Source organism: Argentina anserina, chromosome 5 (assembly GCF_933775445.1).
Source record: "Argentina anserina chromosome 5, drPotAnse1.1, whole genome shotgun sequence".
Taxonomy (NCBI): Eukaryota; Viridiplantae; Streptophyta; class Magnoliopsida; order Rosales; family Rosaceae; genus Argentina; species Argentina anserina.
Genome location: NC_065876.1, coordinates 17579524 through 17723702, shown reverse-complemented (window position 1 = coordinate 17723702; position 144179 = coordinate 17579524). Strand labels below are relative to the sequence as shown.

The 144179-nt window shown below is 37.7% G+C and overlaps 11 protein-coding genes, 1 non-coding gene and 3 pseudogenes across 15 annotated transcripts; 10 read left to right on the top strand and 5 right to left on the bottom strand.

Moving 5' to 3' along the window:
- Nucleotides 1–1639: 1639 nt before the first annotated feature.
- On the bottom strand, nt 1640–11715 carry LOC126794346 (uncharacterized). Of its 4 annotated transcripts, XR_007672136.1 has the most exons (9): nt 11580–11715; nt 8450–8537; nt 6891–8329; nt 5776–5830; nt 5574–5680; nt 3680–3770; nt 3245–3292; nt 2002–2168; nt 1640–1945 (listed from the first exon to the last, which is right to left on the bottom strand). XR_007672136.1 is itself a non-coding variant. In XM_050521038.1 (8 exons), the coding sequence occupies exons 3-8, from the start codon at nt 8327–8329 to the stop codon at nt 2064–2066; spliced, it is 1845 nt and encodes a 614-aa protein (XP_050376995.1). In that variant the 5' UTR covers nt 8450–8537; nt 11580–11715; the 3' UTR covers nt 1924–2063. The 4 variants fall into 4 exon arrangements, 3 of the variants coding, with proteins under 3 accessions (XP_050376995.1, XP_050376994.1, XP_050376996.1); XM_050521038.1 differs by having other exon boundaries at nt 1924–2168; XM_050521037.1 differs by lacking the exons at nt 1640–1945; nt 2002–2168 and adding an exon at nt 2343–2673 and having other exon boundaries at nt 3170–3292.
- A 12297-nt stretch (nt 11716–24012) lies between these two features.
- On the top strand, nt 24013–24546 carry LOC126795645 (OBERON-like protein). The gene has a single exon (XM_050522443.1). It carries the CDS (start codon nt 24013–24015, stop codon nt 24544–24546), a length of 534 nt encoding a protein of 177 aa, XP_050378400.1.
- A 9286-nt stretch (nt 24547–33832) lies between these two features.
- Nucleotides 33833–36312, top strand: LOC126794347 (uncharacterized). The gene is made up of 6 exons (XM_050521040.1): nt 33833–34469; nt 34578–34828; nt 34942–35317; nt 35411–35542; nt 35630–35805; nt 35976–36312. Exons 1-6 carry the CDS (start codon nt 33924–33926, stop codon nt 36097–36099), a joined length of 1605 nt encoding a protein of 534 aa, XP_050376997.1. The 5' UTR covers nt 33833–33923; the 3' UTR covers nt 36100–36312.
- A 274-nt stretch (nt 36313–36586) lies between these two features.
- LOC126794342 (protein THALLO) lies at nt 36587–43073 on the bottom strand. Its single transcript, XM_050521027.1, has 16 exons — nt 42773–43073; nt 42600–42691; nt 42360–42423; nt 41796–41941; nt 41485–41631; nt 41185–41324; nt 40439–40526; nt 39741–39920; nt 38684–38857; nt 38527–38601; nt 38253–38392; nt 38042–38171; nt 37447–37673; nt 37197–37257; nt 37020–37088; nt 36587–36935 (listed from the first exon to the last, which is right to left on the bottom strand). Exons 1-16 carry the CDS (start codon nt 42873–42875, stop codon nt 36810–36812), a joined length of 1962 nt encoding a protein of 653 aa, XP_050376984.1. The 5' UTR covers nt 42876–43073; the 3' UTR covers nt 36587–36809.
- Nucleotides 43074–46242: 3169 nt separating this feature from the next.
- LOC126793388 (protein root UVB sensitive 6) lies at nt 46243–52311 on the top strand. Its single transcript, XM_050519894.1, has 13 exons — nt 46243–46792; nt 47050–47148; nt 47255–47368; nt 48510–48581; nt 48714–48824; nt 48904–49023; nt 50484–50585; nt 50672–50744; nt 50895–50978; nt 51090–51154; nt 51253–51354; nt 51442–51624; nt 51717–52311. Exons 1-13 carry the CDS (start codon nt 46421–46423, stop codon nt 51771–51773), a joined length of 1554 nt encoding a protein of 517 aa, XP_050375851.1. The 5' UTR covers nt 46243–46420; the 3' UTR covers nt 51774–52311.
- Nucleotides 52312–56660: 4349 nt separating this feature from the next.
- LOC126795215 (probable aquaporin TIP5-1) lies at nt 56661–57816 on the top strand. The gene is made up of 3 exons (XM_050522061.1): nt 56661–56799; nt 57036–57277; nt 57439–57816. Exons 1-3 carry the CDS (start codon nt 56670–56672, stop codon nt 57814–57816), a joined length of 750 nt encoding a protein of 249 aa, XP_050378018.1. The 5' UTR covers nt 56661–56669.
- Nucleotides 57817–58736: 920 nt separating this feature from the next.
- On the top strand, nt 58737–72188 carry LOC126795644 (NO-associated protein 1, chloroplastic/mitochondrial-like; annotated as a pseudogene).
- Nucleotides 72189–72440: 252 nt separating this feature from the next.
- Nucleotides 72441–81159, top strand: LOC126793873 (putative disease resistance protein RGA3; annotated as a pseudogene).
- Nucleotides 77084–78330, top strand: LOC126795642 (putative disease resistance protein RGA3). The gene is made up of 3 exons (XM_050522442.1): nt 77084–77242; nt 77323–77918; nt 78234–78330. Exons 1-3 carry the CDS (start codon nt 77084–77086, stop codon nt 78328–78330), a joined length of 852 nt encoding a protein of 283 aa, XP_050378399.1.
- Nucleotides 81160–82845: 1686 nt separating the features above from the next.
- On the bottom strand, nt 82846–95835 carry LOC126795641 (calmodulin-binding transcription activator 3-like; annotated as a pseudogene).
- Nucleotides 95836–98482: 2647 nt separating this feature from the next.
- LOC126794168 (multiple organellar RNA editing factor 2, chloroplastic-like) lies at nt 98483–100812 on the bottom strand. The gene is made up of 4 exons (XM_050520828.1): nt 100356–100812; nt 100101–100198; nt 99939–100004; nt 98483–98848 (listed from the first exon to the last, which is right to left on the bottom strand). Exons 1-4 carry the CDS (start codon nt 100787–100789, stop codon nt 98706–98708), a joined length of 741 nt encoding a protein of 246 aa, XP_050376785.1. The 5' UTR covers nt 100790–100812; the 3' UTR covers nt 98483–98705.
- A 15247-nt stretch (nt 100813–116059) lies between these two features.
- On the top strand, nt 116060–116166 carry LOC126796533 (small nucleolar RNA R71). The gene has a single exon (XR_007672377.1). It is a non-coding gene; the product is annotated as a small nucleolar RNA R71 (small nucleolar RNA).
- Nucleotides 116167–119349: 3183 nt separating this feature from the next.
- On the top strand, nt 119350–120610 carry LOC126795640 (uncharacterized). Its single transcript, XM_050522441.1, has 2 exons — nt 119350–119644; nt 119754–120610. The coding sequence occupies exons 1-2, from the start codon at nt 119350–119352 to the stop codon at nt 120608–120610; spliced, it is 1152 nt and encodes a 383-aa protein (XP_050378398.1).
- A 180-nt stretch (nt 120611–120790) lies between these two features.
- On the top strand, nt 120791–121620 carry LOC126795638 (uncharacterized). The gene is made up of 2 exons (XM_050522440.1): nt 120791–120945; nt 121038–121620. The coding sequence occupies exons 1-2, from the start codon at nt 120791–120793 to the stop codon at nt 121618–121620; spliced, it is 738 nt and encodes a 245-aa protein (XP_050378397.1).
- A 9192-nt stretch (nt 121621–130812) lies between these two features.
- LOC126796108 (zinc-finger homeodomain protein 3-like) lies at nt 130813–132032 on the bottom strand. Its single transcript, XM_050522872.1, has one exon. It carries the CDS (start codon nt 132030–132032, stop codon nt 130911–130913), a length of 1122 nt encoding a protein of 373 aa, XP_050378829.1. The 3' UTR covers nt 130813–130910.
- Between the last annotated feature and the right edge of the window lie 12147 nt (nt 132033–144179).

The following is a 144179-nucleotide window of genomic DNA, read 5'->3' as shown; positions in this document are numbered from 1 at the left end:
TAAAATAAATAAAATATTATACTTAAAAGGAATAATGGGAGAACAAAATGAGAAAAAGAGCAAAACATTTCAGAAAGTTTTGAGAAAAACTAATGAATAAAGGAACATAAAAAATGGAGAAAAAAAAAAGAACAAATTGGTAACAGAAGAACCAAAAATGAAAATAAGGAGAAAAAACATGAAAAACAACATAAAAATAAAAAATAGGACAAATCCCTTCACTGGGATTCGAAGTAACTGAATCAAACATCATGTTGTTCATTTATGTTGGGTAGTTAGATATATAGGAATAACTTGCAAGGGCTCCAACCCATACAAGCCTTACGCTCGATCCGCCTATGACTCTGATGCAGTGCCAGCAACAACGAAATCCTTTGCAAGTTCCCTGAATACATAGAACAAGTAGCATGACTGTAGGAAGCAACTTAATAATTAACACAAGTAAGCATATTATTATGACTGAAAATAGTTTAAATTATATTTGAAATAAGTAAATGTGTCATAAATGAATCAATCCCTCAACACTCAATTTCAACTTCTTCGTGTATATCTATACTATTATAACCAAAACAAGTTTTGTCAACTAAAAACCCGGTGAAAATACATTAATAACTCTATATTATAGGTTAAATAAAAACATATTTTAATATATGAATAATATAGTCATAAAAATTAATTTAATAAATAATAAAAAATTCAAAAAAATTTAATCAGAAAGTTATCTTGTAAATCTAACTTTTCTATACAATAATTACAATTTACAGTTAATAATCTAAAAAACAGGTTTTTCACACAGTTAATAATCTAAAAAATTCCATTGGCTTGCAATAAGAATGCTAATATAAGGTCTTAACCTGGTCATCTGGAACACCGATTATACTTTGTACCTGCGATATACAGAAAACCATTATAGGGAAATCATCTCCTGAATTTGCTGAACATCATCCTTTGGATTTTGAGATTCTCCGAAGGCCATTTTTCAGCTATAGTTGCTGATCAAATAATGTTGTCTTGCATGACATTTTTCAACTGACCAACAACTTACATTACAGTATAGGAGGATGTAGGCATGGTTTCTAAGTACTATTATTAAATTTGCGAGAGGTTCCATGTTTCAACCGATTGTGCTTGAATTTCTCGAGTTTCATATCTGCTCCTTGCTACTTGGATTATTGCCAAACTGTCCAAGGAAAGTACTCGATATTTGGTAAAGTAGTACTCAAACAGGTCCTAGTTCCACGACTTACGACCTACGACCTAGAAATGTTAAAAAAACAAATGCAGGAAATAAGTATGTATGTTTCCTTAACTAAATTATTGCCAGTGGAAATTGATCTGTAATTTATGAAGGCCACAAAGGAATACTAGAACATTTCCCGACCTCCCTAAGGAGCTTGAACAAGAGATCCAAAATTTTGATACGAGTTGGTATTATGTTTGGGAAACCAGTTAGGTACATTTGCGATTTTCAATTTCAAGATTTTATCTGAAGCTGCACTATTAAAAATCAATAAAAAAATTGAAAACTTGTCGGAAGAAAAAAAAAACCAGTTTTGCTGAAAATTATCGGATTCTGATTTGTTTTGTTTTGTTTTATTTTTCTTCATCTCAATACCAAAAGAAAATGAGAATACCAGATTAGTCCAGACAAGCCTCAAAATTTTCAATTAAAGCAAGACTATTACTCTACCCCTCTACCAATCAATTCCATATTTGTTGTTGCTGGGGGAGACCTGAATCCATTCAATTTTGAATTCCTCAAGCACAAGTCCCCGAGATAGCCTAAACTCCTGTGTGTAATTCACACTTGCTGTGAATCAAGCACAGTTTTTTCATCCATTGTTCTTCTTTGCAACTATCTACTCCACATTTAAGTCACCCACTAAAAGATGAATATCAAACACCACAAAAAATGGAGGCGGCGCAAAAGCCATTGTACTTGATAGAAAAATTTTTAGTCCAGTTAACTGTGGTGAAAGCCAACTCCATTTGATATATATATGAAATGGATGTACAAGGACAAGGCAGATCTGTATGAACACTCTCAAAGAGTTCTCACCATATCAAAGAGTTTGTATACTTTTTGTATCTACTCTGCGGTTTTGTAAATCACCAGTGCTGTTGGCGCGACCCAAATTGTGCTGTTGAGCAGAGAGCCGGGGTCTCAGCTGCAAACCATTTGAGGAATAAGAATCACCGAGTAAACAGGAAACTCACACAGCAATATACAACAGATGATGCAGAACATATTCTGTGAATATAAGCCATGAACTTCAAACCATACATGTTTTAAATATGACAGAAATTCACTACCACAAAGGTGCCAACGATGACTCTTCTTTGTTACCCATATGGTTCCATATGGCCCACCCTTAATAACAATAACAATCTCTTTTAAAACAAAAACAAAAATTGCTATGCACGTTATACCTATGTGTATTTTTTACATTTTTCTTAGTTCTGCAGTCAGTATTCAGATACCTATCTTATTGATAGGGAAGGACAGGAGATTATCTATAACTTATTGTGTCTTCAGTAATAACTTGGTGGCATAAGTGCATAATAGATAGCAATAATAAACTTGAAGATCTGACCAAAATAAAATAAAAATTGAAGAAGTATTTAAACCAAGACAGCATTCATAACTCCAGTAAAGTGTTTGAATAAGCACATGTTGGGTTTCCAGCACATGTGTTTTTCTTAAGATGGTTTCTTAGAGTATGGTGTTCCGGTAAGGATAGAGAACCCTTATTGATGATGGTTTATCTGTAGAAGGAGGAGGCTTTACAGCCTACTACTATTAGGAATAGGATTCCTATTTGGTGAGGAAACATGTTTGTCCTTATGGCTATATAAGGAGGGGTTATGCTCTAGGTTTAGGCATCGCAGAGACAAAGAGCAAAGTGTGTTCCATTCTCGGTTAGAGGGTGAGAGAGGGCAGAGAGGAGAAAGATAGGAAGAGAAGAGTCCTTGTTTTCTTAGTCTTTCTTGTGTACCCATTATTAATATAGTGGAAGTGTGTGTTTCTCCGGTGGATGTAGGCAAGGCTATTTGCTTAACCACCTTAAATCTGTGTCTTTGTGTTCTTTTCTTTGTGGTTGTTTCTCTTGGTTTGCTGTGCTTGTTCTGTTTCTCTGACTAACTTGTTGACCGATACACTATAGCACATACTGAAAATTGAAATATATTGGGTGGATAGGAAAATGAGGCAGAGAAAGTTTAGTGGAAGTTGCCTATTACATACCGTCTCAACATACTTCAGTTGCTTTAGTACTTCATCTGTTTCCAATTCCTGAGCCAGACGTAACCAACAATACATTACATTAGTTAGAAATACAGATCAAATTTCAATGCCAACAACACCAAAAAGAAAACACCCAAAATAAATAAATGATAGGGATAAAAAACGAAAATAACTGTACAAGCAACACAACATTAAAAACTGTTTGCCGACAATACAAAAGTGAAATCCTTTTTCACCCAGTCTTCATTTATTTATTGTGTGTGTGTGTGTGTGTGAGCGCGTGTGTGTGATTTGTGACCACAAGTCCCTAATCCTGAAGTGGCAGCAGAGATGTGTGGGAGGGTGAGTGTGCTTCTTCATACAAAAACTTCATAAATGACATAAATATAACCCTACAACTATAACTAAAAAAAATACTATAAATAATATGAGGACCTGAGGCACATTACAATCAGCATGGCTTGGATCCCACAATATAGAGCAGAAGCAGTCCCAATCTTTTGTTTGAACTTCGAAAAGAGGAGCCCTGTTATTTGAGAGTATCAATATGTATGTATCCTATAGATATAACAGAACTCTGGATCAATAGTATTCTATCACGTATAAAAATACTAATCCAACTATTTTTGAGTAAATAATCTACTCAGATGGCGTTTTGATTTCTTTTTTTTGGTAGACAAAACACTTCGTTTATATAAAGCAGAATACAAAAGTGAACGAGAAGCCCTCAGAGCATAAATAAAAAAACACTAATCAAGTTACAGCAGCTGTGAGGCTGAAAGGGAGAAATTCTTAACTCAAAGGTGACTGACACCCATATAACAGACCAGAAACACACTTGAACACAAAGTTCTTCTACAGACAAACCAGGTGAAAATCTTCCTATGCTGCTCTAGCCAAAATAACTGAAAATGGCCAACATTCTTCAACTCCACTGCACTTTAGTCCTCTCAAGCATGGAGAAATTCCTAACTCAAAGGTGACTCACGCTCATAGAACAGACCAGAAACACACTTGAACACAAAGCTCTTCCACACACAAACCAGTGAAGCAAAATCTTCCTATTCTGCTCTAGCTAAAGTAACTGCAAATGGCCAACATTCTTCAACTCCACTGGGCATGCCAACACACTTACACAAAGAATTTGTAACAACTTGTAGCCCTTTTAGAGGTTAATGCATGAGGAGATAACAGATTTACCATCACTTAAAATTAGAACTCAGATGGCTGCAATTGAAGACTTATACAGGGTTCAATACAATATAGAGATACAAATCAATCACATTTCTCTAAGTAAATGTTTTAATTTTGGACAACTGTTTATGTAGAAATGTCCCCACCCTACCCAATTGGCCTCCTGTTCATGATCTACGCACTTCAAGGACAAAAAAGGACATGGGACGACTCTACCATTGCCTGAGCCCTTTTTCTAAGCACTTGAATTACCTGACATGACAGGCTTTCAATTATCTTTCGGACGTTCTATTCTTTTGAATAGTATTACTAAAGTCTGCTCAGATGACTTGTTCATCTCCTCTTTCTAAGCTTAAACTTTTCATTTAATCACCATTCAATATCTTTCAAGAACAAGTTTTGCAGGTACATTAAGTGAAATCTTCATTTTTCTGCTTTTGAAATTAGCCAATATTTGTACTTCATTCATCATGCCGATTATTTATTTCTTCTTTGCTTATATGAAAATTGGAACCTAATGTTCTGCACCTACTTCCTATCATACCATATTATCTGAGCTATGACCAGAAGCTTTCGGGTCCTAATGTAAAAGTTGATACATTTTTTGCTCTTTCGACTTCTGTTTCCCAATTATTTCAAAAGTGATCTAAAATCAACTTTATCTCTGTCATTACTCAAAGAGCTTAACAGAGCCAATTTGTATATTGCAACTGAAACCATCATTCTAAGACAACAAAATAAAACCACAGACATCCCAGAGAAACAGACTGGAAATACAAGAATAATGGAAACCAAGAGAGGCAGACCACATAGCCCCAAGCACCCAACAGACAGACCCCAAGGACACACTTTCCTGGACCAACTGAAAAACATTTCCTCAGAGAAAGGAGGAGAAAGGCTGCTTCAACTTTGTTTAAACTCCCAGTTTTTAAGACAACAATAAAGAGACGATCAGATTATTTGGTGAGTAGATTTAAAATTACCAGTTCCATTTTCGGATCACTTTTCATAATCAAGGTTAGTTCTCAATATACTGCATGCATTCCGATCCATATTTGTAGAAAAACTTCATCATAAGATCAAGCATCCTTTATAAAGTCAATTAGATATATAAACATAAGACTAGGTAGATTACCTGCGCCACTTTCCGCATCTTATTCCACTTTCAGGATCCACAACTTCTCGGCATTGAATCCAATTACTTATAGAGCGAACTTTTGTGGGTTTGCTGGCATTGAACTCCTACAAAGAAGATATGTCATTACTCAATGGAATTTCCATATGCCCCATGCCAAATGGAAAGGCAGAACACATTAGTAGATACATCTAGGCCTTACATGCAGTCTAGCATACTCTGAAGGATGTAACTCCGCTGGCTCACCAATGTTTTCACTGTATCAAATAAAAATAAAAAAAGCTGTAATTGCAACGCATGTGAAATGCATGTGAGATGAAAACAAGGATTCAAATAAAAAAGATGATGTAAATAAGTTTCTGTTCTACACCGTGCTCAGAAACAAAACTTATGTGAAGTATGTGGTGCAACCAACATGAAGCTAAATAGAATTGAGCACAAAGACGGAAAGATAGGCAAGAACTTCCCGACCAATTGAGCCTAACTAATTTGCAAGAAAGATATTTTTTTTTTCAGTGATTGTTAATCAAACTTTTGGAAAGACAAAAAATAAATAATTAATAAACCATGTCATGCAGTCAAAACATGGGTGTGATGAAGCACAGTAGCTGCTTAGGAACCTGGATCACAAGCTCTAAGAACTGTAGGTTAAACACACACTGATTTTAGGATTCACTCCCAGGCTTCACACCCTAGTCTAGTCTTCACACCCAAAACACTATAATTTAGGAATCTCTCCCAGATTTCTCACCTTAATCCTATCACAGGAAAATTCACTAAACACTGATACTCTTATTCAACATAGCATATCTCAGCCCATTGGCTTTTACAGTTATTTATACTAGGTTCTATAACTGACACTAACTAGTTTTTAAGACTCTTTAGGACTCTTGAAATTCAGAAACTGAAACATAAAAGACCTAATAAATAAAAACTTAATACTCCTAAACTGAACATAAACAAAAAGACACAAGTAAACTCTTGAAATAATACTAAGCCTAAAAACTCTTTGGATCAGACTTCTTCTCAGCTGCTAATTAAAATCCTGAGATCAATTAATCAACCATAAAGAATGGTAATGATCAGCTGCTCTATTTTTTCATCTCTTCCATTCATAAACCTTGAAAGGGTTGGCATGATGTCCTCATCAGGGTGTTAGTTTATCTTATATCAAATTACATATAATTTGTGATGAAACGAAGAGACACTGTGGACAAAGGCAGTGTACAGGATGAATATACTTTCCCATCTAAATTGGAAGATATTTATTTAAACTACTTCGCAGAAAGTGAGAAATGAAGTACAGAATGAACATACTTGTTCACTGGACCAGACCAGTCAGGAACATCCGCTTGAAAACCTTTGCCCACTCGAACACTAGTTCTATATGGCTCAGTGTCTCTCAGCATCAGTAATATGGGATTTACATCATCCTTCGATGATGCACTTCTACTCATGACACTAGTGATATTTGGAAACTTTCTAGTAACTCTCTCTTTTAAAAGTGTATGTTTCTCTGTCAAGCAGGAATAACAGAACCATTCATCTATAGGTACTTTCTTTATCCGTGGCTGACAGCATGACATGTGAAATGCCTCTTCACAATTATCACAAATCAGCAGTTTCAGAGAGGTTTCTGAACGATTACAAAATTTGCATGACCTTCGACAGGTCTTGCTGCTACTGGTATCACTGCCTTCAGCAGATCCACAACTCCTAGTGTTTTGAATTTCCCCGAGCAGTCCATGACTTTTAAGAATAGAGATGCAGAAATCCTTTTCAGACAGGTCTCCCACAGCTTCCATAACTATTGCACTAGATGAGGAGCACTCAGCTGTTTCATCTACTTCCGTCTTATTGGAGGTTGAAAGGTTCTCCATATTTGACTTTGATGATGAACAACTATCGTTTACACTGTCTACCTCTAAACCTTTTGGAACACTAGCTTTAGGTGCTTTATCAGAAACTAATTCTTCATCAACAGATAACCCAAGAAAAGACTGTGATTTTATAACAGACTCTCCATTGCATACACATGGTCCATCCTGATTCACTTTTAGAGAATGAAAATATTGGTCCTTACCAGAAAGTGTAGGAGCATCAGTATGTACAAATGAAAGGCAATCACCAGTTCTCGGGTTTAGCATATCACAAGCTGAAAGTTTGGCAACACAGTTTTCTTGTAACTTCTTCCTCTCGTATACGAGATTAGGTGCAGAACTTTCAGACATACTAATTGCTGAACCTTTTTGAGAATGATCATACTGTTCCTTACCAGCATGTGAACGAGCATCAGTATGTATAAATGAATAGCAATCACCAGTTCTCGGGTTTTTCACATCACATGCTGAAAGTATGGGGACAGAGTTTTCCTGTAACTTCCTCCTCTTGTACACAAGATCAGGTGCAACACTTTCAGACGTTACACTAATAGCTGACAGTTCCCCTCTTTGAGCATGAATATATCGATCCTTACCAGCAAGTGAAGGAGCATCTGAATGGATACACGAAAGGCAATCACCAGTTCTCAGGGATTTCGCATCACATCCTGGACGTATAGTGGCACAATTTTCTGGTAATCTCTTCCTCTTGTAAACAAGATCGGGTGCAGCACTTTCAGACATTATACTAATTACTGACAGCTGGGAAAAGCGTCTTGGAAAAACTAAGTTGCTTGAATCCCCGGCATTCTTTTTTTCCTCCAAACTTAGTTGAGCATTTCTGCAACTGCAACGATCATCGCATTTTGTACACATCTGCCAAATTTGGGCACCAGGCATCCAATCATATATGAGATCTTGTAATCCAAAGTTAGAAAGACAAAAGAGAACAGCTTCATGTGAACAAGAAAGGAGAGTCTGTATCAACATTTTCACCTGAGACAACCTCACTAATCTGTTGCTTTAATGTCTCGAAACAAGAGATGCTTACCCCTCTCTCATATATTATCTTCTCTCCATCTTACTGCATCAACATTTCATCGAACAAGTAAATGGTAAGTCAAACATACACTTTTCCGGAGTAGATTAACTTTTACAAACAACACAAGATTTTCCAAAGAAAACAACAATTGAGACCATCCAATATACCAATCAAACAGTAACATTGGAAACAAATGATTCAATTTCTTGGCAATTTTACACACTTAAGCAACAGTAGCTAGCAATATCATTCAGGAGATTCCAGAAAGGTAGAGAGAAGCTGTCAGACATGGAAAGAAGGAAAGAAATCAAAATCAGAGTTACCAGAGAAATTTTCTCATGGCCCCAATTACGGGGCATAGATAACCAAAAAAATCCTGGGAACATTCATGGCTGTTGAATGCTAGAGGCAGCTATGCTGTGGACAACGGTGGAGATCATGTGCTTAAGGGTAGTGTTTACCTATTCTTTTTATAACAGCCCCTAATATTTATCTTAAGAAAGTATAAAAATAGAAGAAAAATAATGGACAAATTACATAGTAAGAAGAGGCAATGGTAATCGTAAAGAACACTCTTATTTACATAATAAATACTCCCACTATCTCTACACTACCATCACCCTCACAGCTATTACAATCTGCAAAGAAATTTGTCACACCTACACCAGTTTTCAGTCTGAAAAGCATAGGCATTACCACCTTCATATCCCAGTAAATGAGCTTTTCAAGCTGCTGAGTCAAAGAATTCAAGAAAAGTAATTTTTCAACTGGCATTTAAACACCATATCTAATTTCATCTGAAATCAAAATCTTTACCATGAGATACGTTAACTTTGTAATCTAAAAGCATAACTAAGAAAAATTATATTCCAAGAGATATTCACAAACTCCCAGAAAACAGATTAACCATTTTATTGCACAACCTCAAATCCAAGTGCTTCAGTCAAATGAGTCAATACAGAGATGTTGAAGTAGGGGATCTCCTGTACCATCCAGTTTGTTCATCTATTTGAAGATGCACATACGATGAAACAAAATGTACTTTGACCACCACTCATTTGGCTTATTTATTACCTATACAAAGTTAGATGTGTATCTTTTTTTCAACTGCGGAAACTTGAGAAAAGCTAAAAACATTGACCCTTTCTTTAAGGAATAGTACTGAAATGGAAATTATGATATGATACCCAAAAATAAATAAACATTCTTGTACACGATTGATGAGTCTCCGAACAACCAAATTGTCCGTCAACATATCCTCTAATAAGCATATTCCTAACAAAAAGCTCCAAGCTTTGGTGGAATACTACACATGGTCCTAAATTTCTTTGATAAAAAAGAATTCCAAATTCAAACACAAGAGAGAGGATGACAGGTACCAGTAACCCCTACAAAGAAAAAGACGCCTTGCATATAATCGCTACACTGGTGCATTTGGGTCACATGTAAAAAAATTAGCTATTCACAAGAGAAAAGTACGCTTGTTTTTTGTGGTGTGGATTTGATCTGGATATGATTATCTATATTGCAAGGGTATGCTGCTACTAGTGAAAACAAAAAACTGATGACCTTTAGTGGTGTGTGATTTTGGCTCCGATGTACACCGGCTGGAAATCAAGTTGTGGATTGAAAGTAATGAGGAAGAGGCAGATTAACTTTGGAATAAGACTAAGTTCTTAGCTTCTGTCGAAACTTCAGCTCAAGATACAGGAGGCTACTATTTGCTTTCAAGGATCAACTATACCCTATCATGCAAAACAATGGTCTATAAAATAGTCATACTCAATGAAAAAGAAAAAATAGTTCAATCCCCCAGAATTGTATCAGACTTTTCCCAAGAAAGCTTTTCAGAAGCTCAAATTTCCTGCCTAGAGGAATGGCACCTTCACCATTATGCCATAAATCAAAGTAATTGGATTTCAAGATTGTGAAACTCTCATTCAATCAGTAAACAGCCCGCCAGACACAATCCATGAACTGCTTTATATGACCAGGATAAAACTGGGTGGCTTTGGTATTTTACCCGTTACAATTCAGATGTTTTATTAAGTTTCCTATTCTTCTTAAATTTTATTTTACTACCAAAAATACGTTAAACCCCAACGCGAAATGATGCTAAATTTAGGTTCTTAGCATAACTAGACATTAAAATTTTGGGTTCTCTCTGTCAGCTTAACATCTTCTCAACGTCTAGGAGAACTTCATGAATTCTGCCATATAATTAATTTCATAAAAACTTGAGTTCAAATTTCCAACACGCTTTTCCGCAACTTCTGCCTATAGTCAATTACTTATTATAATCTCAGCACTCAATGCAACAAATAATCTTTTTCTTACAAATGCATAATGGAAAATTAATGAAAAGAACATTACGAGTTTACAATCATAGATCTAGTGATAACAAATGTGATCTATATAGTCATAACACGTGCAGTTCTTATAGGAAATACAGTAATGCTTTCTGACTATGAAAAATTGGCATCGCACCGTGGCAGCGTTGTGAGACCCGATGGATGGGATAATGTATTATGCAATATGTCAAAATTCATCACGTGTCATATATATCATACAACACGACAAGTTCTCATTTATTACCAGCAGATACTTTGGTTCATCGTTGCACGCGGATTCATTACATATAAGGAAAATTACTCACAGAAACTACATAAACTATAAAAAATGGAAATGGAACCTGTAGAATAGATAAATACAACATTCAATGGCAAATCTATGAGATAGCTTTGTGTCTTGAACCAAAATAAAGACATATCTGTTAACCCTAATCACAGAAACCCTAAACAACCTAAACACCATGTTTGCAGAACTCAACAAATACCTAACAGGGTTGATGGGCAATCGATATAATCATAAAGGAGTAATATTTTGATTCAATAAGAAATAAAGATTGCTCATTTCATCTCTGCTTGTATAGTATTTGACATCAAAACTAAACCCAACAAGTGCAGTGGATCAAAACCCAGAGAGATCCCTATCCGCAATTTCAAGAATAAATGACATTACTGGATTGTAATCAATGGAATAATGAGATAGTTTACATAAGGAAGAAGAGTCAGGAGAATATACCATGAATGCCCAACACATGCAAGAAGGCGAGTCTGCCGTTTTCTTCAAGAGTTGGAATCAGAAACAGGGCAGTTTCAGAGGCGACCAGACCACATTGGCATACAAAACAAAATACACTCCGGGAGGTGGGTTTTATGGCTTTTAAAGCCTTTTATGGCTTTTCTCTTCTTTTTCTCATCCTCCTTTTTTCTGATTATTTTTTTCTTTATATAAAAATTAAATCTGATTGAATAAATTAATTCTTTTAAATATTTTCCTCTTTTTGAACTTTGTTGGTCTTATTTGTTCTAGAGAGAAACGTTTTACTGTGGTTGTGTTTGGCGGGGCTTATAAGCTCATTAATTTATGAGAAGAGGAGCTTTTTCAGTTTGATAGAGACACAAGCAGCTCGCTTATTTAAAAGTCACGGACGTTTCTAAGCAATAAGCAAAAGCTACCACAACCCTCCTTTCCATTATAAGTTAAGTCAAAAAACGCAGAGCTCTTTTCGCGAATTAATGATATTTTAGTATTGACGTTGGGTACCTCTGAAAACATCAACAAATTACAGCATTGTTTATTGAAATATTAAACACAAACCGACCTCAGTCTCCAACTGCTATATGTGTCGGAGCTACATCGCTCCTCCATCTTTCGGCCTTCTCATGGCATCAGACCAGCCTAGAATTATTCCTCTCGACGTCGTTGTCACCCCTAAAGCTTTAGTTTTCAAAGACGAGACCTGGAGAAAGAGAATTGAAGGATAAAAGGTGGTGACAATTTTAATGGGGTTTTTTTATTTCGGCCAAGTCAGGGCTTCTCATGAGTATGGATAGCTTCATCTCATCATCCTTGACACCTATGTGGCCTTAGTTTTTTAGGAGAAGCTTTCGTGAGAGAGAATCGATCAATTGAAGCTCAAGGTAATCTGTAAGGTTCCTTTGCACTTTCCGGTGACTCACGCTGGCATCGGCGACGAGAAAGGTATTAGAGATATTCCTCACAGTGGGTTTTACGTGATGATAGGCTTCGCTTATAGTTTCCGTCAATGTTAGCAAGAATTGGAAATTTTGGAATTTTACTGATATATCAAGATAATGTTTCATATTGCTTTGGTCGTATTTTGAGTTCAGTTATTTGAGAACTGCATATTAGTTCCGGTTGTTTGAGAACTGCATATTGATCATGAAATGCATACAAATGCATTCTCATGTTGTCTCCTTGATATAAGGAATTGGGAACCATGACCTTATGTTGCTTTACAGTTCAAGGTTCAATGATATCTTGACTCTTGAAAAGGTTAGTGAAAATAGCTAAGCTCATCGAGGATGATTGCAGACCTACAACACTAGTTTTTGAAAATTAGTGCCAATGGCTATAGCTTTGGTGGCAAGCAACAATTTAAAATGGGTCAGAGGCAGACCTAGCTAGAGGTAGTATTATGTTTCTTTGATCATGAAGATGGCAAATATGAATAAGGCTAAACCAGCTCACAGGCTGAGATCTTTGCCTCTGGAAAGCCAAGTACAAAGGCTTTACCTAATGTAGTTTGCCACATATGTTACAGATTAAGCATTAGGAATTGGGTTCCTCAAATGCTTTGCGTCTTTCAAATCACTTGGGTAGTGACGGAGAAAATAGCCTAGAGAATTTATTTTGACTATATTGTGCAGATTGTGATCTTCCTAATAAGGTTTTGTGTATTTCTATAGTTTGAATAGTGCTAAATCCATAGACTATAAAGATTATGTTAAAATGGCCGGTTCTTTGTATTCATCTAAATATATTCTTGGAAAAGAGGAAAAAAAAGCTTAAAATCATTTGATGTCTAAAATTGTCATGATACAAACACAAAACATAAGTCAGCTTAAATTTACCAAACACTCTGCATAACTTATACCACTAAAAGTCACTTATAAAAAGTCAATTTACCAAACAGTCAACGACTTAACTTATCAATAACTTATTCTCAAAAACAAATATAAGTCAGCTTTTCTTATAAGTCACAGCTGCGACAAACACAACCTGTATGTACTAAGCCTAATTGTCTTATATTCCACGGCTTATTTTTCATATGATTTGAGGAAATTCAACATCAACGACTTCACAAAGACTCTTATATATAAACTACCATGAGAACCCATCTCCTAATTGTGTATCCATACTATATAATCGGCATATGAGATTTTCAATTCAATTTTAAAAAAGTTGAATGAAAATAAAAACATTGTTAGGTTCTAGGTTACTTATATAAATGATATATTTTGAGAGTTGAAATTTGTATTCCTAATATAGTGCATGTTTGGTATATGGACTAGTGTATATATACCTCTTTATTATTTTAAAACTGTCCTCGGCCCATGTGGGGTGATAACAGTCCCATGTGTCCTTTTTACCAACGCCCCTCGTATTTCTCTCATGTTTTTCTCTTCTATGTTGGCACATCCTTTCACTTTCAACCCATTGTGTGTTTCAACGCCGATAGTGGACTAACGAAAGTTTTTTGTTGAACCATTTCGACGCTGATGGTTCAAGCAGAGAAGTAGTTCACATAGTTTGATACCGCAGGCATTGCAAAGTGTATGAACTCTTTCAAATGCAATTTATTACACATAACCATATATGAGATTAAAAATAAAAACCTATAAATAATTACCACTGAAATTATATCTGAAAGTATCATCAAATCACACCGCCAACGGTGGTGAAAGACTTGCAATAGGGTTTGTTGTTAAACCAATTTGACGTGATGGTTCAGACAAGTAAGTAGTTTGCTCAACTTAATGCCACAAGCATTACAAAGTATATGAACCATTTCAAAGGTAATTTGATACGCACAAATATAGGTGGGATTGGATATATAAAACTACAAACATTTAATGCTGAAAGTGATTTAAATATCTGAAAGCAAAATCAACCGCTGAACTTTCAAAACCTAATGGACAAATCAAGAAAAACTTGTTCTTCTTTTCCTCATGGAAGTGGGTGTCCCTTGTGAGGTATCACAAAGAACAATATTTTGGTGCAACAAAACATTTAAAAGTAGAGACACGAGAATAAGTCTTCTTGTTCTAGTCCTCTAAATGTGAGGTTAAAGCTAGCAAGATGAAATCAAAGCTGATAGACTATAATCATCCAATGGGTACATGAGAATAACCATAGACATCGATCAACTAAAAATCATCGTGGAACGGTGCATAGCTTGCAGACTGAGAAAAACTTGAATAAATTAAAGGTAATTTGCGAAAGCAAATAAAGTAAGACTACAATGCAAAAGGAGAGTGTGGATTTCACTCTTCTTTATTTTTCATCAGTTGTTAAAATTTTCATTTGAAGCATCATTGTTGATCACACCATCATGCATCATCATGCATGCTTTTGCGACCTTTTCGCAACTTTGGATTGACAAAATACTTTAGTTACGTTATTGATGGAAGAGCAATAGCAAGCGATGCACATGCTTCGCTCAAAAATCCTAGAACTCTACAAGGATTTCTAAACCTCCGTACAAGATTGTCTACAGATAACCAAATACAAATTGCAGTGGGTTTTATGTATATGTACGTAGTAAGTTTTGTCGATCATTGCATGTGTGTGTGTGTTTGAATAGTTAAAAAATTAGATTAAGGAAATACATTATTTGATAGTATCTAGATGGAAGGAATTATTATACACAAAACAATAATGATAGTTTAAACAGTCTGCAACTACACCATATATATATATATATATATATACACACACACACAGTCCTGATCTAGAATTAAGGTTCATTTTGAAATTATAGAGTGAACTTCGTTATTTGACTCACTTTTCAGTTAAAATTTCACATCTCTACTTTATATATTTCAGAACATAATGTATGGATCACTCTTGTAAAATTTCGTACAATTTGATGACCATGAAGGCGTTGAAACATTATTAAATCAGTGAACAAACAGAATTTGTTCAAATTGAACCGTTCTTATAAATCACTGTTACAGAAGGTCAACAATCATCAAAATATTTGAAACTTTGTATGAGTGATCTATACATTACCTTCAAAGATATATACGGTGGAGATGTGGAAATGTGACTGAAAAGTGCGTTAAATAATGAACGTTACTCTGTAATTTCAAAGTGAAGCTTCATTCTGAATAGATATTATCTGCAATTGGTTATATATATATATGTATATATAGAGTAAAATGCAGCATTGGTACCTTAACTCTTGTACACCGGACAAAATAGTACCCAAACTTTTAATAGCAACAATGTGATACCTGAACTTATAATTTGATATCTAAGTCGTACCTCCGTCAAATTTCGCCAATGGAGACGTTAAAAAAATCATGTGAGCGGCACGTTGGCAAAAAAAAGGGCAAACACATCTTTGCGTTCAAAACGCAACCCTAGTCACGATCTATACCTCAATTTCCCTCCATTGTCTCAGACTCACACCTTAGAGATCTCTCATACTCTCTCATACATTTGAGTCAGACCTTTCCCCAACATCTTTTACAAACCTAAAAATTAGAAACCCATGAGATTCACAACCCGTGTGGAGAAAAAATAGACTAATCTCGTCACTATTTACATGGAGAAAGAGACAAAGACATGGAAGAATTTTAGGGAGTCTAGACCACCCCCTAAAAGTAAGTCTTATACTTTATAATCTCCTACTTTTCTGATTGAGATGTGAATCCTACCGACACAAGCACTGTTAGGGATATAGAATTCTAAGAAAACCTAAGTTTTGTTGAATGTTTCTAGGGTTTGATAAGATGAAGATTAAAAAATTGGGGTTTCTAATGTTTTAGTAAAGAGAGTTCGATTCCATAGTTTAGTGCCATGGGTTTTATATTGGGTTTGTTATTTTGAATTTATGCTATTTTAAATTGCTAGATTCCCAAACCAGAAAATAGAATCAATTTGGAAAATTTTGAATAGATTTGTATGTACCCATGATCAATGACGTTTTCAAATTCCATGTTATATCTCTAGTTTTCTTTCTTTACAGAGACCAAGAGGGTGGAAACTGTGGAATGTCTAGTTTCATTGAATCTATCAGTGGTGATGATTTTATGATTCTGGTTAAATCTATGATGTATGTATGTATATGAAGTTCAAACTATTATATTCAATTTTTCATTTATGTTTTTCTTTGACGTATTCTATCTTTTCCAAATAATTAAAACTACATAAATCTTATCTTATTCGATATTGTTATAATGGTTAGTGTTCATATATTCAGTTTCTTTTATTTTTTACAGTGGCTGAGCATTTGTTCACTATGGAAATATTTCATGGTGGTTATTTTGACAAGCAATTAGATGGAACAAAGAAGTATAAGTTTCGCAAGCATAACAAGCTCGCGGGGAAGATTTACTTAGATGGGGTACATAGTGAGAAGATATCATGGGCACATATTAGCAATATTGCTCATGAATTGGGATACAGGGAGCAGCCCGTGCATTTACTTCAAGCTTCCTCGAACAACATGCAATGAAGGGTTTATTGAAATAAAAAATAATGCAGATGCTTTCGAAATGGTGAAGGTGATTCCTAAGAAGAAGAAAAAAAGCAAATTTATGTGTACATAACTAGAGGTGGTCCTAGGAGAAAGACATAAGCTGAGTTGGAGGGTGGTGATAAGGGTGAACCAATGGTAGTTGAGAACTTAGATGAGGGAAGAGAACAAGTTGGTGTAAATGTTGGGCTTATGTTAAGTCAAAGCACATTTGCAGGTCTTTCTGATATTGTGCCAGATATTTTAGAGTTACGAAAAAACAGAAAAGTGTTGAGAGCTACAAGAGGAGGCTCAAAGGCTTGGAGAAAATGAAGCATAAGAGCGGTTGACTAGGGAGGAAGCAAATAAGAGGGAACAAGAGTTTGCAGAGAAAAGGGCAAGGGAGAGATTGGCTGTTAGAGAGAGATTAGCTAAAGAGTTGAGGAAGAAAAAGAGCAAACACAGCAAATCAAGAATGGGAGAAGTAAGGTTCAACCAACTACATTTAACAAGGGAAAAAGACATGTTGAAACTGCAAATGTAAACAAAAAAGGCAAATAACCAAAGCAGGCAAGGTATAACACTAGAAGGAAAGAGAGATGCAACAATGTATCAAGATAAGAAAGAGTAGTTGATGATGAAGAAACAAATGAAGGATCTGATTTCTATGTTGATTCAGATTACGATTTGGAGCATGATGACTTGGATTTTGAGGAAAATGTCACACAATTGGTGATTGTTGAGGAACTTGATGCTACGTGGTATGCGGGGTACTGTTCAGATGATCATATGGAGTCCGATGAACTTAAGAGTTTAAATGGAAGTGAAACAAAGGAGGATGAGGATGGGAATCCACTTCCAAAGAAGTTGAACAAAAAAATGGAGACCAAACCCTGGATCAGATCTGGTGACTTAAAAAAAATCTCATTTTCAGAGTAGGGCAAGCTTTTCCAAACTCATAGAAACTTAAAGAGACTATTAGGGAGTATGAGATCAAAAACCAAGTGGGGGTATAAAATTACCTAGAACTGATACCAAAATGACTTGTAAAGTATGTGGAACACAAGGACATAACATGCTAGGGTGCCAAATCACCAAGGCAATGAAGGCAGCAATGATGGTAAATACTATCGAGTTTAACATAAGCTTTTAAAACTTATTATATTAGCACTTTTTTTACTATCGAGTTTCACTAACTCTTTCTTTATAAAATCAATAGGGACAAGATTCATCAAAAGAACCAAACACTAGTAACAAGAGGAAGAGAACCAACAACAAGGTGTGTCTCAAATTGAAATTGAAGTTTTGGTGATTAATGATAGACTAATAATTCAGCTTTTAGTGATTGTTATGTTTCTTAATTTGTTTTCAATGTGATCTTGTAGCCTAAAAGAACACCTCTTCCGAAGGGGTGTAGTAACTTGAATGAGCAAATCATAAAGTCAAGGAGGGCTCGACTGAAGATTAAGGAGATTGTTGGTGGTACTTCTGGTGTTAATACCACTACATCAAGCTCACAAATAGTGCAACTACTTCATACTCAGAGCAATCAAAATCTCATTACAGGGTAAGCAACTAAGAAATCCTCAGTCTAGCCAAACTTCCTCTGTTTGGGCATCATGTTAAAACATGTTGAATTTGTTTCTCTTGGTATGTTTAGATTTTTTGTTGCAAGAATTCGACACATAATTTAGTGACGTTGGTTAAGATATTTTACTTTGATTTTCCATGATCTTTTGTGTAGAAGAACTTATGTTTTATTTTAATCTGCCTTGATCTTTTGTGTAGAAGAACTTATGTGCTAATGTGATGAATGTTTTTATTAAATTTGACTCTAATGCAGATAAGAAGTTTTACTTGGATACATATATGTGTTTTTTTTTCTTAAACTATGATGATAATGGTACCTAACCCATTAAATCAGATGGAGTGAGATTTGTGTGCCACATTGAATTCTGGAGAGAAATCATAGTTAAGGAATAGTTAGAAGTGCGGGAAATAAAAGATAAGGGTTTGGTGTTTGCCATTTTTTTTTGCCCACGTGCCGCTCACGTGACTTTTTTAACGTCTATGTTGACGAAATTTGACGAAAGTATGATTTAGATATCAAATTATAAGTTCAGGTATCATATTGTTGCAATTAAAAGTTTGAGTTCTATCTTGTCCGGTGCACAAGAGTTGAGGTACCAATGTTGCATTTTCACATATATATATTATCCGCAATTGGTTTTTGTCCCATCAAGAAACATTATTGAAGAAGTGAAAAATGGATCTAGAAAAAGATATATATAGATTATGTTACAATTCAAATATATATATATATATATATATATACATGCAATCTAAGTTGGTTATAGTTATCTATTTGTTGGTCTTAGTGTAGATTTAAATCCTATATGACTTGATATTCAACCAGTCATCATTAATCTTAGCACCACTCATCTATCTCTCTTCAATACGTTTGCATCAGCCAACATCAATGATGAGAAGCGAAACACCAAGATCATATGGTAAGCAGCAGGACACCGCTAATGCCGTAACCCGCCATCTCTAAACTACTGATAACAAAGCACAAAATCACCCCTATATGTCATGGTGCGCGCTTTGTCATCTATTTCTTTACTAACCATACTACTTTCTTGTCACGGTTAAATTGTTTCATGTCACGCTTGCTATAAATACTAACCCCAACTATTAGAGAAATACTTTTCACACTGCACTCATTTATGTTTTCTTTCATAACTCTTTATTTTTATTTCGTAGGTCTTGATTTATACTTTAGATCCAGTCCATTTAGAAACCCAAAGATTGTACGTCAAAGCATTTCATTTGTGTTCTAAGAGGTTCTATGTCAATTCATATTGTCACTATCAACTCTTTTTTTGGTTGTTCAATTCAGAGGAAATAGAGAAAGTAATAGAAAGCAATAAGAAAATCAGCGATTATTAATGCAATCATGTGAAGAAATTCAGGAGAGCCCATCACATGTGCCCAAAGTCCTTATGCCAAATTTGCAAAGATGGAGGATAGGCAAATGGTCTCTAGGCTATAGCCCAGACACTTTTTTCTTGATTTTCAAGTAGACTAGCGGTTAAATATGGAGGTTATAAGCAATAGCCCGGATGAAACAAGAAACTAACATTTATTTCTTATTTCTAGTTATATATATATATAGAAGGAACTTGTTTTGGAATCAACAAATTTATACATAGACTCTGCTATATATAAGCCACCTTCACTAATTTTCTTTCAAAACATTAACTTTAAATCTTTTTTTTTTTTCAAAAACAGCTCAATAAATATGTCTTGCTAAGGATTCCCCCTTGCTAACTTCTTAAAATTGGATTTTAAAAAAACCCACTATCTCTAACCACAACTCCTCTATCATTTTTATTCTTTTATTAGTTATTTTGAAAGTTAGCATGGACGTACAACTTAAGTCAGATTTCTCTTTAACTAACAATTTTATCTTGATTACCACACTTAACAAATGATATGCTATAATTCTCGTTTTTAAATAATGAAAATACAAATACTTACTTTCAAAACCTAAATTAGTGAATATTTGAAAAATTAATATATCCTTAAAGACTAATTAGTTTCTCTTTTCACAACTCAGGACATGAGTGTGTGTAGTTTATATATAGAGCGTAGTTTCGCTTTAAAATTACAAAGCGAAGTTCTTAATTTTCCACACTTTCAGTCATATTTTTCCATAATAATCCACTTAATACTTCGATATATATGCATTACATGATGATCTCTAAAAAAAATCATTTAATTTGATGATTGATTAACTTTTTAAAATCATGATTTACACGAATATCTAGATTGAACAGTCTTGGTTCATTCAATTATTTAGTCTAATTCAACAACATAATTTTGGTATTTTATTAGTAATATATATTGGCCTCAAGTTGTGAAAATAGAAATTTAGTCTTTAATTTATGTGTATATATATATATATATATATAGTTCATGTAAGCTGGGGATGGCAAGAGATACAGCTCGTAATCCTCATTTCATGAAGCATGGACGGAGATAGGAGCTATAATTAGGTTGTCTTAAACTTTTTCATATGTAAAAATGTAAGCGAATATAATTAATTAGTACATAGAAAAATTTAATAATATTATATAAACAAAATAAATCGTGTTGATGCAATCCAATCTTAAGTTGGATAGTACTATTTTTCATAGCAAATTTATCAAAACTCATTATCAATACTATTAGCCCTCATTATTTACCCTACAGATCCGAAAAAAAACGGTGGAGGCCCGCAATCCCGATGAAGTTTTAATATGTCAAAATACTTCTTTTTTGTTGATCGTAAGTACGGACGGTCAAACTATGTCCAAAACGGAAGAAATTTTTACGGGGTCCCTAAATATATATTCTGATCATATATGCTGGTGTCGATCGACTGTATTTAGAACCGGAGTTGTCGATCGCCGAAGTGTCCACTAATGTATCATAACCTGTATAATAGGTTTAGAATAAAACTATCATATTATAAAGTGACTATATGAAGGAAACTTCTCGGGATTAATCGATACCAGCCGATGTGATCGGTACTTATTTTAGTGACCTTGCAAAAATTTCATCTAATTCGGACCTCGTTTGTGGCATTGCCGACATACCACATCGCCTCCCAAGCGCAAAAGGCTTGGGTGCACTACCTGGGGGTAGCAACTGACACCATAAGGTGGAATATATCAATATATTTGTGCTAGCATTATCATCATCATCATCATCATAATCCGGAAGTCCCATATCTAAAAGTATACCTTGCCTATACCTCGTTAGTTCCAATGTGATAGCCGAGTTGATAGGTTTCTACTTATGCCTCGTTCATTCAAATGAAATAACTAAGTTGATAGGACTTTGTAGGGACAAATAAATAAGCTAAATCCAAGACAAAAAAAAAGATACAATTAAGATAAAAATGTTGAAGGAAAAACACCATTAGTGTGCATTTGTTAATGCAAATAAAGGAATAAGTTAATGACGTTTATGGTCAACGAATGTAACGGATCAATCACCATTATGTAGCCTTAATTGTCATTGTAATTACCATTTATTTCTATTGTATCTTGACCCCTATATAAAGGGGATTATCAATGAGATGAGTAGATCATTCCATTTTTCCCTACAACACGTTATCAGCACGTGGTTTTAACCATTGAGTTTTTCAAAGAAAAAGAGAGAGATAAAAACCTTAGCGAAATTCTACTGCAGCCCTTCAACCTGCACAACCTTTATTCTGACACATTATATTCATCCAAACTAGAGTGGGGGCAACGAGATTGATACCTGAGCAACAAGATAATTTATACCAATTCATGTTTGATTACAATTCAATTATATGTGAGCTTTTCTATGCTGATTTTATTGTTTCTAAATTTAGGGTTTCATGTGGATGTTAAAAACAAGCGATGCGGTCATGCGACACTAAGGTGTTGAGAAAGAGAACGCGTCGATTCGTAAGTGTTCGAAGATGTCGAGCCTGGGTGGCACATAATGGCCGACGACAAACTTGGGAGCTCAAACCGCAGCCGCATGAGTGAATGGGGGCATGACAAATTTCCAAACGATAAGAAAATTCTTATGCTCTTTTACTGCTTGAAGTTCTTATATATAATTGAATATTGACGACCTGTTACATGTTAATCCCAAGTATATAGATAGGGCACAACGTGATCAAGCTATTATACCATAATTCACATGAAGATGAGATCCATCGGCGCCGCATGCCACCCTCCTTCTCACTGCGTCGATCCCACCCACGCACTCGACCCGGATCTGTCGATCCCACCCACGTGCCCGACCCGGATCTACTTAATCCGATCCACGAAAAAAAAGGAAATTTTTTTTGGGAAATTAGAATTTACTGAAGTGGTAAACTAAAAGGTAATTTTAAAAATTATCACATAGTAATTTTTAATTCACTATTTCATTATTTCTGTTTTACTAAAATATTATACGGTAATTATGTAATTTACCATTTCATTATTTCCTGTTTTGTTGTCAACTTACCACTTATTGTTATGGTAAGTTAAATATATATATGATTAAATGTGACCTAATCATATAATTCAAATTGTTTTGTATGTAACATATCACTTACACTACGACGATTAATGCGAGAAATGCGATGATCCAATCGACAATGAAGCAACATGGAATTATGGGATCAAAAATCGCTTAGTATGTGATTTATATGGCAAACTCACATGCAAGTAAGATATCAATTATATTTCTTGCTTATAAAATTTCATTCATATATATGAAATTATGCATGTTACGTGAGCAAAGTATTCTCCGAATTTTGAACATGTTATATGCTATGTCAATTTTATTAAATAAATTTGTTGCTCGGCATGTGAATGAACTATCATGCTACTTTTTGGCATTATGATTATTGAGCATATGTAAGCAAATTATTTTGTGTATACTGCTTAATCTTACTAAATTATTTAACCATATTAAATGATATGCTCTATTTGTTGCATATGCTATGTTTATATAATTTTTATAATTATGTTATTTAGCATATGATATGAGCATTGTCATGATAATTTTATAATTCAAAAACAAAGAGAGGACAAACATATTCTTGTGATCTAAGAAGTACGGAAGCTTGCCTGCAGTCGCGCTTCGGAAGCGGAAGCGCGCCGGAAGCGGCCAGAAGCGGTCGGAAGCGCGATTCCGAGAAAAAGGTGGTTTGGAAGCAATATGGAAGCGCGAGATTCCAAATTGGAAGCGTCAAATAGTCCGGAAGGAAGCGTGAGCAATTTTGTAATATTGATTAAAACCTAATTTCTCTCTTACCTCCCTCCAGCCTCCCCGTCTCTTACCTGTTATTAAACATGGAAGAGCCTGGAAAATGGGGAAGGTGGACGACTGATAGCGCCACAGGAGGCTTGTAAACGAATTGCTGAAGTGGTGCAGGAGTCCATAAGGAAGATGGAAATTGTGGCTGATGAGAAGATGAGAATGTACAAGAAAGCCCAGATGGCTGTAGAGGCTTGTGACAGGGAACTCCAGGACAAGGCCAGGAAAGTTCAAGAGCTAAAGCTTGAGAGGCAAAAAAAGAAGCAACAAGTCGAGGAGCTGGAGAAAATTGTGAGGCTAAAAAACGCAGAGGCTGATATGTTCCAACTCAAGGCCAATGAGGCTAAACGACAGGCTGACAGGATCCAGAGGATTGCTCTTGCCAAGTCAGATAAATCGGAAGAAGAATATGCTAGTAGTTACTTGAAACAGCGTTTGAGTGAAGTAGAAGCTGAGAAGCAGTTTATTTATGAGAAGATCAAACTCCAAGAAACTTCCCGGGCATCCCAGAACAGTGGTGGTAGTATTGATCCTTCTCAGATGCTGATGTATTCGAAAATGCATGATCTGCTTTATAGTGGTGCTCCCAAGTCAGACTGCTTGCCAAATGAGCACCATCCTTTCAAGAAAAAAATCCTTGAGGAAGTGTTTTTTTTTTCTTTCTAGCATGTTCTGTATTATTATATCTCAATTGTAGTAATGTTACTTGGTGAAAACTAGTTTGAATGTGTCTGACTAGTTTATTATGATCTGCCAGCGTCTGTGTTTTGTTCATCTACTAATGCTTATGGTAAAATGCACTGGATTACTTTCCCTTGTGTATGTCAAGTACATGTTTGGTGGTGTTTTGTGTCATACACATCTTTGTAGTTTCTATTATTGAAGAAAAATTGGCTGTGAACAGAATCAGGCACTTTATTGTTGTTCTTGTTGTCTAAATTATAGTGGGCTGTTACCTCATCAACATATCATAAGTTTAGCTTCTTCAAGCATTTACAGTTGGAGTCATTATTGGGTCAGTAGGTGGCTCCAACCTATTACATTTCTGTGACTTAAACATGGAATTCTCAAATCTCATAGCTGTGCTAATACCATGACACCTAATCGTAGAGCTTGTACACACATCTGGGGTCACAATTCTGGCATTGTTTACAAACAGGCCTGATCTTTTAGAATTGCTTATGCTGATGATCTTGGTCGGAATATTTGATGGGACAAGAGTTCCATTTGGTAAATCAACAAAATGCTTGAGGTGCAGTTGCCATTGAATGGCTGAAGATGAATTCTGGGATGTGGCCTGAAGTGATGGCAGCTTCTGATAACTCCTCGTCATTTGGCATGAAGTTCAACAACGTGTCGAGGATGTTGGTGTTTACGATCCTCAGGAGGAGAACAAATCCGTGGTAAGAGCCCTTCCTCATGTCGGCCATGGCTGCCTGCAGATGAGATTGGTTTAATGGACTTACATGCTTACAATCTCCAACTGCAATCAGTAGAAAAGCAAAGAACCAGAAAGCCATTTGGTACAAATCGGCAGCGCAAGTTTAAGTCATTGAAATAGTAGTCTAATTTATATCTTCCAGTATATATCAACCAAAGAGGACAGATGAAATATTTAGCTGCATGCGTTTTGTGTAGGTTGGGATTTAGTTGATAGATGGTTTAAGCAGGAAAGTATGCTTAAGCTACTTCTACTTGTGCTTTTCATTGCTTCACTTATTTCACTACCAGAAAACCTGATTGTGAGTTCTCAAACTACACTGTAATACTAATTATATGCAAGTGAACTGGATTCAATCCTCATGCAGAAAGCCTTTCGGGGATGTCGAAACTTCCAATTGATACACCATTCATGAAGTCCAAATTGAGTTTTTTTTTATATAGGATTAGTCCAAATTGAGTTGGTATGGGTTTGATCACTACTTGATGGTAAGCATAACATATGCTATTTTTTTGTTTTTGTAATATTATATATACACGTTAATATCTTTAATTATATATTATTTTATTCCGTGCTTCCGAAACGTCCCCGCTTCTAAGAAATTTTGAAAAAAAACGCTTCCGCGCTTCCGATTCCATGCAGCCTAGCTTGTGATAAAGTATTTTCATGAAGCATCGAAAAATACGACCATTTCAATTCTTAGTCTTGCAATCCGATTTGTATTTCTTAGAAATTAATTAAATTATATATCTTTACTGTGATAAAGCAACTTCATACAGCTCCAAAGTGGCCATAGTGTATTTTGGTATGCTTAATTTTCGTGTAAGTCTATTTAGAACTTTAGACTGCGAAACTAATAAGTTTCGTACTCTATTTACAGTTGGTTAAACGAACACAACATATATTGGCTCTAAAGAATTTGAGTACCGACCTTCCCTTCAAGCCAACCAAGGCTCAACCATGATCAAATTATGCAAACATGTTTTCTTGCATGTAACTTGGAAGCATATGTACAATCTTGAATGATAGAAATGTCTCTCAAGACAAAAAATGTCTATCGAAAAAAAATTCTCAGAACGAACTATAGATAATAGTGAAGAAATAACCTTAAAGCAAATGGCAAATATATGAACATGCATGGTCATATAAACCGATCAATGACAATTGATAACAATGTACCGTTTGAAAAATGTATAGGGGATATGATATGAGCAATGGAATGCCTTCTTACAAAAAAAAAGAGTAGAATAATGAGAGTACGACAATTTGAAAAAGTATATTCAATATCAATTTGAAACCTCCTCAATTTTAAGAGTGACATAAATCTATGTCAATTCAAAATGTTTCAAACTTCAATTACAGTCTATCACTAATTTTCCAAGATATAATTGTAATGGCTATTATATATGCCTAAACTTTCGGTATTGAAGTGCCTTGGGATTGAACAAGACCTTAATGCAATCGTTGACATACAACCAAGGTTATGAATTTTCTCAATGAATTGAGAATATTTAAATATTAATATACATTGTTCGATTTTTAATATTTGACTTTGCGAAGTACCACATAAAGTAAAGCAATTTAACAAAATATTAGTATGATATGAATAATTGAATGCAAAGAAATGCATCATGTGATCCCCACAGTAGTAGTACTGAAGAATAATCATACTATATTTATGGATATAAATAATAATATTAATAATGATCGCTAATATATAATTCTTCGGAATTCAAAATATACATGCATTATGAGATGGAGATATTGTTTTACGATTCTATCAAATTACTCTAAAGAATTTGGGTTTATATTCCATTTTCATGTCTTACATATATACTTCATTGACATTTTATGTAACAAGGATCAACAAGAGACAATCGAACCCTCATAAGTTTTAAATATTTATGTCAACGACTTTCCATATGAAAAGAATAAGTGAGATTACGATTCACATCTTTTGCATTATCTCTAATGATTGCGGATGTAACCGCGTAATACAGAAGTTTATATGTCCATTTAGAAAGTATATATGAAATTGCTAAATTGAAACCCACAACATCAAAAGAAAATGAATTTTCGGGATCTTGACATATTTGGGCATTGACATATATGTGTATCTGTATATTTAAAGAATTATATACATATACTCATATGTTGGATAAATAGAAGTAACAACTAAGGAAACAAAGTACTGTCAAAATCCTTAAATTTATTTTTATGGAGGAATTGAAGATGTAATTTCATCCCCAGATTTCGTCGCTCCCCTAAGACGGAACAATGATATTTTTGATGCATAAGTATATGCACTAATACCATATTATGCTTCTTATATCCATTGTGATTAGGCATGTAAAGCTAATCATTCAAATCTTATCAATTTCTTACAAAAATTTGGATTGAGATCATCTTATGCAAATGACATGTATTCTCATTGTGTTCAATGATTGAATCCAACGACAATTATGTGGATTAATTCAACCAACTTGTGGACACTTTAAATAATTTATGATGTTGGTTGATGTGTCGACACGCTGGTCACGTGTCATCACACCATTCACTACTAAAACTAATATTACTTATGATAGTTACAAACCCACTTGGTCTCACGGAAAATGACTAAAGTACTAGTCTTGATATTGGTAAATTGTAATGCGCACCAATCTTTTCCATTTATGGTAATGTAACTTCTGCATAAACAACTTATTACTCACTAGTTTTTTGGCTATCACCTTAATCATTGTAAAAGGAATTACAATCGATAACATCGAAGAATCAAAATACTTGAGCTCGCCAGGATTGACACGGATCTAGACTCCTTGAGCTCAACTAGATTAACCTACGTGCCAAATTGCGACGCCACATCGCATAATGGTGAAGCCAACTAATGTGAATAAATGTTCTCACTGGAGACGAGCATCCAGATAGTCCACTATATTGCAACTTTGACAAGTGATCTTTTTTTTCGCTAGATATGAAATATCACTTTGATGAGACAGTCTTCCCGTCGTTAGGGGGAGATAAGAACAAAGAATGTTCAAGTGGAACGACAGGAATTGTCGTGCGTTGTCCCCACTGTGTCTCATCTTGATCTCCACTATTGCACAAAGTGATGAGATCACAGATATTAGCTTCAAATAGGCTTGCAAGGTTCAATGTCTTAAGAAGAGGACATGCCGCCACCCAAAAGGAATTGGGAATTGCGTTGCCTCGATAGATGGTGGCATGTTGACACCATAAAGTGTCATAAATGGTGTCATAGGCCGTGACTCTCCAAGGAAGAGGGGGAGACCACCTTGTGTTCGACACATACTCGTTTAAAGGAAGAAAGTGAGTTTGGCACAATTGGATCCTTTGATCCATAATCACAAATCTGTCTCATGAGAATTCGTGGATTTTGGTTATCACTAGGGGACACATCAGATGTTAGAATAAATCCTTGAATATATATAGATCTCTACCAAATAAAAACCACATCAGGATGTAGGATATTGAGTCTTCATATCGAACCATACTTCGTTGAGAAATAACAACGTAGTAATTTTAGCCCAATGGAAAGAAGCGATCCAGCATGAACTAAAGTTCACTAACAAAGAGATAGGTATTTGGGCAGGTGAAGCCGACACCGCGAGTGTAAACCCTATCATATATCTTTGTTAGGATGCGTATGAGAATTAAGAGTATATACTCACCTTATGGCGCAAGGTCTCTCACAAACGCACTGGAATCGACTACGAGGAAATATTCTTTTGTAATGGACCATAAAGAGATATTCTCGTAATAGAAGTCATTGCACTCCACTACCTTATCAGTTTGGTAGTTTCCGAAAAACTGACACATGCAGCTTATGAATGGTGAAATAAGGTATCTCTATGGGGATCGAAATTAATAGATATACATGAAAGTCATAGAACAGACTTTATCCACCCAAGAAATTGTTCTAGATCACGTAGCTTTACAAAAAGAATTGAAACGTTCACGAAGTAAAATACTTGATTATGAATAGGGATCAGATGTGTTATGTCATTGCGATTTCAATATGGATTTGTAGAGTCTTTTGATAAACTAAAAAAATGTCGCCATTACAAATCATAAGTCAAGAATGAAAAAGATCATTGGGAAGACACAATCTCAAAATGGATATAGAGGGCTGTAATATTGATGATTAATCATCAATCGGCTTTTAAGTGAGGCTTCTAAATGTTAAAAGTGAGTCTTCCATAGCTCCCATGATCAGTCGAAGTCTTTAAAGATAGATCTATTTTTGTCTCAATGAAAGATGACGAATAAGTGTCAGGAAATGAGATTTCTTATACAAGTGCAAAGACGCATTATTGCACTTAACACAATATACTTGACTCGACCTCTCATTCGATGTATAGCTTAGTGCCCACACAACAACAATACCTAAAGGTTTAGGTTTATAGTCCCTATAAAGAAAAGATAAAACGACATGATGAGAATGAATTATATTCACGTCGTTACACATTTGGCGTAAAGAAATACGTATTAAATAAGATGCATCATTAAATATGCAAAAGTTATCAAAACTCCCATGATTAATGTAAAGATCAGGGGGAGGTGCATACATCAGGGGGAGTCTAACACATATATGTTAATCTTAAATGTAATAGGTGCGTTGTGATCTTTTCTCCTTCGACCAAAGTTTTATTTTCTTCCATTGAGTTTTGTTACTTGGCAATGTTTTTAATGAGGCAACATCTTATACACTATTATATTTTTAAACTCGGCACAATGGGGAGTGTTGAAGGAAAAACATCATTAGTGTGCCTTCGTTAATGCAAATAAAAGAATAAGTTAATGACGTTTATGGTCAACGGATGTAACAGATCAATCACCATTATGTAGCCGTAATTGTCATTGTAATTACCATTTATTTCTATTGTAATCTTGACCCCTATATAAAGGGGATTATCAATGAGATGAGTAGATCATTCCATTTTTCCCTACAACAAAAAACAACTTATGTATATCACTTTTCCATCTACAACATTTTAAAAAATCAACAACCATTAATTTCTCAATATTAAAGGCACCAAAATATTAAATTTCTGAAAGAAAAAAAAAAGATGAACAGTGCCGCTCGGGTTTAAATTTCTGGTTTTTCTTTTTTCACCCTTATTTGTACTATTTACCTAAATTACCCTACTTTTTTTTTATTCGTAACTTTTTCATACAAACTCCAATTTGTGTATGTCGCATGTCTACGAACTTGTATCGACAAGCTCTACAACTTTCGTGAAGTAAGTTTTCTCGAAAAACTTAAGCATCGAAAAATCAACTCTTAGAGTCATCACACTTAGTACGAATCTCGATTCAAGTAAAAGTAAAAGGTAAAATCGCCAAGTATTAAAAATATTCGGGTCGTATCGTCTATCGTGCGCGGTCGCACTAACGAGGGTGTGTGGTGATCTCTAAGGTAAAAATTTTGAGTTTTGAAAACACCCTAAACATGGGCTTTTTAGTTTGCACCACCACCCTAGGGGCCAGTTTGGTACAACTTTTGTATTTGTTTTTGGAGCTGCTTCAGCTTTTGTGATCAATTGATAATGTTTGATAAACTTCTCTAAGGCTGCTTTTGACTCAAATTGATTTTGGCCACAGCTGAAATTGAAAAGTTAGGAAAGCTAGGGGAGGGTAGCTTTTGAAAGTGGCTTTTGTCAAAAACACAGAGCCACAATGTTTTTTAATGAAATTTTATGGGTAACCTATTTTGTTCTTAGTCTTTCTTAAATATTACATGCCCATAAATTAAGTTCTATTTAATTATGATGGATAAATATTTTTGTGTAATATTCTGGATGGATTTTGTTGAAAATTTAAGTGTTTTAACTTAAAATTTTAATTTGGTGCAAACAATGTATAACCAAAACAATTACAAATAATTATACTTACAATTGGAATAGCCCATAGTGTATAATTCATATAATTAATATACAAATTAAAGGTTAATGAATCATTTTGTCCATTTTATTACACTTTAAAAATTTATTAACATTTTGGTAATTATACATACTAAAAACCCTTTTTGTTTACAACTTACCAAACACAAATAATAGTTTTTTGCTCTCACAACACTTTCTAAAACAGTTTATCAAACGCTTTAACAGTTTTCTCTAACAGTAACTTCAAAAGTCATTTTACTCACAACAATTTTGAAAGTCATTTTGTTCACAGCATAGATGTACCAAACTAGACCTAACCCTCCCTGCTCTCCATGTCGGCGACCACCTCCGCATTGCCCACCACACTAAGCCTCGTCCGGCCACCTCACTCACTGCACCTCCCCCTTCTTGTTTCCCTTTTTGAGAAAGAGTTGGAAGCCCATGCGCCTGCTCCCCGCCATGCTACCACCTCCCTACTAGTCACCATCTCCCCACTGTCCACCATCCTAGCCCTGACGCCACTTCTTCGCAAACCACCTCCCTCCCTGCACCCGATTGCGCCTTCCCCCCGCCAGCCACCACCTCCATATTGTCCACCACCCTAGCCCCCGATTGCGCCATGCCACCTCCCTACCTGCCACCTCACTCCCTACACCTTTTGGAGACCCCTGCTCCTCACCGTACCACCACCTCCACACTAGCCACCACCTTAGCTTCGCTAGCAACCTCACTTAAGGTGACTAGCTATATCGCATTAAACTTATGGCCTACATTGTTTATAGTCTGTGACTTTTAATACCTAAAGAAATTTTGAAAGAAAGAGTCAACCTAAGTGACGCGCGTTGTCCTCAACATTGGAATTTGCAGACTCTATGCCCACCTGGAACTTCGATGATGGTCGAACATAATTAGCATATCAACTGGTTCAAAAGTTGGGAAGATCAGCTTATTGGAAATAAGTAGTACATGAAGTGAATTTGATTTGAACATACCAAATACGAAAAAAATGAAATTTGAAAAAACTAAAGAGATTAAAAATCTACCTTGCAAATAAATCTTCTTACACAATGAATAATAAGCAATGTGTAGTTGACACATATCTTATCAATATATTAGATATAAGACTTGGAAGTGAGAATGATAAAGAAAACACTGCACCCATTGTGGGATGTTGCACATTATTGGTGAAAAATGTAGCCACAAACGAAAACTTGAGTTTTTCTTCTTCTTTTTTTTACTAAATTTATTAAACTTTCAGTATAATACAAGAAAAAATTAAAGTTTAAAAACTTAGATGTAGTTCTCAGAAAATTACCCGAAAAAAGGGCAAAATTTTGTTTAACAAAATATCCATACTCAGGTGATTTTATTTTAGTAATGAATTCAGGTGAACTTTGTAGCACTGCATTACAAGAAAAAGATTGAAGTTAAAATTGCAAATTATTCATAGGGGTAGTTCGAATGCGACATAACATGTGAAATCTCATTATCATTATATCTGCTATACAACATATAGGTAAACGAATTGGGAAAGCATCACTACAATACAAGAAAAAGATTAAAGTTAAAAACTTATATGTGTGTGACTGAATTAGAAAATCCAAACTCAGATAATAGGGCACCCTAGACTATCAAATGACATAGTCTATTTACTATTATCTTAGAAATGATTTAGTGATTGACATTATATAAAATCATAGCCCGAAAATGATTAACAGAATTCTTAAGAAATTCTATTGTGTTTGGTAAATCAAATAAGAGCAGTTAAAAAAAATTTATAGGTCCATGTAAGCAGCTTTTAAAAGCAGCATCATGGTTACTTTTCAGAAACTGTTGTCATAAAAAAACACTGAAAAAAATAATATATTGTGGTATGACAACAGGTTTTAAAATAAATATTTACCTCAGACGAAACACAAAACTGTATTATTTTACAGCTGATTCAATTCACATCACAACACAGTTTAATTCTTTAAAGTCACAATAATATCAAGCTAGCCTTAGAAGCACCAATCATCCTAAGATAATTTGTATCTAAACAAAGTAAACTAGCCTTCTTGCATGCTTGATGCGAGTGTGAAATGACCGCGCTCGAGCGTGCATTTATTTGTTTTCAAAAAGTATATTCAACATATATTATCTACGAATGTTTTCTAAAAGAAATAATCTTGCAACTAAATAGGAGTAACATAACACCAATGAAATAATCTTCACGGCCGGTAGCCAAACAGAAGCCAACAAAATCAGAAATATCAATCAATTTATGTGATTTATGTCTAACCAAAACACCCAAACTATCAAACAATGAATAAACAAAGAAAAGGAAACAATCGAATCTCTGAGATAAGTTCAACAATGTGTTCAACTGAATAGGGGTCAGGGGGAGATAACTTCCCATTTAAACTGAAATTTCTAGTCATTTTACTGTTTTATCCTTTTAGTATTTAATTATATATAGGAGGGGCAAAGTTGACAGAAAGATGTTCGGCAGTTCCATAAGGCCCTGTTCTTTTAATTAATACCGCTATGCCTTAATAGGCTAGTGGCAACACTGTAAATAAACAGTTCCCGCCAAGCTTCCAAAACCCTAGAAAACTCTCTCTCATATGACAAACCCCGCAGCCACCAGTTCTTCTCCACTCACAAACCTCAAAACCCCTCTTAAACCCTAGCTCCCATCTCCGCCTTCGCCTCCCGCCATGGACCCAAAAGCCGTCAAGTCCGACCTGGTCCTCATCCTCGACTACGGCTCCCAATACACCCACCTCATCACCCGCCGCATCCGCTCCCTCTCCGTCTTCTCCCTCACCATCTCCGGCACCAGCCCCCTCAAAGCCATCACCGACCTCAGCCCCTCCGTCGTCATCCTCTCCGGCGGCCCCCACTCCGTCCACACCCACGACTCCCCCACCTTCCCCGCCGGCTTCGCCGAGTGGGCCGAGGCCAGCGGCGTCTTCGTCCTCGGAATCTGCTACGGCCTGCAGCTGATCGTGCAGCGCCTCGGCGGGGTGGTTAGGGTTGGGGAGAAGCAGGAGTACGGCAAGATGGAGATTTGTGTGGACAAGAACTCCGGCATTTTCGGGTCCAATCGCGTTGGCGCTAGGCAGGTTGTGTGGATGAGCCATGGGGATGAGGTGGCTCAGCTGCCCGACGGCTTCGAGGTGGCGGCTAGGAGCCAGCAGGGGGTTGTTGCCGCCATCGAAAGCCCGTCTAGGAGGTTCTATGGGCTGCAGTACCACCCTGAGGTAATCACATTACCTAATTTTGCAATGATTTTTCGGCAGAGAAAAGGAAATGTTAGAAGAATTGTCGGGGTGCTTGCTTGAATTTGTTGTTGATTGGCATTCTCGCAGGTGACGCATTCGCCAGGAGGGATGGAGACACTTCGATATTTTCTGTTTGATGTTTGTGGAGTCAGTGCGGGGTGGAAGATGGAAGACGTAATGGAGGAAGAGATTAAAGTGATAAACAGCACAGTAGCGCCAGAAGATCATGTCATATGTGCATTATCTGGAGGTGTTGATTCCACCGTGGCCGCAACTCTTGTTCATAAGGCTATTGGGGATAGGCTTCATTGTATCTTTGTCGACAATGGTCTGTTGAGGTGAGAGATAGCTAGGAGTATAACTGAACTATAGAGATTAAAACTTTTTTGCTGTTATAGATTTCAGTTGCGTCTCTTGTACTTTGCTAATAGAATGTTTTTCTCTCGTGAAGGTATAAGGAGCAAGAGCGTGTGATGGATACCTTTGAGAGAGATCTTCATTTGCCTGTCACTTGTGTGGATGCCTCAGAACAATTTCTTAGTAAGCTTAGAGGTGTTGATGATCCGGAGGTGAAAAGGAAAATAATAGGAAAAGAGTTCATCTGCATTTTTGATGCTTTTGCTCATGAACTCGAGAAAAAATTAGGGAGGAAACCCGCTTACTTAGTCCAAGGTACACTGTATCCAGATGTGATTGAATCTTGTCCGCCACCTGGTAGTGGAAGGACTCATTCCCACACAATCAAGAGCCATCATAATGTTGGCGGGCTTCCCAAGGACATGAAATTGAAGCTTATTGAACCACTTAAACTTCTATTCAAGGATGAGGTTTTAGCTCTCAGCTTCCTACTATCTTGCTTCTATAACACATTAGTTTTCCTCTGGAAGAGTGCGACTAATTGATTTGCATCTTGTTGTTAGGTTCGCCAATTGGGGAAGATCTTGAATGTTCCTCAGGGATTCCTAAAGCGCCATCCATTTCCAGGGCCTGGCCTTGCTGTAAGGGTCTTGGGTGATGTAACTGCAGGCAATGCTCTTGAGGTCCTCCGCCAGGTATATATGTCTGTTTGAGTTAAATCCATGACTACTTTGGTTTTCTTGGAATTATGTTCACATTTTCTGAAACCTATTTCTTGCCAGGTTGATGAGATATTTATACAATCAATTAAAGATGCTGGGTTATATGATAAAATCTGGCAAGCATTTGCAGTATTTCTGCCTATAAGATCAGTGGGAGTTCAAGGTGATCAAAGAACACATTCTCATGTTGTTGCTCTCAGAGCTGTTACAAGTCAAGATGGGATGACAGCTGAATGGTATGCCTTCATGCTGTTAGTCTCAGAGTTTTTGCTATAAATTTTTATCTTTTTAGGTTTTGTTATCTTATCTTTCAATTGATTGTTGGGCATATGCCAATTAGTTTCATTGTTCTCAATAATTTAGTAAAATGTTACTGATCATATTGTCGTGTCCACGAAATTTTCAGGTACTACTTTACACATGAGTTCTATGATGATGTGTCACGGAAGATTTGCAATAGTGTCCGTGGTGTAAACAGAGTAGTGTATGACATTACATCAAAGCCGCCTTCCACTATCGAGTGGGAATAGTGCTCTTTTACCCAAATGCTTCAGCTTGCAATGACAGCTTGCAATGGTAGTGAAGTTATGGGGTCTACACAAAGGAACTATTTTTGTGATGCTAATTCCATAAGCATGTCTATGGAAACATCACGATTAGAAACTGTAGTGTACATTTCTTTCCGATGATGGATTTGGACCAAGTATGCTGATATTATTTAGTCATGTCATGGACTTTGCATTTACGTTGTGTTATTTTGGGATGATGAAGTCTGCACTGTGGACGAATAACTACGTACTGATACAGTATACAGACTTCCGCAGTAACAGAAATCTAATTCCGGCATGAAATTGATAATAGGATCCTGGAACTATAATGTGTAACCAATAATAAGTAGTACCCAATGTTTTTGGCTTTGAGACCACAAAGCAATAATGTACTGAGATTACCTCATTACTCATTAATCTACTTGCAACGACTTCTGATAATGAGATTGGTAGAGAACCGTAAATCCAGTTTGTAAATTTATGGTACATTTGTGTGCAAACGTAATTGCCAAGGCCGTCACTTGCTGCCTCATTACAACTTCGACACATTGTTTTTCTGAAAAATATTCTGATGGTTGGCGTAATAAGACACGTTCGTCCAGAGATAGAAGAAACAGGAGTTCAACCGAATGAAAAGCAAACACAAAGGCTTAAAACCTAAAGTTCCAACACAAGAACTAGTCCAGCGGGTCTTAAAATCTGACACTCCGACTGATTCGCGGATTGATTCCAGATGTCTCTCCACCGTATGGACCTACAGGCTTCTTGACTTCCCGTACCTGTCCTTTCCGATTCTTCATTTTTTTCTCATGCTTCAACTGTAGAAAAAAAGGGACATTAATATAGAGCAATTTTACCAACTTGCAGCAGAGTCAGAGGTACAAGTCTTTTGATCAAATTACCTTGTATTTCTTTCTTGGATTCTTCAGCAGCTTCTTTCGAGCACGAGTAAGTCCTCTGTTCTTCTCCATCTACAGTAATGTGGGAGGACAAGAAAATGGTCAGCCAAAGTAAAAATATCATAAGAACTCTAAAAATAAAGGATGAGATGAGCAAACTGAAAACTGGATCGTATATACCTGATAAGTAATATGACGTTTACCATCTACAGTCTCAGGCAAAGATGGAACAGAGGAGGGCCTGCAAAAGCACGATAGCTCATAACAACTCAAAATCAGAAACATGAAAAATATGAGAATCTGGAACTCCTGAATGGTTTGGATGGTTTAATGAAATGCTCTACAGATCCAGGGCCTATGAGTAAGTGAGGTAAAATGATATTTGTCACACAAGTCAAAAAGTAGCAATTCACAACAGTTCAATACAAACCTAGAATGCATGTCAGCTTTGGCAGCGAGTTTTGCAGCTCGATTTTGTTTTGCTTGTTCGTAAAAGTCATCTTCTGAATCTTGAGCTTCTTCACTGCCCTCCATCTCACTGTCTCCAGCATTATCCTCAGACTGAATTCCGGCTCCTGCCAGTACTCGGAGCTCATGTTTTCTCCGCCTTTCCCCAAGATCATCTCTCTGAGGTAAGTCGTCATCACCTGAAATAATCTTCTCATAAAGAGAGAAGGAGACATCAAAAATCATGTGAACACTAGTCTGAGCATGATGACCGACCACCTCAAACCATTCTTTTTTGGTTTTTAATTTAAAAGAACAAAGTTTGGATAATATTGTACGTATGCTTGCTGGCATATAACCAGGACAATAATGTTTGGATTGCATTCTCTGAAAGATCTATATACTAAACCCATAAAGTTGGGGCATGTAAAGCAAAGAAATATTTTAGAGGAATCTCTCAGGCAAAGAGGAAAGTACATCAATGAATTATATACATTCCATTAAGGTGCATGTTCAGAGAAAGAACAGTTGAAAACAGTAGGTTTTTAGTAAATGGTTAAAAGTAATTAGGTTAATACCTTTGACTTATGGCGATTGGCAGCAACAAGTCGGGAAACTTTACTTCCACTGAATGAATTTGCATGACCCACGTTTGAGCCTTCAGCTTTTACAGGGTCATCATCAAAATCATCATATGATTCAAGCTTCCTGTTTGATTCTTAGTTGGTTGGATTAGTTCACACAATTGAGGAATGAGTTAAATTACAAAGTATCAGAGAAAGGTCATACCCATTTAGTGGCTTCAGGTGTTTCTGGGGTTTATCAGTTCTTGGATTGATAGATTTGATAACACCCTTCTGCTTCAAATTTTCCTCAAGGGCAGCTCTTAGTTTCAACATTTTCATGCTCTGTAAACCAACTTCTTCCTTCTGCCACATAGCATGAGGTCTACATTATACAAATGGAAAGCTTATCCCGCCCAATCAAAAATAAATAAGTAAATAAATAAAAGGTTTCAAAGGAAATGGAATGAGGATATAAGACTAGTAACAGCATGCTTTACCTGACGTTTGCGTTTCACCATCTTTTCATTATCCTTCAGAGCCTGCACCTTTTCCAACTCAATTGTGTTGTGCGACTGTAAAATGAATGTATGAATCACTCGTGTGCAAATCCTTAAAGGTATGAATTATAAACTGCAAAAAGACAAGATGCACTACCACAGCTGCTTCTTTTGGTTCAAGTGAGACAAGTTGGGGCCTGTATCCTTTAGCAAAAGTATCTGATGCTCCTGCAGCATTCTCTTTAACTGATTTCATCTCTGCTTCTATCCCATTATATTTGTTTATAATTTCTACCAGATCAGATGGAAGATTCTCATCAAGTTTTTTCATCTGTCAAGTAAAACACATTATCAAAGGCAGTACAATGAATGCTTGTAAGAAAAACAATGACAAAAACTATACTTCCATAGTACAAAGGTAATACTACCAATTTAGGACAAGCAGAAGACCGACCCAAGCGGGCCTACCACCAAACAAGTTCAATTTTAAACAATACCAAGTCATCTATAAATAAAGAGCAAAAAACAAAGAGACAAGTTCTATGATAGCCAGCATATATTAGAACAGTTGCTAGAGCCAATAATTCAAAACAGCAGAAACATGAAAAATTAATATAATGAATGGTCAAGAGATGAGTTGCTGAGTCTCTAGAGAATGAAAAATTTATGCCATGTCACAATGTGTGATTCTCAAGTAGAATGATTGGGAGATGGGAGCAAGAGCAGACTGCATTCCGTGTACAATGTACAGAGCCCTTCTAATCAAGGAATCTCTCTAATAAGAAGCAAAAGCAATTGTTCCAATCATCCACCAGATGATCTGAACTTTTAAAAATTTAATTCCCCGAAAAAAAAAAACAGCCACGAAATATCACCAAAATCAAAAAATAATTTGACCACGATTATTTTTAATGCTGATGGCAGACTGCTAGTCAATCCATTTACTTGTAGATAAACATTGTTTGATTATTCTTATTTTTTCATTACTGATGATCCTTGAATAGCTTCAGAAAGGAACAGTTCAGGCCGATACTTGGGCCCACATACGACACCACTTACTGTTAAAAATAAAACAGATGCTTGCTAATATGTACTCTACAAAGATAACCAAAGACCATGTTCCATACATAATCATTCAATATTGATTAAAAGTTAAAGCACATCAATGGGCAGCGGGCAGTGTGGGGCCCAGGGGGTTAAAGGAATTAAGATACCTTATCCAATAAATTTTTAATCTCTACAAGGCGAGCAAGTACAGGATGGTCACGAACTTGTTGGCCTTCAGACTTCAGAAGAAGGTAGAAAGTTATTGCTTGAGAATAAGCCAATAGAAGAAGCTGCTTGACTTCCAAATAGCGCATGCCTCCTTCCATCATGACCTCACCCCTTCTAACCTTCATACAGCATTAATAAAAAATATCAAATCAGATGAATATCAAACTTCAGATAAATATCTCACATTTCTGATGAAAGAAAACGACCGTCAAACTTCAGAAATATATAAACATCAGTTTGGAGCACAAAGGAGTAAGGGAGGACATAGAAACAATACTACCATTTTTCGGTTATAATATACAAAAGAAAACAGTAAGACACCACTAGGGAGTAAGGTAAGCATGAAATTAGGCACAAGTAACTTGTACCAACCCCAACAGGACATGGGAGCAGAAGTCATCATCCATAAATTGACAATCTAAGAAATGTTCTTTCAATGTCTACTGGAAGAAGAGTCATCCATTATATACTAAAGTCATTTCTGTCCATCAAACACAAGTTTATCCTAAGATATTTTCTGATTACTCTTCCTAGCAAAAGGTCCATGCAAAGATGAGAACAGAGGGGAGAACAACAACACTGAAATTCTGACCAGATTTACATAAACATATTGCTGATAAAAGAAAAAGAACAATACCTTGCTTAAAATCGGATTCACTCTGTTTTCAAGCTCTTCAAGTGCATCATTCAGCTCTGCCAGCAAACCAACCAGCTCTGGAGCAGTACTGTATGGAGAGAACATTAATTATTTGAGGATATAGAACTAAAGTAATTGTCCATTTGTACTCATGGACCCACTAGGGCAACCAATTGAGTTTATTAAAGTATCACAATACCGCATTGCAGAGAGGAATCGAACTCGGTATTAAAAAATATAAAAAATTTGCAAGCATCATATGCTAGCAAATATTCCGCATATCCTAACATATTAGCAAGTATGACACCTTCCTCTCAATCTTATTCCATATATCAACCTTCGTTATCATGACCTCCCCAAATTTCTTACCACCATTTTCTCATTAGACAATACAACAACTATTCTGAGGACTTCATTGCCCCATAATTTTCATATACAATTCCTTGCCACCCTACACACATAACACTTAAAGAGGCTAAAACTACACTATGTCTAATCAAAGATTTCTCTTGCCAGATCCCATATCTAATGACTTCATAACAAACCCTAGCATAGTGTTATGCTAACTTTAAAAGCATGCAACAATTTATCCAATGTGAGCCACACAAAATTAGTTTAAAAGTACATGCTCTGAAAAGTTTCGGGTGAACAGATATAGCTCTTGTATAAATTTATCAAAATGCATACATATATTATTATACAAGCACATATCTTATAATTATTATGGTAAAAAAAAAGGACCTCACTTGTTTAAAACAGATATTTGCTCCTCCTTTGACAGAGCATTCAAATCTTTCTTGACCTCCTCATAAGCTGTATCCATGTCATCTGCTACTTCTATTATCTCTTGAGACTTTTTTTCACTTTTTCCATGAACTGACATTTCCTGCACAGATGAATGAACTTGTCTGGCATGCCATTTGAAATTATTTGGACATGATAACCTTTTAAAAACATTTATTTGAGTTCATACACCACTCCCATTTACAATGTGAGCTTAAGGGGAATCCGTGACCTGAATAAATAATGTTTTCTGGAAACCTCACCTCAAAAGTCGGTTCCTTATTACTCTCATCTTCACTATCATCCTCAAGCCCAAAATCTTCCCGTGTGGATGACTTTGCCTTTTCTCTCCGAATCTCCTCCACAGCTCTCTCTTCCTCTTCGGCAGAGTCATCGTCACTTGATTTAAACTTTATCAGTCAAAAGAAAGGGTAAAAAAAAACACAAAATTACTAAGTCTCCATATGTATCCAAAACAGTAAACATTTGCACAGCCGCAACCGAATTATTACACACAAAAAAAATGTGAAAAGAGTTAAAAGGGGAGAAGACATTTGTAAGTGCAGGTCACCACCTCAATATCACGATTATCGGCCCCATGATAATTAGGTCTTCTTCCACCCCATATCAGTTTTTCTTCTTCTTCTTCTTCGTCATCGTCAAGTGGTTCGTCCTCAACTCCGCCAGACTTCGCCCACAGAAACTTCGCCTGCCTAACAACTTCACACAACACATAAATAAGCAACACGATGTCTGTAACTTCAGACCAGCTGTGCTCATATATAAATTATGGGGGCAAAATGGCACGCATGAGAACAATATGATAATCTTTTCACCTAATTTGGGTCGAGCAATATTATTCGAAAATGTTCACAGGACTAAGGTACACTCATATAAAGAATCTAAACCGAAGGTTAATAATGTAGCAAAAATACGAAAGTTCAACTAATGGAGACCTCTCTCACATAATTCAAGGTACTTTCTCTTGGTACCAGAAAGCAAAATAAACAACCACTGAGGACAAGTCAGTCTAAAACAATATCTAAATCCTAATCAGCAAGCCGAAACAATATAATCACGGAACAATCAGGAGTTCTCGAGTTGTATAATCACAGAAACAAAAAGGCATATTGCTTACTTTTTGCAGCCAATCCAGTATCTTCGAAGTCATCTTCATCTTCATCTTCCTCGTCATCAATATTCTGTAAACAATATTAGCAATACTAGCTTCAGAAACAAAAAAACTAATAATAATAATAGATACTCTTTCACTGGAATTACGAAAATCAATCCAATGTTGAGAATTCATCCCCAAAAAATAAACCAATACTGAAGCAAGGCGGCATAGAAAATCGATAAATGGAAGGAAGAAACAGACCTGAAGATCGAAGACAGATTGCTCGTTATCCTCGTCGGAATCCCTACCGTCTTGATCAAGGTCCAGGGGAACAACGTCTCTTTGTTTCATAACTGCAGCGAACCAATTGAAACCTATCAATTTCTTAATATCATGAATGAGAAATATAGAACTACGAGTAATAGGAAACATACAGGCATCGACTTCATCATCCATGTCGCCGTCTTCAACGGGGTAGGGGGTTCTCTTAGTCGGCTTCTCACTGCCTTTACTGTGGCTCTTTCCTCTCTTACCCATCTTTCTCTGTGGGAGGAGGACAGGGTTCTGGGTTTTAGTACAGCTTTGAGCTTGACGGCTTCATAAGACCTGGTAGGGCTGGGCAAACCGGGTTAGTATTTTCCCTCGCGGGTCGACCCGATTGACTAAAAAGCAATAAATGTCTAAAACCCATACCCCCTTTAGCTTTTGGCTTACACAGAGAATCCCACGCTCGCCAATGCATTCCCCCCTCTTCTCATCAGCAGTGCCTTCCCACCACAAAGTTGATGAAGATCCTGTATCAGATTCTGAGGGAGAAGATAATAATTCATAGTATAAATAGGCATAGCTTGAGCCACAACTCTGATAAATAGGCATAACTTGTCTTTGATATAAGCAAATGTGTCCTGCCTGGACCTGCCAACTAAAGTTGGGATGCCCAAATACTTCTCGTGCTTCTCAACCCTCTGAACTCTCAAACGCTGAGCCAATTCCAACTGCATCGAGTAAGGTATACTACCACTAAAGACCACATTACTCTTCTCCAAACTAACCTGTTGGCCCGATGCTTGCTCATACACAGATAAAATGTCTTTGACCATTGCACAATCCTCTGCAGTTGCACCCACATAAAACATACTATCGTCTGCGAAAAGCAAATGACTGATAGAGGGTGCCTCTTGACACACACGGAGCCCATGACAACGACCTGTAGTAACGGCCTCAAAAATAATAGTGGAGAGTCCCTCGGCAGGGTATCCCAACGGAGACAAAGGGTCTCCTTGTCGTAATCCCCTGTGGCACTCCATTAATTAAAAAGCGTATTTCACCGTCCACAAGCAATGCATAATCAATGCCACCCAAGTTTGATCAAACCCCATCTTCAACATAATTACCTGCAAGAAACTCCATTCCAAGCGATCATACGCTTTGCTAATATCAAACTTCAACGCCATAAAACCTTCACCCCCTCTTCTCAACTTATGCATGTAGTGAGCTAATTCTGAAGTAACCAAAGAGTTGTTCAAAATTAATCTGTCGGTAACAAAAGCACTCTGTTGGGGAGAAATAATATCTTTCAGAAAAATCTTTAAACGATTAGCTAGAACCTTGGATGCAATTCTGTAAATCACATTGCAAAGAGCTATAGGCCGCAATTGCATCATATTAAGCACTTCCTTCACCTTGGGGATCATCACCACATGTGTAAAGTTAAGATCATGAGGCATCTCTTTCATAGTCAGAACATAAATCATTGCATTACTCACATCAAAGCCAACAATATCCCAGTATTTTTGATAGAAGAAAGGCGACATACCATCCGGACCGAGAGCTTTCAACGGGTGCATTTGAAATAAAGCAACCCACACCTCCTCCATTGTATATGGCTGGAGCAAAACTTGATTCATCCTAGAAGTGACCCAAGGCTGAATTGCTCGAAGCACACGACCTGAGCCACCACATCCGGTTCTTTTCCAGAGAATAAATCAGTGAAATACTCCAACACTACTGAATTAATACCCTCTTTGGACGTCTACCAAACTCCATGCCGATCAAACAAGCCCTTGATCTTATTCTGCGGCCTTCGATTAGAAGCCTTACGGTGAAAAAAAAAACTTAGAATTATATCCTTAAGCCAAATAGCTCTCGACCTCTATCTCCAATATGACTCCTCCGCCGAAAGCAATTCATTCAAACAAAAAGTTAGTCTTTGTTTCTCCTCATAATCCCCAACAACAAAAGGTTTATTTAGCAAAACCTTCAATTCTTGACGAACTATTTCCAACTCGAGCTTACGGCTCTGAAACACCGAACGGTCCTAGCTTGTCAAAGATTGGGCCGTGTTTCGTATCTTTCGACAGGCACTCACCATTGACAGACCCTCCAAACCAACCTTCCAGGCCTCAGAGATCACCTCCTTAGCTTGCTCATGGCTACATCATATCTCCTCAAAATGAAAACGACGACATCCGGCCGGTAATTTCGACTGCTCATTGAGAATTTCTAACAATATAGGAATATGGTGAGAACGACTCGGCGGCAGATTTATAACCCTAGAAAAGCTGAAAGTCGATAACCAAGATGGAGATCAGACTACACGATCAAGCCGCTCCTTCTTGTGAGAATCGCTCCAGGTGAAGAGACTCCCCACCGCACCCAAATCATTAAGATTACAATCTATTAGGGCTTCATGAATGGCAACCATATGTTGGATGCTTTCCGAAGTCGACCTCCTGTTTTCTCCCCCAAACTAAGAATTTCATTGAAATCCCTGGCAACTACCCACTTCAGCGTTGAACAGCGGCCAAGGAACGAAGGAGCGCCCAAGACTCAAACCTCTGCACCGTATCCAGATGGCCGTAAAACCCTGTAAACCTCCACTTGACATTGGCCGGACCTATCACGTCTGCATTGATGAATAATACTGCACATCTTGGAACAAAACTTGTACCGAGTCATCCCATAACAAAGCAATGCCGCCGGCAAGATCACGACGGTTAAAATAAACACTGTGTGGCAGTCCAATCGAAGCACTCAGCGACTTGTGTGCCTTCTCATCACAGTGTGTCTCGAATAGAAAAACCATGCTCACCTTGTGTCACTGGACCAGATTCCTCAAGGTAAACCGGGTCTTCCCATTCAATATCCCCTGACAATTCCACACCAGCATGTTCATTCTCGAGAAAATGAACGACTCCGGCCTGCGCTGCACTAGCAGAACTCCAGAAAAAACCCCGACGGCAGGCGAACCCTAACCCTAGTAGACAGACGATTTTTTCGCTCTCAATCACTTGTCCTCTGGCCAGTTTATTTGGAAGCAATGGGAACGTACATTTGTGTTTGGTTTGTTAGAGACCTAAAATTAATTTTATATCTTTCTGTTATATATAAACTCCAACCCAGAACTTGATTCTGCATTTGCTCGACGACATGGGCTTCATTATGGTAATTAGTATTGAGACTTTGGGATAATAGCATATTAATCACTGATTTCGCACATTACATAGGTAACAATCGGCGGATAATGATCGTAACAGACTTCCGGCTAACAGCAGATTACATTCCTCCGACCATACCATTTCCGGCTCGACAGAACTCCTCGATTTCCCATCTTACTGTGCATCGCTGTTTTTTTTTTTGTCTCTTACATACACACCTGGACTCCTATAAATCCCACTATTTTATTGCCTCAACTGGATGAGTACGAAAACGGTGACATAATGAGTCCAAATAAAAGTTTCAGAAAAAGTCCACCGTTTCAACGGCGGGGATGCATCCGACCCTCCACGTACTCTCCACTCCCCACAAACACTCGTATCGGGATTATCATCATCTCTCTCTCAGCTTTCGCCAATAAATGACATGTCGTCCAAATTTTAGCTCCCCTAGTTAGGCCACCTGCCCTCTCTCACTCGCTCTCTCTCTCTCATTCTCTCCTTCAATTCCATTTTCTTTCCCTCTTTAGAATCGCAAATGCCAACCATGCCTTCGTTAACTCCAAAGCTCCCCATTCTTCTTCTCCTTTCTCTTCTTCTATAAATCTCGCCGAGGCTTCAATTCGATCGCCACCGTTGAAAAACGCAATGTCTCCTCCTCCCATCAATCTCGGCCGCAAAAACTCCCCGGCGAATCACCAAACCCTCACCGCCACCGCCACCGCCACCACCGCCGCGCAGGACGCGCGCCTTATCGTCCGTGAGACGCTCCGTATTAGCGCCACCCTCGCCTCCTCCCCGGCCGAGCCTCTTGTGCCGCCACTCGAGAGCCGCAATCTCCAGCTCGGCCACGGCCGGCTCGACGACGACTTCGTCGGCTCTAGCTTCAGATTGATTTGCTGCGAGGAGATCGACGGCCGGAGATGGAACTACGTCGCCGAACCGGATTCCGTTACCGGAACCTTCAAGAAAGGCTCCTTGCGTGCGCTCGGGTTGCACAGTCCTCAACCTCCTCTGCAAGTCAGTAGTGATTTCCATTGAGCTCAATTTTCTGTCGTCTTTGTTGTTTTAGCTGATGCTGTGCGTAGTAGCTCATGGTAGTTAGGGTGCTGCTTCATGCTTATTTTAACTGAATTTTGAACTTTAATGTGAGAAGTATATGCTGAAAATTGATTACTGAGTATTCGCATTGCGTCGAGTTTAGTTTGACAACTATGTGATCAGTGTTATGGTCAAAGAGAGTGAGGGCTGTTTCGTTTGTTGAATTTTTGGTGCAGGGATTGAAGTCATTTGTGACATCATATGTTGTTCCCGAAGGATTTCCAGATAGTGTGATTCCTTCATATGTACCGTATATGACGTGGAGAGCGCTCAAGGTATGTACTACTCTTTCATAGGGTAACTATACGCAGACCTGTTTGCTTGGTTTGATTACTTTGGTTGAAGTATATGCTGTTTACACAAATTATGTAATTGTCGCAGCATTTCTTTGGCGGGGCTATGGGTGTTTTCACAACGCAAACACTTCTGAGTTCAGTTGGAATCGCTAGAAACACAGCTGCTCCTGGGGCTGTTGCTATCAACTGGATTCTAAAGGTAACAATTCTACCCCGTCATTGTTATTGTAACATTTCACAGTTTAGGAGGAATCAATGAAAGGACATCAATTCAAATCCTGGATTTTCGATTTGAGAGAGATATTGAGAGAGATCAAGAATTCTCACTATTTATCTTTTTCTGAGAAATGTTGTTTTGACATGTCCAAAACAATGGTCCATTGCTTTTGCTATCATTTTGATCTCAATCATAGTGTAACATCCCTTATGTTTTTCTTTGTTGTGAATGATGCTTTTGGCATTGTCTGTTATTTTTGTGAAAAGATGGAAACCTATTGTCTGCCACACTATGTTAGGAGACAAGCTAAAACTTCATATAATTATGGAGATTTCTGCCTTAAAATAGAATTTTACTTTACATGAGGTGTGGAAGTACCTCTCTTTTCATACTCTTAACAATAGGATTGCAGAAATATTGATGTAAGATCTTTAATAGCAAATGGAAAAAACTACTGTATGAACATGTCTACACCGAGCAGGAATTGTCAGGATCCACTGAAATATTAATTTGTTCTTCATTACTTGAGATGAGATTAATAATTTTTTCCGCCTCTAATTCTTCTTTCTTAATTCTGTAATGTTACTGCCCCTTTGGACTGTTATTTGCAACTAGGAGTTGACAGAGGGTGCTTGTTTTTATGATGTGAAGTGCTTCTGAGACAATTTAAAAACTACTACGGTGATTTAATCATGCTTATACTATTTGACCATGCTACTCAACAAACTATAACTTTAGATCTAGCCATGTGTCAGTGAAGTAGAAGAAGTCCAAACTATATCCTTGACAATGATAGGCTTGATCTTGAACCAAGCGGTTCCCACTGCGTATAGGACATGACTGAAATCTGAATTCTTGTGGTTTAGTGCTTTATGCTAAACAGTATGGTTGCTAGTCTTTCTGTTGGTATCTGCTGTTGAGTGTTGAAATAATTTTGGAAATATCAAGGTGGAACTGGTATAGCTATGAAGAGTTACAGTTCATGAACATTTTTTTTCATGTCTGTTTCATCCTTTTGACAGTATATAGGCAGAGCTTTTAGATTTTGTACCTTTTTTTACTCTGAATTTTAAGATGCTGTAATGATCAATTTGTTGAATCTGTACTTTACATTTGTCTCTAGGATGGAGCTGGTCGTGTTGGAAAAATGCTTTTTGCTCGACAAGGAAAGAAGTTTGATTATGATCTAAAACAGGTACAAGTACTTCACATGTTACAAACTTCATGGTACCAAATATTTCATATGGAGATTACCTAAATGGGGTTATTCCAAAAGAATGGCCTGTTCAATTTTTCCTTGTCTGCTTTTAACATCATTGTGTTACAGTTACGGTTCGCGGGTGATCTTCTTATGGAGTTGGGAGCTGGGGTTGAGTTGGCAACTGCAGCTGTGCCACACCTTTTCCTTCCTTTGGCTTGTGCAGCTAATGTGGCAAAGGTCTGTGAAGTTTCTCTTTAGTTACCCCATCTTATAAATCTTAGTGTCTTACAAGATTCATAATTTTTTTTCGTCATAGAATGTTGCTGCTGTAACATCAACATCAACTCGTACACCAATTTACAAAGCATTTGCTAGAGGAGAAAATATCGGAGACGTGACAGCTAAGGGAGAATGTGTGGGCAATATTGCAGATCTGGTATGCTTTCCAATTTCTCTTTTTCCTTATGATGGTTTGTGTATTACAAAATGTCAACATGGCCCCATCAGACCACATAAGTACACTATATAATAGGTGACATACATCTTAGAGTTAAGTTTACAAAGTTCAGAGTCATGTACAACGAGTGGAAGGATAAGAAAACTATCAACAGGAATATAAAATTCAGGTGAAGGGGCCTAGCTAGGAAAGTGAAGGTATGATTCAGGTCTCTATTGACGTGATGTGAAGGTCCCAACATTAGTAAAAGAAAAACATCAACAATTTGGAGGTCAAAGAACCTTGTGAGGTTCTGGTACTTGCTTATCATGGGAGGATCAATGCTTCTTAGGATCAATAAATTATGTTTTTGAAGCGATTGGCATTGATAATTGGGTGCAATGATATTACTCATATCTGGTCAATTTAGTCATTAAGAGTTCGAACGAATGGGTGGATTTTAGAACTAGGGTCAGTCATGAATAATCTAAATGCTCTGTTATTCCTCTTAGTTTTATGGTTACATGGACAGGGATTACTTTCTTTATTAATTTTTTTTTAGAGAAGACAACGTTCTGAATAATAAATTGAGAGTATGTTGACTATCTATTCACACTTCTGTAATACTATTTAGAAATAATGATAAATTATCATACGGTAGGTGCACGTTAAAGAATTCTTGAATCTAGGAGAATGGTCTGTATACCCTCTGCTTGATTCAAACTCCTGGCTTTGTCTTATATGCTTGTATGGAAGATACATTTGCAAGGTTTACTTGTTCCATGAACAAGAGTAGTACACCCTCTTCTGCTGTTAGATGCTATGAACCACAAGTTCTCTTAATTTTCTCAGCCAACATGTATTATAATTATAATTTTGCTACATCCAGAACCCTACCCCTGTGCTTCTTATACCAAGCCATACTATAGTGCATGTTAAAGTATCCCCTGTCTCAGGCATTTTATCCATAACTCTCATTTATCAAAGCAAACACACAATGCATCTTTAAATATGTAGCTTCATACAGTTAGATTTCTTCTGTGGTTCTACCCTAGATGTAAGGGTTGAGAACATAAGAGTTTGTATGGAACAGATGACAAGGAGAGTCGACTTTGCTTGGGACCATGTTAGAGTATAAATTTATTGTCATCCTAACAGCGTATGATGTTGAGAATGCTTGTTAACCAATGACATTTATCACAGATCAGAGTAGGAGATCCTGACTTCAACTCCCTCCAATCGTAAAACTTTCAATTATACATGATTCAACATTACTGTGGAAAATTTTTCTATTTATTTTTTGTTTCTTTTATCAGCATCGTTCATCAAAACCATTCTTCATAGTGGGTCTTATCCTTCATAAATGCAGTGCGTAACTGTTCTATATATTTTGATATATACTTCAGTTCACGTCTTTAATCATTTGATGTTGATGTTTGTAAACCATATTTCTTGTGAAGCTGGGAACTGGAATGAGCATATTGATCTCCAAAAATAATCCTTCATTAGTGACTACATTTGCTCTCCTTTCATGTGGATATGTTCTCAGCTCTTACAAAGAGGTTAGATTGTTAGCAGCACTGAAGATTATTATTTGTTTGCATGTTTCCATTCCACATTGTTTAACAGACATAATATTATTTCCCAGGTTAAATCTGTAGTGTTGCACACCTTAAACCAAGCAAGATTCAGCGTGGCTGTAGATGCGTTTCTTAAAACAGGTTGGTACCAATGTTCTTAGTCTTATAGAAACTCCAAATATTTTTCTCATTCATTCTGTTTCTTTTCATACAACTTTTCATGTCATCCGTATCATTCGCAACAAATAGCTTACTATAATGATTGCCATTGTGCTTGATTTCAATTTCCAGGGAGAGTTCCCTCACTGCAGGAGGGGAACGTGAATGAGAATGTATTCAATTTTCCATGGGTAAAAGATGGCCCTGTTGTTCTTGGTACGAGTGCATTGATTTTTATCTGTCCATATATAAACTGTTCTTACTTAACTGTGATCATCTTGTTTCTTTGTTCAATTTGAATTTTTAATTTATTTCGCTGAATGGCAGGGCCAAGATTTAAAGATGCGTTCCAAGAACCAAGTGTTTATCTTGCCTTAGAGCCCTTTTTTGAGGTAACTGTTATTGAAATGGCAAAGTTTTGCAGAGTGCCCCTTTGTGGTTAATTTTTTCTTCTCATCTCCTTAATATTATATTCTGTTAATTGATACAGAAAGAAAGATACGTTGTTACATACAATCCTTCGAAAGGTAAAGTATATGCATTGCTGAAGGATCAAGCGAAGTCGGACGACATTCTAAAAGCAGCTTTTCATGTGAGATATATAGCTTTCTTGTGGGCTTGTGGTTGTGATAAAAAAACATATTCTTCACAGTGAGCTTATTTCACTTTGTTGTTACAGGCTCAGGTGCTTTTGCATTTCTTGCGTTTATCATGCGACTCTCAGCCCCTATCACAGCAGCAAATGAAGGTTGGATATTCAAATGTTGTTCCTCCAGCAAAAGATCTGGAGGCATATATTGTTGAGTCATGCAAAATGGTGTCACATTCTTATAGGATTTTTAAGAGTAAAGCAGCAGAGCAGGTAGACGATTTTGTGACGAGTTTGATTAGTGAAATAGGCTTATAATATTGATGAGTCCATTTCTAACAAATTTACAATGTATATTCTTGTAGGGGTGGATGATGTCGGAAGCACATCTTAATCCCGGGCGTACTCGTCTTATTAAGTGATTGATTTTATGGAACTCAATCTCCTTGCAAATTAGCTTTCACACCCCAAAGTATGAACAGCTTCAACACTTACTACAGTTTGAAACTAAAACAGGGGGAAAAAGAGTTGGAGCTTCGCGTGATTTCAGTAGGACTACGGAAAACATGTCCTGTTCATGTTAGTGATGTTACCCGAAGGACGCCAAATGTTCTTTGCTCCCAGACTCAATGGCTGACATGCTTGGTGAAGTTTTTATGTGATAGAAAGGAGACTTAGTATATAATGAGTTATGGTGACTGCATATTCCTTTTTTTTTTTTTTTCCTATAGGGCTTTTCTTATGTTTCTTTTCTTCTAAAATCTGTCGCACTTTGTCTGTAGTACTGCAGAATCCCTGTTGTTAAATATAATTTTGTCAGTTGATGTGTGTGTATCAGATGGAATGAGGGTTGATGTTGTATGGCATTCGACGGTTGAGTCCATATATGTATAGAATATTTACTTCGTTCTAAACAATGCGGCAAATTAGCTTGCAAGCTGGATTGTAGGGACGCTAACATACATGAAATATTTGGTAGAAATCGTTGCCGATCTTTCTTTACTACAATTACTGTGGCTATTGGTATCTGGCATACATACATACATGATTTTGATTGTTTCAGTTGATGACTGCTCCTGCCACCTCTCAATTGTGTGGAAATTGAGATACATATAAACAATGGTCACGAGGGAGATAGATTATATCGATATAAAACCATGTCCAGATTAATCCAAGGTCTAGCATATAAAGCAATAGCAAGTATAAAGAATGTAGTCCCAAAAGACTGAGTTAAGTATTCCGGTAAGTAGGAAGAGGATAATGGTCATTTGCAACAATCATTCTCTTACATAATATCATGACATTCAAATTCGTAATAAAGAAATACGTGAATAGTACATTAGCTACTACCAATTGGCATGCAGAAATATAAAAGGAAAAAAATATAAGATTTCTTATGTTCAGAATTTGAAAATGAGAAATAACACAATATCATCATAATGGAATACTGAGTGAGTGCCAATGCAACAAGACAACAAACTTTTCTCCTTAATAAGAAGTTAAATCAATGCCAATTAAAGAAAGGACAAAACTTAGCAGACCAGCCATGGTTAGCTCTAGCTGACCCTAGCCCGTCGTGCAATGACACATGGCAATTTACAACTTTTATCCTCAAGGATGTTGATTTATGGTTAGATAACAAACGACGTTTGTTTTTCTTCTCTCTAGTTTCCACTACTCATGCTTCTTCGTGTTCTTCTTATTCGATGTTTTGGGTTTGTCATCTTCCCAATTCGAAATCAATTTTTTTTTAATTTGAAGCTTGATTTGATCGAAAGCAAGAGCATTTTCGAGGTTGAATTTGTCGTCTGGGCTAGTTTACCGTTTTAAATCAATTTTTTGCTCATGTCAAACAGCCAAAGACCCCATTCTCTTTTGGGATGGCTGCAATTATCGCTACGCTAATCTGCCGTTATTTCAGTTTGCAAGGCTGTCAAGGAGAAAAAAGCAAGGCTTCCACCAATCTGGATGGTTGCTTGGGCATAATTTTTGTTCTATTGATTTAATATTTGAAAGCTTGGTTCGCTATACATGGTTGGAATATAACATAATTGTAGCTTGGAGTTTGGTTTCTGTTTTTTGGGTTGAAAAGTTTGTGATTTGAGATACTGGGTAGTAGAGAACTAAAGATTACGAATGGATTGGAATTTGGAGTTTCATTCTTATTTTATTGGGTAGTTAAGGGTATGTGTGATTTGAAGTTCTGGATGAATTTTCACGAATGTTAATGGATCGGAGCTCCAATCACTTGGTTGATTTAGAATTTAGAATTAAAATTCTAACTTGGGTGCAGTTAGTTCATCTGAAGGAGTGAGAGAGAAGTAACAACAACGTTGAACACCTTTTGTTATTTCATTAGTCTTACAAAAATAAGAAAGTTATTTAACACATGTGGCATTGCATGACTGGCTAAGGTCAGCTAGAGCTGACCATGGCTGGTCTGCCAAGTTTTGTCCTTAAAGAAAATAAAAAGTTTTGCTGCTCTAAAAAGTAAAGTTAAAATCTTATAAAAAAAAGAATTCCTCTTATATTCTTCTTAATTAGTTCAATTTCAGTTTGAAATCTGCTCTCTACATCAAAAGCCTTGATTATCAATTAAAAGACATCAGAAAACTTGAGATCAAAGTTCTCACAACCTTTCTCATAAAGAATAAAGTCAAACATAAGAGAATGTACATGAGTAATAGTCACTGCGTATGCGTGACACAGTAGGCAATTACACTTGAACATAATGTATTCCTCACTTTAAATATTCAACGAATGTCTAATTGTGTGTGTACATATATTGCAATTGGATCCCCATAGGCTACTTATACTATCAAACCCCCACTATTAATTTTTTTTACGAGAGTAAATTTTCATACCACTTTTAATTAGGGTAGATAATGACTACTCATTTAAAAACATGTCATGTGTTAACACTAACCATAATTAGACATAAATATAAACATAATGAAAAAAAATTTCTAAGTGTTATTATGAGAGAATATTCTACCAAATTAAACTCTAACCTCTTAAAAAAAAGTTTTTATTGGAGGTATGAAATCATATTTGACTTAAGATTGATGATTTTAGAGGTTGTTTAAATTGTAAACTGTTTTGGTATTTGAAACTTTTGCTAATAACATTTTAACTCAATGTATACATTGTAAGAGAAGATGATCTATAAAATAATTCTCTCTCAGTATTCTAATCTTGATTGGTCTAGCTTGCACATTTACTTTTATCAAATCATTCATATGCACCTCTATATTTTTCATTATAAAGACACATCTTCGATGATACGGCGCTGTGATTGTAAAGTTCTAATTAATGAGTTCCAAATCATGACTAACATACGATCTCAATCCGAGTTTTAACATCCATTGTTGGTAGGATCAAACTTTAGTGAGCGTGCGGATTTTTGTAATTTTTATATAGTAGTCGAAGGCAATCCATACTCCATATTCAACTTCGAATATGAGTTGTATACACTTATATATACGAGTCTTCAACTCTTCATGCTGCATATTCAACTTCAATTAGGAGTTGTATACTTGTATACATATATGCGAGTCTGTCCGACTATCCCAAACTTATCGAATGGACCTATCCACTGAAAAGTATATATATAATCTCACCGATCCATTTCCAAAAAAAAAAAAATCTCACCGATCCGACTCTAATTTTGGTACGTATACGAAACTTCTGATAATGACATTTGAACTCGATGCTTCACATTGTAAGATAAAGGTGACAAAATAGATATATAACAATGATTTTTGTGTTACATATGTGGAACGTCATACCATTTTTAATTAGGGTAGATAATGACTACTCATTTAAAAACATGTCATGTGTTAACACTAACCATAATTAGACATAAATATAAACATAATGAAAAAAAATTTCTAAGTGTTATTATGAGAGAATATTCTACCAAATTAAACTCTAACCTCTTAAAAAAAAGTTTTTATTGGAGGTATGAAATCATATTTGACTTAAGATTGATGATTTTAGAGGTTGTTTAAATTGTAAACTGTTTTGGTATTTGAAACTTTTGCTAATAACATTTTAACTCAATGTATACATTGTAAGAGAAGATGATCTATAAAATAATTCTCTCTCAGTATTCTAATCTTGATTGGTCTAGCTTGCACATTTACTTTTATCAAATCATTCATATGCACCTCTATATTTTTCATTATAAAGACACATCTTCGATGATACGGCGTTGTGATTGTAAAGTTCTAATTAATGAGTTCCAAATCATGACTAACATACGATCTCAATCCGAGTTTTAACATCCATTGTTGGTAGGATCAAACTTTAGTGAGCGTGCGGATTTTTGTAATTTTTATATAGTAGTCGAAGGCAATCCATACTCCATATTCAACTTCGAATATGAGTTGTATACACTTATATATACGAGTCTTCAACTCTTCATGCTGCATATTCAACTTCAATTAGGAGTTGTATACTTGTATACATATATGCGAGTCTGTCCGACTATCCCAAACTTATCGAATGGACCTATCCACTGAAAAGTATATATATAATCTCACCGATCCATTTCCAAAAAAAAAAAATCTCACCGATCCGACTCTAATTTTGGTACGTATACGAAACTTCTGATAATGACATTTGAACTCGATGCTTCACATTGTAAGATAAAGGTGACAAAATAGATATATAACAATGATTTTTGTGTTACATATGTGGAACGTCATACCATTTTAACGTCTCGACCCGTAAGCCATTTTACACTTTTAACAGAACTCGATCGATGCATAACGTTTCTCTACAAACATCGATAGACTCTATTAACCTTTTACACGATAAATTAGCTGTGGGTGTGACCCTGCACTTTTAGATTATTTCTTCATGCATATATATGTACCTCTATGCCTTCCAATATGATCAATCTAGTCATGTATGATCTAAATCATGAATGATCGAATTAGCTAGTCATGCCTGTATGGCCTCTTGCACTTTAGAAATTAGAAGTTGGCTCACCAGAACATACAACACACAAGAACCGTCTTATTTATCAACTGTAACCACCCATATCTCCCCTCCCAATCTTACATGTACATGACCATGTTGGCTTGGCGGTTAACACTTTTCATTTCGAATTGCATGACCTTCACATCCCTTCGCCAAAAGCGTTGCACCACTTGGTTCAACATATATATAACTCCCTCTCTGCTACTAGACACTCAACGATACACATCGATCAGTAACTTCCTGCCTTCACTGCTCGGCGATCTTATTCCCTCTTGATCCAATTTCATTCTTACCATCATATATATTTAATCTTTCATCTTATTTGGCCAAAAATGGCTAGGATTGCGCTGCCTGCTCGATTCCAACAAGTAATTACTCCCAATGCTCTCCGATCTTATCTTGCAGAGTTCATCTCCACCTTCTTCTTTGTATTCGCCGTTGTAGGTTCTATGATGTCCTCCAGTAAGTAGCGGACTCTGTCTTTCCTTTAGTTTTAGGGTTTATTTAGAATGGAGCCCTTAATTTCATGCGCTCTTTGACCAAATAACTCTCTCATTAACAACTATAAGATTCTCGGGTGTCTGTTACTCTATAACACTGCAAGCATTAATGAAAGTATGAAATAAGTTGTTGGCAAGTTAGATTGACACAGTATTTATTTGCTTCTTAATTAAACTTTGATCTTGTTGATGTGGCAGGAAAGTTGATGCCAGATGCTGCATCAGACCCAGCAAGTCTGGTGTTGGTTGCCATCACAAATGTCTTTGCACTGGCCTCCGCCGTGTACATTTCGGCCTCCACCTCCGGCGGCCATGTAAATCCGGCTGTCACCTTTGCCATGGCCGTTGGAGGTCACATTAGTGTCCCTATTGCCCTAGTATACTGGATTTGCCAATTGGTGGCTGCTGTCATGGCTTGCCTTCTCTTAAGAGTCACTGTTGTTTGTTGGACAGGTACCTCATTTAGCTTGTTCACCTAACCCTAAACTTGAGATAGTTTTGGCTCATCAAGCAAATGCACTATGTACGTTCTTATATAACTCAAAACAGTTTTGATTTTACCATGCAGCACTTTTCAACATATGCAATCATAGCCTAGGAGAAGAGAAGCAAGCTACCTTCCCTTGAAGAAATGACAGGATTTGGAGCCTCTGTTTTGGAGGGGGTCCTCACATTTGGTCTAGTCTACACTGTTTATGCTGCTGGTGATCCAAGGCATGGTGTGTTGGGGGCTATGGGGACATTAGCAATAGGGTTCATGGCAGGGGCAAACGTCCTGGCAACCGGGCCATTCTCCGGAGGATCCATGAACCCGGCTTGTGCATTCGGGTCTGCAGCCATTGCTGGTACCTTCAAGAACCAAGCAGTTTACTGGGTCGGACCTTTGATTGGTGCTGCAGTTGCTGGTCTTCTATATGACAATGTGGTGTTTCCTGTTCAAGATTCTCTTACTGGGAATGAAGATAGAATTGGAGTGTAATGCCAATTAATTAGATTAATCTGGCCTAGGCGTTAGTTCTTCTTGCTTGTTTTGTGTAACATGCATGCGTAGTTCTATTAGAGTCCCCATTTTGATTTGTGTGTGTAATTAGTTAGTACTAATGGACTCTTTTAGCTATGTGTTCATGCAAGATGCAACTAACAAGTGCTGTACGTATCACCGGTGTATAATCGAATTGGGAACGTTTATCGTTATAGTTCGTTACCCAGAATGCTATGTTTTTACGCTTCAAAAAAGCTTCTATACTCGGGAGCAATCCCTTCCCTTCTACATGATGACCGGGATAAAGTCCAATTTACAACGGGCTACAATAGAATAAAAGAATAAATAAAAAATAATTCCGCTGTCGGCCCGGATATGTCAAGAAATTTTTCAAATTGTATTGCACTACAACGGAGTCGTTGATGGTATAAGTTACAAACTTTTTATAAACTACTATTCAAGTAAATATAATTAGGACAAAAAAAATTTATTAGAAAGAAAAAAATAAAAGAAAAAGAATAGACAAAAAGTAATTCCGTATATATCAAGAAATTTTCCAAATTGTATTGTGCTACAGAGGACTTATTAATTAATGGTACAAGTTACAAACTTTTTATAAACTACTATACAAGTAAATAATTACTTAATTAGGAACCGAATCGTCATTAACTTGTATAATTTGTGTTTTGCTACTATACCATACTACTTTCAACATATCGGTCTGATTCATCACCACTCTTTGAAATATCAACGAAAGATTCATCGTACCACAAGTGCACAACACAACTTGCCAATCAAATTGGGCTGTTAGAGGAATATATCAACGTTTATATTACCTTCCATACCTTCTACTAACAACAAAATTCGCTGTAGCACGAGCTTAAGATCAATCCGGGTTCGACTCCCGGCAGCGGGGAATGTTTTTTCGCTTCTTTTCCTTTTTCTTCCCTTGTATCTTAGACTTCCACATCATCACCCAAATCCTCCTACAACTACCCCACTCTCATCCTCCGCCTCTCTCGGAGCCCCGCTCACCCGAACCCGAAGGCACCGGCGACCGTTATCGCGATAGCCGCCGCTCCTTCGACGCCGCCAAGTTCCTCCTTAAGGAAAAGAAGAAGAAGCGGCTTAAAGAGAAGCCGCTGAAGCTCTCCACCGCGGTCGCTTGCTGCTACGGCTGTGGAGCTCCGTTACAGACTCCGGGTTATTCCGAACCGGAGACTTATGCATTGGTATACACTGCGTTCAATTTTGATGTACTGTATCGTAATTTCGCTCCAGTTTTGGCTTAGATTGAATCAAATGTGGAAATGTAGGTTATGTTGATTATGTATTTTGATGTGCAGAAGAAGAAGCACCACCGGCTTAGGACTCTGATATGTGGAAGATGCAAGCTGCTTTCTCATGGCCACATGATAACTGCCGTGGGCGGGAACGGCGGTTATTCTGGCGGGAAACAGTTCATCATGGCAGAGCAGCTCCGAGAGAGCCTTGATGGTGAAATTGGTATACTACTTGCTCAAATTTTGTTTCGAGTGAGTTGTGTTGAGCAATGTCGGTTGTTTTTTAAATGGATATTGGAATGTAGGTAGATATTGTGGACTTCAACGGTAGTTTTTTGGCTCGCGTGCGTGATTTGGCCGGTGCGAATCCTATAATATTAGTTATTAGTTATTACTAAGGTACTAAGATGGTGATTGGTACCTACTTAATGTGGCGTTGATGAATGCGGCTTTCTAATTGGAGTTTGTACTGATAGATTGATTTGCTTCCGAAAGGGACTGATTTTAATTGTATTGGTGATTGGGTTGTGGAGGCCACTGTAAAGAAGAAGCTTAAGTAAGACTTGTTACCTTGGCCATGCTTTTACTAATGCATATAGTTTCAATCTGAAAAGTGTCTGTGTCTGCTTGTTGGCAGTGTTATGAGTGTTCATCTGACGAGTTCGAGGTCTTTGGTTGGAGTAGCTGGAGTTGCATCAGAGATTCAAAAGGAAAAGAAGGTATTTTGTTCTCAGTTGATGTGCATCTGCATGTATGAAATTCAATAACTTGACTAAAGCCATTGATATCAGTTGGTTAATTATGGCCAGCGGATGAAATAGATTACAGATTAAACCATCTATCAATGGCTTCTTGATGAACTTCAAACTGAGTCATTGTTGTATGTTACGGTGAGCTTCTTGATGGGAATTCTGTAAGTGTACTTGCTTAGTATTGAGTACATGTGGTTTTGTCAAGTGCATTTAATACTTACAAAACCTGAAGAAATTTTAACATAACCTTGCTCTGGGACTATCGTTTTTGTGAACTGCTAGGAATTTATTGGTTCTGCATCACAATTTAGAGTTAAACCCGTTCACAATTCTTTATGGGTATTTTTATCCATGAAAGGCTTCATGCCCAGTCAAGTCATGTTGATGATTTTCATTTGAAATCTCAGAAAGATCAATTTTAATTTTTCATCATATCAGTCAGAGTTCTTTTTGTACCCTGCCTTCTTTGAATTCAGTTCTTCAACCTCTATGATGGATTGCTAATTGTCTAGGAGATCTGTATGCCAATGGCCAAGATGCAAGGAGTTGGCTCAATTCCTGGTGTCTTGTTCAGCATTGAGTATGCATGTTAAAGGAAGAAAAAATGAAAGAGCTGTCAGGGTCTTGTTTTGCCTTCTGAATTTATCATCCTCTAGTTGGTGCTACCTTGGATTGTCCTATTATCTTTTGCACCTTCGATAGTTTATATTATCTTTTCCTGTAGGGCTCCGCAAATGTTGGGAAATCAGCTGTTATAAGTGCTTTGCTAAGTAAGTTCATAAGTTGACATCTGTTCATGTTTTGTTGACTTTGACATGAACTTTATACTGAAAGATAAATTCCTGGTTTTAATTTGCTGAAAAATGTCGTACTTCTTTTGAACTGACTTGTTATTAATACTGTGTAACAGAACTGATGGAAGAGGAGGATCCAGTTGATGCATCAGCGCAAAAGTAAAAACCTATACAATCTGCTGTTCCTGGAACTACCTTGGGTCCAATTGAAATTAACGCCTTCCTAGGAGGAGGGGTATGACATAGTGTCTGTATTTTACAGTGTTTACCTGGCCTCCCAGAGTTTAGTACAGTAACCTTCTCTTATCTGCAGAAATTATTTGACACGCCTGGAGTTCATCTTCACCATAGGCAAGCAGCAGTGGTTCATTCAGAAGATCTACCTTCCCTTGCTCCTCAAAGTCGGCTTAGGGGTCAATCGTTGCCTGTAAGTTAATTTCTTTTTCTAATTTCTTCTCTTGGTTTTTCTTTTTTGTATTTACATTTTTGTTCTGATGTAAAGTTATGCTATTAGTTCCTTCCATGAGGCTGAGAGATGAATTTTTTTCTTTTCTTTGAAGCCTTGAGAAAAGAGTGGATAAGAAAGTTAATGGCAATGTTTGAGAAAGCAGAAGATGAGTACAATGACCTAATGTCTAAGAAGATCATGGTTGAGGTTGGTGGACCTTGATCTGTCTGCGTGCTGTTTTACTTTCCATTTACTGACTTCTATTTTTGCCTTCTTAGAATGACAAGTCGAAAATCAAGATGGTGATTGAATAGCTAGATGAGAAAAGGAAGGAAACATTGAACAATACTTGGGTTAAAGTTAACAAGTGAGTCATTCTCAGTTGAGTTTGTGAACATCACAATCCTCTCTATACTCTGAATGCAATTTTTTTTTTGAACTCCAAACTGACTAATAGATAAAAAATGTCCTTTAGAGACTTTGGGTCTATCTTTTCTACCCTTTTTCCTGGCACGATGGGAAAGCTTGAACCCCCTGAAGGGTGTAGCTTCCTAGATGGCCTTGAGGTGCGAGTTGCATTCGGGGGTGTTTGGAAACAGTCCTTGTCAGAACTGAGTGGAGGTCAGCGATCCCTGCTGGCACTTTCTCTTATCCTTGTCTTGCTTCTCTTCAAACCAGCTCCTCTGTATATACTGGATGAGGTATGCCTAACTTTTCTTAGGGTTTATCCACTTTCTGATTATCAGAAGTGGGTGCAATTTGGGTTACAATTAGACTGCAAGTCTTTGATAGATTTTCTACCAAACTTTTCCTACACTTTTCCATTACCTCATACTGTTCTTCACGGTTGATGAATATTGCAGGCTATCACCTTTGGTGCTCTTCTATGTGTTTAAAGGACTACTTGTCCCTTGTTTGCCTGGTTTTTAGCTTTTCTTCTTGTCATTCAAAGTTTTTATATTTTTTAGAGTAATCCAGTGGGGATGCTTATAGCATCTGTAGACTGTACTAGTATCTGCAAAGCTTAAATGTAGGTTCATTATATTGTAATGGTCACTCTTGGTTAGATGAAAGAATTGCCAGCATCGTATTGTTCACTTACAGGTGGATGCTGCTCTTGATCTAAGTCACACCCAGAATATTGGAAGAATGATCAGAAGTCATTTCCCACAGTCCCAGGTTGGTGGATTCTGCCATCTGGTTGTTTGCGTTAGACCTTGCTGGAATTTGCTTTTGACATGTACCATCGTTTCCTCCTGTAATCCTGTAATAACCCTAGATTTTTAAAACAATATGTGAATTGATTTGAATTCTATTAAGTTTTGGAATTTCAAATAAAATGAAACTTATTGTTTACGATGCTTTGAAACGAAAAACGGAAACGTTTTCGGAACGTTTATTAAGAAAAACGTTACGTTTCCGAACGAAATTATCGACTTTTATTCCGTCGCTCGGTTGCGAAAACTTTCTTCACGAAAGTTGTAGAGCTCGTCGATACGAGTTCGTGGATATGTGACGCGTTCGAATCGGACGACGTACGTAAAAGTTATTAACGACGGAAGTTAGTTTCCGATTTTGGGAAGGGGTATATAAGGAATGATTTAGAGCTAGGGTTCCCATAATTGGAAACCCCCTCTTCAGCCCGCCTCCCTCTTCCCTTTCTCTCTCTCTCTCTCTCTCTCTCTCTCTCTCTCTCTCTCTCCCCGACCTTCACTCTCTCTCCCCGATCTCCGGCCTCCAGCTCCCCGTGGCCTGCACCACCCCGCCTATCGACGTCGCAAGGACCTAGGCAGTCACCCTCCAGCCTGCCAGCACTTGCTTCGCCCCCGTGAGGACCCCCGACGTCGCCACAGTCGCTGCAAGCCGCAGCGCCGATCCACCTCGCCACCACCGAGCTCGAGACGAGCTTCCCACCATCGATTGAGGTGAGATAGATGCTAGGAATGATTATGTGATTGTTGTGGTGATTTGTTGGTGTGTTTGGAGTGGGATCGGAGGAGGAAGAAGGGGAGGATCACCGCCGCCTAGAGGCGGCGCGTGTTAGAGTGTGGAGTAGCCTAGGGGCGGCGTGAGCCCGTGAGAAGGGCGGAGGTAGAAGGAGGATGATTTTGGGCCGGCGGTGGTGTCACACGCGCCGTGGGTGGCTTCGGTGAGTGAGCCCCACGCGCCGCCTGCCGGCGGGTGGCGCGTGTGCCCCACGCGCCGCCACGTGCGGTGGTGTGACATTGTTATCCGATAGGGGTATTTTGGTAATTTACTGTGTACGGTAAATGTAAATGTAATTTTTATTTACCACGGTAAATGTAATTAAATTTTACCTTCGATAAATGTAAATATAAATTACTTTCAGTAAATGTAAAAAGTAATTTTGTGAAAGGGTAATTTAGTAAATTTTATTTACTGAATTTGTATTTACATTTAAATCGTACGTATACGTACAGAAATACGTATTAATATTTATACATACAGAAATACGTATTAATATTTATACGAACAGAAATACGTATTAATATTTATACGTACAGAAATATGTATTAATATTTATACGTACAGAAATACGTATTAATATTTATACGTACAGAAATATGTATATAATAATTATACGTACAGAAATACGTATACAATATTTATACGTACAGAAATACGTATACAGTTTTATACGTACATAAATACGTATTAATTGCATATTTGTACAGTATCCGGGAATAGTAACAGTGAATAGTACCTCTGAACAGTAACTTCGTAAAACCGAAAGTTGCTGAACAGTAACCGATTATTACTGTTTCGCCATTTAAAGGTTACGAAACGATTCTAAATTCTTTTCTTATCTTTCAAGGTGATCGTTAAACCGAGGAAAGGAATTATCATCGGGAATTGTGGAATTACGCTCGAGTCGTTAAGGTGAGTAAAATCTCACTGAATTACGAATCTACCCTCGTGGTGATTCAACATTTTTGCAAGTGTGTTTATCAAATGAATTACAACATGTATATAATTTAGTGGACTACATATGTACAGTATAATGGTAATAAGTACATATATATATATAGTTCATTAAATTACGTACTGTTATTAATTCATTAACAATAGTCATTTTCGGTGACGGAAAATTGTGCATGAGTATGTGATTTAAATGGTACAATATGATGTGAGAATATTGTACGTAATTCTTCAGGTGTTTATGAAATATGACATGTATAGGATATAGTGGACTATGTATATATTGTATAAATGGTAAATAAATACGAATATATATAGTTTGCTATATAATATACTGTTATGATTTTTATTGTGGTGATATCGTGAAAGTTTTAAAACGTACAATATGATGAGTGATTATTGTACGTGATTTTAACATTGAGATTGTTAAAATGTTGATTTGTCTTCGGACGTGATTTGGTACAATATGATGTGAGATTATTGTACGTGTTTGGCAAGTCGGAACCTAGCCTTTGGCCGGGCGAAAGTTACGATACAGTTAGAGCTCTAGTCTGTCTGCCTTAGTACTGCATGTGAGGTAACGGGTGGTTATCTGCTCATGGGTACTCAGATTGTTTTGGATGTTGGGTAGCGGGTGGCTATCCAATATCGGCGGTGTATTACGAGAGGGGTAACAGATGTGTACCAGCGTTCTTGGTACCCGTATTATAAATGCATTTGGGTAACCAGAAGGGTTACTTAATTTCTCATGAGCGCTTCTTTTTCTTTGGGACAACCAGATGGGCCGTCCACTGACTCATGAGTGCATTTATATTTGTTTGATTTGTGGATTTTCGTATATATTGATATGCGAGTTATATATTTTCATTTTACTCATACGAGCTGTAAAGCTTACCGGGTTTGTGTTTACAATCCCGGTGCACCAATTCGATGGTGTAGTGGATAACTCCGCAGGTGTGGATTAGCGGGAATTGACGGACCGCTCAGAGGACTTGAAGTTATTTATCTCCAGCATGCGTGAGGATTTGGTGTGACTATCTTGTGAGGATTATACATTTCCAATTGATATAATGTTGAATTATATGTTTGGTTTGTAATAATTGGTTTTCTGAGTTGTATTGAGAACTCAGTGATGATCCGCTGTGCACGTTAAATGATTTCGATTTCATTGAAATTGTTTTGGTGTTCTAACGACTTTGAAATTTTGAGTTTTTAGGCTTGAAATTTTAGGGTCGTTACAGTTGGTATCAGAGCCTAAGTGTGTATTTGGCGATTATCAATATCATCCGGGAGCGATGATCCGACTGCAGGCGGGCTCCCATCACATGCTCCTCGGTATTGATATGTCGTCGGGTACGCGAGAGTGTCAGGAGCCACACCTTATGGTTTGGTCCTGTAGAGAGTATTGCGACGATACTCCGATGATTCACCTTCTTCTGAAATTACATGATTGATATTGGTTGGATCTATTTTATTGAATTAGAGACTTCACATGTATGACTGAGTGTTAATTGTTGAATGGTGATGAATTTAGAAAATGGACGTGGTCAGGGTCGATGACGGACGAGAGGTCGAGGCCGAGTTAGGGCTGCAGGCCGAGTCCGCAATGTGGAGAACCTTTATGAGGAGGCTGCTCCACTGGAAAGACGAGTTGACCTTGTTGCTGTCGTTAGAAACGATAGTTGTGGGTTGAGGTTGATCAAGGACATGAGTGAGCTGCTAGTGCTGTCATTTCATGACGCTTGGATCATGTGGTAGCGGACAATCGGATCGAGAGTATTGGGACTTACTTGGTAATGATTGAGTACTCTGAGTTAGAGAAGACGATGATAGCCACATTCGTTTATTGATAGTTGGCAGTGGAGGGGTTAGGATTGATTCCTACGCCTATGGGAACTCTTTATGTGTCACTTCACTTTTGGAGTGTTCCTCGAAATTGGAGACAATGAAAGGCTTATCCTCTTGTGATTGGAAGTAGAGAGTTCTCTGCTTATTTGATAGTGATTCCGGACCACACTATGATGTGATCTGAGGAATCGATTGGTTGAGGCCGCAGTACTCGGTGATGATGTGATCTGAGGAATCGATTGGTTGAGGCCGCAGTACTCGGTGATGATGTGATCTGAGGAATCGATTGGTTGAGGCCGCAGTACGCGGTGATTGATTGTTTTGACATGGTGGGTTCTTTCGTAGACCCAGGAAACCAGAGTGTCGTATCTCTGACTCGAGTCGGATAATGCCATGAGAGCTTGAGTCATAGCATATGTTGAGTATGTGGATCTGAAGTAACTATCACAGATCGTTGTGAGGTCTGAGTAAAGTGAGACGTTCCGGAGACACTGTGTTATAGCACCTATAACGAAGACGCCGTATGGATGGGACAAATGAATTCCAAGACTTAATGACTGGTGCGATCAGTTTAGAGAGGCTACAATACTCTCTGAGTTTGACAAGCGATCCAGATACTGGAATGCTAACATGTTTGAGTATATAGTTTCCTATCAGGGCAGAGAACTGTCAAGGAGTCTTGATAGAGAGCGTTGACCCTACGTTGAGGGATGTTCAGTGTTTAAATGTTGAGGACTAGATTTTTATTATGCAACTAATCTAAGTTGAAGCCTAACAAGGTTGAGATATTATGGTCACGTAAAAGATGTGTAGACCATAGGTTGGAGGTGGTTAACGAAAATTTTTGTGACTAGCATCTCTAAGGATATTGGTAACAGAGTGGTAGGGCGTATGATACGTCCATAAGTGGTAATACAGGAAATGGGATTCACATTTTGTTGACGTGACATTCTTGTTTTGGTTCGGCTATAGATAATTGATGTTACGCATTGTTCTTGGGTGAGCAAGAAATATAAGGTGATGGAGAAATCTCAATGTGGCGATATGATTTAATTATTTGCTAGATGAGCATTTAAATGTGAACACTGATCTTCCAGGATTTAATTATTGTGGTGTTGGGGATTGGAACTTCACAATGCCACAAGTCCAAATGAGACGCAATGGCGGTGAAGTAACTCTATTGAAGGTAAGGTATGAGATGACCTTAGCTTAAAGGTGTTTTGACGAATTTTTCGTGACAAGCACATTCCAACCGGTAAAGAAATGGTTGAGAATCAAATTTTCTTTTCAAGTGCAAGTGGTGTTAGTATGGGGAGACTTAGATGCTCTTCTTCCCTCTATGCATCAGATTATTATTGTTGGATAAGGCGAAGTTGACTGAAGTGTTCAATAAGGGATAATTCTACGATAAAGAGTAATCAATTATATTGCTGTTTGCGGAGAAGTTATGTTGGCCGAATGTGTCGGCCATGAGAGTTCTTAATGAAAGTAAAGAAATAACTGTTTAGAGTGGTGGTGTAGCAACCATTTTTGGGTTGATTTTGAGGAGACAATAGACCCAATAACCAGCTTCTGTTGTTGAATTAATTGCAGAACTTTTTAGTACTACGACGGTGGGGGAAATCAATATGTTAGATAATGCCACTGGGGCGTTTGTGTGGGATCGTATGTCATGAATTTGAGGCAGGTATGAACTAGGGGGTAAAGTATATTGCGGTCGCGGTCTTGTAGGATTTTGCGCTATAAATTCGCTTAATTTTCATGTTCCACCGTTGTGGGATAAATACCACCTTGGTCTGACTTGTAAATTGTGGCACACCACTCAGGAAAGCAAGAAGCTGAAATTAATTTTCGACGGTAAGTTTTGATGAGAGGGGTAGGATGCGTGATGCATCTCTCTCTTGTGGTGGTGGTAGAATTTGCTACAACCTTTTGCGTATATTAGTCAATTCTCTGGTGAACTGTTTGAGAGTAATTCTTAGTCCAAGGTGGTGATTTTGTGGTGGTTGTGAACTCGATGAGTTAAGATTTCCTTATCGTGTTGCCGATACAAATAGGGTACTTGGGTGGGTATCATGCACGACAGTTACCATTCCAGCATCGACATGGTACCCTATGAGGCACTTATGGTAGACCATGTCGATCTCCGATCTGTTGGGCCGAAGTTGGTGATGAGGCACTGATGGGCCCAGAGGTGGTTCAGGAAACCACTGAGAAGATCTCGATCACTCGGAATAGAATCCGGACCGCACAGAGTAGACAGAAGAGCTATGCAGACTTGAAGAGGAGACATGTGGAATTTGAGGTCGGTGATCATGTGTTCTTGAAAGTTTCACCTATGAGAGGTGTAGTGAGATTCGGCAAGAAAGGAAAGTTGGCACCGAGGTACGTTGGGCCCTTTGAGATACTTGAGAAGGTGGGCGAACTAGCTTATCGACTAGCCTTGCCTACTAGTATGTCGGGTGTTCACAATGTCTTCCACATTTCCATGATGAGGAAGTATGTACCAGATGAGTCACATGTGATTGATCATAGCACCATTGAGGTGAAGGAAAATGCTACATTTGTGGTCGAACCGGTTCGTATTTTGGATAGGTCCACAAAGAAGCTTCGGAGGAGAGAAGTTGAGCTAGTCAAGGTGCTGTGGAGTCACCATGATGAGGGTGACGCATCTTGGGAGCTAGAGTCAGACATGATGACCAGATATCCACAGTTATTTGTTGAGTGAGCTTGAATTTCGGGGCGAAATTCCTTTAAGGGGGATAGATTGTAATAACCCTAGATTTTTAAAACAATATGTGAATTGATTTGAATTCTATTAAGTTTTGGAATTTCAAATAAAATGAAACTTATTGTTTACGATGCTTTGAAACGAAAAACGGAAACGTTTTCGGAACGTTTATTAAGAAAAACGTTACGTTTCCGAACGAAATTATCGACTTTTATTCCGTCGCTCGGTTGCGAAAACTTTCTTCACAAAAGTTGTAGAGCTCGTCGATACGAGTTCGTGGATATGTGACGCGTTCGAATCGGACGACGTACGTAAAAGTTATTAACGACGGAAGTTAGTTTCCGATTTTGGGAGGGGGTATATAAGGAATGATTTAGAGCTAGGGTTCCCATAATTGGAAACCCCCTCTTCAGCCCGCCTCCCTCTTCCCTTTCTCTCTCTCTCTCTCTCTCTCTCTCTCTCTCTCTCTCTCTCTCTCTCTCTCTCTCTCCCCGACCTTCACTCTCTCTCCCCGATCTCCGGCCTCCAGCTCCCCGTGGCCTGCACCACCCCGCCTATCGACGTCGCAAGGACCTAGGCAGTCACCCTCCAGCCTGCCAGCACTTGCTTCGCCCCCGTGAGGACCCCCGACGTCGCCACAGTCGCTGCAAGCCGCAGCGCCGATCCACCTCGCCACCATCGAGCTCGAGACGAGCTTCCCACCATCGATTGAGGTGAGATAGATGCTAGGAATGATTATGTGATTGTTGTGGTGATTTGTTGGTGTGTTTGGAGTGGGATCAGAGGAGGAAGAAGGGGAGGATCACCGCCGCCTAGAGGCGGCGCGTGTTAGAGTGTGGAGTAGCCTAGGGGCGGCGTGAGCCCGTGAGAAGGGCGGAGGTAGAAGGAGGATGATTTTGGGCCGGCGGTGGTGTCACACGCGCCGTGGGTGGCTTCGGCGAGTGAGCCCCACGCGCCGCCTGCCGGCGGGTGGCGCGTGTGCCCCACGCGCCGCCCCGTGCGGTGGTGTGACATTGTTATCCGATAGGGGTATTTTGGTAATTTACTGTGTACGGTAAATGTAAATGTAATTTTTATTTACCACGGTAAATGTAATTAAATTTTACCTTCGGTAAATGTAAATATAAATTACTTTCAGTAAATGTAAAAAGTAATTTTGTGAAAGGGTAATTTAGTAAATTTTATTTACTGAATTTGTATTTACATTTAAATCGTACGTATACGTACAGAAATACGTATTAATATTTATACGAACAGAAATACGTATTAATATTTATACGTACAGAAATACGTATTAATATTTATACGTACAGAAATACGTATTAATATTTATACGTACAGAAATACGTAGTAATATTTATACGTACAGAAATACGTATACAGTATTTATACGTACAGAAATACGTATACAGTTTTATACGTACAAAAATACGTATTAATTGCATATTTGTACAGTATCCGGGAATAGTAACAGTGAATAGTACCTCTGAACAGTAACTTCGTAAAACCGAAAGTTGCTGAACAGTAACCGATTATTACTGTTTCGGCATTTAAAGGTTACGAAACGATTCTAACGAATGAGCTGTGGTAGAAGTCAGATCCATTCAGTCAACAGATAAATCAACTCAGTTTGCACCTAGTGCACTTCAGTTTTGCACAACTTGTTCGTCGAGGTGGCCGGAGATAAAGCCTAGTGAAACATCATAAAGTACATCAAAACAACAGCCAGCCATCAAAAAAGAATGCGGTACGTTAATAACCTGTAGAGCAGAAACAACTGTAATATCCCACATCGGCCAACGGAGAGGGGGTGATGCGTCTTATATGTACATGCCCACCTCTATCTAACGCGAGGCCTTTTGGGGACTCAACGGCTTCGGAGGAGAGGAGAACTCCGAAGTTAAGCATGCTTGGCCCAGGGCAATCCCAGGATGGGTGACCCACTGGGAATGTGCTTCTGAGCTCCCAAAAACAAAACCGTGAGGGCTATGCCCAAAGCGGACAATATCGTGTTACGGCGGAGCGGTCCGGGTCGTGACATTTGGTATCAGAGCCACTCTGCCGTGTGGTGCGAGTGTGCCGACGAGGGCGTCGGACTCCCAAGGGGGGTGGATTGTAATATCCCACATCGGCCAACGGAGAGGGGGTGATGCGTCTTATATGTACATGCCCACCTCTATCTAACGCGAGGCCTTTTGGGGACTCAACGGCTTCGGAGGAGAGGAGAACTCCGAAGTTAAGCATGCTTGGCCCAGGGCAATCCCAGGATGGGTGACCCACTGGGAAGGTGCTTCTGAGCTCCCAAAAACAAAACCGTGAGGGCTATGCCCAAAGCGGACAATATCGTGTTACGGCGGAGCGGTCCGGGTCGTGACATTTGGTATCAGAGCCACTCTGCCGTGTGGTGCGAGTGTGCCGACGAGGGCGTCGGACTCCCAAGGGGGGTGGATTGTAATATCCCACATCGGCCAACGGAGAGGGGGTGATGCGTCTTATATGTACATGCCCACCTCTATCTAACGCGAGGCCTTTTGGGGGCTCAACGGCTTCGGAGGAGAGGAGAACTCCGAAGTTAAGCATGCTTGGCCCAGGGCAATCCCAGGATGGGTGACCCACTGGGAAGGTGCTTCTGAGCTCCCAAAAAACAAAACCGTGAGGGCTATGCCCAAAGCGGACAATATCGTGTTATGGCGGAGCGGTCCGGGTCTGAATCTCACCAATTTTAAAAAGTACATGGAACGTTTTTTAGGCATAGTTTTGTCTGGCATAACCACAGCTCTTTGACTTGGCATCATCCCTTGTGTGTTTCTAGAGTCTGGTATTCTAGAGTTTACGATTCAAGTCTCTTTCTCACAGAAGAGCGGACTGTGGCATAACTTGTAATGATTATACACGACATATAAGTTGTCTTACCCTTTTTCCTGTTTATCACATATTTTCAGTTCATAGTGGTTTCACTGAAAGAAGGCATGTTCAATAATGCTAATGTCTTTTTCCGGACAAAATTTGTGGATGGAGTTTCAACTGTTCAAAGGACCGTTGCTAAGCAAAACAAATGATGCTGGTACTTCTCCAATCCCTTCTCTAATTGGCCCATGCTGATTTCATTTATAGCTTCGCCTTGAACAAACTCGCTTCCTTGTTATCATGTCAGGTATAACTTGTCTGATTCATGAAACTTTTTTCTTTTGGTTCAGATGTTTTACTTTACCATGGTGAAAGATCCTTTCCAATGAAGCTTGTTCGTCTTCACCGTATGTATGAGAAACTTCTTGTTTGTCTACATGTGTTAGATTTATTCCCATGGTGGTGGCATTCTAATGTTGTGCCTGTTTTGAGCCTGTACTCACCTTGTATTCTAAAACTTTGAATATGTAAGCCAAATTTGTTCATGCTTTAGATCTTCAAATCATTTCATTCTGGTCTCTAGAATGATAGGAAGAAGATGAGAAAATCCCTACATATTACAGATTTTTTGGGTTGGGGCTGTAACGGATTTTTGTGGCAGTACTCATAATCCATGCATCATGTCTTATGTTTAATGTCCTCAAAATCTCCCGTATTGGATTTTGGTTTTTCCAGCACAAGATCTGATTTCTGATGTATGATCCGCCATTCCGCCTGTATAGCCAACCTGAGTATAAACAAATTACATCCATATTTGTAAATCAAGATTGATATATATATATATATATATATATATATTTTCGTCCAAAAAAGAGATTGATATTTAGTTAAATTTACAAGTATGAATGAGCAATGTCAAATAACAGAGTGCATGACTAATGATGAACTTCCTAAAAACATGTCCCATCTCTGCGAAGACTCACCAATAATTCAAATTCACAAAACCAAGCGCATGTTCGGTAATTGATTAAAACACCTAAAAATCATGTGGTGTGAGTTGTCAGTTGTGTAATGTAGGTCCGAAATCATGATTTACACGAAGTTTTACCTACGGCGCTTCTTCTGCTCTTCGTAGTTGTCGCCAGTTGAAATGGTAAGTTTACTGTCTGCTGGGTGAAACCCTAGCTTTCAACAGTTATTCATTGAAATTTCTCCGTTCTCGTGTTGTGTGGCTCATCTTTTGTTTCAGCGACTTTTAGGAAACTGCCAGTGATTTTCGTATCTCTACTTTTGGCCAAAGGAGAATCTCTCCATTCATTCCTGATCTATACACAGTGCCCTGTTTGCATTATTCATCCACACAGTGCTTCTTGATTTTGGATTCAGATAATCTTTCATCAACAGAACTTGCTTCCATGTAAGCTCTTCTTGAATTCATTAATGTCTCTGTTTTAAAATTTAATGTATTGTATACATCAATATTATATATATATATATATTCAGATCTGAACCAATATATTCAGATTTGCATAACAGTTTGCATCGATTTATCAACTAAGTAATTTGGTTCCACTTACCAGTTTAGGTGGTAGCTGGAATCAGATCTACAACAAGTCAACAAAAAGAAGTCATGATCATGATCACAGAGACTCGGCTCACGTTGTGGAAGAATTAACGTTGCAACTGCTTCCCTTCTGGTCTCACAGAAGAATCAATTCTTTCATGTAAGTGTTTCCTGATTTTGTGAATTAAGTGTAACAAGACAAACATAACTATACAATTTATATTTTTTTCTTCCATACAATTAGCATCAATTAGACTTGCATATTAGTTTGCCTTTGATTATTAACTGAGTAAAAATTGATGCAACTTACTAATTTATGCAGCAGCTCGAATCAGATCTGCAACAAGGAAGTCAGTTGCTTGGTCATCGCAAACATCTCTCAGTATACTCTCTGAAATTGTTGCGGTGAAATTTCCCGATCTACAAGGGGTGACTGGCTGATGAGTACTACTTCACAAATAGATTGATAAAATTACTTGGTGGAATTAATTGCTGAAAAGGGCTCGGTTCAGTTATCATGTAATTTCTTTCTTAATTTGATTACAATTTATCATTATGAATTCTCTGATATGCGTACATAATCAAATCATGATTAAGGCAACAATGCAACCAGACTGTGCATGCATGTTGTACATTTCTCTTTACTAGCTGATTAATTAAACGTTGAGCATCTGTTCGATTTCAGTTTACACGGAACGATGGCGGGTGAGTTTCTTCTCACTTTTGCTGCTGAGGGAATTCTGACCAAGGTGTCTTCACTTGCCGCTCAAGAACTCAGTCTTGCTTGGGGATTCAAATCCGAACTAAAGAAGCTCGGCAAGTCCTTATCTGTTATTCAAGATTACTTACGCGGAGTTGCGGATCGAAAACGAGGGGAACAAAGCAGGGGAGTAGAGGACTGGGTCAAGGAACTGAAAGACATAGCCCATTATGCCGATGATGTTCTAGATGAGTTCAACTATGAAATTCTCCGGCGCAAAGCGGAACTTCAAAACCACATGAAGAGAAAGGTGATCAACTTCCTTTCGGCCTCCAATCCACTTTTGTTTCGTTTCAAAATGGCGCATAAGGTTAAGAAGATCAATGATTCTTTGATAAAGCTGAAGAATGAGGCAGGTTTCATCAACTTGATTGCAAAAAGAAGAGATTCAAGGTCTGGAGGAGAGCGGTCGAATCGAGATCAAACGGACTCATATTTTGAGAAGGATGAACAAGTTATCGGAAGGGAAGATGTTGTGACTGACATAGTTAAGACGTTAGTCAGCTCTGAAAATCAGCAGAATCTTTCAATTATGGCCATTGTGGGAATGCCGGGATTAGGGAAGACAACTTTGGCTAAATCAGTGTACCATAATCCTGAAGTGGGTACACACTTCAACAAGAAGATATGGGTGTGCGTATCCAACACTTTTGAAGTGGTTACGATTTTGAATCAGATGGTAGACTCTCTAACACCTGGAAAGGGTGGGATACAGAGTCAAGATGCATTGCTTAAAGTTCTAAGAGAAGAGCTGACAGGGAAGAGATATGTTCTGGTTCTCGATGATGTTTGGAATGAGGATTAAAAAAAATGGGAAAGCTTGATCAGTTGTTTGTCGAAGCTGAGTTCTAATGAGGGAAGCAGCATCATCATCACCACCCGCAGTGCCTATGTGGCATCAATTGCGGAAACACTTCCCAGACCTGAACTAAAAATTCTGTCAGATGACAAGTGTTGGTCCATTTTAAAGCAAAGAGTACAAAACCAAAACGAAGATGGTTTCATCGATGTAGATCGAGAACAAATTGGGAGGGCGATTGCAAAAAAGTGTGGAGGCATACCGTTGGTTGCAAAGGTACTGAATTCAGTCAATTGCATATTATACTAACAAATGTACTTCTACTTATTTCTTTTCATTGAGACCCCGTAATTAATATATATATATATATATATATTTGCCTTCCACTTTTAATTTGAATGCATACTACTATAAAATACATCAGATATGTACGTGAGCTCTTAGAGCTAGCCGGCTTGGCCAAAACTGTGTCCGTGTTGTGCTCGAGCAGACCCATTTGCTTAAATATTAAGCCCGATCCGACCTGATCCATAGTCGAAGCCTTTATCGGGACGGGATCGGGCTCGTGTTGGGCCAAGAAGCGACCCGGTCTAGCCCATTAGTATCACAAGACACAATTAGAATAAAAGAGATTGTGTAATTAAAATATTACAATATATTTCATCATCTTAATTCTAAAATGTTACGGAAGTCAAAATGATGACTTTTTTCATTACTGTGATAATATTTGTAAAATAATGTAATTAAAATAAATAACTAAACAGTTTTGATTTAAAATGTCTAATATACATTTATTATTATTATTATTATTTAAATATTTATATAAATAATATAAAAATATGTGTTTAACATGCCGGCCCGGCCTATGGGCTAATATATCTTGACCCAACCCGGCCCATTAAAATAACCGGGTCTGGGCCGCTAATGGGCTCTGACTCAATCCACATACATCAATAATGAATCCTCATCCATATTTTTCTCTAAAAGCTGGTATAAAACTTTTGGGATTTTGAATCTTCCTTTTTTAGAATTTTTGGTATAAAACTTTTGTTTATAGCATAATTATGTTCGCATATAGAAAAAATTATATTTTGCTTGTGATGTTGGTGAATAACTGAATATATTTAGAGCATGCATCATACTGTGTATATCCTAGATTAAAAGTAGTTTTAACATTTTATCAAGATGCCTTAACTTTTAGTGAATATAGTCGTTTTTGAAACAACAAATAATAGATATAAGGCAAGCGATGTAAGTTGAGACAAGAAAATCTAAATAGAAAAAGTTAGGAAACAGAATAATATGATTTCCCTTTTAGTTTTATAAGTATGTATAGTAGAACTCTTTAATAAAATTTGAATATTTAAACTGTGATCATTAATATTATAGGTTTTGGGAGGCATAATGCGCTCTAAAATTAGTAAAGATGAATGGATGTCAATTCAAGAAAGTGAAATATGGAAACTACCTGAGGAAGAGGATAGAATCATGCCAGTATTGAAGCTCAGTTTTGACAATTTGAATTCACCTTCACTGAAGCAATGTTTCGCATATTGCTCATTGTTGAGGAAAGATTTTGAAATAGAAAGAGATGATTTGATCCAACTTTGGATGGCTCAAGGATTACTCCAACCTTCAACTGATGAAATTCATTACGAAATGGAGGATATAGGCAATCAATATGTCAATGTACTACTAGAGAACTCCTTGTTGCAAGGGGTAATTACTAAATATGTCACTATTACCAAGTACACTATGCACGATCTTGTGCATGATCTTGCAGAAGAAGTATCCAGATGTGACAGCATGACACGAGATTCAAATGTTACTCGTGAGATCCGACATGTTGCACATCTTCCTATTTCGACACTAAGCTGCATGTCAGAGACTGTGGGAAGATTGCGTTCCTTATTTTCAAACGACCATGTGCCACCTGAGATTTTCTCCGAGTTTCGAGCATTGCGGGTGTTCAGTTTACGGGAGGCAACAACTGATGAGTTGCCAGATTCATTTGGCAAGTTGAAACACTTGAGATACCTAGACATCTCAAATACTGAAATCAAAGCACTTCCCAAGTCAATTGGCAAGCTCTATAACCTCCAAACATTGAGACTGCAGAATCGTTTCCTCAAAGAGATTCCGAGGGAAATTCAGAATTTGACCAACTTGAGGCATCTTTATTTCAAGAAGGATGTGAAAGTACCAGCTGGAATATTCAGGGGATTAAAAAATCTCCGAACATTGTCCAACTTTAATGTGGGTAAGGAGATGGGCCTTGGAATTGAGGAATTGGGTGGCTTGAACCAATTGCAAGGTAAATTAGCCATTCGTAATATGGAGAATGTAAGGGATGAAGAAGAAGCGAATTCTACGGTCACAATCATGCTCATGAGGCGGCACGAGGGAAGAGCACCACTATGATCTTATTTCCAGCACTGAAAACATTACGCATTGAATCCTGCGTTAAGCTAACTGAATGGATGGAAGCACCTACACCGATGACAAGTGAAGTCACTGTGTTCCCTTACCTGGAGGAGTTGTCTCTCACGCGGTGTCCCGTATTGAGAAATGCTCCGAGTCGTTTCCCATCCCTCCGCGAACTGTGGATTAGCGAGTGTCAAGGATTATCTAGTATTGGTGTACCCACATCTCTACAGGTATTGCATATATAGCCTACTCAGATCACCAGATCTAGATTTTTCATATATAAATGTAACTAATGTGCACCTCTCTGCAGGTCTTGGAGATTCACTACTGTGGAAGCCTCACATCGATTCCAATATCAAAGGGCCTTCCATCTCTCCGCGAATTGAGGATTCGGTATTGTGATGGATTATCTGGCCTGCCTGACCTACACTACTGTCCCTCGCTTCAGTACTTGAGTGTTGGCTATTGTGGGAAATTGAAATCTCTGACAACCGGGCTGCGCTTCCTCGATTGTCTGGAGAAATTGAAATTAGGCCCCTTCTGGGAGGAGCTCGATACATTCCCTGATTTTCAAGTTCCATCACAACAACTTGTCTCATTAGAGTTGAATGGGTGGCCTAAGCTCAAGTCTGTTCCTCAGCCAATTATACACTTCACTTCAGTGGAAGAATTGACTATACGAGACTTCAATGGGGTGGAGGATTTACCAGAGTGGCTGGGCAACCTGACATCTGTCCGCAAGCTGCATGTTTTGGATTGCGAGAATGTCAAGTATCTACCTTCACTCAAAGCAATGCGAGGCCTTACCAAATTAGAGACTTTACGGATCGCTAGATGTCCACTATTAGAGGAATGGCCCAAGATTTCTCACGTTCCAAATATCGATTGTAAGCTTCAGACTGACTGGTCTGTTTTTTTTTTTGGCTCAATTTGTTTTTATAATGATTACGGCTCCACTACTATATTGCCCATAAAACAGAAATTTGAAATATGCAGTAGGATGCTTATCTTATTTATTCTGGAAACAGCCTTCTGAAAGCATGTCTAGAACACCCTACTGCCATTTACTTTTCTTCTAGGCTTCACTTTTTTATTTCTCTTTTCGATTACATTCCAGGCATTTGATATGTCAATCAACCATATTTGTTTACATTTTCTACATGATGCAAGCAGATTTGTTTGATCTTGCTGTGGTTTTCATTTCATTTTATTATGGCGCAGTTTGGTGATGATGGTCACATTGTATGAGGATTGGGAAAAACTTAATTTAGTGAGGATTGCAAATGGCTCAGACCCTCGCCGAAGTACTCCATCTTGATAGACGTGGCTAATACAATGTACCATTGGAAGTGTGCGTTGCTGTGCGGGAGTATAGTGTTGTGCAAATTGAGTGGCTTCTCATCTTTAAAACCAGAGTAAGCTTTCAGCTACTAAGTCCTGTTTTTGGTACTTCCATATATAGTTTCATTTTCACATCAAGTATCCAACAATATGAATGTAATCACTTCATTCACTTCTCCTAATAGTAATCTAAAGTTTCCAAATCACAGAAATATAATCCTTATCGTCTTAGGGACCACAAATTGTCTAGATGGTGCTACTGCCCCATTGCATTTATAAAATGTATATGACTTAAAGAACAGGGATGAAAATTAAGCTATTGCTTAAATTGTCTCTATGTATTAGGTGTGCCATCATATGCTGTAGAAAAGCTGTACGTTTCAAGCAATTTTAAGATAAATTAAACTTATATATCATTTTCTCTTCCTTTTCCTCAACCAACCATATTTTAGAAATGCAGATCAGCACAAAAGCTATGCACATCTTACTCAACTAGCTAGCACAGTTGCGTGTTTGTGGTTCCAAGTTTTAAGGATTACATGCGCTTGAGAAGTATTTGAAGTCGCAGGACGTTGCACATGATTATTTGCATCCAAGTTTTAAATACATCCAACCAAATCCTGAAATGATTGTAAATTTAAATCACTGCTTCTGGACTCTTCCGTTCCACTATTCCTCTTTGAATATATTGGACAACTTCTCAGATACACTGTTCTTTTGTTATCTCTTGTTTATAGCTTATGTAATACAGCTATTTTTCTTGTAACCATCCAACCAAATTAGAGCATCTAGGACAGCGGGATGAATGGCCAAAGACTTCTCACATTCCAAACAATCTATTGTAGGCTGATGTCTATTCTTTTCTTTGTTTACGAACTAAGCATAGATCCATTACGATTTCTCTTGCTACAGAGAAATTCAAAACAGCCACCAAAGTGATTGTGTAGTCTTTTCTGGAAAAATCTTTTTTAAAGCATGTTTAGAAAATGTTAAAAGAGGTTTGGTTACCTTTGTTAATTTTTCCTTATACGGATTCAGCATTGATCCATTATTACCTTTTTGTGTAAAACAACTGAATGTTTCTTACTGAAGCCATGCAATACCTCAGCAGTGGTGTTCATGTTTCAAGAGAAAGATGTACATTGGGAGTGTGGCTGTGTCACCTTTTTGAGAGTCATGTGTTTTACAATTATAATCACTTATACTCTCAGAGTAAGTTTTCAAACCACCATATATATTTTACTGGCAATTTCATTGATTCCCTGTCTCTCTCTTAAAAGTTAGAACCTATGCAGCTTTGAAGATAAATACTCGATCTCATCATACCATTTACAGATTTCCAATTGTTTCCTTTTGGTTTTTGTTTTGGTTTTAGTGGTAATACACTAATACATATGCAACCCCAATGTTAACAACTTTGGGAAAAGTAGGTTGCAGTAGTTTCTTACATAAAGAACAGGGTCTTAACACAAACATTAACCAGCGTGCAATTGTGTGCTGTAGACAAGCTGGTTGAAGCATTTATAAAATGAATCAAACTTGTTTATCCTTCTTTCTCATTTTCCCTTAACCAATCATGTTCTCGAAATGCAGGTCTGGATTGAAGCTATCCATGTTGCAGTCGACTAACTAGCAACCTAGCACAGTTGGATATATATCATTCCAAGTTCATGGGATACATATGTGCCTTGAGAAGTGTTGGAAGTTGCAGTAGCGCATGATTATATTTTGTCGAAGTATGATCAGTTACTGAAATCATTGTAAGTTGGATTTTCTCAAACCACTAGTTTCTATAACTTTCCAGTGGACTGTGACTAGATCTAACAAGATTACAAATGAATTGTACATTTGTACTCATCTGTGGTTTCTGCTCTATAGGTTATTAACTTACCGCATTCTTTTCTGATGGCTGGCTGTTGTTTTGATGTACTTTATGATGTTTCACTATGCTTTATCTCCGGCCACCTCGACGAACAAGTCGCGCAAAACTGAAGTGCACTAGGTGCAAACTGAGTTCATTTTATCTGTTGACTATGGATCTGACTTCTGCCACAGCTCATTTGTTTGCTCTCTTGGTGTTTCTCATTAGAAAACTCCGGTTATAACGGAAGGAGGCCAAAAGCCTGAGAGTTAGATATTGTGGGTTTGTTGAGGAGTATATCAATACGTCTATTCATGAGATTCGGTATGTGGCATCAGCATGCTGTCCAAAATGGTAAGATGTCTAGAGGATCTCAAGTGAATCAAGCCTACAGAGCACTTCTCTCGGTGGAAGAATAATGCATGGAGAGATAACTGTTGAAAGAGTTGAGAGGGAAGGGATACTACTCAAGGAGGTATGAGATTACCAATTTAAAGAATTTACTTGCTATGTTCTTTTGCTGTTAGTGGATTATTATCATGAGCTGTGGACATAACCCAGTTTAGGGTTAAAAACCTTGCATCTTATTGGTTCCATTATACATATTCTTGGCTAAGGATGCAAACGAATTGGCAACTTTTGACAAGCAGAGAAAGCGAAATTAATCTCACCTGTTAACAATAACGCTAATCATTTAGCTGATTGTTGTTTACCCTAAGGGCCGGCCTGACATCAATCAAAATTAAGTAAAACCAAACCCTTTCCTAAACGGCCACACTCAAAGTAAGAAATTTGATTTACTTTACTAGGATCCTTGATTAAGTATGAGATGCAATGGCCGTACGTTGCTTGATTTTTTAAATCTTCTTCAATGTGGTTGGAAGATGCAGAATTTTCTTTCACCATCAGGAGCATTTAAGAGCTTCCATATGGTTTTCTTTAATCCTTCGCAGCTCCATTGGTACTCAATGTGTGACGAATAATCTGGATCTGGCAAAAGTTTCCCGCCTTCTTCAATAGAAGTACCAGGGTAGTAGACTTCACTTCCACTGCTACAAACCAAAGCATCAAACTCATTTGCTTGTATCCTCGCTGATGACCAAAACTCAATACTGTTTCTGATCCTGGCATTGCCGTTAGCAGAGCAAACCCTGTAAATCTAGCACTTTGAGAATCTAGTCTTACAGGCTTGAATATTTCTTGCACAACTTGAATCATTTTCTTTTCAGGAGCTCCCGACCTGTCATAGCAGTCTGATGCTATGACAATCAATTTTTTCCTTGGTCTTAACATGGGATACTTACTTGCTACATTATCCTGCAGCTTATTTCCTTCTTCATGGTCTTTTAGAGCAGAATCTGGTTTCTTCATCTTGCTTAGGACACGCTTCACTTGATCTTGCACCTCATGGTCACCAGAAGCTGCAGTCCCATCACTAGATACATTCAGGGAGGATTTGTCCCCAACTCTCCATCAACTGAGAGCCGAAGAGAGAGATCTTGTACGTCCATAAGAGAATCATTGAGGGATTCTTCAGCAGCCATTTCATCCTCCGGTGTGTCAGTCTGCCACTGTGGATATCTCATGCGGCAGGCTGCTACCCTAGACAAGTATGTTCGGCCATGAAAAAGGTGTATGTTTTTCCAACCATTCTTTCTGCAGTCAACCCATAAATTCTTTTCTGAAAAAGACTTCAGCAGAGCATTAGCAACTGATTGCTATAACAAGCTCGGGAATCTAGCATTAGCAAATAGATTGCAACATTGGGATATGCCATTATCCCTGTAAATATACTCTACAGACCAATTGACGGCAACGTATAAATTACTTGAGAAATTGTTAACAAATCGAAGGCAACGTTTAAATAAATCAAATCTTATAAAAAGCACCGGTCAAATGGTAAACCATTGATGTGATCAGTGTCACTTTTTTTAAATAATGTCACTTGCTACTTCTGAGAGGACTTGATTTAAAGATCAAGCCATTCTCTGAAACCCGTTTAGGGGGTTTAGTAGCACTTAACTTTCCTAATCATGTACCAAATTTGCTCGAGATATCTATACACGGAAAATTCTACATGTCAGAATCCGCCATCAAAACTGCTACATGTTAAAACGGATCTATCCAATTGGATTGCGCTATTCTCTTGATACACGAACTAGATCATATCATAAGATCTAAGGGATCTTCTTACACGAACTACCCCTAAATTTTTCCTTACCAAATATCTCAAAACAGAATGTAGAGAATCTTTTTAGGACTTCCAGTGATCTTATATCACAGATTCATCCTATGCCAATTTAACGCCATGCCGAATTAACCTGGCAGCAACCTATGATACAGTACATTTTCATTCAATTGATACAATTTACGAGAAAAGAAAAGGGCCAACCCTCTCACAAAACAAAGCAGTTCCATATGAAATCCGAACCTCAAGCCCCCTGCTACATGACACATTACAACACTAGAGAGAAAAAGACAACACAAAGCTACTATTGCTGCAAACAGTAGAAAGGGACCATTCGCCACTTACTAATTAGCAGATGATTCCCCCCAAATGGAATGAGCTCTTATTCAAAGACTTCTATGATAAAATCCTTGCTAGGTATATTGACTAATAGTACAGAATAAAATGGAATAGACAAGTAAATGGAAAGATAGAGGGCGGCGGTGTGCCAATAATTGTGGAGAGAATAACTTATATAATATGTCAACTGTTCTCAACTGTCACTGTGAGCTGCACCTAGGTCAGACAAAACAAAACTCGACTAAAGGGCTAAAGGCTATACTTAGAGAAGAAGAAACCTTAGTCTGTATGATGTAATGCTGCCCTTCCCTTTTCTTTTCCTTCCTGTAGTTAACAATACCTCCCGAGTAAGGCATGGGACATTATTTACAGGCAAACAATGTGGGAAAAGGCTGAGAAGTACCAAAAAGCTCAACTCCATTGAATCACTGGTGACAAGATGGAGTTGATTAGTGACCTTAGCTCAACTCCAAAAAGCAACAAGGTCTTCTTCTTTTATTGTATTTACTGACCTTCAACTTTGTTGGAGACACCACTTCCATCAGCCATCTGTTGATAATACAAAGGATCCTTAGACTGCAAACATAGAGAAGGGAAAACATACAACATTAATTATCAAATCCAGTTTCCTCACAAGACATTCACCCCACATAGAAGAGATAAATGTATACAGAGTTCTTTCTTTTTACTGATAAGTGAAAAGATGGAAATAGAATGAAAAGAATTACCTTAAGCTTCTCAAACTTTAATTGTAACCTCATATACTGCTTACGTGCTTCAGGGTGACGAGACATGGACCGTACCCTTGCAAGAGCTTTCTCAACTCCAGCAAATTTCTGCTTCCTCCCAACACTCAAAAATTCATAGTCATCACTTCTTTTACTCTCTGAAGATGCATCTTCAATAGATTTTTCCACCCGAAACCCTCGCAAACCAGGCCGTTTTCGCCTCCAACTCAATATTACTTTCTCCATTATACCAACAGACCACACAAGCTTTTTGTAATTCTTACGAACCTAATGTCCCCTCACATGAGCCTAAAAGTGACATGCACAATTAACTACTGATTTATATTCGGCATAGTGTATAAGTAGCAAGAGTCAACAACAATAAGAGGTCCAAAAAACCATTGATATGAGTAACAATATCCATGCACACTGACCTGGAAACTGACACATGCATCTCAAAGTAATAACTGAAGATACCTGAAGTTTAACAATACGGTTACGTATCCTCAAAATTCCTTTCTCCCCTTCCAACCACGATATTTTCTTTGTATCTTTAGAGCTGCTGCAGAATGCAGATAATCTTCATAGTTACTAAACTTTTGAGCCCTCTTCAAAGAACCAAGCACAACTAGGTCAATAGAAGTTTCAGGAATATCACAGCTGCTCTGAGTTAATTGTCTCTGGCGGAATGAACGAGCATGGAAAGTTGCTTGAATCAGAGCAGCCGCATGGGCAGATTTCCTAACTGCTGCTTGAGAGCCTCTCAGAGAGTTTTCATCATCCATCGTCACATCAGATGTAACAGCTTTTGAAGTCTCAATAGCCTTCTCAGCTGCAATAGTTGCAGAAACATTGTCCATTGTTTTATCATTGACGATCAACAATGACAGGTGACTAATTAGATCAGCTTCTGCCGAATATCCAGCAATTCCCTTGTGGCCTCTACTTGAGGCTAGATCAGCTGCTGTTTGTCCTCCAGAAAATGCTGGTGTTGGGTCCTCAACAGCACCTGGAGCAGCACCCAATACAAGTAATGTGATGACAGTTTCTTCTCTGGAAAAGGATAGGAAAACAATGGACTAGTCAACATAAAGATTATTCACCTTACAAAATATTCTCAGCAGGAAAAATATTACAAGGGCTAGTGTATAAGGAAGAATAGCAGTGTTGTCAAATCACAAGCACAGAGGCATTTTCAACCATACATTTTTTAAGATTAACATACAGGAACAGTAAGCTTAAAGTATACTAGTATAAACAAAATCTTGTCAACAGAGAAAGCAATTCATATGCATTTTTAATGCTGAAGAGGAAAAAGCCTCATGGGCATTTTTGCCAAACAAAATTCATGCAATATAGAAAATAAAAGAATTAGCCCACAAATGAAGAGTTGAAGGAATATTATTTCTGCGTACAAAAATAAAAAAAGATGATGATTAGTAACTTTAAAAGCATATAGTGAGTACAATAGCTTAGAAAGAGAAAAACATATAATCACAAGTTTACCTTCCAAAATATGATGCCAGTGAAGTCCAGTTCTTCCACGGGCATCTCTGAAATTAGGGCTGACACCAGCAGCAACAATGAGGCCATCGCCCATTCATAACCAATAGCAGCTGTCAAATGTAGAACGCCTTGGCCTTCATCATCCAGAATACATGGTCCTTTACCGTCTTCATGAACTTTATAAACTAGCCATTCAAAAAGTCTATCCTTCAGCAAATTCTGAATCAATACATCTCTGTGGGTCAACTGATCGCTTTTACACGCCATAGAAGCTCCATCAGCTATCACCCAATCACTCCAGCTGCTGCTTCTAATTGAACACAGGGAACTTTTGAGCATACATTTATCACAATTCAAAATTGAACATTCCAACCACTTCCTCTCTGATCCCAAATTCATCAATTTCGCAAGACGGATCTTAAACTGCAGCTCATCTTCTCCAGAGCTGTTTACAGCTATCCCCATGGGGTTTTCTCTATATTCAAAATCCCTCACCTCACTGCAGGCCAACCTATTTCTGCAAGTCACATAGAATGGAACACACCCAGGAGCATGTAAAGGAGTTCGACATCTAATAACATTATTAGTCAGAACTTCAGCAGAAACCTCTATTTCACCAAACATGCATCCCCACTTCGTCTCAGTAGAATTATTCTTGCCTCCTAAAAATCTTCCAACTATTAAGACCTGAAAATAAGGAAGAAGTGAAATATTAATGATCAAGATCTAGTCAAGTCTAAATACTTAAAAGGAACAATGTCTGTGTTTAATAACAGTATATATAAATTCTACTATAAAATATAGACCTTTGATTCAACTCCTGAATAAGACCAATCTGGTGAAAAATCACAGATACTAAATAGTTGTTCCCGGGAAAGAGAAGGGCCAAGTGAATCAACATCTAGCTGCATATGGCCTGATAAACTAGAAACTTCCCTATCACCATTCTCAGCCTCAAGTGTACTCCAGTAATTTCCAGAGTCAGAAGCCATCAACGAATCATCACAATCCACACCAATTTCTTTATCCATCCACCTACCAAAGCTGTCAAGTTTCTTCAGCTCTACTCGCTCACCTCTACACACATCATCATCTCCAGAACTCTTCTCAACTTGGGCAGTAGAAAAAGCTACTGAGCGAGGATCAGAATAACCCTGAAAATGGGAATGAAACGGATTGAAGTTAAATCCTTCGGCGCATGCAAGAAGGTTTAGAACACTACAATTCTCACAAAAGCATCATATCAGAAAAAAAAAGATGCATATAGTATAAGTTGCATCAGAAAATGATTCGTTTATAAGAGAGATGGTGCAAAAATAGAAGCATATATAATTGACTGTGGAACACTGACCAGGGCTTCTCTCTGAGAAAGGGTAGTGACAGCCTGCGCATCTATGTTATTGGTCACCCTATCTTCACAAGTTACATCTTTGACTTCCCTTTTAACATCCAGTCTAGTAACTGCTAGCTTATGAGCTGATCCATTGAGTTAGAGATTTTTCCTTATATCTTCAACACACAAATTTGGGTCATGCAGGCTGCCCTCAGTTCTTGTTGATCTGTGCATGGCCCAGTTAGATGAACCGGCGCTATGATAATCTTTAATTCCAGCATATAATGTACCAGAAAAATTCCTGAATGATTCAGAAAGTCCAGCAAAGAGCCAGAGACATTGATCACATCTTGTACCTTTAAAAATTAATATTATAATGGAATTAGGGAAATCAATAATAAAACAAAAAAAATTAGAGGAAAAGAAATAACTGGAAGAGACAAAACAGAGAGAAGCAAAATAGAAGGTATGGGTTCCTGTTAAAAGACCATAAAAAGAGTAACCCGTGCTTGGACAACCCAAGCAGCAACTGTGTTACCATTTTAAAAAGAAAATATATGGAAGCATTGTAGAAAACCAGTGGTATTTGATAATAGCGAACAAAGATGTAACAAGAAATAAAAAACTTACGACACATTTTTCAACATATAAGACATAAAATTGGAATAACATATTCTGCATAGTCTTATTTGAGTTACTTCCAACTTCTGGTGACTGTAGAGAAGCATTCAGAAAAGAAAACCAGGCATAGGCTGGGCACCAGATGAAGCTCCAGCATCACCCAGAGAATCGACATCCTCAAATTCTGTAGATAGTCTTTGTCCATTCCAGTCAACCTTGACTGGATTTGAAGCATAAGATGTTTGAATTGCAGGGGCAGGTGAGTTTGGTTGTGCAGGGCAGGGTGCTGAAGCACTTTGAGGGCTTCCAACCTGTGATCCCGATTAGACCAGCAAACGGGAGACACCAGACTTGTTTCCCTGCAAAGCATCACATTATAGTGATTATACCATATAACATAAGCATACAAAATAAAGTAGAGTTCAGTCATTCCACTGAACGAGGACGGCGAGTATTAATATATTACGGCTGTAAAACATTTTGTTTCCCATCTGCAACAGACGGACACATTACCTCGACCAGTCTGTAATGCACAAGCACAATGTGTTGTAAATGACTGAAAAACAAGCAAGAAAAAAAGTATCAGTAAACCGCTACCGAATCCAAACAAAGAAAACAAGAATGTACTTCATAGATCAATACTAATAGCTATTAAAGCATTTATAAACATAACTTCCAAAAGTAAGAAAGAAACCATTTCTCTGTCATCGAACATAATCCACACTATTAAATCGCGTAACTTAACACAGTAACACAGTTAACATAGGTCATAGGCTAATAACACACCATACTTTTTTTTTACAAGCTATTGAAACATTGCCCCAATAACTCCTCCGCTGAAAATTCTCATTGTCCTCCCCATGGGCATAGTAACAGTGTAGAACGTATATACTACCAGCCTACAGCATATCAAAAACCAAAGGACATTTATCACACGGCACGCCTTAGCAATGATGACAAATTCAATTGAATTCACTGACAACAAAAGATTTTCCAGTGCATCAAACCGGACATGCCAGATAGTAACCAAGTTAGCGAGAACCTTAGACATATAAGATTGAGCACCAGAAATACATACTTATTAATTTCTAAACAAATAAAGAGCGAAGAAACTAAATAAGTAAATAGTCTATCATACATGAAGCCATCCCACAACACAATGGAAAAAGAAAAGAAAAGAAAAAAAGAACGTTAAAACATGGGCATAAAGAAGCCCAAGTGACCATTATCTGCCAGAGGATAGAACTTGAGAATTTGCAAATCTCAGCACTGATCAGAAAAAAGAACAAATGAAATTTCATAACAACTGAAAAGAAAGACCAACAGCTAATAATCAAACCGAAGAAATGGGTTCATGAAAAATCAGGATGCTCAATTAACTCCAGAGTGACAGTCCATACGAGCAGATGCAGCAGTGGACTAAAAGCATGGGTTATATCATGGTTTGGACCAAAAAGACCATCCACCAGTATGGAATTGGTCTGGGTTAATCATGGGTCCGGTGTCAGAAATGGGTTAATCATCAACACAGGGATTGGTCTAGGATTATTGGAGACGCGGCGCCCACATTTATTTTGCCAAAGCACATGTGCCACTTGGCAATATATTTTTTTATCAAGGACTAGTAATTGATAAATATAAAATAATAATTGATCCTGGGATTAGTCTTGTTGGTGACTTGGTGTATAGTGGATCCAACGACTAATTAAAATGATATAGTGTATTAACTCGGGTCGAAAACTGGTCCAACCCACCCACAATGGGTGCATTCTAATGGTCTAAACTCTTTAAGACCAATTGGCAGAAAGTATAACACAATCAAAGTTTTTCTTATTTTAATGTTTGAGATAGACAATTCAGGCGAAGAGTCAACTCTGCAATTTCAGAGTCCAGTAAAGCACGTCCTTGGACCCACAACTATTCACTAAAAAATATCTCGGGAATCCAGTGCTCCAAAACTCCTGCGTTGCCTGGCAAACTATAACCAGCTAAATGACAGGAGGTCAAAAACAAAACACAGTAACCAGGCACCAACACAATTCTCTCTCTTAGGACCAACAAAAAAGTGAACTTACTAATAATAGATTGAACTGCACGCCTTCAACTTTTCATGCACTTCTTTGACCGTCTTTCCATCCTTCTTCTTCCGGAAATAACGAAGTCCTTTACGATCAAAGAGGAACAAAGAACCGGCTGGTAAAAAAAAATATAACAGATTGTAAGCAGGACAATATCAGGGCACAAGTATATGTGATCTCTCTTATCACAATGCCGATAAAATAGTACTTTTGCAGATGATCGGCATTGAAGCTCTTTTATTTCCCTTGGTTAACAAAGGGCATGCCAAAAATTTTGATGCAATGCAGCTTTTCTTTTCTTCCCTCCACAATTTAATTTGGTTATTAATCCTAACACCTAAAATTTTTGTGATTCTTAAGTTCTTACAAAGTAATGAATAATTTCTTAGGCCTCTTTATCTCTTTTGTTTGATTGTGATAATCCTGAAAATTGAGATGGCATACATACTTATGATTAAGTGACCTCTCTGTTCCTTAAAAAAAGTGACTTCTCCATTTGATTTACAAAATATAACTTCTAAAGGTTCTTATCGTTTTCGTGAGTTACAAGCTTATATCACAGTAAAAAGAATCATAAATGAGCACGATACCAATGTAGTACAGCTCCTTCTCTGGTTGCAGGGATAACAGAAATGGTTCTTATGGCAATTACTTGGCCTTATCATATTCTACAAGTAGATCAAGTTCACATCCCAAAACTAAATAAATGGGCTTCCTAACATATTCAAACCAGAAACAACTCTGAATTCTACTACCTATCTAATTAAAGATGAAAGTTAATATAGTCAAGAAGAACCTAAACTTATAACAAACTCAAAATTCACATGTAGCCATACAAAATAAATATGCCATGGACAATAGGACAACCTGGCGGCCTGACAGGCGGATCTGGGGTTAACTGAAACCTTTGGTAGTTGCGCAGTATTTCACAAATTTCAGTAGGACGGAGCCAACGCTGCTGTGATTCTTGCAATATCTGGAAATGGTTAGATATCTCGAAACTAAGATAAGCCAAAAATCAATACAGGGGAACACCGACATGTCAATTAATTACGCAGAGTACACACTTTGATCCAATTTGGTGCCAAGTGCAATGCACATAGGAACAACATAAAATTTTGTAAGCACTTTTTATGCAAATAAAAACACAATGCAGTAACAATGCGTACGCTGCATATATAGTTTACTGATTCTTACACCAATTCAAAATCAGACACGCATTAACTTCCATCTAACAATCCGATTCCTAATCAATTATAACCAACGAGACTATAATTTATTGAACAAAAAAAAAACAAAGAGAAAACCAAATGGGAGGAGACGAAGCAGACCTAATTGCTGATTAGGGAGGTATTTTCTCATCTCAGCCATGGGCGACCAATTAAGAAGCTCTGAGAAACCCTAGATTTCATCACCCAGGGACTGCGATTGCCGCCCAGAACATGACAAATTTGATCGAGGATCACTTTCTTTCCGATTAAGCTATCTCAACAAAACGAAGCAACACACTTGGAACAATTTCAGGTGATCTCCAGAGAGAGAGAGAGAGAGAGAGAGTGCAGAAGAAGAAGAAGGGAGGGGGGTGACAAGCGATGGGTATGAAAAAGAAAGGGAAAAGGAATAAATGGGAGAGTCAATCATCAATGTCAACTACTAATCTACTATAAGTAATTTTACAAAACAAATTAGGGCTTCTCATGAAAAAATCAGTTTCGACAAACTTAATTACAAAAAAAAAATCATCAACAGATTGATAATTCCTTTTGATTTAGTCAATTTATCAAAAATCTTAAACCTTTGCCAATCAACTCCATAAAATTTACAAAAAGTGCCACTCATAGCAATCCACCCAAAATTAGAGCTCCAGCTCAATTTCAAGCTCCGTCTCTATGGCTGCAACTCTGCAAGTGAGCGCAACAACGTCGTTGCCCTTCCTCCGCGATGCACCGCCCAATGTCGTCTAGATATACACCACGGTAGCTCCGACCTCGATCTGGTCAATGTTGGAATCAATCTCGATCTCTAGCCGTCGACAACGACCATGAAGGTGTCCTCCATCGACGATCCAACACGGCTGCCACTAGAGCATCAAGGCCTCAATTTCGATTTTCCAGTGGGTAGCAAGGTTGGCGCTGCCGGCACAGGTGATCCCGAAGTACGCACTAAGCATGAGATCTCTGCCTTGAAGGAGATCTGGAGGAGGACGACGGGGAGGACGACGGGGAGGACGAGGGGGTTGGCCAGGGTCGATGTGAGCGTTTGAGCAACGTTGGCCATGGCGGTGTCGACGAGTCGTGATCGGTGATGTTGACATGAGTGCCCAGAGCAGTTTTCTAGGAGCCCACTTCTTTTCTTTTTCTTTGTAGGATTGTAGTCATTATGTGAATCACACAGCCATTCACAATGGCAATCATAATTCATAAGATAATGTTAGTTTGAATTGTTCTGTAATTAATATTGTGACTAGTAATGTAGCTGACTAGTTTTTTAGTTATAAAAGTATGGTGACTACTAATGTGATTGTCGAGGTAACTCCCAATGTGACGTCTAATGATGTGAATGTCAATGTGACTATCAATATGACTCCTAATATAGCTACTGGTGTGACTATCGATGTGACTACGTGTGTGACTACTAGTGTGACAACGTCAATATTGATATTTGACTTGTTTAAGATGTTTAAGATCACATAATAGAAGCCAACTGATTCATTAATTACTCAATTCTTTTTTTTCACATTTTCTTATTACCACAACATAGTCATACTATCAGATACAATGGCAGTCACAATGTTGTTATTATAACAACCGGTGTGACTACAATTGTAACTAGTGGTGTGACTGCAAGTGCTATATATAGTGTGACTGGTGGTGTAACTGCAAGTGTGACAAAGGTTCGTTAATTCTACTAATTCTTTTCTTATTCTTCTTCTTTTTCACATGTTCTTCTTATCACAACATAGTCACACTACCAAATACACGGGTAGTCACACTAGCAGATACAATGACAGTCACAATGTCGATATTTGTAGCTACCAGTGTGACTAGTGGTGTGACATGCCGAGAAAAATTTGTAAATCTATGAAATTATGCTAAAATTCAAAGGCGATCGATATGATTACGCTCAGAGTGAAGCGAATAGCTAGAATTATAGAGCCTTAAGCTCTTGTTTCACCGGAAAAGCTTGGAGCACCGTCATAGACGGCGGTAGGCGTTCAAGGGTTTTTGCGCCTTATACGGTGATCAATTCAGAGTGGGTATGATATCAATTGAAAGAGTGAATAAAGATCTTTCCAACGGTACCAACCACACTCAAATTCATCGTCAGACGACAAAGTTATGACCAGAATAAGAATAATATTGAAAAAGAAGAAGAAAAGTAGTGAAAAATAGCAAAACAATCAGCAAAATATTTAAAAAGTGACTTTTTCTAATTTTGTTTAAAGCTTGTTGACTCTTTTGTAATTTCGAATTAAATATGAAGACCATCTTTTAATTAGATTTTTTTCTTTAATTTTTTATAATTTAATATTTGATTTGGTACTAAACAATAATTTGCTTATAAAATTATAAATGTAAATATAAAAATATATAGAACTTAAGGTGGAATATTCACTTAAGGTTGTTGAAATTGCTTTCAAATAAAAATTAAACATAATTCAAGACAAATATGACGACCTTTATGATAGAAAAAATTACTGGGGTTGTTTCGGTTTATCACGCATTTACAGTTCGAGATCTCCTTCATATACGATATACGTGCCACTAGTATACGTTGAAGTGTTATAGTAAAACTGAACCAATATTGCATCATTCAAAATCACGGAGAAGACTATTAATCCACAATGAATTAATCAAATATAAGTTTCACTACGGTTGTGAGACATTCTTAATGTTCTATAACTTGCACTACAATGTTGCCGTTTTCTTGCAAATTAGACGTGTTCTTTCGGTTACAAAACTTAAAAAAGTTTGGGTACTTTTAAAAATGGGTATAATAATGTATTTCTAGCATTTTTGTTCTTTTTGACATGACCCGCCCCAAATAACAACTGAATATTTAGGATAAATCGTGCGGGGACCATTATCAAATGAGGCATATCAAAAAATTTTGCATAGTCTTCCTTAAAAGTAATCAACCATTCCTGCATGAAACGCCACTTCTATTTAACATGTCCAACCTCAACACCTAGAGCCTCCATGCTCCCAACACATAACCCATCTTCACCACAAACTCAAATTAATCAGAGCAATATTGTAACCTTAAAACTAAACTGACGGAAAGATGACTATGCCTCACTCCAGGTACCATTGACCTCCTCAACCTTTTCCTGCAACTGGGCGGGTGAAAACAAAAGACCCATGGAACGTAATTTAAAAGAAAAACCGTTAGAGTGAGTGGACCAAAAATCAATACTAAAATAAAGTCATCGATGGTAATTACTTTCCCAATTTTCTATACTACGAAATATTTATACATGCGATTGAAGGTTATAAATAATATATTTCAAATACGTGTTCTCACGAGGACCAATCCATTTCACTTTCGATCTCAAAACAAGGAGCACTCAACACAATAATATAACAACACTGAAACGCACGCACGTTTCCATCATATCGCTCACCAATCAATATAAGACCACAATTCACATCATACAAGCATCATGCACATCCCCTCAATCTCTAAATATATACCTCGACGAAGAATATCTATTATCTATTACCGAGACGACAAGAAGAGACAAAAGACATTGATTGATGAAATAGAAGTAGGGAAGGAATCACGCTTCTGTCGCACTTCCCCGCGCTTCCGAGTGCTTCCGCTCTTGCTTCCGCTTCCGAAGCAAGAATCGGTCGTCCAACCAAGCTTTCGTACTATGTAGGAGAAGAGTAGTTGCAGTTGTTGTTGGGAGCAATTTTAAGTATCTAGAAGGTCAGCTGATGAAATAATGTGATTTTTATTTGATAGATCAATCTTATCCATATTTTTATTTAACATTGCATGAAACTCATGTAATTATGTTATTATCCAAACCCCACTTCTCCTCAGTATTCAACTTAGCTGTGATCATAGCTCACAGGGTATAGTAACTTATGAATCCATTATTCTTGGATATATCATTTTGAGTTTGTATTGTGCTTCACTTTCATTTCCATTGACCAAGAGTTAAAGATTTAGATCGAGGATAATACCGTCACAAACAAATATAAGATCACAATAAATCCCTACAAATCACACGTGCATCCTCTCACTCTCTGAACGAATATCTATGGTCTACTAGTTCATCCCCTCTCTTCTAATGACCCAGTAGCATCTGCAACACTACATGTTGATCTCCTCTCTTCCGGTATCATCATACAATATGCCCCCGGGCAGTTAGAGATACTCTTAATAACATCATAACACTATCGGTTCATCGTCTCTCTTCCAGTTAGGACTAGCCCCACTAGTCAATATCATATCATATCATATCATATAATATGCTCCTTGGGCAATAATAATACTTTCATACTCCTAATACCATCACGTCGCGCTAATAGAAAAGGTATTAGGCTGTTGTAGTATCATCGACTATATTACATCGACTATATTACATCGCCTACCAATAGGAAAAGGGTTATCACAAGTTACGGTTCTCAATAGTATGAAAATAAATCAATAAATCAGCTAGTTCATCCCCTCTCTTCTAGCTTCACAATATATCTCATAACACTCCGTCAATCACCCCGTAACTTCACCTCGAGTCTCACTTGTAAACACATTTCTCATGCCATTTCCATCACAACCATAAAAACAACCCCGAGTCTTACTCAGTAAGATGTGACCAAACACTCTTTTCGGACCCATACTCAATGTCAAAGCCAACCAATCTAACTGACTGAAGTAACCAAAATCACAACCCGAACGATCACACAACACCAAACATTTAACCAAATAAACTCATGTCTTTCCTTGACCACATGAACCGCAACCGCAACACCCAAAACCACATCAATAACCAACATGATGTTCCCGTCAATTAATATCACATGCACACACAACACATACCACGAACCTGACGAGGCTCATCACAACCATAACCCTGAAACCGACACAAGTATTCAACATCATATCATCAAACCAATCACACAACAACCATCAATTTCAATTCCAACTAGACATATCACAAATGAATCAATTTTTTTTTATGATGGGAAGGCTAGTGCGGCAACCCTCAAGCCTTCATTAATGAAACTATTGAATACAAGAGGGGCGTGAAGTCTAAACCCCTTATTAAAAAGACCTGACATAAAATCAAAAGTCCCTACAAACAAGTACTCAACAAAGCACCAACTAGCAAAGAGACTACTCTAATGACGACTCTATTTGCTTTAAAACAACTGTGACATAATGAAGAGGACAATAGATATGAGACCCTACCAACGATGAAGCAGCAGTTACATATTCTAATGTACAATACAACAGCTCTCCAACTATGTTTCCACCAGGCGAACAATTTGACGACACTTAGTTTCACCCTGCCACTAGGATGCAACGACCATTTGACGAAGCAAGGAACTCGTTGCCACAACAAGTCCTTGGCCGAGAACCAGCAACCTTCACTTTCCACCACCACACCCTTAAACCTCAGGCGCCCAGATCTTGGAAAAACAGATCCACCAAAGATCGAAGTCGTAATGTCCCTCCCCCAGATCCGTCGTCACACTCCCTCCATGCTGCAAATAGAGCAAAAAACGCATCCACTGTCGCAAAACCAAACCACCCCTGCCACCATAAACCCTCCTCCCGTGCACACACCGCCACAGCCTTTGGTCCAACCTCAGCCATACTCAGCCCGGTCTCCAATCATGAACCCAAGGCACACCACTCACGTACCATCCGACTGCACAAGACTAATGCCAGCGAGGCCAGAGGCCGCCATTGCCGCCGGACGAGAGACAACACAGTTCTCGGCAAAACTATTCCTAAACCCGAACGCGTGCGGCGCGTATTAGGTTCCACAAATTCATCAATAAACCAATGGAAAAGCAATAACCGATACTTTATGAAAACAAACCGCATGCATATATAGTTTATAAAAAGCAAGGTGCACTCATAGTATAATACTAGCAGTGCTTGGCGTGAGGATCCTTGTCAAGTAAAGTACCCGTACGTCATCCTAAATCACATTTCAACATTATGAAATCAATATACGTGAATCCACGGAGATTCACAATTACGAATCATTTCCAAAACATTCATCCGATATCCAAAATCGACAAATAATATGTTGTTAGGATCGTATCGACAATAGCTACTCAATGGAGTAACCTACTGTTCCAAAAACCACCGCACATGCCGCCACAGTGGCTGCGCATGGGCCCTACGCCCCATCTCTTCCAACAACTCTAAAATGACTTGACTCCAACTTAAAAGTTATAAATCACGTGAAAACAAACCTCTTTCATAACTGCATTGAAACCCAGATCAGTCGGGAAGTGGCCGAATATTGTCGTGCCATTCCAGAACAGTCCCCGAATTCCAAATCGAGATTCAGCTAATTGAATCATAACTCCAAACCGATCGATTAGATTCCAGAGGGAAAGAATATGTCGATCTACAACAGTCCAAGCTCTAGTGTCGCCGGAAAGAGGCTACACAGTGGTGTTAACTTCTGCCAGATCTTGCGTTCGTTGTTGTGCCATGTACGACGGTCGACGTGACGGGAGACTGGTACGGATTGACTGGAAATGACAAGGCAGTTCTAACGCGATTGGTAGCATTCTGATTGGTAGCCGGATGGCGGAGATTTTTCCTATTTTCACCCTTATTTATACTATTTCCAAAATACTCAACTTCCTTTTTGATTCGTAATTATTCCATACGAACTCTGATTTGTGTGTATCGACGTGTCTACGAACTTGTATCGAGTTCTACAACTTTCGTGAATGATGTTTTCTCAAAAAAATTACAAATCAAAAAGTCAACTTTTAGAATTGCTACACTTAGTACGACTCTCGATACGAGTAAAAGATAAAGGTAAAATCGTAAGAAAGAGTAAAAAAAATTCGGGGCGTTTCACTTTTATTGTAAATAATTTATAACTTCCATGATCCACATCTTCACCTTCTCATTCACCTACAATACCATCACCAGAAATAAGATTTTGAAATATTCTAAACAAAAATAATATAAAATAGTTCGCTACCGTAAAACCTCGATTAATTAAGTACCTCGCTAGGATATATTTTTTCTAAGCGTCGTCGTTGGACGTTGTGAGTATTGTCATTGTGCAGCCACAATAATAGTAGCAGTCATGCTATAAGTATGGGTGAATTGGTAAGTATATCAACCTCATTTTCACATTACCATGTACCAACCAATATATAATTGGTATGAAAAATTTACTATTTATACCAACCAATAATATTGGTATACCAACCATTGGTACGGTTGGTAATAAGGTTCTACCAACATTTTTATAACCCAAAAATTTAAAGGGCAAATCCAAATAGGTAACAATAAATAACAATACAAATCTAAAGTTTTAAACAACTTCAACCAAATTATAAAATAAAAAGTCATAAGTACTAACAAATTCTCAAAACAATTAAGAAAAAAATGATAGATTGAAAATTTAAGGATATATATATATATATATATATATATATTCTTTTTATATTAAATAATTTAATGTAGTAAAAGTTGGTATGTACCTGGTATACAATGGTATAGAAAAATGTGTAGGTGACCGTCTTTTAAAGTTGATACGGTATACTGTACCATGTATTGATTTAGTGGTATACCAATGTATTTGGTACGGTTGGTATATGAGTTGATTGGAATAAAATTGTGTATCATTGCTAGCCCTATCTACAAAGATATTTTCATTAAAACTGTTTATTTAAACACTACTTGAAGCTTACAACACTACCGGTCTAGAGTTGATACTGTATTCGAGTGATAGCTCTGAACATTGTAGTTTTGGTGTACATGTACAAATCAGCATTTCTTAGACAACATGAAATGGTTGAAGGAATTTAACGTCATTTTGTCGTTGGTACGTTTGTGTTGAGATATGAACTCACATTGGAAATATGAGACCTAGCTTTCATGAAGGATTTATAAGCGTTTGGGTTGCGATGCCGTCAAAAGCCATGGAGCCAGCCACCACCAGGCACCCAATACTTAGACGGTTAGACTAAGTTCCAAACCGAAAGAATAATCTCACTCAATCATCTGTTTCTCCAGCACTCTTTTCACTTACGAGATGGCTAGGGCAGGAACTGATCCTATAACCAAATCGTGAGTCTCTTCCAACTAGACAGACTCCATTGATGACCTACTAAAAACCGGAAGCTTCACAAAACTCCACAATTGTTATTCAAGTTCTTTCCAGATTTTCTAGATAGACACGCACAGTATGTGCATTTACCAATACACGATACTTCTCCACTTTTAAAATCCATACAACGTCCCAGATTGACACTAAATAAGATGGAAGTAATCAAAATTATCACAAATTATGAAATTGCTTCTAGGTTTTCAATCTCATCACAGCGGAGAATCACAATCAAATTTCATAGCTACTTAAAAGCACTTATCAACCAACCGGCAGCACAATCATGACTCATAAGGACTAGCTCCATCCATATGCTTGCTGGCACCACATCTCACCATAGCAATCAAATTATTTACATTGCAAGCCTGCCATTCTTTTACCGCACATTTTCCCTTCTGCGCACATATCGAGTTCTATCATTGTATCGTGGTCTGTCCTGAGCTCGTGAGGGTTGTGGCTCCACCCTCCTCTGCCTTTCCGGAGACCTTTGAACTATCTCTCCATTCACAAACAACTCAGCTGCATTAAGAAAATTACTGTATTTGAGTTCCAAGATCAATTTACATTAAAAATTTACAAAGTAAATGACATGTATTCTCCAGCCAGCCATGAAAGCAACACATAATGTAAACGATCGGACAGTAACTAGAATAACATTTTGTCAAATTTTTAAAACTGTGCAACCATTCTTAATCAGGTGAGGTAAATTCTCTTGCAAATAAATGTATCAACACATGATTCTGAGCCTCCACCCAACATGAGGAGAAACCAAATTAGGATGGAGAGAATTATTGTGAGTCCATTTGCATTCAAAGTTAGGAATTGGCCACAAGAGGCTTACTGGCTTTGCCAAGATGGACTGAGTGATGAGACAAGAGTGCCTCTATTGTTGTTAGTATCTGAGATTTCTTGGCAAATGAATGCAACTGCTAATTGTCTGAACACTACGAAGTATAATATATCTTATTTTAAAAAAATGGAGGGTCGGAAGCTTGATATAAAACAAAAGAGACCACAAGGAAACTCAAATGTGCATGCACCACACTTTTAACAACACTACTCTCCATCAATCTGCATTTACATGGCAGTCACCAGAGATCTGTTTGATATGAAAGTTGTAAGAGACATTTAACTCATTCAAAATCGACTAGGAATTTAAACAATCGAGAACACTGTACTCTGACACTGTATTCTTCTAATAAACCATATCATCTTTCTATCATTCAATTATTCTGTTTGAAAAAATGTTTCATCTCCACTGATCTGCATCTCCATGAAGTATAAGAAGCACAGAACAGTCTAGAGAGACATTTGATATAAGTCCATTAGCATTAGAAGATAAATAATGCCTGTAAGGCCCGTTCAACTTCTCCAAGATGGACTACCAGTTACAAAACTCAATTCAAATCAACCAGATAGTACTCCATATATTTGGAGCACCATCAGGAAATAAAAAAGAAAGAAAAATGCAAATGAATCAAGGTTTAAAAACAGGTAAGTCAATTTCATAAAACAGAACTCTATCGTAAATCATATATTAAACACAAACCCAACGAGACACCTTCTTCAAGCAGTCTGCTATCAAATCATTTCATAATCAAAAACTCACCCCCATAGTCTTGATTCTCAGCATCAACATACGAATCCGGAAGCACAAAAAGAACTCCGGGCAAACCTGTTACCAAGAAATAGTCAGTAACACATCGAAACACACACAAATGCCACTCCAGATACAGAACTAACAACATTGCGGCGATTTAACAACCCAAACCTTCAAGCTTGTTGGAGGTCTCCTCATCAATGTTTATGCCAAAACCAAAATACCTCTCGCACGACACATTGTAGATCTTCTTCTTCGCTTCTTCCTCACTGTCAACAAGGAGTTCTCACACATTAACATAAACCCTAAACTACGAAATCAAAGCTCACACATCTCACATTCCGAATCTCGATGACTATATGAGTATATATGTAATTTTATATATCAAATTAGCTATTAATTGCAGAAAATGGAAGAAGCGATTACCTGCCGAGGACTTTAGCGGCGGTCTGGATATAGCAATTGATCATGTCCTGCTTGGTGGCATTTTCCCCGCCGGGCTTGTCCATGACGATGAGGAAGTGCTCGTAGTCGCAGCCGGGGAAGAGTGGAGCCATCTCGGTCGGCGGCCGGTCGCTGAAGTTGGAGCCGGAGTTGAGGGGGGAGTACGACCCGCCGGAGCGGTTGACGCGGCAGCGGATGGCGGTGAACCGAGTGGCGGCGGCTGCGGGGAAGGGACGGACAGCGTGGGAGAGCGGGGCGAGAGATCGACGGCCGAGGATGAGAGAGGGGATGGAGGGAGGTTGGCTGATTCTGGAGGTGGAGGAGAGGAGGCGTTTGGGGATGAGGGAGGAGATTGTGGCGTTGCGAGTGGTGGTGGTGGCGGCCATGGCTATGGTTCGGACTAGGGTTTGAACCATTTTCTGGGGAATAGTGATAGTGAGAAATGAGAAAAGGGTTTAGGATTTTGGTGTAGGGCTCGGTTTATCTTTATATAGAAAATTCGGGTTGGGCCTCTCTGCCTGGGGCTCCGACCTTTATCAGCCCAAGATAATCTGTAAGGATACAGACCCGCGCTGGGAATGGGGATAGTTCCATTTTTACTTCCCCAACAATTGACCGTCGAGTATAAGACTTTTGGCGTCGCTGATCGTCAAGTCGTTGTAGACTATGTTCGAGTAGCTAGACCTAGAAAGAATGACACTCGGATGCCAATATTTCTCTCTTTTGGAGATAAGATGATATCCTTGACCTGCCCATGATTGAAGCCAATGCCCAACTCATTTCTACCAACGCAAAGATAAAATCTTAAAATGCTAAAGGTGCTCTCTTTACGTATGCCTCCTTTTCCTTCTACTGGGAATATTAAAGAGGTTTTCTTTCAGAACCTTAGCGCTTCACACTAAGAAAGTAAAGTGTTTTTTTTTTAATTTATACCTTTATAATTATAACTTATTGTGTCTGTTAAAATATGTGTGAAATTACGATCTAATCCTTACATCATAAACTATATTAAAATCTACTATATTAAAATATACTTTAATAAACAAATGATAATATAGTAATAAACAAAGATGTGTAAAAACTAATTCTCATTTTTCCCCTAAAATCTCTTTTAATTTCTCACTCCCACTTTTTTCTCTAACACCCACTTATCACACACACAACTTGTGTGTTTTGTTTCTTTTTTGTTAATGCAAACAGTCATACAATAGTGTGTTATTTCTGTAGAACTTTGAAGCTTTGTTCCTCATGAAGAAGTAAATAATGAGTCTTTATGGGTTATGGAGAAACGAGTATGATAGACCAAAATGATCTTACAAATCATTAAATCCCTAAAACAAAGACAATGCTTGCAATTGGTTAAGGATGCATATGAAATATGATTATAACTACAGTAATTAGTGATATAAGGCAAAGTGCAAACCTAAGCGAGCCTGAAATTTCCCCCATGTTTTATCTTAGCATCTAGCATGAATCTATTTTAAATCAAAATTTCCGTTCTTAATTGTTCATTAGTTAGGCAATAGAATCTCTATCTTTTCAGTCTAGACCTGATAGTCATCACTTTTCCATTATATATGATATTTACATATGAAATCATATCAAAACCAACAATATATGGTAGAGCATCACTCACAATATAGCTAGCTTACAGTTTAGCTGCCGGAACCAAGCTTATTTAATGCAATGGAACTAATCTGTTAGAATCCACTAACGGCAACCTTGAATCCACAAGACTAGGGTTTCTCGAATCCACGAGAAGTTTTGTAATCCACCAGGAAATTTGAGAGAACTCAAAAGTTTTATAATATCAAAGATGTCTCATATGGCCACAAGAGGTGGTTTAAATACTAAAGCGAAACCATATGGCGCTCACAAAAGCATAATCAAGCCCATGGGTTAAAATAAAATAAAATCCAAAACAAATAAATTCCTAAATAAATTCGAAAAACACTAAAAGCTATTTTTGAAAGCCTAAATGACGTCGAATGCCCAAAAAAACACACACATCGTGGCAAAGCGACGAGCTTGGTTTCTGGGGCCGTTCCCTTTTTGAAAATATATCATTCGCCCTATTCTGAGCTTGTAGCCCAAACATGAACAGTACCGATCTTCCCTTTCTTGCATCGGTCCATTTGCTCTTTATTTCTTCGTGCCATATGTTCTACATCAGTCTTCTCCACTTCAAAAGAATTCGACCCCGACATATTATCACCATTAAAGGACTCATCCTCATAATACTCATGCAGATCAGCAACATTAAAAGAATTAGAAATTCCCATAGAAGCAGGCAGATCAATAACATAAGCATTATCATTAATCTTCTTAAATACCTTGAATGGACCATACTTCTTTGGCTTTAGCTTGTTATAAGTACCAACTAGAAACATCTCTTTCCTCAGAAAAACCATGAGTAAATCGCCCTCTTGAAACACTTTCTTTCGCATGTGTTTGTCAGCTTCAGATTTATACTTAGCGTTTGTCTTTACTAGTTTTTCTTTTATCTCCTCACAAACAGTCTAAACCTCTTTAGCCATCTTAACAATAGCCTCACTAATACCATGATGTCTTGGTAATTTGGCTTAATCGACCACATGTCTTGGAACAGAAGTATAAACCATAACAAAAGGCGACTTACCAAGAGCACTATGCACAGAATTGTTGTAAGCAAACTCAATATGGGACAAAGCAAGATCCCACTGCTTAGGTCTATCTCCACACACACTTCTAATCATGTTTCACAAACTCATGTTGGTAACTTCAATCAGCCCATCTGTTTGTGGGTAAGCATTAGTACTCATTTTCAATGTTGTTCCAAACTGTTTCCACAAAGTAATCCAGAAGTGGCTCAAGAATTTTGTATCACGGTCAGAAGTAATAGATTTAGGCATTCCATGCAAATGAACAACCTCCATGAAAAACAGCTTGGCTATGTTTGCAACTCTGCAGTCTTCTTGCAAGCGATAAAATGAGTCATCTTGGAAAACGTATCTACCACAACACAAATAAATCCACACCACGTTGGGTTCGTGGCAGTCCCAACACAAAATCCATAGAAACATCCTGTTAAATATCATCAGGAATTGGTAAAGGCATATAATGACCAGTCTTTTGGGACTGACCTTTAGATACCTGACATATATAGCACTTCCTCACAATATTAGCAACATCCCACTTCAAATTAGGCTAATAATAGCACTCCTCCAAGCTTACAATTGTCTTATCTCTACCTAGGTGGCCACTTAAACCTCCTTCATGCAAGTCTCGGACCAACTTCTCTATAAGAGATGAGATGGGCACACACAACTGATTTCCTCGAAACAAATATCTTTCACTAATAAATAAACCATCAACTGGTTATTTCTTAATGACACACTGCTCCAAAACTTGCTTAAAGTCATCATCTGTCTCATATAATTCTTTAAAAAATTCAAAACCGATTACCTCTTGGGATAAAGTAACCAGCAAACTAGCTCGCATGCTCAATGCATCTGCTACCTTGTTGAGCGTTCCAGATTTATGTTTGATCACAAAAGGGAATTTATGCATAAACGTTACTCATCTAATATGCATCTTGTACACATGCTTCTGGCTATTTAGAAACTTCAAAGCGTGATGTTCAGTGAACAAAATGAACTCCTTTTGAATCAAATAATGCTCCATGCCTTAGAGCCCTCACCACAACATAAAAATCATGGTCATAAGTACTCTATTTTCGGCGAGCTTTACTCAATTTATCACTGACGAATGCAACTGCCCTCTTTTCTTGAGATAACACAGCTCCTAGTCCAACTCCACTAGCATCACACTCAACTTCAAATACTTTGTCAAAATCAGGAAGAGTTAGAACTAGTGCAGTACAAAGCATCTCTTTGATAAACGCAAAGCTCTTCTCTTGTTCCTCACCCCAATGAACTTGCATTTCTTCATGCATTCAATAATTGGTGCGGTAATGGAGCTAAAATCCCTCACAAAACTCCTGTAAAAGGTAGCCAAACCATGAAAACTCCTCACCTCTGAAACTGTCTTAGGAGCTGGCTAGTCTCTAATTGTCACATCACGAGACCGTTTCAGGGTCCGAAACATGGCAGTAACCGCTGTCAATCCGAATTAGCAAATAACCAACACGTCGGATAGACATGTTGACCACTTACTAACCCGAACCCACAAGGCTGAAATGAAAGAATTAAACAGCTTGAACAGTGTAGATGGAAATGAGTTGACAATTTACTAACAAACAACCCATTTCAAAATTTACGGAAAGTGACATGAGACTTAAGGATATAAGAAAATAGAACGTAAGTCTCAGAAAGGATGCAACCCAACAAATTATCTTATAATATTTCGGAGATCAAAGAAAACAATTATACCATTGAGCAAACAAATGACTCCTCGGATGTGAACTCGATCAATGAATCATGAAAGTTGAACAAGGAATGCTATGTGTTGCCCAGTCTAACTTCTAGATTGGCTCCTCTAAGTTCAAACTAAGGTACCTAAACATGTAAGGGTGAGCACTCGTCCTCGCTAACCCAGAAATAACCAAACTCAACCGAATCAGGTTTGAAAACTAGAAAAGGTGGTAATGCTCATATATGTAAAACATATTTAGAGAGCTCGGGTAAAACAATAAAAGATAGAAACTAAGAAGGTTTTGCTTTTGGCAGAAACTCATATGCAAAAATGCTAACACCAAAATAAATAGAATATTTTGAGAATAGTAATCCGCAAAATTTTAGTAATCTGGTGACCGAACCTAGCAACTAGGAAAGAATATAGTCACCCCTTAAGTCGAGGCCAACTACGCTTATTGCTAATAATAACAATAAGTGAACGAAAGTGTCTATTTAAGACAATACCCTAAAGTAAAATATAATGCGCAATGTAGAATGATAACAGAGCATTTCCCATCCGGAGGTTTACGGTTATCGACACCGAAGGTGTCTCTATTTCTAGGTTCTCATTCACTCTCAGGTCTACTCAGGAAATATAATATATGAATGAAGTCTCGCCTTGGTAAAATAGTAAATATGAATTATGTAAATCTTAAGACATAGACTAAAATGCGGATATAGGCATAAAGCACAAGAAATAGAAACAAATAGAGCATTACACCAATTGGAACCGGAAGAGAGTGGCTCACCCTAACGGGCGTCTCCCCTTACCTGATCCAGCAGCGTCGAAGTCCACGTCACGTACTTCGATCCTTGTGCTCTAAAAGAAATGAAGTCTTGAATTTCGTTTGATAAAAGGATTAGGCGTTTAAACGACTCGAATACGAAAATATGACGATTATCATGGTCGAATTGTCCTTCTCCTGGTTTGACCAGGAGAAGTCTAAGGTGTTGACTTGGTGTTGACCAAGTCATTCCTAGTATGACCAGGAATTAGACCGAGTTGACCAAACTCGATCGAAACCCGAGAAACTCGATAATCATCAAACTTATATCTGTGTGATATTAAATAACTATTGGAAATCTGATAGCATTCGATATCACAACGGAAGGGCTATAAACATATTTCTAACACATTTCTAAATTAACACGTTCTTAATTTCCGAACAGGACGGAAATCGGAACTAACGTTTAATCGTAACATGACGTTACGTTATTTGTCACCATACTTTAAAATTAGGTTTTACTAGAAATAACTCGAGGTTAAAAGTAAAACCGTAGAAGTAATTTATAAAACTGTAAAAAAGTTATTTAAATAAAACAGTTTATAGTAAAAAAAAAGATAAACAGTAAAATGTAATTTCTGTTAAGGGAAAAAAGATTTTTTCACATGGACAGTAAAAAGTGAAAAGGTTAAAAAATATTGGTAAAATACCTAAAGATTTCACCCTAGCACTTCTGATCACAAATTCCTATACCAAAATTAACTAGGAAATCTCTCCAGTTCGACATCTAAAGAATCAAAATGATCTAAAACAATATTATCAAAGAAAAATCATAAACCCATAGGACTTAGGAGCTATGAAGCATGGATACGTTAAAATTTAGGTATGTCTGTATCGTACTCGTATCGGATACGGGTACGGTCTGGATACGCCATATACACGTATCCATGGATGAAAAAACGTATCTTAACTATATAGTACAAAGTCAACTCAGAGGATACGGTCCGGATACGATTTAGATACGTTTAAGGGTACAATTGTCATTTTATGGTTGATAAAACCTAATCTATACTGAGAGTTGTTTCAGCCGTTTCATTGCTTAGAGAGTGAATACTTGATACCGAGAGTTGATCCGGCTTCACTCCGTAAAGAAATCTATTCCCTTACAGATCTTCGATTTCGAGCAAAACCCCATATTCTCTCTTTCTCTTTTTTCCCGTCACCGGAAAAAGGTACGACTTCACTCCATTTGCAATCATATAGAAAGACATGAATGGTGTTTTGGTTTTCACTTTTCATTTTCTGAATGTAATGGGAGTTTTGTTATGGGAAAATCATATAGAAAAGCTTTGCTTAATTTGGGTTTTGATGGTTTGTAAATCTCTGTCTTCATATCATGGCCAACGAACTGGATTTTTCAAATTCTTACTTTGAAGTGATTTCTGCTGATAGTTCATGGGAGAAGATTGTCTGCAAGTGTTCTTGAATCAACCATTAATGGGGTATTGGGTTTTTTTTTTTCAAATAATTCCCCTAAACTAACATTAAGAGGCCCTTTGGATAACTTCCGAACTATTCTTTCTTTCTTTCTTTCTTTTGTGAGATGATGATTAACCAGATTAGATTATTAAGAGTAGAATGTTCTTTGCAGATTAGATTAGTTGGAGTGTGGTTACTGACAGTAGGTTCAAAATCTGTAGAAAAGCTTTGGGGTCAACAACATGGAACAACATTGAGAAATATAAAATAGGATGTTCCTAAGTTGAACCTTAAATTTCCTGGTGTAGCACTAGTGGCTGAAATAATAGGTCCGTAAGTACCCTGCACAGGTACGCAGCAAGTCCCCTTTCCAACCCAAAAGAGATGGATTTCAATGTCTCCTTGCATAATATGGATTCCAAACATTCATGATCTGGGGAGGATCCAAACGAATTTTGCTTTCATTAGCTGTCGGCTCGTTGGTAAGGCGAGAGCTTCAAGCCCGTAATATCTAATGCGCTCTCCGACTGGGGAAGTTATTTTTGGATAGGCAGAATTCGTCCATAAGCATAAAAAAATTGTAGTTTTAGAAACCTGAACTATGTATTCCTTCTGAACAGCTACTTTAGATCCCCCTGCCTCTTTTCGTATGTCAAAATTCTGTAGAACCAGATTTCCCTGAAAATAGAGATTAATTTTACAGAAGATGTGAGAGATTACACTTAACTTCGGTTATAAAGCAGTATCCCAAGAAATGAGATTTTGATATTTTAATTTACTTAGTTTAGGAACCATGTATTGAAAATTGATTGCATTGGACAAAAGTCAGGTTTTAAATAACATGCATGTGATGTAATTGATGATTGCTCGATTACTCGACATCAATATTTAACCCTGAACACATCATAGTAGTATAAAGCAAGAGGGTATCGTTCACAAACCGGGGATCCAGCCAGGGCTTAGGATCACATCAATTAACACGAATTCATAAAGGTTTTAAAGTTTGATATAGATTTTGGATTGAGTCATAAAAACAGTAAATAAAACCTAAGCTAATATATACATGTGATCAACCAACCAACACATAAACAATCACCAAAACAATTCACATAGAGGGAATCGAACCAAGTTCTACAACTTCTTAGTATCATGCCGAGACATACATTGAACAACCAAGAATGGATCATGCAATTAGGTTTCTAAGCAGTAACCTAAACACATAGACACTTAACACATTCAATCACAACCAAGCAGCCATAATCGAAATTCTAACATGTTCATCTTAATCATGTAATCCCAAAGCCATGCACATTGAATTCATCAAGTATGTCACTTACTTAACCAACAACCATGCAATTCGAAAATCACATAAACAAGAATAACCATGTTCTTAGCATAAGTCTTTAATCCAACAACCTAAATATCATGCTACAAGCATAGTCATAACACCTAGGAATCGAAAATTGTTCAAGCACACATTCGGCAAAAAACCAAAACAGAAAATCATAAAACCAAAACATAATTTTCGAATCATCTATATAAATTGAATCAAGTAGCTATTTCATAGACAAAATTGATACAAGACTACTCTAACCAAATCGCAACTTCATCCATGATTCGAAATAAAACCTAAACCCGAAATAGACAAGAGTGAGTCATGGTTACACTTTATAAATCAAGCAATCCACAAGTGTAGCCGAGTCTTCTATGGATGAAACCTCCTTCACAAGCGTGTTTGAAGGCTATTGATAGGTGAGGAATGATGGAATCGGTTTTAGGATTTCTTGGAATGGTGAAGGATGAATTCGGCAGAGCTATGGCTGTGTTTTTGTGTAGGGTTGATGATGATGCTGAATGGAGAGGCCGGCCTCTATATATAGAGGTGTAGGAAGCCTTCTTGCGTGCCAAAAGGAAATAGAATCCAATTGGGAAACTGAAATCCTCTTTGTTATGGATTTGCTTTATGTACTCCATATCCAACTTGATGTAGGAAACCAAGTTCAATAGGGAGATCTCTTTAAGGGCTGCACGGCAATCTCTTAGTCCAACTAGGAGTAGCTAGGCCGGCCTCCTCTTCTCCTTCTTCAACTCGAATATGATTTCCTTGTTCAACTAGGAATGCAACTCGGCAACTCTCCTTTCTTTCCAAATATGATTTGTCGTTCCTGAAAAGAAATCGTCGATTAAGGAATAGGAAAGAATGAAAATAGGAAAGTAGAGTCCTAGTCGAGTAAGGAATCCTAGTTCAATCAGGAGTTCTAACACTTAGCACAATTTCATCATCAAATCATCTAAAATCGAAATAGCTTTACTTCAAACATACATATGACAAATATGAACCTAAAACAACTAAATAAGAAGTAACAAAGCATAAGAATAGGGCATATATACATTAAGAACGTCACACTTTGTGTTCCTATCAACAACCCCACACTTAGACTTTGCTAGTCCCTTAGCAAACACTAAAAACGAAAATCAAAACATAATACGAAATCAAAACAACATAACTAACGACACAACACTAATGCCTTCAACATTTTGTCTCAGAGATCTTCAAACTCATAGTATCAAGAATAGCACTCAATCGAAATAGATAGGATGAATTCAATGGTTAATAAACATGAAATTTCGTTTAACAAGTAAGACATGGCAGAAACAAAGGTGAAATTAAGCTCAACATGTTCAAAACAAGTTCAAATTCAACTCACATAGGATACGCACTCCAAATCTTTTCTCTCAAGAACATGGCATATGCTTAAAAGCTTTTCACACACAAGAGTTATGAACATAGTGAAAATCGAGAACCTCATGAAAGATACCAATCATATGCACAAATGAACCCAAACCATATGCTTACTTATGAAACAAACTCCACAAATCAAGGACTACTCATTTTAAGAATCATGCGGATCTTTAGAAAAGGGATAGGTTAGGCTCGGCATGGATATATTTTCAAGGTAAAGGAATCACAAAGGTCATCCTCAAGACTTAGCAGAGCAAAACATCCACCTTATGTCGCCATACTCCATAAAACAAGGGCCAAATATCATCATGTTGGACCCATTCTTCACTTTATACATTGTGAAAACGAACAAAGGCTAAAGTATAACATTATTGAGCCTTCAACAAATACATCAAAACTCCAAATTCACATGAACAAGTATGTATGCCGAGATCCTTGTATCATTCTTTCATTTTTTTTTTCTTTTCTTGCCGTATACATGTCTTTTTCTTTCTTTCTTTCTCACGGCATCTTTCAATTTTTCTTTTCTTTTCATTCTCTTTTCACGGCATAACATACATACAATAGCGTAACCCCACACTTGAATCAAATCATCACTCCATATTACATCCAAGAATCGGCTCTGCCAAGCCTCAAAGACAAGGTAGAGATATAACTATACTAAGCAAGGATATAACATGTTGGTAATGAAAGAAAAGGCTTAACGTAGGCTCAAAGGGGTTAATACTAAGGTGTCCCAAGCTGGGCTCAAATAAGGATATACGGCTTTTTGGCTTAAGTGGTGGAAATCCTAAAAAGATCCAACAATCATTTTCAAAATCAGAGTATGTTATGACATAAAGCTTCGAAAGTTTCACAAAGTAAGTTCTAGCATTCTCTAGTTCATTGCAATTCTATGGCATACGAATTGATCAAAATAGATGTAATGAGGTTATAAAGCCAAGAAAACGATAGAATAAACTCTCCAAAGAAAGGCACATATATGGCTCGAATCTCACATAGGTTACATGAATTCAAACAAGTAAAGAACATGCTCATTCTGTACCTAAGTTTCAAAATCCTCATCTACTACATGTTCGTACAAAATCTACACATCGATTAACCATCAAATAATAATGAAATTCATTCCAATATCATGATCATCTATCAACCATAATTTCAAAGATCAACTCATCCTAGACAGTTAAAGGCATACCTAGGACTCAAAACAAAAACAAAACAAGTCAAAATCGAAAAACAGAACCAAAATGACACTAAAATTTCGAAAATCAAAACACAAAATTTAAACACATAAGCATCAAACACTAGAATACAACGAATGATGTATACCCCACCCCACACTTAAAATTTACATTGCCCTCAATGTACAATATGATAAGCAACGAAAATTAGAAAGAGTTAAGGGAGAAGAAAATGCAAACACTCGTTGATGGCTCCTTCATTGGCTTAAGTTTAGAGTCTATAGCCTAAACTATCTCAAATCATTACTTGCTTGCCGTAGGATCAAGGAGAGACGTCTCCTCCACATTGTGTTCCACGAAATTGTCATAGTACGGCTTCAAGCGATGTCCATTGACCGTGAATTCCTTTCCATGCACCATGCTTTTGATCTGAATAGCACCAGAAGGAAAAATATTAGTAACAACAAACGGTCCAAGCCACCTAGAACGGAGCTTGCCCGGAAACAATCTAAGTCGAGAATTAAACAAAAGAACTTTCTGCCCAACGACAAAGTGTTTCTTCCTAATCATGCGGTCATGGAATGTCTTAGTCTTCTCCTTGTAAACCATCGCCGAATCATAGGCCTCATTCCGGATCTCTTCAAGCTCATGCAATTGCAACTTCCTATGTAATCCGGCCTCATCTATGTCCATGTTGAAATTCTTCACAGCCCACCATGCACGATGTTCAAGCTCCACGGGAAGATGGCACGCCTTGCCATAGACTAGTCGAAATGGTGACATGCCTAGGGGAGTCTTGTATGCCGTCCTATAGGCCCAAAGAGCATCATCCAATCGGTGAGACCAATCCTTGCGTGATGGTCCAACAGACTTCTCTAAAATTCTCTTGATCTCACGATTAGATAGCTCCACTTGTCCACTTGTTTGAGGGTGATAAGGCGTAGCAACCTTATGCTTGATTCCATACTTCTTCAACAACGCCTCAATGGTCCGGTTGCAAAAGTGAGATCCTCCATCACTAATGATAACTCTCGGCATACCAAACCTAGAGAAAATGTTAGAACGAAGGAAATCTGCAACAACTCGAGAATCATTAGTCCGGGTGGCCTTTGCTTCCACCCATTTCGAAACATAGTCCACACACACGAGTATGTATAAGTAACCATTTGAGCTAGGAAAAGGTCCCATGAAATCAATACCCCAACAATCAAAAATTTCGACATATATAATCGGTGTCATAGGCATTTGATCTCTAGATCCTAAGTTTCCCATGCGTTGGCACCTATCACAAGTCATGCAAAAATAATATGCATCTTTGAAAATCGTAGGCCAAAAGAAACCACATTCGAACACCTTAAGAGCAGTCCTACGTGAACCAAAATGTCCTCCACAAGATTCAGAATGGCAAAAAGTAAGTATAGAATGATGTTCATGTTCGGGAACACACCTCCTAATGATTTGATCAACACAATGTTTCCACAAGTATGGTTCATCCCAAACGTAATACTTAGCTAATGCCTTGAGTCTATTCTTTTGTGCATGCGATAAAGTATCCGGAAATTGCTTAGAAACAAGATAATTCACAATATCTGCATACCATGGCTCACTTACCTCAACTCGAAAGAGTTGCTCGTCCGGAAAGCTCTCTTGGATGGCCAAGGGCTCGGCATCTCTCACCAAACGACTCAAATGATCCGCCACAACATTGTCACTTCCCTTCTTGTCCTTGATCTCGAGATCAAACTCTTGGAGTAGAAGAATCCATCGAATCAATCTCGGTTTGGCATCCTTCTTTGTCATTAAATACTTCAAAGCTGCATGGTCAGTGTACACAATAACTTTAGATTGAAGTAAGTAAGAACGAAACTTATCTAGAGCAAAGATCACGGCAAGAAGTTCTTTTTCAGTTGTGGTGTAGTTTTGTTGCGCATCATTGAGTGTTCTTGAGGCATAGTAGATGGCGTAGGGCTGCTTGTCCTTCCTCTGCCCTAGCACGGCTCCAACTGCATAGTCGGAGGCGTCACACATCAACTCGAATGGCAAGGACCAATCCGGCGGTGCCATGATCGGTGCTGAAGTTAGGAGCTTCTTCAAAGTCTCGAATGCATGCTTGCAATCATCATCAAAGTTGAATGGGACGTCCTTTTGAAGTAATGAACTCAGTGGTCTCGCAATCTTGGAAAAATCCTTGATAAACCTACGATAGAAACCTGCATGTCCAAGAAACGATCGAACATCCCTCACACTTGTGGGGTGGGGTAAGTGACGCACAAGATCTATTTTAGACTTATCAACCTCAATTCCTCTAGATGAAACAATATGACCTAAGACAATGCCTTGCGTGACCATAAAGTGACATTTTTCCCAATTCAAAACCAAGTTAGTTTCTTCACAACGTTTAAGCACTAGTTCAACATTTTCAAGGCAAGTTTCGAAATCTTCACCATAGACAGAAAAATCATCCATGAAAACTTCAATTTTAGAACCAATATACTCAGAGAAAATGTGATACATACAACGTTGAAACGTACCTGGGGCGTTGCATAAACCAAAAGGCATGCGACGATAGGCAAACGTACCAAAAGGGCATGTGAACGTGGTCTTCTCTTGATCTTCTTCCGCAACACTTATCTGGTTGTATCCACTATATCCATCAAGGAAACAATAGAAGGAGTGACCAGCTAACCTTTCAAGCATTTGATCAATGAATGGCAATGGCATGTGATCCTTCCTTGTTGTCGCATTGAGCTTCCTATAGTCAATACATACTCTATGACCGGTCACTGTCCTTTGAGGTACCAACTCGTTGTCCTTGTTCTTCACCACCGTGATGCCTGACTTCTTTGGCACAACTTGGATGGGAGAGATCCACCTACTATCCGAGATGGGGTAGATCACGCCACAATCGTGCAACTTAGTGATTTCATCCTTTACAACTTGCATCATTGGTGGATGAAGGCGTCTCTGACCTTCCTTGGTTGGCTTGGCACCATCTTCTAGCAATATTCGATGCACACACATGGTAGGGCTGATCCCTTTGATGTCGGCTAAGGTCCATCCTATTGCCGTTTTGTGTCTTCTCAACACTTCAATCAATCTCTCTTCTTGCTCCTCGTTTAGTGCAGATGAAATGATCACGGGCAATGTATCCTCTTCTCCTAGAAACGCATACTTCAAGTGGTCCGGAAGAACCTTAAGATCAAGCTTCGGAGCTTGAACCACAGAAGGAAGATTCTTGTTAGTAGTTAAGAGAATTGGACTAGGAGAGACAAAGCTTACCTCACGTGCAACCTCAAGAGAGGTCACGGTTTCATGAATCAAGGATGGCACGGCCTTGTTTGTTTCTAACACCGAAATGTTTGAGCTATCACTTGTAAATCCGGCCCCTTGGGCAATAGTGAGTGCCAACTCGTCATTTGTCAAGGTATCAAGATAGTTATCTGCAAGGGAATCAAGTATGTCAACTGAAAAACAATCACTTAACTCCGAAAGAGGATACCTCATAGCTTCAAAGATGTTGAAGCTAATCACTTCACCATCGAACTCAAAGGTGAGTGATCCACTAAACACATCTATTTTGGTTCGTGCGGTCCTCATGAAGGGGCGGCCTAACAAGATAGGAACCTCCTTGTCATCTGCCTCCGTTGGCTCCATGTCAATGACATAGAAGTCGGCAGGGAAGATCAAGCTCGAAACCTGCACAAGAACATCTTCAACATAGCCCAAAGGGACTTTGTTGGAACAATCAGCCAATCGAATCACAACATTATCACGTTTCAAATCACCTAGACCTAGGTTCTCATAGATATAGTGCGGCATTACATTAATAGATGCACCTAAGTCTAACATTATCTTTTCAAATGTCATGTTTCCGATTGTACAAGGGATAGAAAAACTCCCTGGATCCTTAAGCTTTGGTGGTAGCTTCCTTTGGAGCACGGCAGAAACCGTCTCACTCATTGTAACAACCTCCTTCTCTCGAGTCATCCTCTTATTGGTGCACAATTCTTTCAAAAACTTAGCATACTTAGGATTTTGTTGTATGCATTCAATAAGAGGCATGTTTACTTCCACCTTCTTGAAAATGTCGAGCATGGCTTGATCAGAGTCATCCTTCTTTTGCTTTGCGAATCTACTAGGGAAGGGAACACGAGGAAGATCATTAGTTGAAACCAAACCACTAGAGTTAGGATCCTTACCTTTGTCATGCACGGCATGATCATCTTTTGGCACGGCATCATTGGCTTTAGAGGAGGCAGGGTCCTTCTCTAAGTCCTTAGCATTGAAACTCTCGGCCTCTAGTCCTTTAGAAGGCACGGCCTTCTTGTGTTGCTCCCTTGGAGCATCCAAAGTCCTCCCACTTCGTGTCACCAAGGCTTTCACATTCGGATTAGGCTCAGTTTGGCTCGGCAACTTCCCTCCTTCATGGATCTTGCCCATGAAATCGATCACTTGTCCCATCTGCTTCTTAAGCTCGGTTATGTCCTTAGAATGAGCTTGTTGACCTGTAACTAAAGCTTGAGTAGCAGAGTTTAGATTTTGTTGCCCTTGAGCAAGAGACTTCAAAAGTTCATCATAGTTAGGTGAAGATGCATTATTCGAACCATGAACATTAGAGTTAAAGGGAGCAGAACCTTGAGGTACCTGAGGCCTCACAAACAAACCTGAAGGACGAGGTCCATGACCTTGAGCATTGGATGGTTGAGCATTGTTGCTCCAACGAAAATTTGGATGATCTCTAAGTCCAGGGTTGTATGTGTTTGAATATGGATCGTACCTAGGCCTTTGTTGCCCCATGAAGTTCAACTCTTCTTCAGTCATTGCACCATTCGGACAATTGTCAGTTGTGTGATCCTTGAAAGAACAAATGCCGCATGCTTGAGGGGTGATGCTCGAACCATTGAATGCCTTGACTAGCACGTCAAGCTTTCTTTCTAAAGTAGCCATCTGATTCCTTGCATCAACATCATACACCCCACGGCTCTTGCTTCCTCTCTTCTCCTTGGAACTAAATTGGCGATTGTTGTCAGCCAAGTCATCAATCAAGGTGTAAGCTTCTTGACCGGTTTTGTTCATGAATGTGCAGCCACATGCTGAGTCCACCATGCTCTTATTGGTGGTGTCGAGTCCTTCATAGAAGAATTGCACCAAGTCATCCAACGAAATACCATGGTGAGGGCACTTCCTTTGTAGTTCCTGAAATTCCTCCCAAGCCTCATAGAGTGAATCACCATCCTTTTGAGTGAAGTTCTGAATCTCCCTCCTAAGTCTTTTCGTGAGTTGAGCAGGGAAGAATTGCTTCAAGAACCTCCTAGTCATTTCATCCCATGTAGTGATGATTCCTGCAGGCAAAGAATATAACCAACGTTTAGCATCATCCTTAAGGGTAAATGGGAACAAAAGCAACCTCAAGCCTTCTTGAGAAAGATGATGTATCGATTGGAGCTTGCAAATGTCCAAGAACTCCCTAAGGTGAACATTAGGGTCTTCCATTGATGAAGCAGAATACTTAGGCAGCTGCCCAAGCAATTGAACAGGAATGGAGAAGTTAGCTTCATCAGGTGGAGTGAAAGCAATGCATGAAGGTGATTCCGGGGTGGTAGGAATGAATGCATTCTTGAGTGCCATTGGAGCACCAACAGGAATTATGTCACGGCCCGCAATTGTGTCTGAATTGAAGACGAATGAAAAGGACAGATCTTCCTCTTCTTCTGATCTAGGTGAAGAGTTTAAGATTGAATTGCTTGGAGATGCTTCGAAATTTAAAGGTCTACTTATGAAAGAGTTGTTCAAATCTCTAAGTGCTTGAATTCGATCTTTGAGCTCTTGTGTCTTCTTAGAAAATTCGGACATGCATAGTACCTGTTTGTATGAAAGGTAACGAGTTAGCATAGAAGAATACATGATGGATACATAAAATTCGTGCCTTCCCTTAGTCATACACACGCACACTTAAGGGGGAAGGGCACGGCAACTATGTTGTTTACAAAGAGTTAGTTCTTTACGTTTTCACAAGTTCATACATTCACAAGTTCTTTTTGCTATTTCAATGCTTGAATGATCGATTGATTCTAAGTTGTAAATCAAGGTGGACGTGCGGCCTAAGTATGGATGTCTAGACATAAAATCAAGTCTTTGTTTCAGAAGGCCTTTAGCTCAATCAGAGATAGTGAACATGGTAGGACTCATTTGTTGAACTACGGAGAGCGAACTCCCTATCGACTCCATCACCGAGATGTATGTCAGTCAGTAGTTCTCTGAGATCCAATTTTGGTCCCATGCACCAGAGTAATAAAAGAGCGTGCCCCTTACTCAGCTGGACTTAACCTCATGTGTTAGACAAAACTCCAAGTGTTAATAAAAGCCGCCCTCGACCTCATGCAAACTCGAGAGCTAGCATGAAGGGTTAAGGCTAATATTAACAAAAGGGACTTTACCTATTCCGTTTGATTTACAACCTACAACAATCATTCACTCAAGCACCAAAACAACAACCTAAGTTACATTACTATATGTTACACGAAATAAGAATAAGAATATACAAATGTACAATATTCACAATGAATTCGTAGTAAAAGTTAGGGATCCATCTCTAATGGATCCCCGGCAACGGCGCCATTTGATGATTGCTCGATTACTCGACATCAATATTTAACCCTGAACACATCATAGTAGTATAAAGCAAGAGGGTATCGTTCACAAACCGGGGATCCAGCCAGGGCTTAGGATCACATCAATTAACACGAATTCATAAAGGTTTTAAAGTTTGATATAGATTTTGGATTGAGTCATAAAAACAGTAAATAAAACCTAAGCTAATATATACATGTGATCAACCAACCAACACATAAACAATCACCAAAACAATTCACATAGAGGGAATCGAACCAAGTTCTACAACTTCTTAGTATCATGCCGAGACATACATTGAACAACCAAGAATGGATCATGCAATTAGGTTTCTAAGCAGTAACCTAAACACATAGACACTTAACACATTCAATCACAACCAAGCAGCCATAATCGAAATTCTAACATGTTCATCTTAATCATGTAATCCCAAAGCCATGCACATTGAATTCATCAAGTATGTCACTTACTTAACCAACAACCATGCAATTCGAAAATCACATAAACAAGAATAACCATGTTCTTAGCATAAGTCTTTAATCCAACAACCTAAATATCATGCTACAAGCATAGTCATAACACCTAGGAATCGAAAATTGTTCAAGCACACATTCGGCAAAAAACCAAAACAGAAAATCATAAAACCAAAACATAATTTTCGAATCATCTATATAAATTGAATCAAGTAGCTATTTCATAGACAAAATTGATACAAGACTACTCTAACCAAATCGCAACTTCATCCATGATTCGAAATAAAACCTAAACCCGAAATAGACAAGAGTGAGTCATGGTTACACTTTATAAATCAAGCAATCCACAAGTGTAGCCGAGTCTTCTATGGATGAAACCTCCTTCACAAGCGTGTTTGAAGGCTATTGATAGGTGAGGAATGATGGAATCGGTTTTAGGATTTCTTGGAATGGTGAAGGATGAATTCGGCAGAGCTATGGCTGTGTTTTTGTGTAGGGTTGATGATGATGCTGAATGGAGAGGCCGGCCTCTATATATAGAGGTGTAGGAAGCCTTCTTGCGTGCCAAAAGGAAATAGAATCCAATTGGGAAACTGAAATCCTCTTTGTTATGGATTTGCTTTATGTACTCCATATCCAACTTGATGTAGGAAACCAAGTTCAATAGGGAGATCTCTTTAAGGGCTGCACGGCAATCTCTTAGTCCAACTAGGAGTAGCTAGGCCGGCCTCCTCTTCTCCTTCTTCAACTCGAATATGATTTCCTTGTTCAACTAGGAATGCAACTCGGCAACTCTCCTTTCTTTCCAAATATGATTTGTCGTTCCTGAAAAGAAATCGTCGATTAAGGAATAGGAAAGAATGAAAATAGGAAAGTAGAGTCCTAGTCGAGTAAGGATTCCTAGTTCAATCAGGAGTTCTAACACTTAGCACAATTTCATCATCAAATCATCTAAAATCGAAATAGCTTTACTTCAAACATACATATGACAAATATGAACCTAAAACAACTAAATAAGAAGTAACAAAGCATAAGAATAGGGCATATATACATTAAGAACGTCACACTTTGTGTTCCTATCAGTAATCTCTTCTTAAATCAAGGTAATAGCAAGTTGGAACAAAATATTATCAATTTAATCATTCACAGACATGTTAGTCATGGGAATTCAGAACATATAGTTGAAATAAAATCTCTTAAGATGATGCAGACCTGGATATAAATATCGAACACACATCTCCCAAGACTTTTCCATATAGAATGTGAATTACTTTTAGAATAATCTTTCATCGTTTATATAATTAATAGTTCAATACAAAATGAGTGATTCATATATTCAATTGAACACAGAATGAGTGATCCGTCGTCTGCTAACTCACATGTGGGAGAGGATGAAGGTGGTGTTGGAGATAATAACAAGGGTTCTCCCTTGTGGCAATATGTAACAATTATCAGTGAAGCTAAGAAGGGACAAGGTGGGAATTGTGAGTGGAAGTGTAGTTTTTGTGGGATAAAGTTTCATGGGTCACATTATAGAGTGAAACAACATCTTCTTAAGATAAGTGACAAAGGGATTAGAATATGTCAAAAGATCGGTGATGCTAAGCATATGGAGCTTACTACTTTGATGGAATCACATGAGTTAAGTAAGAAAATGGCTGGACCTAAATTAGTTCCTCTCCCTTCATCAAGCAAGGTTCTTCGTGTTGAAGTACATTTAGAGTTGGGCTAGATTTGCTTGATGATATAGTGTAGACACTTCTAAGAAGAGGAAGGGAGTGAGTGGACCGCTTGAAAAAGCATTCAATAATGGTGTTAGAGAGCAATTAGATGGTGAAATAGCAAGGATGTTTTATACCGGTGGCTTGTCTTTTAATCTCGCCAAGAATCCTCACTACATCCGTGCATTCAATCGGGCATGTGCTTGTCCAATTGCCGGTTACCGTCCACCTGGTTACAATGCATTGCGGACAACTCTTCTACAGAAAGAAAGAAACCACATTGAGAGGTTGTTAGAACCAATTAAGCTCACATGGAAGGCAAAGGGGGTTAGTGTGTGTAGTGATGGGTGGTCTGACACTCAAAGAAGACCACTTATTAATGTCATGGCAGCTTGTGAGAGTGGACCTATGTTCTTGAGGGCTGAAAATTGTGAAGGAGAATCCAAAGACAAACACTTCATTTCAGACTTGCTCATTGATACTATCTTGGAGATCGGTCCACAACATGTAGTCCAGGTAATTACTGATAATGCAAGCAATTGTAAGGCTGCAAGAGCTATTATTAATGTTAGATTCCCACATATACTTTGGACTCCATGTGTAGTGCATACACTTAACCTTGCTTTAAAGAACATATGCACACCTAGCTCAATTGTGTCTAATAGGACAGCTTATGATGAATGTAATTGGATTAGTCAAATTGTCGATGATGTGTATTTTGTAAAGAATTTCATCATGAACCATGGTATGAGGTTGGCTATGTTCAATCAACATTCTCCATTGAAGATGTTATCGATTGCCGAGACACGTTTTGCATCCGTTGTTGTAATGCTTAAGAGGTTTAAAAAGATTAAGCAAAATCTACAACGCATGGTGATTAGTGATGAATGAGATAATTATAAGGATGATGATGTGGGAAAAGCAACGGCGGTGAGTGATTACATTATAAGTAATGAATGGTGGAGGAAAATTGACTATATCCTTTCCTTTACATTACCTATATATGTGATGCTTAGAAGATGTGACACGGATGAGCCATGTCTTCACAAGGTATATGAGTGGTGGGATACCATGATTGAAGAAGTGAAGGTGGCGATCTATAAGGAAGAATGCAAGGAATATGAAGAGGAGTCTCCATTTTACAATGTGGTGTATTCCATTTTGCTTGCAAGATGGACCAAGAGCTCCAGACTTCTTCATTGCATGGCACACTCATTGAACCCAAGGTACATTTGAATTATATATTTGAGTTTTAGTTTTCATTTCCAATTACAACTTTCAAATGTTAATTGTGTTGTGATTTATATGAAATTTATAGATATTATAGTATAGAATATCTTAATGGAGCTCCTAATCGTATTCCTCCACATCAAAATAGTGAGATTGCAAAAGAGAGAAAAGAATGTCTCAAGAAGTACTTTGCTAATGAAGATGAGAGGAGGATGGTTAATGAGGAGTTTGCCTCTTTTTCAGCATGTTTGGATGAGTTTGCAAGTAGTGATTTCATGAATGATAGAGGTAAGATGGACCCTATAAAATGGTGGACTGTTCATGGTTCTACCACACCAAATATTCAAAAGCTAGCCTTAAAATTACTAGGGCAACCTTGCTCCTCTTCATGTTGTGAGAGGAATTGGAGCACCTACAAGTTTATACACTCATTGAGAAGGAATAGGATTACACCTCAAAGAGCCGAAGACTTGGTTTTTGTTCATAACAATCTTAGGCTCCTTTCAAGAAGAACTCTACAATATAAAAATGGGGATATGTGGGATATTGGAGGAGATGATTATGATACAATTGTTAATGTGAATGGTGGTATGATTGAGATTGCAAACCTCTCCCTTGATGAACCGGACTTTGAGGGTGTAATATTTGACAATGAGGATGAAGATGATTGAAGAGAGGAAGACATCACATTCTATATATCATGGTTACCACTTCTTATTTTTTATTTTGATTGAACTTATTAAGTAGTTAATTAATGGACTTATGTAGTTATGTTTATTGTAAATTGATGGAATTTATGTGTTATAAATTTCTAATTGCTTGTTTTTATCAAATTTTAGAATTTATTATATATATATATATTAAATATTATTTTACAAAACGTATCCAAAATGCTACATACTAGAAAAAAACGTGTCCCCGTATCATGCAGTACCCGTACCCGTACCGGTGCATCATAGGTTAGGAGGTGGGTTTATACCTCAAATGAGATAAATTACAAAGCTAGTGTCGGTGGTATTCCTATCTTCAAATCCAAACAGCTGACGTGCTCCAGAGCTACTCCAATTTCTCAATATCTTTACATAACTCCTCCCAAGCCTCTAAGTATATATCTCGTCAACATCGAAAGAATAAAAGGTTTGTTGAGGCTCGAGTTCCATAGCAAAAATAATCCAGAGAAGGAGAATTTGGGTTTAATCAATGAAATTGAAGGTAGAGACAAATTGGGTATGAAGATTTGAAGCAAGGCTTACCAAAGAATGAAGTTTGGCACCATAGGAGTTAGAGGTTTTGCCAAAATCCTCTCGTTATTCTTCACTGCCAAAATTCACAGATTTTGGAATATGGCTTGCCTTGATGATCAATGGGCATAGTCTTACAGAGAAAGGTGAGGAGATTAAAGTGGTGTCAGTGCGTCTGGTTCAGAGAGAGAAGGAGGTGAGAGAGAAAGAGAGGTGCCGCAACAGAAAATGATAGAATGAAATGGACTCAAGTAAGGTTGAGCTTTAAATGGCCTTCAGATCGATGGCCCATAATAAGTCGGAGAAAAAAAATAGATCTAACGGTTAGAAAAATTAAGTTAGTGAAAAAGGATTTTTCAGAAAACAAAACCAAATTGTAAAAACTTTGAAAATTTGTAGTGAAATAAACAGAGCAACGGAAAAATATTACGAAAACATTTCCGCGCTCATGACGATGTGTAGTCTAACATCAAAGTGTTAAACCACTAACCCGACATTTCGGAAAAATGTCGAGACGTTGAGTCCTAAGTGTTTGAAAAGTACAGGGTATTACACACCTTCTCCTCATCAACCTTGTATATCATCTTCTCCAACCACAAACCCTAAAAACAGTAGTTTGTGGGTACAAAAGGTGCACTTTTTCAGGTTAATATACAACTTGTTAGGTTGTCACACTTTCAGAACCTGTCTTACATGTTCCAAATGCCCCTTCTTATCTCTAGTATAAATAAGAATGTCATCAAAATAAACAACAACAAAAGATCCAATGAATGGACCAAGAACCTGGTTTATAAGACACATAAAAGTGCTAGGGGTATTGGACAACCCAAATGGCATCACCAACCACTCATATAACCCATCCTTAGTCTTGAATGATGTTTTCCACTCATCTCCAGGCTTGACTCTAATTTGGTGATATCCACTCCTCAAGTCTATTTTTGAGAAACACTTCAACCCATTTAACTCACCAAGCATGTCTTCTAGGCGTGAATGGGGAACCTGTACTTGATAGTTATCTTGTTAATAGCCTTGCTATCTACACACACCCTCCATGTTCCTCCTTTCTTAGGCACCAACAAGACCGGAACTGCACATGGACTCATACTCTCTCTAATAAACCCCTTCCTCAACAGATCTTTAACAATCTCCCATAATATTTCACACTCCTTATGGCTCATTATGTTATGTGGCAGATTTGGTAAGCTAGCTCTTGGAATGAAGTCGATCTGATGTTGGATGTCCCTTATGGGAGGAAGTTCATCGGTAATCTCATCCCTTAACTCTTTTAACCCCTCCAATACCTCCTTAAGAACCTCCTCACATTGCTTCTCTGCTACCATTAAACCCTTAGCCACTATAGGAAAATGGTTTTGGATTATTTGAAGGCATCATTTAGCTCGTACTCACTGTTGGTAATGGCAAGGAAACTCGAAGTATCCTTTCTAGAACCGGTAGAAGTGTTTGTGGGAGCCATCGCAATCTTGTGCTGATTCTAGGTAAATAACATTACATTATCCCTGCCCTTGTGAGTAACATCCAAATCATATTGCCAAGGTCTCCCTAACAGTATGTAACAAGTATCCATATCAATCACATCACACATAACCTCATCACGATAGTGCTTTGGAATTCAAATAGGAACTCTACATGACATTGTGACTTCAGCTTGAGGACCTTTCTTTACCCAACCTAGTTTGTAAGGCCTATGGTGAAGTTATGCAGGAAATTTCATAAAATCCACCAGTTTTTGCGACACAAAATTCTCACAACTTCCATTGTCTACAATTATCTCACATACCTTGTTATTCACTAAGTAGGCGGAACAAAATATGCTGTGTCATTGGCTTTCCTCTCTTAGTGCCAACATGACTCTGTGTAACACCAAAGTAACTCTCTCCAGCCCTTCTTCGATAGCAAACTCAGCCCTGCATTAACCATCATCTTCTCTATCCTCTTCCTCTTCATCATTCTATCCTTCATTCTCTACTAAATTCACCTTTTTTCTTTGTAGACAAACATTAGAAGGATGACCAGGTTTCTTGCAATGATAACAAATATCTCCAAAAGGCTTAGTATAAGGATTCATCTTCTGGTTGTGATTAGGGTTCCCGGTTTGATTAGGATTCCCAGTCTTTTCAGGGAGACCTTGGCACTTTATCATGTCTTGACATGAATGATAGTCTTCTCATATGTAGGATTCTGCCTTTCTCGTTCGGATTGTAGAAAGGTTTCTTCGCATTTGCCATCATCTCAGCCTTTAATGCTAAATTTTGAGCTGCAGCTATAGTCCACACAGTCTGCAGTTTGATTCTCTCCTGAATGGAAGGTCTTAATCCACTTAAGTACCTCGCCACTTGTTAAGCCTTTGACTCCCTCAATTCATTACGTTCTGCTAGCCTCACAAACTCATCAATATATTCATCTACTGTTATTGTCTGGCATACAGTCTATGTATATGTGATAGAGTATTTGTTCATAATTTACAGGGAGAAACTGATTCTTTTAGAGTTGCTTCATTCTCCGCCATGTCTGAACTGGTTTCTTTCCTTGCCTCCGACGTTGTTGCTATAACGTATCCCACCACATAACCACACTACTCTTCAATCGAAAGGCCACCATATTTACTCTCTTCATCTCTTGCACCTCCATCATATTAAAGAATATGTCAACTTCTACCAGTCAATCAAGGAAATCCTCAATTTTCAGATGCCCCGAGAAAGTTAGAATTTCAGCCTTCATCTTATAATCAGTTAGATTAATTGTCTTATCACTACCAGCAACTGAAAGTTCTCCCTCTGACTCAGAGTCATCATCCTCTTCACGTTTCGGATTATTGTTGTTGTTATTGTTGTTGTTTTGGCCTAGCAACACCAAAATCTGATCAATCTGATTTTGCAACTCATTTATCTGAGCATTGAACTCAGCCTTCGTAACAGGTTGATAAGCCATTGCATACAAATTGAAAACCACCAAGAAAATAACCTACTCTGATACCAACTAATGCATCGAGACTAATTCGTTAGAATCCACTAATGGCATCTTTGAATCCACAAGACTTTTTTCTCAAATCCATGAAAAGTTCTGGAATCCATCAGGAAAATTGAGAGAACTCAAAAGTTTTATGATATCAAAGATGTATCATACGGCCACAAGAGGTGGCTTATATACTAAAACGAAACCGTAGGCCGCTAACAAAAGCCTAATCAAGCCCATGGGTTCAAATAAAATAAAATCCAAAACAAATAAATTCGAAAAACACTAAAAGTTGTTTTGATGGCCTAAACGACGTTAGATGCCCGAAAAAGCACACATCGTGGCAAAACGACGAGTTTGATTTCTGGCACCATTTATTTTCCGAAAATGTATCATTCGCCCTATTTTGATCTCGTAGCCTAAACATGAATAGTATCGACCTTCCATTTCTTGTGTCAGTCCATTTGCTCTTCAATTCTTGATGTCATCTGTTTTACATCATTATCTACCTTACCATATTATTTCTAGTTCATGAGTCGTTCTTATTAGTCTTTGAGGTGGAGTGTGGTAGTCCGATCCTCTCAACCATTTTGATATGGTGTTTGATGAGGCCATTATATAGTATGTAGTATATACGTACTTGTCGATGATGTGGTTTCTGTGTAAGTGGATTTTTAATCAAATTGAGTCTCAAATAAGGGTCATCACTTGGGCCAAGGGCCTAAAAGCCCATGTGTAGCCCAAACCAAAGCTCGGCCCAGTTAAAGCCCGACCTTATGGGTATAAGACTGGGTAGAGGCTGAGGGTTCAAAGCCTCGGTCCAGCCCAAGGCCTCGCCCGTTAGAGTCCATAAGACCAAATGATAGGATCGTAATCCATCAAGGAATTGAAAAAGGAAATTAAAGGAACATATAATGAATTGAAGAAGGAAATTAAAGGAAAGTGAAAGGAATTAAATTAGACGATAAGTTTCATATTCATTTGATAACTATCTTCTTACAATGGAAGCTGATTATATAGCTCAAGGCTCAAGCTAAGAACATACCCTAGAGACCCGACACTAAAAGAACCCAACTCGGGTCCAGTTATCACACAAATGTAAGGCCCAAAATAGGTAAACATTCCATATTAGTGATTACTAGTAAATGGTCATAACACCAAAGCTCGGCCGGCCCTAAAAAGCTTGACCCAAACTCATTCATTTAATTAATAATTTTATATGTATTTTATTTGTTGTATATGTTAATTAAGTAAATTATTTAGTTATATATATTTTTTATTATATTTAGCTAAATAATTACCATATTATATTTTTTCTTTATTTTATTAAATATACATCGGGGTGTTCTATTTGCACCTCAAAATTACTTTTCATACCTCCATTATTTATTGTTCCTCTCTTTTACTTTTTAACTACTTAAAAAAATCTAAGTACACATGTTCTTGTATACCGAAATGCCCTTCAATTTCTCTTATATCCATAGTGGTTGTAGATCATGTAAACTCTACACACAAAAAACCAAAATCTTTATCTCTCTCTATGAGAATGGCTACCAAAACCTCATAGATCTTCTGGCCTTGGTTTTGACCATGAGAGAATGATGTAATCATCACGTTGGACCTATTTTACAAGTCTTGGATCAATGCAACCAGACTTCTATTGTGCTGTAAAATAAAATCAACATAGAGCACAATAGAATAGTAAACGCACCTGGGTTTTTAAGAATATGTTTTTGATCAAAGATGATTGAACGAATATAGATTTTGAGTATTACTAGCAAGACGATTGAATCATCCCAAGAGACAATGTCTAATTTGAGTTCTAATTACAATTACGGGCATGAGAACAATTGTAGCGAGATTTGATCCTCATAGTATGCTAATTAAATCAGTCATCAACCAATTGTAGAAGAATTTGAATTGCACAAGATTAATATAATGTATACTATGCACTCTCACGAGTTTAAAAAGAATAACATATTTGTACTTATATGTCTTTTCATGTCAATTGATAAGGTCAAATAAATATAGAAAAATGATGGAGGTGTGCAAAGTAGTTTTAGAAGTGCAAATAGAACCTCATATATACATTACACATAACTATAATGGGCTCGGCCCGGCCCGGAAAAGCCTGTAAAATCTGAGCCTATGGGTAGCCAGTGAGCCTTGATTTTATCAACAAGCCCGGCCCGGCCCGGCCTTAAAATTTGAAAAAAATCATCGTGGCCCGGCCCGAGTCTGGATGTAGTAGGGTGGACCGGGCCGAGCCTGGCCCATTGCCGACCCTTATAGTCTCAAACATTAATTTTTTTGTTTGTTTGATGAAAGTCTCAAACACTAAGTTGTTACCGGTCGATCAGCAGGAAAATTGGACATGGAGCAAAGTTTTCAGTTGTAATTAACATTGCGCGCAATGCTGTTAAAACATAATGGATAAATTGGCCTCTTGGTCGCCAAGTTTATACCTAGCCTGTTTCCTAGGAATATAGAATCCAAAGTTTTTTTTTTTTGCGATACAAATTAAAAGAATCCAAAGTTGTGGGACAAAAGAACAAAGTTGAACACATTGTCTTGTCAGCATCATACTATACTACTTTAATTGCTTGAACGGAAGTTGCTGGGTATATTACTAGACGAACTGATTGTGATCATGAAGAAACTCTCATCAGTTGCCTAAGATAGTACGCAGTACGCACAGAAACTAATATAGCAGTTGAGCAAAGTTATTGTAAACTCTATCAGTTTCAACTAGCTCCTAGCTAGTTTAAAGTGAAGAACAATCTATATGGTTCATATATACCTGCACATTTCTCATATATATGTGTTGTATTTTAATAACTAACTTTAATTTTCATTAGCATTTTAATAGTAGTGTGCGTACCAATAAAAGATAAGTTGCACAAATTATTGATTTTGGAACTTCTTTAGTCACCCAATTCATTATCATATTCTTGATCGACATATATACATCAGATAATTACAAAACATCCAGGAAAAGCAATATAGAATAGGGGTGTTAATCGGTTTGAATGGTTCGGTTTATAGGTGATACCGAACACCAAACCGTTCTATTTATTCGGTTTGGTTCGGTTTGGTTTTTCACTTTTTTTTTCAAAAACCAATTGTGTTCGGTTTGGTTCGGTTTGGTTTTTCTCTGGTTTATATCGGTTTTTCTTTCGGTTATTTTGTAAAGAAAATCGGAGTTTCTTTACTTGTCTATCTACTTGATTCTTACCGAAATAAAAAGAACATGCGGACAGATTTGCAAAATTCTATTTACAAGATATAGTTGCTTCACAAATGCATACAATTGCAAAAAGCCACTAAACAAGTTATACCACATTAGTAGGTATGTTGTCGTTCCAATATCTAAAATTCAAAATATTAAATTTTGACCGTCAGATGTGATTAGCATATTTAAATAAGGATATGGTAAAAAATTCATCTAATGTTGATAATATTTGGGTCTCGATCGATGTGGTCAACATTAACTTAATTTCATCTAATTAAGTGAATTTGTTCTTACCCCCTCCTTCTTAACTAGTTTTGGTGGATTTTTTCATGCACACACTCTCACATATATGTGATGTAGCAGCTCGTGTAAAATTTTCAAAAATTTTACGTTCCAGGGATAAGGCTACCCATAGGTGATAATAAGCGTAAAAATGGTTGACTGCCTCGATCGGGACACAAACGTTATCGAAAATATGTGATTTTTTTACCATAACCATATTTCACTATACGTAACGCATCATGCGGACAAATTTGCAAAATTCTATTTATAAGATATAGTTGCTTCACAACTGCATACATTTGTAATAAGACCACTAAACTAGTTATACCACATTAGTAGACATGTTGTGGTTCCAATATCTAAAATTCAAATTATGAAATTTCGACCGTCGGATGTGATCAGCATATATAAATACATATATGGTAAAAAATTCACCGAATTTTGATAAAGTTTGGGTCTCGATCGATGTGGTCAACATTAACTTAATTTCATCTAATTAAGTGAAATTGTTCTTACCCCCTCCTTCTTGACTAGTTTTGGTGGATTTTTTCAAGCACACACTCTCACATATATGTGATGTAGCAGCTCGTGTAAAATTTTCAAAAATTTTACGTTCCATGGATAAGGCTACCCATAGGTGATAATAAGCGTAAAAAAGGTTGACCGCCTCGATCGGGACACAAACGTTATCGAAAATATGTGATTTTTTTACCATAACCATATTTCACTATACGTAACGCATCATGCGGACAAATTTGCAAAATTCTATTTATAAGATATAGTTGCTTCACAACTGCATACATTTGCAATAAGACCACTAAACAAGTTATACCACATTAGTAGACATGTTGTGGTTCCAATATCTAAAATTCAAATTATGAAATTTCGACCGTCGGATGTGATCAGCATATATAAATACATATATGGTAAACAATTCACCGAATTTTGATAAAGTTTGGGTCTCGATCGATGTGGTCAACATTAACTTAATTTCATCTAATTAAGTGAATTTGTTCTTACCCCCTCCTTCTTGACTAGTTTTGGTGGATTTTTTCATGCACACACTCTCACATATATGTGATGTAGCAGCTCGTGTAAAATTTTCAAAAATTTTACGTTCCAGGGATAAGGCTACCCATAGGGGATAATAAGCGTAAAAAGGGTTGACCGCCTCGATCGGGACACAAACGTTATCGAAAATATGTGATTTTTTTACTATAACCATATTTCACTATACGTAAAACATCATGCAGACAAATTTGTAAAATTCTATTTATAAGATATAGTTGCTTCACAACTGCATACATTTGCAAAAAGACCACTAAACAAGTTATACCACATTAGTAGACATGTTGTGGTTCCAATATCTAAAATTCAAATTATGAAATTTCGACCGTCGGATGTGATCAGCATATATAAATACAGATATGGTAAAAAATTCACCGAATTTTGATAAAAGTTTGGGTCTCGATCGATAACATATTTAATTATGTATATTAAAAATATCTATAAATAATATAATTTCTTTATAATATATATATATATTCGGTTTTTCGGTTCGGTTTCGGTTTTCAAACGTCCCAAACCAAAACCACACCAAATCTTTCGGTTTGGTGCGGTTTTTTTGCGATTTGGTGCGGTTTTTTTTTTTCTTCGGTTTTTTTCGGTTATGGTTCGGTTTTTTTTCGGTTTTCGGTTTTCAATTAACACCCCTAATATAGAACAACCTTGCTTGGCTCTCTATCTGATAGAGGAATTCCAATGTGATTGAAGTTTTTGTACTAATTAAATGGCTAACAACAAAAGCTCTCTGCAGGGGTAGTGGAGAAAATTCGAAGCTCCAATTAGACTGCAATCTGTACTAATTCATTTAGTTCAGAGATTACAGTAGCTCATCAACTCTTAAACTAATAACTTACTTCCACGGTGAATGGATTTGAGTACAAGAACATGCATGACCCACAGCTCACTGTGAAAAACCAGTTTAATTTTCTAAACTACATTGCATAACCCACATGTTTTTTGACATATATATATAATTAACGGAACTCGGAGAAAAATAAAAAAAATGAGAATTTAATTATCTTAACTAGTAGATCGAGATGATAAGCACTTCAATTAAGCTAACTAAGCACATGCAAATTAATTAACTACATAGTAATATATATATATATATATATATATGTATATATAAATATATCTACCAGGTTATTAAGTAAATTAAGCAGTAGAACTAGGTGGGGGGTTGGGACTTATTCTTGGCCAGATTGTGTTTATTGTTGTGCATCCAAACCTTGAGAACTCTTCTCTTGACACCTATTTCATGGCAGAAGCTTTGCACAACAGACTCTTCTTGCTTCTGAATCTTCCATCCAACTTTCTCTGCAAAGTTGAACATTTTCTCCTTCTGATCCTGAGTAAACTTTGTCCTGAACCTTTTCTTCACAAGCTGTCCTGGTGCCCTACTTGCCACATTAACCCCACCACCATGGCCATGATGATGAATTTGATCTTGTTCTTGCTCATCAGACTCTGAAGGTAGATGGGACCCCATCAGCCCGCCCAGGCCCATGTTGTTATTGTAAGACATTATCATCTGGTGGGGGTGGTGGTGAGGATGATGATGCGGTGCAGTTCTTGAGGGTAAGAAGCCTCCTGTTGGATTAACAGCTGTGTGGAAACCCAAGGCATCAGCGGCTACTATACTCATGTTCTTGTGCCCATTGGGATGGCCTAGTAGGACTTTCCTCCCAACCCTAGTGGTGTTGCTGTTGATATCCCATGATGACATTGTTCCAAGATCGCCCTCGATTTCTTTTCTGTGGAAGTTTCTGTGGCAGTTGCAGGCAGAGCAGGTGAGAGCTTCAATGGTGCCTTCTTCTCCACTGGGCATGAACTCACCACACCCATCAGTTGCAGTCCCTCCCATGGCTGCTGCATGGTTCTTCAGGCACTCTTTGTACTTGATGCTGCTGTTCACCACTTTCTTGTTACTGTTGCTATTGCTGTTGTGGTGGTTGTAGGCCACATTGACATGATTGACGTGCTCCTCATCCTCCTCCTCCTCTTCCTCCTGATCTGGGCTAGTGACTGTGGGAATGGAGGATCCATTATTGGTAATGGAGGCAGCAGGGATATGATTCTGTGGTGGTGCTACTGGTGGTGCTGAGGAGGTAATGAGGTGGTTACTGTGGTTGTTGTGGATGAGGGTGTGGTTATGGAGTGCTGCAGGCTCATGATGATGATGATGGATCATGTGTCCATGGCCATGCCCACCAGCCCCATAAGGAGTACTATTTATTGGAATTGGGATTGAGATAGGGGTCTGCCCTTCTTGATGGCTTGAAAGTTCCATATCTTTTGTTTCTCTAAGCTATGATATGAGTGAGAGTGAGACTGGGTCTTGTGTGTTTGGTTGGAGACCAAAAGAGAATTAGACACAGACACCAAAAAAATTAGCTAGGACTAAGAGAGGCTTAAATCAATGATTAAAACTCAAAAGTGACCTCAAACCTAGGAGATTAATTAGATCCCTCTCTTCTCTATTTATATATATGGGGCCAATTGATACTCCTTTTGATCAAATAAGAGCAAAGTGCCAAAACTCCAAAAGGGTCTGTTCTCACCCGCCTCTACTTTGATCAAAGAATGAACAATACTACTGTGCCCAGGAGGAACTAAGCAGAAAAAAGAAATCAAATTTCTCTCTATATATGCATCTCTATAAAGAAAGAGAATTATAGTTAAAAGAAGATAGATCTGTGATTAGTGGTAGTAGCAGAAGATTGTGTTTCTTCTTTTTCAAAACTAGAAATAGAAATGGAGAGAAGGCAAAAAGGAAAAAGAAAGCAGGAAGAGGAAGAGAAGTAGGTCAATAACTTCCCTGTGAAACTGTTGCAGGTCTTAAACATTATTGAACATGCATGCCTTCCATGGCAGACTAATTATCAAGGACAACTCTGAAGGAAAAACACAGAGAGTGTCTGGCTAAATTTAGATGGATCGAGAGGTGTGATTAAGTGGTAATGGGTGGTGAAGAGAAGAAGAGAGAAGGGCCGGGGGGGGGGGGGGGGGGGGGGGGGGCGGTAATGGGTGGTGAGAGAGAAGAATCAGTTGGAGCAAGGTAAGGTAGGTAGCTTCTGCTAGGGAGAGTTTTGAAGGTGGGTTTAGCTAGTGAAGCACTAAATAAGAGAGCTTACTGGAAGCTAGGTAGTGATGAGGGGCCCAATTAGGAGAGACAGGAGAGAAGAGAAAGAAAGAAAGAGAGGTGTAAAACAACTAAAGCATTTTTTTTTCCAGAGAGAGAGAGAGAGAGAGAGATAGACAGTTTTTGGGAGGAGATAGAAGCTTAGCTAGAGAAGTTGAAAGAGTCTAGAGGGAAAAGTGGGGTGCTTGCTTTGCTTGCACTATCAGGCAAGTTTAAGCATCCACAGCAGTGATATTGTGTCAGAGAGTGGGGAGGACAGGGAAGCCATTTGCATTGCATGCCATCCAGGAGAGAGAGAGAGAGAGAGAGAGAGAGAGAGAGGAATTATTAGAAGAAATGAGCCTCCTAATTAATGAAGGAAGATATATTGGCATAATTAACCTGCTCTTCTGTTAATCTGTTTCATGAGCTGGGAGTTTGTTTTCTACTGATGCGATTGATTAGATTAATAGCGAAAACACTGTTAAACACTCAAATCAGAACTTATTTGAGAATTCAAATGGAACTTTATATTTCATGCGGTGTAATGTTGATGGTAAACAACCTACATTTGAGTGTCGTTAATTGATTAGGTTGTCTCCATGCATGCATCAAATTAACGGTTAATTAACTTCTGTAATAAGATCGTAAGTAGTCAGATGAAGTGCCGAGATACGAATTCGAGTAATCGAAGTTTATGATAAGATAATTGAAGTCTCTCGTAAATTTTGTCAAAAAAAATTGGGGGTTGCCATAAATAAAGATTTCAAGGTGAAACAAAATTGACAGGGTGATTCCTGAGAAGGGAAGCCAATGGTTACTGGGGTAATTCTCATTCACCTTACTCTGGACTCTGTGGACGAAATTGTTTTACTTTTACCATGCTCCAAATGTTGAATTTACAAGAGACCTTAAGATTTGAGTTTGTTCACAAGAAACTCTTGAGCTTTGTTCATGCATCCAATAGAGTAATATTACTCAATATGACAATAATGATGTCCCCATGAAGATCATGGCCTTTCACTCGGATTCAACACAATTACATGAAAAGTGAGAGTGAGAATGAATAAACACTCGTTTCCTCAGTGATCTGTCTAATCCAATAGTGCAAGTCGAGTACCATCAATCTAGTAATTTTGTTTTCATGATTGCCTAATCTATATATTGGTTTTGATATTAATTAGTCGATCTTTGGGTAACAATGACCTATATATTTGTGAAATTGCTTAATGGAGAGTTCAGATCGAATTGTTAACACGTACAGTATATACTATACTTATTCTATAAGTTCATGACACTCCCAAAATAAATAAGAATATAGTAATAAGCTCTTCATATCCTTAAATTACTATATATGCTCAGTATTTCATCAATGGTGTTGATCAAACACAGTTACAATTACAAAGTTTCAAACCCATATATTGCTCTCTTAAGACTTGAGAGACTTAATTTGATTTAGAAACTAGAGAAATTATTGTATATACCCGCCACATATCGCACATGACATACTCTCTTAATGTTATTGGTCAATTTTTTATAGTGATTGTTTTCTGATTGTTTCTTATATGTAAATAAACTTTTACTATTTTCACTGTGTGTATGTTAATTATATCATAGCGTAATACTAGGAAGCACGGAAACATGCATATACCCACGTTTCCCGCTTTTGAAGCGGAACCACTCCGGAAACGCAACGGAAACGTCCGGAAACGCCCAGAAACGCCGGGAAACGTGTTTCCAGAAAATAAAGGTTTTTTTATGTTTTTTTTTAAATGAAGGGCTAGACCTATTTTCGTCGAGTCAAATGACTTATTTCGACATATTTTTGACTTTCTGCCGAGTCGCCGACCCTCATTCTCTCTTATTAATACCAAGATCTCTTATTATATTTGTATTATTTCGAATGTTGAACACCAAGTTATTTAAGTTATTTGAGATTTTGAGTTATTTAAACCAAAATTTTGTTATTATATTTATTTTTATATAATTTATATATATTTTTATTTCGACGTTTCCAAAACGTACCCGCTTCCTAAAAATTTTGAAAAACACGCTTCCGCGTTTCCAAACGTTTCGCTTCCACGTACCTGTACCTGATTCCGTGTAGCATAGACATAATATGATTGGTTTGATACACCTTATGGCAGTGCCACGTGATGTGGCAGGTACACAGAATAATTACTCTTAAAAACTACTAGTCGTCTAACCATTAATTTGACGAAATGTACGTTTAAAAAGTAGAAAATGTACGTAATAACAATTCTACCACCACCAGGACAAATAAAAAGGAAATTGGTGTCTCTCCCTCCTATGAAGCCAAAGATCCAGATCTTGAAAATCATGATCCGGCAAAAAGAAGACGAGAGAGGAAAGCAAGCTCTATTGAGGTTATTAAAGAGAGGTCTCTAGAGAGATCGAGAGTTTCTATAAGTTCGTCACTTGCCAGTGCATCTAGATTTACAGTTATTGTTGGACTCCAAAGTAAAATGTGATAAAATAAGAGTAAATTCCTCATATAGTACTTGATGTATCGCTACTTGGATAATTTGGTACATGATGTATGAAAACAGGCAATTTAGAGCCTGAAGTTATCATTTGTATTACATTTTAGTACTTATGTCAGTGTTGATCATATTTTCAGGGTTATTTTCGCAAACATGATCATGAGCTAGATAACTTGTTGTTATTATTATTTTTTAAATAACTTTATTCTTATATTATCGCTTCTTTATTCCTTAATCTACACCACATTTACACACTTTATCCATCTTTAGTTATTTTGGTTTTTGTGTTTGTTGTCTCTAGTTTGATAATGTTCTGGTACTTTTCTTTATTGATTTTGGCTTCTACGAACTTCAAAGAGTTTGCAATTCCACTCTCATGTTCATAATATAGTCGCAGAAAATCTAAAGCTAAAAAGAATATTGTTATTCACAAAAAAAAAACAAAAAAAAAGTGAGAATATTTACATGAATTCTTAGCTTATTTTTCCCAGCTCCATTTCAGTTTGTAATCGTGATGATTTTGGCTCATATAGCTCTGAAAATTAATTGAGTAGGTTGAAGAAGAGAAGAGCAGGAAGGATTAATTGCAAGAAATTGGTCCACAAAATAAATGTAGTTGATGACACATATGACATGAATACACACACACTAGAGCCTTGTCTTGCCTTGATCACAATTTTCAAGATGTCTCGGACCCCAAAAATTATCTCCTCTCTCTCTCTCTCTCTCTCTCTCTCTCTCTCTCTCTCTCTCTCTCTCTCTCTCTCTCTCTCTCTCTCTCTTCTTCGCTTTTGGGAAAAACACATGCTTCCATCCTTCCCATCTCCATCACTGCCTGCCTCATTTTGAACCCTCACGCACTTTTTACGTTGTCCCAATTCAACCCATGTTGGAATAAATAGTTGGTTCTTCCCTCCAGTTGTTCACCCGTCCTTCTCTTTCACAGAGTTTGCAACCCACGCGGCACGCGCTTACGAGTGTGGAAACCCAAAAAATGGAAACTTCAAATTCGATGGTAGACCAATATTTTTAAAATGTCAAAAATGTGAGGCGGTTTGTTGAAACCTTAAGGCGTACAACCTTTCATGTTTTTTTTATGGCAATCACATGATTTTTATAAAACGAAGGTCTGAATAGTCATTACATACTATTTTGTTGTTATCGTGCAGCAGACAAGAAGTTTTGAGCCGAGACTCAAATTTAGTACATAACATATGTCTATACTTTGAAAAACTATCCTCGAATTGAAACAAAATTAAAGAAAAATAAGCATATTCTATAACTTATAAAAGCATAGTAATATGATAGGAAAAAAAAACTAAATTATGAGGTTAGACCTGGCCTTGAAAGCCGAGTCCTAAACCCAAGTATGAGAAACCCTAGCATGGTTTAGCCATATTGCCACCCATCCTGAGGCCGTCTTCGTTGGATTATGGTGGAAATCTTAGCACCTCCAGGTCACCATGGCTGGTTGACTTCATCCGCCAATGGAACGAGCATCCACTTAGGCACACGAAGCCTAGACCACCACCAATGGAATATTGAGTCAGATGCACCTTTGCTTTTGGAACCCGACTACCGCCATGAGAAGAAGGGAAGGATGGCCAAAGAAGGTCGTCATGAAAGAGAGGAAGTTGTGGGCAACCACCTTGATATTAGGGAGGTTGAGAGAAACTACCATAATAGTAGTAAGGCAGAGGGAGGCTGTCGAATAGGGTTGAGAGAGAGCATAGGGTTTTCTATTTTTAGGGTTTAGCCTTCCAACACGCTTTATGTGCGAGAGAGCATAATGTGTAGCTTCAACCTTTCATGTTTTTTAATATTTGAAATAAAATAAATAAATATAAAATAAAAATCATAATGAGCACAATTTATACATCTTATGCAATTTCCAAAAATTAATAATTATTTTCTAATTATTATTTGGAGATATTTAAATTGGTGGTTATCTGATTATATAGTACGAGTAGGTCTCATCATTTAGCCCGCGGATCCGAAAAGCCCACGGAGGCTCGCAAGCCCGACGGCCTTTTACCCGGTCCGGCCCGCGAGAAAGCCCGCCAAAACCCGCTTCCGTGGATAGAGTGCCGGGCTTAAATTAGAGGTGTGAAACCCGATCCGGCCCGTAAAAACCTGCAAATAATAAAATATTATACATACATATGTTATTAGGTTTAGAACAAAACTATCGCATTATGAAGCAACTATATGCATAAAACTTCTCGGAATCGATTGACACCAGTCGATATCATTGGTATATATATTTAGTGACCTTGTAAAAATTTCATCCAATTCGGACCTCGCTTAACCATCGGAATTTCCAGTAAACCGAAAACAACACTAATATATCATAAGGGAAGACCCATTACCAAAATGCGAACACCGAAAGTCGTTTGCATATTTGAAATCACCTAATTTTTGTCACCGATTGTGTGTGGTCGCACCAATGAATCCAGTTCGCAAAGCCCCCGTAAATGAGCATTTTAATATGTCAAAACGCCTTTTTTTTGTTCACCATAGATACGGATGGTCAAACAAAATTCAAAATGAACGAAAGTTTTACGAGTTCCCTAAATATATATACTAATCACATATGCTGGTGTCGATTGAACATATTTCGAAGTGGAGTTATTGATCGACGAAGCGTCCACTAATGTATCCTAACTTTATATTAGGTTTATAAAAAACTATCGCATTATGTAACGACTATATGAAAGAAAATTATCGGGATCGATCGACACTAACCGATATGATTGGTATATATATTTAGTGACCCTATAAAAATTTTATCCAATTCGAACTTCGTTTAACTGTCAGAATTTTCGGTAAATCGAAAACACCACTAATATGCCCTAAGGACCTATTACAAATATGTGAATGCCGAAATCCGTTTGCATATCTAAAATTACCTAATTTTTGTTACCTATCGTGCGCAATCAAGCTGAAGAAATCTATTTTGGCAAAGCCCTGTCAATGAGGTTTCAATATGTCAAAACACATCTTTTTTAATTGAGCGTAGGTATGAACGATCAAATCATGTCCAAAACGGATGAAAGTTTTACGGGTTCCCTAAATATATATACCAATCACATTTGCTGGTGTCGATCGAGCATATTTCGAACTAGAGTTGTCGATCGCCGAAGTGTCCACTAATGTATTATAACCTTTATATTAGGTTTTATAATAAAACTATCACATTATGAAGCGACTATATGAATGAAACTTCTCGGAATCGATCAACACCATCTGATGTGATCAGTATATATATTTAGTGATCATTTTAAAATTTCATCCAATTCGGACCTCGTTTGACTGTCAGAATTTTCGGTAAATTAAAAGCACCACTAATAATGCTCTAAAGGCTGACCTATTACAAATATGTGAACGCCAAAAGCCATTTGCATATATGAAATCACCTAATTTTTGTTACCTATCGTGCGCGGCTGCACTAAAGAAATCTATTTGGCATAACCCCGGTCAATGAGGTTTCAATATGTCAAAACACATCTTTTTTATTTGACCGTTGGTACAAACAGTCAAATCATGTCCAAAACGGATGAAATTTTACGGGTTCCTTAAATATATATACTGATAACATCTAATGGCGTCGATCGACCATATTTTGAATTGGAGTTGTCAATCGCCGAACTGTCCACTAATGTATTATAACTTTTATATTAGGTTTATAATAAAACAATCACATTGTGAAGCGATGCTATGAAAGAAAAACTTCTTGGAATCGATCGACACCATCTGATATGATTAGTATATATATTTAATGATCATTTTAAAATTTCATTCAATTCGGACCTCGTTTGACCGTCGGAATTTTCGGTAAACCAAAAAAACCACTAATATGCCATACAGGGGAACCCATTACCAAGATCCGAATGCGGAAAGATGTTTACATATTTGAAATCACCTAATTTTGTCACCAATTTTGCGTTATCGTAACGAGAAAACCAATTTGGCAAAGCCCCGGTCAATAAGGTTTTATTATGTGAAAACACCTCTTTTTTTTATTGACCGAAAATTCCAACGGTCAAACGAGGTCCGAATTGGTTGAAATTTTTTACAGTGTCCCTAAATATTTATATATTGATCACATCTATTAGTGTCGATCAACAATATTTCGAAACTAGAATTTATTTGTGACTTTTTTTAGAACGTTTTCTAATAATTCTTTTATTGTTTCAAACCCTTAAATTAGAGTATTATATTTTTTTCTAATACAAGCCCGCAAGATCCGGCCTGTAAAAGCCCAGCCCGTAAAAGCCCGTAAGGCCCGCTTTAGGTGGACGGGCTTGGATCTTCATATTTGTGAAAATACTCGGCCCGACCCGCCACTTATTTAAATTTATTATGGCCCGACCCGTTGACGAGCCCTAAGTACGAGGTAGAGAACAAAAGTGTTCGATCGATTTATACACAGAAACGTTACCGTGACGGGTCAGGAGTTGACTTTTTATCCGTTAAGAATCTCAGAAAACTTCATTCATGATAGTCGTAGAGTTCGTCCATACGAATTCGTGGACACGCGGTACGCCTAAATCAGAGTTCGTATGAAGAAGTTACGAATCAAAAGGTATTTGGACATTTTTTGAAAATAGTATAAATAGGTGAATTAAAGAGAAAAAGAGGGAGAACAATCAGAAATTTGGATTGGTATTGTTCATGTGGTACTCTTCACCTCGAAAAAACCCAGATTTTTCCCTCCCGAGCGACTGACTTTGGGCCGCCAGATCTCCGCCATCCGGCTAGCATAGAGCGGTGCACCGGTCCCGTTTGAAAGGTTGATGCGTCTCCTGTCGATTGGTGGCAGTGTCACCCGCCATATCGCTGCCGTTTGGGAGCGGTGAAGCTCGAAAGTTCACCCGAAAGTGCACATTTTGCCGAACTTCACCTCGCCAGATCTCACTCTCCAGCCACCAATCGGTGAGATTCTTGTCCCATTTTGAAGGTCTCCTGTCATACTACAAACCCTCCAAAGGATTTAACCAAAATTGTTTTATGCTAGGAGATTTGAAGAAAAAAAATCATAGGTTTTAAATTGAGGCTTTTCGGCTTTTGTTAAATTGAAGTGTTTAGGCTTGTAATTGAACTTTATGGTGAACTAGAAAGTTATTAGGAATGTCATTTAGATTGTGATGGTGAAATTTGGTGGTCATTGGTGGCGGTCGGAAAACGGTGGCGGCGCACGAACAATAATTGTGAACAATGTTCTGTGAACAGTAAATCACGGCAGTGTTATGTGAACATTGTTTTATAAACAGTGTTTAGCTGTAATGAAATCATCACCCAATATTTTATGTATCGTTTATAAGTATTTTATCATGCTATTAGGTGACCGACGAAACGAGTGAGGGAATCGCTTTCGGTGTCGTGGAAGTTGCACGCAGGAAATAAGGTAAGTAAACCTCACAATGATCATCATGATCGAAGTTGTGTTATAATTATTGAATTTAGTTTGAGTTGTTTACATAGTCGTTGCATCACTAGCTTATAAAAATTATTCTAAAAATATGTTTTGGTTTAAATTACGTGAACTTGATCGTCTACGGTTCATGGGTAATTGTGAAACATTATTTTAATAAATAATTTTAAAAAGGTTTTAGTGATTATGGACTATGGTGAATGTGAGTAAATCTCACTATGATAAGTCTACCATTGGCGGTGACTTATATGTTTAAATTATTAAAAAGAGTGAAGTGTGACATTTATATAATATAATGGGTTGTGTATGTGTACAAAAATGGTAAATACGATACATATATATGGGTTGCTATATTATATAATGTTTCAGTTATATTTGAAATGTGAGATTATAATGTTGTGACTATATTTATATTGTTGTGCAAGAGTCGATTGGTTGTAGTACAATAAACATGTGTTGATTGTTATATTGTACATGGTTTTAACATTGAGTCTTGTTAAAACGTTTTCTGGTCTTCGGACGTTATTGGCAGTAATCAGAACCAAGCCTTGGCCGGGTGTTAGTTACGATCAGTTATAGCTCTAGTTTGTCTGCCGGTGTACTGTATGAGGGGTAACAGATAGGTTGCCTGGGTCTCATGATGACTCATGTTTTTTGGTGATATTGGGTAACAGATGGGTTGTCCAATGTTTGTCGGTGTACTGCATGAGGGATAACATATGGGTACCTGGGTCTCAAGAGTACCCATATTTTAAATGATTTTGGGTAACCAGATGGGTTGCCCAGTGCTTGTCAGTGTATTGCATGAGGGGTAACATATGGGTTACTTGGTCTCATGAGTACCCATGTTTTTTTAGTGATATCGGGTAATAGATGGGTTGCTCAGTGTATGTCGGTGTACTGCATGAAAGGTACTAGATGGGTACCTGAGTCTCATGAGTACCCATGTTTTTAAATGATTTTGGGTAACAGATTGGTTGTCCAATGTCTCATGATTACACATATTTTTAAATGGTATTGGGTAACAGATGGGTTGTCCAGTGTCACATGAGTACGTTTATCTTTAAATGTTATCTGTCACATTTCCTTTGTATGCGATGTATGTTATACTGTTGGTTTACTCATACGGGCTGAAAAGCTTACTGGGTTTGTGTTTACAATCCCGGTGCACAAATTCGATGGTGTATGAGATAGTTCTGCATGTGGGGATTAGTAGATACAGAAGACTTACTCTGAAGATTTATTTCTTCTGTTTTTGGTGAGGATTGAGTGAATTTTACATTTTCATTGGTTATAATACTGAGGTATAAATTAGTTATGTATTTATTATTCAAGTCGACTGAGTCATGCTTTTGACTCAGTTTCGATACACTGTTATTATAAGATGATTTTAATATATTTGAGATTGTTTTAGAGTTTTTATATTTTCGAATTCGATTTTATATCGTTCGAAATTTCGAAACTGTGACATCTTAAATGGAGTTCTCCTCAAAATGAGGAGAAAGACTTCTAGAGCTCACAACGCTTGTAGCTCAAGTAGCTTTTGTGGACATTGATCTGAAGCTTCAGTACGGTCTACTCATCATGTAGGTTTTTTTTATACGAAAGATCAGATTTATGACATGAATTATTACCTCTCGGGTGTTAGTTGCATCCGAGGAGCTCTTCCGTTGTACTCGTCATGTAGGTCGAGTCAGTGAAGAATAAGAAATTTTACCATCCGGTTTAAGATAGAGATGATGGCAATAGAGAAAATAATTCGTGGCAGTCATTTTGTCACGTTAAGAGGGTGAAAGTACACAAGGTGGATAGAAGAATATAAGAGATTATGACTAGAATATGTTGGCGTTGTCTATAATGCACCATTATCCAGCTACATTGCTAATTTGTCCTATTACGTGGCAGTACATGATTGGTGCAGAGACATGGGGTCCGTAATTTTGTCTTCCACTTGGGTGCCAATTCAGCAAAACTGATCTCTCTATCATTCGAGGCGCGGCTCAACCTAGCCGACTCAATCAGGTAAATTCGTTTTCGAGCTAGAGTGAAATTTTATTGGAAGTGTGTACTGGAAGATTTATACCACAGAAGGCTAAAACATTACAATTGATAGATTTAGATCTGAGATTGTGTAAGTAGGGTTTGCCCATTCCTTCGTCGTCAAAGAGCTGCCGCCGCTGTGGAAGGTACTGTAAATTGGTAATCGTTTCTCCTCTATTTCTACCCCGACGTCGGTGTAGGTGTCGATCTGTGAATCATATGCTTAGGAATTCGGTTTTCTTGAATTCTTGTATTTGGGCATTAACTATATGAGAGTTGTGGCCATTATTCCTGTGTAGGATGTTTTAATCATGATTAAAATGAGTAATGGTTTGCAGTTATTGATAGATCATATTTATGAATTGTAGGGGATGGGAAGGAAGAACGAATTTCTGGAAAATGACACAGACGACGAACATGGAAGGCGGGGGCAGCTCTTTGAAGATGAACGAGATGGCAACCAATCCAGATCTGAATCTAACAATTTTTTAACCTCAATTTTAATCTTTTTGTTGACTTGTGAATCTTCCCCTGCACACTTCTATTACCCTTTTACTCTAATACGAATACAGAATTACCAAATTGAGTCGGCTAGATCAAGCCGCGTCGGAAAATTAAAGCCGTGACTCTGCACCAATCACAGACGGCCACGTAATAAGACATAATAGAAGTGTAGCTGGATAAGGGTGCATTCTAGCCGTTTCCGAATATGTTACCAACCATATAAAGAGAATGTAGCTTTTTAAAAAAAAATTAATAGAAAAGTCATTCTTTCAGAAAAGTTTATATATGGTTAATTGTTGATAAAATAAAATAAACAAGCATGCAATAAGAGTCAATGCAAAATTAAGATGATATTGAGCTCGAGTTGTTTATCCGATCTATTTGGTCAAGAACAAAACAATATTCTGTCTTTAATTTTTATTTTAAGAATGGAATGGAATATATGTGGGGATGATATGATCCAAAGTGATTTAAAGAATTTGAGTTTATAATTCCTCTCTTCTAACTTTTTTTTTTCATCTGTGCTTTACTTTCCATAGCTACAAAACAAAGAACTAAAGAGAAATCATGTAAAAAGATGATTCTAATATTCACTTTAGGTTATCTCAAATGAACACTAAAACCTTTTGTTAAAGCAAATTATATTCTTGGTCAACTAGATTGGATTTCATCCCATCATCCATGAAATAAAACACAAGCTGTCCCTCACCAAATTCACTTTTTAAGATACCATAACTTTATGGTTTATTCTAATAAATCTCTCATCACTGATTCACTTGTCTCCATTCTTTCCAAAGGTTCTTGCGTGCTTTGTCTTAGGAAACCAAAACTTTA

Excerpts from the sequence above, each read along its gene's own strand:
- LOC126794168 (XM_050520828.1), bottom strand. The coding sequence starts at position 100,789 with ATGGTTCAAACCCTAGTCCGAACCATAGCCATGGCCGCCACCACCACC. Across the intron at positions 100,199-100,355 it reads GCCGCTAAAGTCCTCGGCAG|TGAGGAAGAAGCGAAGAAGA; the intron begins GTAATCGCTTCT and ends CCTTGTTGACAG. Across the intron at positions 98,849-99,938 it reads TGAGAATCAAGACTATGGGG|CTGAGTTGTTTGTGAATGGA; the intron begins GTGAGTTTTTGA and ends TTCTTAATGCAG.
- LOC126794347 (XM_050521040.1), top strand. The coding sequence starts at position 33,924 with ATGGACCCAAAAGCCGTCAAGTCCGACCTGGTCCTCATCCTCGACTAC. Across the intron at positions 35,543-35,629 it reads CTCTTGAGGTCCTCCGCCAG|GTTGATGAGATATTTATACA; the intron begins GTATATATGTCT and ends ATTTCTTGCCAG. Across the intron at positions 35,806-35,975 it reads GATGGGATGACAGCTGAATG|GTACTACTTTACACATGAGT; the intron begins GTATGCCTTCAT and ends CGAAATTTTCAG.
- LOC126795215 (XM_050522061.1), top strand. The coding sequence starts at position 56,670 with ATGGCTAGGATTGCGCTGCCTGCTCGATTCCAACAAGTAATTACTCCC. Across the intron at positions 56,800-57,035 it reads AGGTTCTATGATGTCCTCCA|GAAAGTTGATGCCAGATGCT; the intron begins GTAAGTAGCGGA and ends TTGATGTGGCAG. Across the intron at positions 57,278-57,438 it reads TTCTCTTAAGAGTCACTGTT|AAGAGAAGCAAGCTACCTTC; the intron begins GTTTGTTGGACA and ends ATAGCCTAGGAG.
- LOC126794342 (XM_050521027.1), bottom strand. The coding sequence starts at position 42,875 with ATGGGTAAGAGAGGAAAGAGCCACAGTAAAGGCAGTGAGAAGCCGACT. Across the intron at positions 41,632-41,795 it reads CCGATAATCGTGATATTGAG|TTTAAATCAAGTGACGATGA; the intron begins GTGGTGACCTGC and ends TGACTGATAAAG. Across the intron at positions 39,921-40,438 it reads TGAATCCGATTTTAAGCAAG|GTTAGAAGGGGTGAGGTCAT; the intron begins GTATTGTTCTTT and ends TGCTGTATGAAG.
- LOC126794346 (XM_050521037.1), bottom strand. The coding sequence starts at position 8,329 with ATGTGTACAAAATGCGATGATCGTTGCAGTTGCAGAAATGCTCAACTA. Across the intron at positions 3,771-5,573 it reads AGATGCGGAAAGTGGCGCAG|GGCTCCTCTTTTCGAAGTTC; the intron begins GTAATCTACCTA and ends CTCAAATAACAG. Across the intron at positions 2,674-3,169 it reads AATATATTTCAATTTTCAGT|ATGTGCTTATTCAAACACTT; the intron begins ATGTGCTATAGT and ends TGGAAACCCAAC.
- LOC126796108 (XM_050522872.1), bottom strand. The coding sequence starts at position 132,032 with ATGGAACTTTCAAGCCATCAAGAAGGGCAGACCCCTATCTCAATCCCA.
- LOC126795642 (XM_050522442.1), top strand. The coding sequence starts at position 77,084 with ATGACAAGTGAAGTCACTGTGTTCCCTTACCTGGAGGAGTTGTCTCTC. Across the intron at positions 77,243-77,322 it reads GTGTACCCACATCTCTACAG|GTCTTGGAGATTCACTACTG; the intron begins GTATTGCATATA and ends ACCTCTCTGCAG. Across the intron at positions 77,919-78,233 it reads TGTAAGCTTCAGACTGACTG|TTTGGTGATGATGGTCACAT; the intron begins GTCTGTTTTTTT and ends ATTATGGCGCAG.
- LOC126793388 (XM_050519894.1), top strand. The coding sequence starts at position 46,421 with ATGTCTCCTCCTCCCATCAATCTCGGCCGCAAAAACTCCCCGGCGAAT. Across the intron at positions 47,149-47,254 it reads TGACGTGGAGAGCGCTCAAG|CATTTCTTTGGCGGGGCTAT; the intron begins GTATGTACTACT and ends TAATTGTCGCAG. Across the intron at positions 48,825-48,903 it reads GTGCAGCTAATGTGGCAAAG|AATGTTGCTGCTGTAACATC; the intron begins GTCTGTGAAGTT and ends TTTTCGTCATAG.
- LOC126795638 (XM_050522440.1), top strand. The coding sequence starts at position 120,791 with ATGATTGAAGAAGTGAAGGTGGCGATCTATAAGGAAGAATGCAAGGAA. Across the intron at positions 120,946-121,037 it reads GCACACTCATTGAACCCAAG|ATATTATAGTATAGAATATC; the intron begins GTACATTTGAAT and ends TGAAATTTATAG.
- LOC126795645 (XM_050522443.1), top strand. The coding sequence starts at position 24,013 with ATGGAAATTGTGGCTGATGAGAAGATGAGAATGTACAAGAAAGCCCAG.
- LOC126795640 (XM_050522441.1), top strand. The coding sequence starts at position 119,350 with ATGAGTGATCCGTCGTCTGCTAACTCACATGTGGGAGAGGATGAAGGT. Across the intron at positions 119,645-119,753 it reads GATGGAATCACATGAGTTAA|ACACTTCTAAGAAGAGGAAG; the intron begins GTAAGAAAATGG and ends GATATAGTGTAG.